The sequence below is a fragment of the Chenopodium album genome, chromosome 14, assembly GCF_948465745.1.
Source record: "Chenopodium album chromosome 14, dcCheAlbu1.1, whole genome shotgun sequence".
Taxonomy (NCBI): domain Eukaryota; kingdom Viridiplantae; phylum Streptophyta; class Magnoliopsida; order Caryophyllales; family Amaranthaceae; genus Chenopodium; species Chenopodium album.
The window spans coordinates 1,916,601-2,054,986 of record NC_137847.1 but is presented as its reverse complement, the minus strand read 5'-3'; the positions used below and the strand labels follow the sequence as shown (position 1 = coordinate 2,054,986).

Here is a 138,386-nt window from a genome sequence, read left to right as displayed (position 1 = left end):
ATTTTATACAAAACACACACTTTATCTACAAGGCAATTAGAGAACCAAAGAGTTTTATTAAATGGCAAGTTTTCATCTCCATCAAAGAAAGTACCTTGGGGGAAATTGCTAACAATACGAAGGTATACACTTATTCCCAATAGACGAAACATTCTAATGTAATCATAGAATGTGCATAGAGCAATTGAAAGTAAATCACACCAAGAGAAATCAAATAAGTAAATTTAAACCATGATTTATTTGGAATATCCAACCATGTTTTATACAAACATTAATTCAAATATTCATATGATTTTATCAACTGAAACCCTGGCGTATAGTACGCACTATTCTTGTGACACCGGCATTTTTATGTGGTTGACGTTTTTAATAAAAATCATATTGTCTGCAAGCAAAAAATGGCAGATAGGTTGGCCAGGCTTGAGGCCAAGGAGCCCGAAAGCAGCATACGAAGGGCTCCAATTATCGGTGTCATGGTGACACCCAACAAGAGCGGTATCCACCTTAAGATTGTCGTTGTCAAGGCTTTGGAGTTCAACGCGATAAGCTCTTGCCCCCTCCATACGGTGGCACATGAATGCTCCATAGGGGAATGCCGCCTTGTGGCAAGCTATTGTGGGATTTCCAATCTCAACCACTTTCTCTACATCAGTTATGAGATATCTGTAAACAAGGTAATGTAATCAATTGATCAGTGATATAAGTACGACTATGTTCTCTTCACCTAAAAAATAATAATAATATTTAGTAAAAATAAGTTAAGTTCAACAAAAATAATATTAGTTAAGAGCAATGCTTACCGTTGGCTAACTTGCATGGGAGGCGTGACCGTTACACCAAGGACTTTAAGATCCATACTAGGATTTGAAGGGTGGAACTCTGAATCAACAAAATCAACCATATCTTCTAAAGTGGGAGCACAAGTATGGTGACCAAACTTGAGTGGATCTTCGCAACGAGTTAAGGTTGATTGCATAAGTTTTGCTTGTTTGGAGCTAGGGTTTATCGAGAAAGCCGAAAGTACTTGATCTAAGTTTGTGGAACTGAATGGTAGTTTTTCAACTTCTTCCTTTGTCATGAACGATGGACCGAGGTCGGATGGACCTAAGTATTGTAGTTCATGAACTGTCCCTGGTTTTAGTAGATCATCTTCACGGATGAATATGGAGGTAAACATCTTGTTTTTGAGTTGTACCTCGGATGTTTCTTGGTCATAGTTATACCTACGTAGTACACCATGTCAATAGTAGTACTTTACACTTTTCATGTTAGAAAATTAAAGGTTATGAATAGTCATATTCACAATGAATATCAAAATTAAATGCTTAATTTATAGATAGATGAAGATAAGACCTTTAATTTAGATCAAACATGATCAAGATGGTGCAATCATACGCGTTTTATCCTCTTTTATATATATATATATATATATATATATATATGTCATAAAAAGGATATGAATTAACCACGTCACTGATGTAGTACAACTGTTATATCGATAAATTAAAAGTTGATTTTTATTAGGCTTTATGAATATGAAAACTGTATTGAAGGCCAAGTCCAAAAAATAATAATGCAAAATCATTACAGTTAATTAAAATATGTGAATGCATTGAAGTCAAAATGTATGTCAAATAACATATACCAACTGTATAGAGCCATGGTCTTGTCCCTATTGAAGCTTGCTTTGCCCTTTTGGTAATCAAATCCTGTCCATTTAATAAAACACACATTAAATATAAGTCCTAGAATCTAGCTCACTCAATTTAATACTCTACTAATGATAAACTATTAATAATTAATTTAAATTATCATATGATTATATAAATTAGTTGCACCTGATGGATTTGGCAGCATATACTTCAAAACCGGTGGCATGGGGACATTAGGAAATTTCATATTCCAGTATGCTTGTGCACATGGAGCTGTAGTAGCAGTGTCATCCGCAACAACTAGTTGAACCTAAATAACATCAACATACATACATCGATAATTAAGATCACACATACAACAACACATTAATTCCATAAGTGTTCCAATTGATGAAAACAATTTATATTGTACTCCGTATATGAATAAAGAAAACTATTATGTTCATATAATAATCAATATGTGAACTCTAAAGGATTGGAACGAAAGTTCGTTACTCCCGGCCTAGAGTCCCTACTCTCAAACATTAGCATATATATTATAGTATGAATGTAGTGTAATTTAAACTAGTAGTACGGCTTGAGTGATATGATAATTGAATTATTAGAGTAGAGGTATGTAGTAGTATGTGAGTTATAAACATAGAATAATATGGGAGGTGATGAGTTACCGAGGCAATCAACATGAAAAGAAAGATGCATTGATTCATAGGTGCCATCTCTAAGAACTTGAAATTAAATGAGAATAATGCTTATTGAAGTGAAGAGAAGAGAAGAGAAGAGAAGAGAAGAGGTGTAGGATTTATGTGCTAAGGTACCCTCTATTTATAAGGTTTAGGGTTGGTCCATGCATGCATGTTATTGTTGACTTTGGATTTTCTGTCATCGTAGGTTCATAATACATAATTAAAATGTATAATTAGATACTTGTATTTATTTTTTAGTGATAACTATTGTAATAGATAAGTACAATTTAGTACTCCGTTAGTGGCGGATCCACATGTGTCCTGGGGTACACAAGAAAATAACCCATTAAAAAATATAAAATAAAACAATGTGATGGAAACAAATCATCAAAATTAAATAAATAAAGACTTTTTTTTATTATAAAGGTTAGAACAAAGGAAAAAAATTAGGAGACTTTTTACCATGAAAATTTCTAAGGTGAGTAACAGTTATTCTCGTCAAAAATATATAAATATTAACTCCCATCATAAAAAAGTAAAATGTACAGTACATCAAAACAAATACTCAATGCATGATTGTACGATGTAATTTTTATTTATTTATTTTTTAAAAAACTTTTATGATGTAATTACGTATATATAAAATGAGAATAAAAGTATATATTTTGATTTATCAATTCAAATGATTATTAAAATCAGGATTTTTGTAATTATGAACGTTAAAGTATATTAGTAGAATAGTAGGTAAGTTCCTCCTGAAAAATTTGGTGTAATTCTTCATCTTTGTCTTTTTCCACTGACCTCAAGGAAGACTCACTTATTATTTAAAATTGTATATTCATTAAAAAATTCTAGATCTAAAATCATCTCTTCAAACCAATAATATATTTGAAAATTCATATTTATTTTTCTCATATAGGCATATTATTATTTTTATTATTACAAATTAGATTATTGATCATTTAATTGACACAATTCCTATTCCAATTATTGATATAGTGCCAAATTGATTCTCAATGTTCCAATTAATTTTTATGCAAATAAATATTTCCATTTGCAATTGTTAATGACGTGTGACTTTTGTGTCTTGCAATCAAAGAAAACGGATTAGTATGCTGAAGCAAGCAATTAACATTAAAAAGTCGGATTAGTTATTAAAATGAATAATGAATTACTGTATTACGCTAAAGATGGGCAGTGTTTGCTGTTGAGCACCCAAAGTGATAATAAATTTATTATTATATGATTTATATTAATCTTTTTGTTATTGACATAAAGGATATAAACTAATCGTGAATTTCAACCATCAGATCAGAGCTTACGTGACACAAAAGTCACATATTTAAATTTCATCTACCCCACTTTCAAGAGGAATATATCTATGCAATTCAAAGGGCTCATGCTGATGTGATGTACGAATCGTGGGCTTCAACTATCGGCTTAGTTTACTTATTTTAAAAATAAAAAATAAACCCACAATTTAGATCTAATGCTTTCTTATTAGGGTTAATAAGGGTTGTTACTTTGTTCAGTTTACAACTAAAGTAAGCTAATAAACATGAATTAAGTCAATAAGTCCATATTATTATTGTGTAGAGCTGATATAAATTGCTAGGATATTGTCCTAGAATACCTAATACAGTCAATAAGTCCATATTAATATTGTCCTAGAATACCTAATACAGTAAAAAATTTAGTCTAATTTCCAACTTATAGCATCATTAGATTCAATAGGAACGACAATCAAATAGTATAATTAGAAGAAATAGTACGAAAAATGTGGCGTCTAAGCTCAGAATGAAAGTGATTAATTATAATACTAATAATTCATTTGACATTTCATAGTTTATATGTAGATAGAGTTGCAATATATAAACATACGGTGGCTTTTGAGATGATATATAGATGAGTAATTATGAGGAAGGGACGTAGAAAATGGCATGATAAAACTATGAAATATTGTATAATTTTCAATTTGTACTATAATTAGCAATTTAAATGCATAATGATTTGAGCTATGTTTAGCAATTAATATAATCCATGTTTCACTATAGTTGTCTACTCATTTTCAAAGTCAAATAAACATGACGACTTTTAAATATGGTTCTGGACTACACCCATTAACAATTGGTGAAAAAATTCTCCAAAAAAAAGTTGTTAGAGGTAAACTTGGGACCAGTTCAATTCAGTTCAACTCCTAATTTCCTTCTCACATAAAATATTCAGTTCAGTTCAGCTCCAATCAGTTCAATTTAGCTCAATTTAATAAATGTGAACAAGCCTAAGCATTTAGGGTCGCGTGTCTGGTCGAATTAAAATAGTTTGCTCATTTTCTTTTAAATTTTTTTTTTTTTTGTAAATTTGGGATATTTGTTCGTAACTTTTGGCAATAAAAGTTTTGGATTGATTTTATTCTATTTTGCAGCAATAACTTGGCTATAATGCATTATAGTTGAAAATGGCCGCAATTTTTTTTTTTTTCTAAATTTTATTTCTGTTCTTCTAATCATCAGAAAAACAGAGTCCATTATTATGATATGAAAATAAACCTTTCTCTGTTTCAAAAAAAAAAAAAAAAAAAAAAACCTTTCTCAGATTGAAATTATTATTGCACCAGATTTGTCACGTTTTAATAACGTTTTATTGTAATATTGTAATGAACTAATAATGATCCCATCATCTGATCTAATAACAAGCATAATTTATCAAGAGTACATTAAATTGGTCAAAATTAGAGTATAGAAACCAATAATAAACTACAAATTACATCTAGATTTTGATTTTCTCATCCAATCTAGTTTCTCCAAACATGTTCCCCTCGTTAATTGCGCCAGGTAGCAAGGTAGACAGGTAGTATGCTCACAATAATTAAGTACATTAACGTACTAATGATGATTAAGGAATCTAATTTTTCCATCCAACCTAGTCTATCCAACCCGCCAAGGCGACAAGTATAAGGAGCCGATTCGAGTTGGAGGAGATCAGAATGAATGTAATTGAATGATAGATGAATTGATTAAGGACAATGGTTATTATTGAAGCTATTCATAGAAATATAAAAGGAAGAAAAATGAATTAGGGAAGTGAACGACATACTCACAAACTGTTATTAATATCTCATACACTAATTTCAAGTACATATGGTTGAATATACAGCTAGAAAAGATAACAATAATACCTTAAAAATAGGATTCATTAAACATTTAAACCCATGATCTATCATGATCAATAAATCTAGGGGCCACTAACAAACTCTAGCTACTAACTCAAAGCATGTACTTTGACCCAATTCTAATAAAATGATAATATTAAAACAACTTATCCTAAATTCCTAATACTTAGCCACTAAGTGTGCCATACATGGACTAACTTAAAGGACATTGTCTACATTGGGTAGGATAAATAATTTATTTATTTATTTTAATTTTTTAAAAAAACGTAGGATCAATAATTTAATTAGGGCCAATATATTTGCTCAATTTAATAGAAAAGAAAATAAACAATGCAAAATAAATCATTTAGATATTTTCACAATCATATACATGTAATTTTGGCTTTGCCATCTATTCTTTTTGCTTGATCGTTTATGGATCGTTCATTATCAATCCGCGATGGAGTTGCAACCTGCATTGGCCTAACCCGATCATAATCAAAGTGTGACCCTCTTTTGACTTGACTCGCACCAACCTTAACCCGACTCGCACCGCCAAATAATTAGGTTTATCACATACTTAATTCAATTTTGAATTAGTTTGATTATTAGCCCACCCTAATTTTATTATTTCTATAAGCTTAAAGCGGGTATGCCTCATAAAGAAATTGATGTAGACAGACTTTAATCATAATTTATTTTATGGCCCTTGAAATGATGTGGAGGCGAAGTTGCTACATTATAGGCTTATAGCTAGTGCTACATATCATCGACATATCGTACTCCGTAAGACCGTAATTCCATGAAAAAAAACTACTCTTTATTTCAAAACCCTAATCTAAGATAACCAATTGATTGTTGGTGCAGTAGTGTTTAGGACTGCACTTGGTAGGGAGGACCCGCATTCGATCCCTCGCAACAACAATTGATAGGAGACTGAAACCTAACCACCCAGAACTGACCTCCGAACATTAAAAACCCAAAGAGTGAACTGGGTGAAAAAAAAAAAAAAAAAAAAAAAAAAAAAAAAAAAAAAAAAAAACCTAATCTAAGATATATACAGTAGGGGAAGTATATACACGGATATATCCGCAAGAAGAAAATTATCTCCCGTAACAATTACAATGCTTCCCTTTGATTTAATTCTCTCAGAAATACTCCCAAAATTACCCGCAAGATCACTTGTTCGCTTCAAATGCGTATGCAAATCTTTCGAAACACTAATTTCAAGTCCAAAATTCATTGATCGTCACCTTCACGAATCTGCCTCGAACGACACGAATCGCCTTCTAATACTCAACACGGGTGGTGGAAGGATTCAATGCATGGATTTAGATTCATTTAGCTCACCTAAGTTTTCTTTTCAACAATATGAAGTTGAAGTTACCTATCTCACGGTCGGGTCGTGCAATGGACTCGTTCTCATTAAGGTTTGTGCGTTTCCATCCTACAATTTAATTGAATTGATAATGTTCAACCCTTGCACGGGTGAATTACTTTATATCCCGGATTTTTATCCCGAAGAACTCGAGTCTTTTAATTTTGAGTTTGGATATGGGTTTGGGTATGATTCCTCGACGCAAGATTATAAAATTGTTAGCCTATTGATTATACGTAATGAATTGACGGTCTTAGTTTTTAGTTTTAAGGCTAATTCTTGGAAAATAATAGTTGATGATAATGCATCTATTTTACCATATTTATTGTTGAAACACGGTCGCGAATTTGGTGTGCTTATACACAAACATTTACTTCATTGGAAACTCTACTCGCGTGAGATGAAACGCTTTAGAATTGGTTGTTTCGATTTGAAGACCGAAAAGTGGGTTAAAGATGTACCATTACCGGACTATCGAATAGATTATGTCAAGGAGTTAGGCATCCTTGACGGATGTTTGTGTGTATTGACTGGCGAGAATCCGAGAGTATATGGAGCAGATGTTTGGGTGATGAAGGAGTACGGAATCAGAGAGTCTTGGGTGAAAATCTTGGGAGTTTCGGACTCGATTATTACCGAGTAATTGAAGCATTGTCCTCTAGCTTATCGTGGGATCGAAAACAATGAAATTTTAGTACTCATAGAAGAAAATAATGATAAAAGAAGCTAATCAAGCATTAATTGTCGAGTTTTTATGGTACAATATTCGAGATAAAACATACGCAAAAGCTCATCAAATCTACAAAATTCCTCAAGTTGATGATTGTATTTATGCTTGTATATGTCACGGTAGCTTAGTTGGCATCCCTCATGGACAACGGATTGTGAAAGAGAAACAACATTGATTTAGTTGCTAGTTCTACAATATAATGGTGGCTTATTTAGTGGTTTTTGATTAGTTATTAGATTTGTTGCCATCGAAATTTACATTATGGCAAGTTAATAATGTAGTATAAGACTAAACTGTTTTTTTGTGTGCTAGTGATATTTTTCATTCATTGTTATTGATTGCAACTTAATTGCAAACCATGCCACTTTATTAACTTTGTTTCACATATAACCTTGACCATGGCCCGGCCTCCCCGCGTGCAGTGGTGGATCCAAGATAGGTGCTGGGTCACCGTTAACCATTGACCGCTTAGTTTCTCCAAAATCCAAATCCCTAAAGCGAAGGATAAATACTGCAAGTTGGTATAATGGCATATTTATTTATCATAACTAGTAAAATTGAACAAAGAGCTCACCCAATTACAAGACTACTATTTTTCAAAACAAAATACAACACTATTAGTTGCATAATATTGCTTTGTAACTTCCAAATTAGCAGGAATGATGGTCACAAAATTTCACCTGATTTGAGTCAAAAATTGACAAATTCCTACAAAATTTGATACTCAATATGCCCATATGAAATTTCTTGTTCTAATTGACAAATTCCTACAAAATTTGATACTCAATATGCCCATATGAAATTTCTTGTTCTAATTGACAAAATACAACATTGGGGTTAATGGGTATGTAGACCTAAGTTGCAAAAAATCACAACCAAATTTAATTAATAAAATTAGAAATACTCTGACAAGACTTGGTTAATCAAAGAAGTAAAGAATACCCTACAGGCCTACACCCCTTAGTTCCCCCCTTACAATTTTATCCGTAGCAATATTGCATAAGATAATTTAAATTAGTTAATTGTTGTATATTAATAAAATACATATAATATAAAATGTGAGGGAAAAAATAATTTTAATTAATTAATTGGTCTATATTAATAAAATACATGTACAAAAAAAAATGTGAGAAATTTTTTTTTTTTTTAAAAAAAAAAAAAAAAAAAAAAAAAAAAAAAAACATAATGTGTTTGGGATGGGATTTGATCCCGCGCTACATGAGATTGTCACATTAAGTTTTCAATCACTGAGCCATAGATTGTAAATGCATGAATAATATACTTGATTTAATTTTTAACTCTTAAATTTACCTGGTCACGTGACCCAGAGTGAACAATGCTGGGCCTGCCACTGCCCGCGTAACCCGTTTAATTGAGGCCCAGTCTTTCCCAGAACCGCTTGTTGAACAAGTCTACTCATCAGCTCAATCTATGTACACAAGATTATCAGCGAAATCTTAGCTTGTTTCATAACCTTTTACAATTTAAGTCTTATTAGGATTTGCATTGGTAAAGGCTTACATAGTAAATTTATTGAGCATTCAGCAAAAGTAAGTTAAGAACAACGTTAGATCAATACTAAAATTCAAGGGGTGGAACTCTGAATCAATAAAACCAACCAACCGTTGTATATGATGATATTAGATTAGATAGCATGTTATTTGGTGTTTGTTCTTTTAAGCATATTAAAAGATCTTGTAACACGGTTGCCCACTTGGTTGCTAGTAGTTTATCCCTAGACCCAAGACTAGGCACCTATACCTACACCCCTCCTTAACGATGCGCATAATACCCACTACTACACAGCAAGTCAGCAACTACTACAGTACTTTTTTTAAAAAAAAAAAAAAAAAAAGCCACCGTTTTCGTTTATTCATTTCAATTTCTCTGCACATTCTCTCTCCTCACCCATTCTCTCTTTACATTATTTCTCTTCCATTTTCTCTCTCATCAAAAACTTTAATGGCAAAATTATTACAATATTATCACAAATTATCACAAGAAATCTTTCTATCACTATGAAATTCAACAAAATAAGACAAAAATTTGAAAGAATAAGTTATTTGTTCAAATTTGGAACAAAAAAAGTATAGTTTTATTAATTTTTTTTGTTGCGATTGTATTTTAGAAACATAATCGAAACATCAACATTGGTAAATGTATCATTGTAAGTATCATACTATTGTTTTAGTATTTTTTTTTTTTTGGCCAAAAACTAGTAAATTAAACCAGTACATTCTTCAATTTTTTTTACAGAGCGAAGGAAACAGTAGTATTAATAATTAGTTTGTAGTGATTTTTTTTTTGGACAAATGTTCATTTTCATTTTGATAAATGTTCATTTTCATTTTGAAAGATGTGCATTTATATATAGTATATTGGCATTCACATAATAATGTTATTTCTTTTTCAAAGTTTGGAGTGGAAAACTATTTTGATGAATGTTCATTTTTATTATTGTAAGATTTTCAATTACATATTAGTATATAGTCATTCACAATTTTACATATTAACATTTTGATAAAAGTTTATATTTGTGTCATTTTCTTCCCAATATTTCATGTTCATTTCAATTTTGAATTTCAATATATGTTTTTTCTCATATGAATATATGGCCAATCCCATATTGATAGTTTCAAGGGTTTATTCACGTATATATTTCATGTTCATTGATCGTTATCTTACACAGTCATTTTCAAACTAATATATGTTCATTTATATATTAATAAATATTCGTTTCCATAAAAATAGTTGATTATTTCCAAATTAATATATGTTCATTTATATATTAATAGATGTTATATTGATCATGTCAATTGTTATACTCATCCATGTTCATATGCAGATAAAAATTGGTTCATTTCAACACTTATATATTCTTGTTCAAATCTAGTGATTTATATATTTTTGTCTATTATGAATCGTGGATAAATTAAATTAGACCATGCAATAGCATGAAAAAATGAAGATAGCAAACAGAAAAAAAAATCAAGAAGGCATGGAATCGTCAAGCAACTCAAACCAATAACACAATTATCTTGAATTGTTCGAATTTGGCCTGGATTAAATAGTTCATTTTTTGGTGATATACAATTTTATATTGATTTTTATGAAGGACATAAACCTTTCTTTTTCCTTAAGTACTACTATAAATTACGTCCTTCAAAAGAAAATATATAGATAGTGTATATATATAATGTTCATATTAGGAAAGCAACATGTTCATAAACAAAAAACTAAATATTCATAACAACTTGAATTGGTGATTGAGCATTAACAATTGTAAATTTTAAACCTTCACTAACTATATATATTAGAATATTTGAGAAACAAGTTATACTTTGTATGTCATAATTCATACAATACTATGTATTGTTTATTAATCATTATCAACATAATAAATGTTCATTTACAAAATTAGTAATAAACCAATAAAGAAATACTCGTATAACCTTAGCAATAAAATAATAAATGATACAATGTTCATGAACCAAAAAGCATAAGATCAAAATCAATTACAGAAAATCAAACACCTAATAATTACCAAAACATAGCTACATTAAAAAATGTTCATTTATCATTACATAGATGAACAAATTTCCTAAATAACAAATTTGACATGCAACAATAAACGTTCTTCAAAAAAGAAAATGTTAAATCTTTAGATACTTGTTTTTTTTTTAATAATAATCATTAGAAACTTGTTTATTTACCAATCTATTAATTTATTTGAAAAAGACATGTTAATCGCGATAAGAATTTTTTTGAAAGAAACTAATAAATCAATATTTTTTTCCATGAACATCTACCATTTTCCCACAAATTAATTAAAAAATAAGTACAAAATATATAAATTTAATACATTTTTCTATAATAGTGGTTCACAATTAAAATGTTCAAAAATAAATAATTATATGTTCATTTGAAAAACATTATATGTTCAATTATGTAATAATTACATGTTTATTTATAACCATTATTAAAAAAATGTTCATTTACAAAATATTGTATGTTCACTTATAAAGTTAAATACGTTCACTTATAAGAGTTATATATCTTTATTAAAAAAAATTAAAAAAGGAAAAATCAATAAATATTAAAAAGAGGAAAAAATTAAAGGAAAAACACATCTATAACTTTTCTCTTTTTCTTCAACACCATAGCTACCTTATGAAGCTTCATATTTCTCTCTCATGATACTTATATCACAAGAATTCATCAACGGAGGGAGTAACTACATATCCAATTATTTACCACAATCCTCAATTACACTAAATAACTTCTAGATTTTAGTCAATATTCACTCTAGAATTTCATGATTTCATCAATAATTTCTTCAATCGAAGAGGCACCTCAAAGCAAGCTACCTCCCATGAAAGTCAAACACATCTCATAATCAAAATCACAACTTCAACCAAGTGAAATTAACCATCATAAACCCTACTATTTAATTAAATAAACACAAATATAATTATAATAAGCAAATTAAATGTTTAAACGTCAACTACTGTTGCCTCATCATCGTCACTACCACAACAAATCAGCAAAAATAGTCAATTTTGGATCAAATTATTCGAACAATTATTGTGTTTGTTTGTTGAAATGGCGTCGCTGCGGCGGTGGAAAGCGGTGGTTTATCATTGGAGTAATACTCATGCGTACATAGGGGGATTGGGAATACTAATTAAAACGGTGTAGTTTGATAGGGGTGTAGGTAGTACTAGATACACCTGGGTTTAGGGAAAAATTTGTACTTGGTTGCTAGGTGGGATGCCGGTGAATGTTCGGAGTTTATTCAGTTGGGTTCTTTCCCCCAAAGTATCACGACTTTGGCGGATTTGGACCTCATTTAATAACATAACATCGTTATCTTTCCTTATAAAATAAAATAAAATAAAATAAAAAGGTCTTGTAAATTGATCAAGTAATCCTTGTAATACTGATTGAGTTAACCCCTATGATACGCAATTTCTACCCTACTCCAGAGTACCATGAGCATGATACTCCAGGGTCAAACGACATTGTTGTTTTGTTATCCCTTTCTTCTTCCTTGTTTCCCCCTTTTTCTTCTTGCTATACTTTGTTTCCTCTATTTTTTTCAATTTCTGTGAATTCAATTAATTCTTTCCTCCAATTGCAACATCTTTAAATTAAAAATAGCACTAGTTTAAAATAGAAGAACATAAGATATGGTTCATTTGAATTTCACATATTTAAAACAAAATTACAATAGAATTTAAATAAAATAACATCAATTTGTATATGAAGTAACACAAAGTTTTACCTAAAATAACACATAACTTGATAACTGAATAACTCAAACTTCTACTAAAAATAACATACGATAGTAAACAAAATAACAATAAATTAACTCAAAGGTTAAGTAGAATAATAAAAGGATACATTAAAATAACAAAACAACATAAAGTGAGGATTTCATTAAAATACACACATAATAAAAAAAAAAAATAACATTGTCCTCAAAAAAAATTAAAAAAAAATAACATTAGGCTTAAAACAAAATATCATCATTTATGAAACAATTTAAAATATGGTATTTTAGAAAAACGTGAAATAATTCTGTCAAAACAAATTTACTTCCAAAGACTAAAACAACACATGATGATCAACCCAAAATAACATTAGACTTTAAGTAGAATAACATTAGATATTAAACAAAATAATATAATTTAAAGAAAATAATAACAAAACACATTTTAGAAATATAGATCTGACTTCACAATCAAAATAACATAATATTCAATGCTGAATAACACAAGCCTAGAAACAAAATCGATCAAAATAACAAGAACTTATTTATAATTATTGTTATTAAATATGCAATACTTTCATCTAGTATTTCATTATCATCATTTATTTGGTTTACCATATACTTGCTTGTTTTAATTGCAAATTTCATGTTATAAATGTATGATTGGAAAATAATTTATAAATAAAATTAAACAAATACTTAAACCTGTTGATGTGTATTTCGGTAATTTATGTTGTTTTTGGACATGATCTTGAAGTTGACTTTGGCCTTCAAAGGACACCATTGAAGAAATTTGCAGGACTAGTTTAAATGGAGAGTGAGAAAGTGAAAGTAGTGGAGTAGAAATTAAATGATTTGATTTTTTTTTTCATCTAGCTTTCTATTATATATGAAGTTAGCATCATGTTATTTGCTTTCCCTAAATTATTATTTTATCAAATTTAGCTTTGCATGCTTTAATTTCATGAATTGAGTTTTAATCCCATTTATTAGATAGGACCTAGGCCCTGGAGTACAATACTTGGTACTCTAGGAGTACCTAATACTAATTGCTATGATAACCCTTGTAATATTAAGAATTTGTGTTTAGTTTTTGTATAAACTTTTAGAGTCCTACTTGAATTTGCCACAAAATACAATTCATATTTGCCAATTATAAAATTAAGTTCAAAAACAATAAATAAATAAATTGCTTCCTGCCATAAACAAAAAAACTTTGATTCTAAAATCCCTGGTAAACAATTCATACTTTTTTTGTTTAAGGAAAGGTAAACCATTCATACATAGTACTCCTTAATTTTGTAAACCAGTAGATATTATCTCTCACACACCAAAAAAAATAAAATCAAAACCCTAATCTAAGAAATATTTATATACATGGGCCGCTGTACAAAGATGAAAATTAATTATTTCCCACAACAATGCTTCCCTTAGATATAATTCTAAAAGGATATAATTCTCTACGAAATACTCCCAAAATTACCCGCAAGATCACTTGTTCGCTTCAAATGCGTACGCAAGTCTTTCGAAACACTAATTTCAAGTCCAAAATTCATTGATCGTCACCTTCGCGATTCTGCCTCAAACGACGCAAATCGCCTTCTAATCCTCAACACGGGTGGTGAAAGGATTCGATGCATGGATTTAAATACGTTTTGGTCTCCTAAGTTTTCTCTTCCGTTAACTAATTCTAAATATCACATGGTCGGGTTGTGTAATGGACTAGTTTTCATTAAGGTTAGTACGTTTCACTACAACAATTTAATTAAATTGATGTTGTTCAACCCTTGCACAGGAGAATTACTTTATATTCCGAATTTTAACCGCCCTGAATTTACCGAGTATTATGATTTGGGGTTTGGGTTTGATTCTTGGACACAAGACTATAAAATTGTTGGACTTATTGTTATAGGTAATGCATTTAAGGTCTTAGTATTTAGTTTAGGAAATTTTGACAATTACCACCTTCTGTTATGTCCATTTTAGCAATTACCACCTTCTTTTTTTTTTTTTTTTGAAAATTACCACCTTCTATTTTCAAAAATATCAAAAGTTACCACCTTCTTGCCCCCCCAACTACCACGTGACGTCATTTCGGGCCCATTCTTTCTCATTCCTCCCTATTTCCCTCACATTTCTCATTCCTAACTCAATTCTCATCCCTCCTTTCACTTTTTTCCCCCCAAACAATCAAAAACACTTCAATTCACTCCTCCAAATCAAAATTGATGAACAATTATTGGTGGTTTGGGGGAAAAAAAGTGAAAGGAGAGATGAGAATCCAAATAGGAATGAGAAATGTGAGGGAAATAGGGAGGAAAAGGAAAGAATGGGTCTAAAATGACGTCACGTGGTAGTTGGGGGGCAAGAAGGTGGTAACTTTTGATATTTTTGAAAATAGAAGGTGGTAATTTTCAAAAAAAAGAAATAAAAGGTGGTAATTGCTAAAATGGACATAACAGAAGGTGGTAATTGTCAAATTTTCCTTTAGAAAGGCTAATTCTTGGAAAACAATTGACAATGCACCTATTCGACCTTTATTATTGTTTAAAGAAGTCCGCAAAAATGGTGTGCTTATAAACAACCATTTACTTCATTGGAAATTGTTGAGCCCATGAACAACCCACATGTGATCGAGCATTCTTCTTGTCCCACACTAAACACTAAAAGGGGGAGTGTAGTGGTTATGAAATCCCACATTGAAAGAATTCAAGAGTTACCACCACAATATAAGACTAAGGGGCTACTCCCCTCATTGCCATATGGTTTTGAGGTGGAACCTCCTTAGTCTTGTAAAGTGGTGGACTTGCACTCTCCCATGACGGGTGTGGCCCAGACCCGTATTTAACATGGTATCAGAGCCAGGTTCACGATTGGGGCCTTGCTAAAGTATACTGGGCCAAAAACACTATGGACAGCTCACATGTGAGGGGGAGTGTAGTGGTTATGAAATCCCACATTGAAAGAATTCAAGAGTTACCACCACAATATAAGGCTAAGGGGCTACTCCCCTCATTGCCATATGGTTTTGAGGTGGAACCTCCTTGGTCTTGTAAAGTGGTGGACTTGCACTCTCCCATGACGGGTGTGGCCCAGACCCGTATTTAACAGAAATTCTACTCTCGTGAGATGAAGAGATATATAATTGCTTGTTTCGATTTGAAGACCGAGAAATGAATTAAAAATGTACCATTATCGTACTATCGAGGTGATAAAGATGTCGTAAAATTATCACCCTATGTACCAAGGAAATCAGTATCTCTATGAATTGTTTGAAGAAGACGATATAGATGTTATGAAGGACTAGGAGTTAGGCGTCCTCGACGGATGTTTGTGTGTATTGACCAAGAATCCGAAAGAATATTTTGTAGATGTTTGGGTGATGAAGGAGTACGGAATCAAAGATTCTTGGGTGAAAATCTTGGGGGTTTCGGATTCGATTAGTACCAAGTCTTTGAAGCATTGTCCTCTAGCTTACCGTGGGATCGAAAAGAATGAAATTTTAGTTTTCATTGAAGAAATTGATAAAAGAAGCAAATCAAGCATTAATGCCGAGTTTTTATGGTACAATATCCGAGATAAAACTTACGCAAAAACTCATCAAATCCACAATTTTCCTATACGGAATGATATTGATGCTTGTATATGTCATGGTAGCTTAGTTGTCCTCCCCCATGGAGAACAACTTGCGAAAAAGGAACAACGACGATCAAAGTTAGAGTGACATTGCAGCTAGTTTGTAATACAATATAATAAACTGGTTTTCAAATAGTAATTAGATTTTAGCTATTGAAATTTTCAATATACTAATGTAATAATAATGTAGTTTGAGACTAAAAGTTTATTATACTAATGGATCTTTTTCATTCATTATTGATTGCAAGCCACTTACTGAACTTTGTTTTAGGGATTACCATTATATAGTACTTCCTCCGTTCTTTTTTATTTGACTCGCTTTGACTTTTACAATATTCATCACCCTTTCTTTAACCGTCTTTTGGGAATAATATATATAAGGAAAAAGGTATTCATGTGAGATCTTTTTGAATTTATCCCAATAATTACTGGTGATCGTTAAAGTTTTGTTTTGCCAAACGTGATAAAAAAAAACAGGTAAAGTAAAAAGAACATACAGTAGTTTTTTATGAAGTTATTTAATTATATACATTTGTCAATGCATATATCATTATTTTAAAATACACCTCAAATGAACATGGTTTGATAGATTTAGTAGCACTGAGACTAATGACCAATGAAAACTCCTTTTTATAAGCCATAACTTAAAGATCTCTAGTAAGGCTCAATAATCACCAATAGAGATCGACTTATTAAATACTCTAAATTGATCAGATCGATGGGTTTAACTCGGATCCCAAGTCATATCTACTTACCAATACAAAAAAGGTACTCCGTAATCAGTCTACTCGCGTTACTAATTAACATTACTGATGAGCCTTACCACAAAACTACTTTAATTTGTGACATTGTTGGGGTAGTTCATCCCAAGTCCCACATGAAAAGAGTAAGGAGGTAAAGAGGTTCTTATAAATGAGTGCACACTCTAATAATATGAGGTTTTTTGGGAAGGTGTCCAAAAACAAAGCCGTATGGACTAGGCCCAAAGCGAACAATATCATACTAATGTGAAGCGGAGTGTGCATGCGACCCTTGGTGGGTGACCCGGGCCCAACAGACATAAAGTCATAACCCATGTCAATGACTTAACTATTCCTAAAATCTGATCATAGCATTAGTGGTGACCATATGGCCTAAGTTTGATTCCAACAAGTAATAAAAATTCCAGCCCAAAAAATGTACAATAACATGAATGCAATAATGAACATGACTACAATTGTAGCAAAAAGGTAATCAATTGTGCCTTTACATTCTATTCTGCACTCTTACATATTCATATGTTCTTGCCTAATTTAGTACGGAATAGTAGACAATTATTTAGTACGTACTTAAGTATCACATGCTCTAGCTTATTAGTTTATTTCTTATTACATTAATATATTTGGTAGTCCATATCATAATGTGACAAGTGTGATTAATCTAACAAAGAAGAAAAAAATTGAAGAAATAATTAAGCCAATAAGTGTGACTCTGGCAAGACAACTAATAAGTAATAACCTAGGCTGTAAGGCGCCAAGTGGCAGTTTTTACATTTGCACTTCTCACATAAGGTTTAATTAAAAACATTTAAATGGAAGTTTTGAGAGTAAGGGATAGCTCAAGTGGATAGAGCTAGCTTTCCTCTCGGTTTCAAGAGATGCTAAGATTGATTTGAAATGAAATTATTTTTGCTAAAATAAAATAAAATTTAATATTTTAATTTTTATTCTAAATTTAAAGTATTTCTAATGACCTTAATTTATATTTAATGATAATCAATCCAACATAATTTAGAAATTGCACATTTTCATATGGGCCAAGGATGAATTAATACTAATTTTTAAATAGAGATGACATAAGTTTAGGGTATGTTCACATTTACTGAGCTGAACTGAACTAATTGGAACTGAACTGAACTGAAATAGACTGAACTGAATATTTTATGAGAGAAGGAAATTAGGAGCTGAACTGAACTAAAATTAAGGTGAAGTGAACAGACCCTCAATTGTTCAGACCCTCAATTGTTCAAATATGATCATCAATTATTCGAGTATACAATCAAAGGACAATATAATAAAGGAATCATTTCAATTATTCTTTCATTCATTTTTAATTTTTTTTTTCAATCAATTTCAATGTAGAGAGTCTTACAATTATAGTTCTCAAAAAGAGGATTCTAATCAAAGATTATAATCAAATGATTAATATTATCTCTATAATCTTATAAATACTCCGTACTTTTTTCATATTTTATTGTAGTATGTTTATCCAAATGAGAAAAAAAAAATAAAGCAACACAAAGAATTTTGTAACGTCATAAAGAAAAGAATAAAGAAATTTTCTTTCTATGCTACCAATCGGACTTGCCTCTTGTAATACCCGAGATTTTAAAACCTGATTTATTATACTCTAATATTTATTTTATTAGCTTAATTAAGGTTTTGTCTCTATTTTAACAAGAACGAATGTTTTAATCTTGAATTTTATTTTAATATTATATTATTTCAGAAGCTAATTTTAAGGAAAGTAAATTATTATTTTACAGCTTATTTCCGGTCAGTAAAATGTTTAAAGATTTGTATCAAAATATGTATTTTTACCCGAGAAAATAAAATGACCAAAATGCCCTTACTTATCATAAGAGACAAAATCCACCTCCTAACTTCATCCCTTTTTCACCACTAAGAAAAGAATTGATAATTTCATTTCTCACTGTTTCCTTTACCATTAGTTGCCTAATTCTTGTGATAATCTTATCACTTAATAAACTTTTATAATCTTTTCTTGTAAGCTATTGATCCTTCACCGTTAAGAAACAAAAGAGCAAAGGATAAACTTTGCTTCATTCAACTAGAAAACAAAACCCACCTCTTGCTTCTCTATTCTTCTCACGGTTAAGAGCTTTATAATACAAAGTCTAATGTTGCCTTTCCATATAATTGGTCACTCAAAACCCCATGATTATCAATTTAGCAAATCTTGATCTTATCTTCTTCTTTCTTTCAAGTTCATTCTAGCAACCATACTACTCTATGTATATATAAAACGTCATCACCGTTCACTAGTGTCATTAACTCATTATATACTTTCTTTTCTCCTTTCGTAAACTTTCTTGTCAAACTAATGAAAATGGCCTTCTAAGACCCATTACCTTATTGCTTCGTATACTACTAATTAGCCCAAGGTATAAGTAGTATTGTTTCAATGTTCATATTTATTCTTTAAAGAGAAATCTTGTTATCTAGTATTGTTTTTCTTGTAATACAAAAATAATTCTTATACTTAAGTTAATGATTTAGTGGAAAAACTATGACTTCTTTGAGTCATAAAGCTACGTATGGTATTACTTGTATTTAGAAATAAGTTTGTTGATTTTATACTAAAATAATTAAAGAGTATAGTTTTAATCATTTTTCCTACTAATGCAATAATTTATATTTTCAAGAAGAATCGGACCTCGAAGCTCAGTGAGAACGATAGAATAAAGGCTAACAGGAAGGTTATCAGACTGTAAATCGAGGTAACGGCTATTGCTAGTACCCGCAATTCCCTTCGAATTGCGTTTATAAAAGGATGATGTTACGATTGAATTAAAAGTGATCTATGTTTTTGATACATTTTATGATTTGCGGGATTATACTGTGATTTGTCTGAAATCTTTCCTTGAAATATATGATTTTTCTGAGGAATCACAAGGATACTGTAATGATGAGTTTTATGATACACTGTAAATATTTTATAAAGATGTTATACTATTTTATAAAAGCATTCTGAATGATTGGAAATTTCTTGATTTCTATTAATTATAAGAAAATATAAATATAATCTGATATGATTGAGCAATAGCTCCCCTGAGGGCACTGGCCCATTCCTGTTATGGAGCACTAGCTCCCCCTGTTAGGAGCACTGGCTCCCCCTGTTAGTAGGAGACGTCCTACCCCTGTTATATGTATATTGATTATAATGATTTATTAAAAAGGTTATGAACGAAGGCTTACTGAAATGTTGTTTTATTACCTGTTTTAATATATTCTGCTCTCCCTGTTTTATTAACTAAAATGAATTAATTAAAATGATGTTACGCTGCTAGAATAGTACGTTACTGAGTCTTCGGCTCACCGTTTTGATGTTTTTCTGTTTTAGGTACTGCTGGAACAAAGGGAACACGTAGTGGCGAGGATTTTAATTATCTTAAGAAGCTCACTAGATATTTATAGTTTTAAGAGAATGATTTATTAATTTAATTAGCAAGTAAGACATTAGTAAGTTTTTATTAAAATAAGATCTTCTATTATTGAAGTAGGATTAATTCCTGTACTGAATAGATTTCTATAATTTATGAATTAAGGTTGTTATGTATGAATGTTGCCTTGTAACTCTCGTGTGGGAGTTACGGCAGTGACGTCTCGACCAAATTAGGTTAATTCCGCTGCTAATTAGATTACCTTAATACCCGAGTTAGAGGTCGGGGCGTTACACCTCTATTGCTTTTATAACAGTCAATCAAACAAATTGTTAAAAATACTTACAATCAATCAAAATCACGCAAACATTGTAAGCATAGAGGATCTACTCCATAGTTTTTTTTTTTTTTTTTTTTTTTTTTTTTTTTTTTTTTTACAAGAAGAGCTAACAAGGAGAAAAACAAACCAACTAGACAAAAAAACCTAAAAAGACCAAAACAAAAACCGACGCCGACGAGTCCGAGTTGCCAACCAATGAGCTGGAGCTACCCATTGACGAGGAACCTTCCGAAGGTCACAAACTGGGAACCTAAGAATGATATCCTTAATGTCCTGAAGTAACCAAAGACAAGAAATATCACGAGCATCTTTGTCTCGAAGAGAGGTAAACAAGGTCGAGCAGTCGGTGTAGATCAACAGGCGCTTGTAGCCGCGACGATCTGCAGCCTTAAGCGCCCAGAGACAAGCCTGTAACTCTGAATGTAGAGCAGAGGATGAGAGAAAAGCTCTACAGCCTCCGCCAAAAACCATATCTGAATCAAAATCTCGAAGAATCCAACCTGCTCCTGCAGAATGATCTCGAGCATTATAAGCACCATTAAACACAATGTAAATATCGTATGAAGACAAGGAAGGGCCTTGAAGGCAACAGGACTAAGTGGAGGATCTAAGCCTAGTACAAGGACCTGTACTAGACCTGCAAAGTGAATTCTTAAAATCTTGAACCTCAGAACTCCGAGAGACCCAGTCTTGCATATAGTGAATAACAAGTGCAGGAGATAGTACAGCATGTCGAAAACACTTTATGATTCCGAGCGATCCAAACGGCCCATAAGAAAGAGACCAAACTTACCAAAATCTCCCAAGACTTAGATTGGCGCAAAGATACAACCAAGTCGACAAACCAATCAGAGAAAGTCTTATCCCGACGCACAACAAGCGACGAGAAGGTCGGAACAATAGACCAAAGAGCAGAAACAAAGGAACAATCACGGAACAGGTGATCGATCGTTTCTTGACTACCAAGGCACAAGACACAAGTTGGATCCACTAGGATCCCTTGAATCTGCAAAACCCCATTGAGAGGTAAAGCATTATGAAGAAGCTTCCAACAAAAGCACTTCAGTTTCGATAAGAGCGGTAGACCCCAAAACAACTTCCACCATGAAGAGGGGAAGGAGATTGCTCCGCCAAAAGTAGCCGGTTGGCGAAGCAACATAGCATAGGCTGATTTGGTGGTGAAGTTACCGTCTTTTGAAAACTTCCAGTATATAAAATCATCCATCGGCCTACTAGGGCATTATAGAGCCAAAATCCGAGTGGCTGAAGAAGAGGTAAACAGCTGATGAACCAAAGTCGAGTCCCACGCGTAGGAACGCGGATTAATGATAGAGGAAACATGAGACGGGATAGGCGTCTCACTGTTATTGCGAAGAAAATGAGGATCACCAGGAACCCAGGAGTCCTCGAGGATGCGAACCTGAGACCTAGAACCGACTTTCCAAGCTATACTAGTGGATAAAACAGACAAACCTTGCAATAGACCACAACAGCCCCAAGAAGAACCAGGAATTTTCCTTGATTGAAATTGACGAAAAGCGGGATACTTTGCTATAAGCAACTTAGAGACCGGAAGCTGAGGGTGTTGATGAAGACGCCAACATTGACGAGCTAAAAGAGCAGAATTAAAGGAGCTAATACGACGAATGCCAAGACCTTCGATCCCAGACCTTTGGGTAAATGCAGAAGGATTTTTGATCGTAAAGCTAGACCCCGAGATTGAGGACCCGACTTCCACCAGAAGCGAGCTAAAAGGTTATCCACCTTTGAACAAATCGAAGAAGGAACCTTAAACACAGAGAGGATATGATTGAAAGATGCCACCAGAACTGAGTTTATTATAACCAACTTTGCCGCAGAAGAAAGTCCTAGTGAAGCAAAAGTTGACAGACGCTAAACCACTTTATCAATAAGGAAACTAAAATCAGAAACTTTACTGTGGCCCAACTCCACCGGCAAGCCTAAATAAGACCCCAAGGAGGATTTACAATGAAGCTTCAAGCTCTTGGCAAGAAAGTCACAATAATCCGTCGGAGTGTTGGGGCTAAACTTCACAAAAGATTTCTGAAGATTAATCACTTGTCCTGACAAGGAACAAAACTCTGATAATAGGACCGTAAGATTCTCACAAGTTTCAGGAGTAACATGCAGGAATAATAAGGAATCATCGGCAGAAAACAAGTGAGAAATCGCAGGAGCCCCACGAGAAATGCTAATTCCCTTAAAGAGAGAAGCATCAAGCCTTCTTGGTATAGGGATTTTGAAGTGGAGATTTTCTTACCCTTTCCCTTCCACCTCTTTTAAAGGACTTATCTCATTAACTCGAACCAGATTGACTTATAAAATGGTTCGGCTCTTTCTTTCCTTACCTAACAAATTTCTTATTTTTGTAAATATAAATATAGCTGTATAGGTAATAAATTTTTTATAATTAAAAAGTATGAATCGGTTGTGATTTTATTGCACAAAATATAACATATTTGTCCAATTATTATCCCATTTATATTCATTCGGTAATTGCAAAATCTTTTCAGCTCGTACGTAGTACAAATTAAAGCTAATTTGTATAAGTAATATCGTTGTATAATGTGTTAGATTGATATTAACGTCAATGACTCAACTTCTCTGAAATTTTGTACCAAAAAAAAAAAAAAAAAAAAACCTTCCAAAAGTTCCAATTTCTCTAACATTCTTTCGAAACTACACGAAACGAATCTCCCAACTTAGCCATCTTCTTTAGGCAAACGGCGCAACAAAGAATTCACCAATTTCGTCACATTCATTTACATTTTACGTTTCTCTCTTTCTCTCTCCTACTCTAAATTTAACAGTTGTCTGAGTGCTGTCAGTTGGCTTCCGTTAATGACTGATTTCGAAGACTCAGAGGAAACCACCAATTGGGTTTTCTTACTATTCAAATCTAAACCTGGGTTTCTGAAATTTTCCCCAATTTAAGCTATTTTCATTTGGTGGGTCATCAATTTAGGGTTCATTCAATTGTTATTTTTCTGGGGTTTTGTCAATTATTGATTGTTTCTTCACATGGGTTTTGGTTGGAATTCAGTTTACAACATGGGATTTCAATTTTGGAGGTAATGAAGCTAAGTTGGGGTTTGATGATTTTGTTATTTGCTGAAATTTTTATACTGTTATTTCGTTAAAAAGAAAGGGGGCAATTAACTTATTTTATGTGATTTCCCCGTGGTTCCGGAGGATCCGGCTACAGTTTTTTTTTTTATTTTTTATTTTTTATTTGATTCAATTCATTGTTTTTGTTAGTCTTACCTAAAAACTTATAATTAGGTGGAGAATTGTTCTTGAAAGTAGTAGTTGAGCAGTAAGTAGGATTTATACTGAAAGTTGGTTCTATTGGAGAAAGATTGATTCTTGTATAATTCATCAGAGGATTGAATTTTTGTTGGGTGGAGTTGAATTTGAGCTGTTAATTTAGCTGTGTGAATTATGTCTGGTGGGAGTGGTACCCCTGTTGGGGCTAATTTCATGAGGCAGAGGCATAGTTGGGGTTATAACTCCGGTGGGGAAGATCTAGAAGATGATGCATGTTCGAAACCAATGCCTTCGACACCTTCGATTCCGAGAGCTAAGACATGGATTGAGATCATGGAGAATGTTCTTTGGATTGGTTCAGCAGTATTTATCATATATTTTGGCGATTGGCATTCAAATCTTGTATATCTCCTGTGGCACGATGATCGAATTAGGAGGTAATTCATCTGCCTCAGATCTCAGGCTACAATTATTTGATTCTTGCTAGTGATTCTCGATTTTCGATGTTCTGTACTTTGCTTTTGGCTTTTGATGTGCTTATACTCTTGATTGACTTTACTTTAGTTGCTTATATTTTGATTCACTTTACTTTTGAGCTTTTGGGCTCACAAACATGATTGTAGATTTGGCATTTATGTGTGGAACTGTGGATAGAAAAGCTCTAAATTTGATTTGTCTCTAGCTGTCATGTGATCAAGGTTCTTGGAGTTGCTTTAATCGCTTCTAATACAAAAGATGCCTTGAGTGACTTTATGAACATTGACTAGGATCTTTTGGTGTGCCAAATAAAAAAAAATCCATGGACAAATAGTATTTTTCCTGTGTAGATGTAAAAAAAAGGAGAATTAGAAAATATTACCAGGTTTACAGTTTCAGAGCTTCTTGCCCTGTTATTTCATTTAGTGTATGCATTGCTTTGGTATTTTCTCTACACTTTGAACGTAGATCGAACTTGGTATTTTTGTTAGATTTCAGTATATCTGTATTTTCTACCCTGTATGCGTGGATGGCATGCAAACAGTCTTTCAGCGGTTTTACCTACCAGCCAGTTTTTGGGGTGAGCTTAATAAAAGTCATTCTAGCAGACTTAATCAGGCCTGATTTCACCCTTAAGTGTTGATAAAGTGTATATTATCACATTGCCTTGAAAAATATGACCATAATTGCAATATAGGGAGCTGAGCCTACCATCTTGCTAAAAGAGAAAGACCAATGGGGTACATGTGTGTTGTTGATGTAAGTTAGATGTATGTGAAGGTGAATTACATGAAGGTCAGAGATGTGTTCCTCTGCATGGATATTGACTTTCTTTTTCTCTTTGCCCTTTTAAAGGCTGTTATTGTGCCTGAGTTACTTCATACAGAAATAGAATTACTGTCTATGCTTGGTCTTTTGCTCTGAAACATATAACCTCTGTCTAGACCAACAATTTTTTAGCTTGTATTACTAATTTGAGGTGATATGCTGCGTATATCCAACTGAAAAATGGTGGAAAACTAATTTATGTAGAGAGAATTCAGGGATCAAGGCTGTTCTCACTCTTGAATATATACTGTTGACAGTCTCTTTGTTTAGGAAAAACAGCTGAGGATGGATTTTTTAGCAGTTTCAGTTACAGTTGTATTGCTGGAGTTTTGTCTTTTGTTACCTGTCAAAGAGTTGTGAACTTCAGGTGCTTCTTCCAACAAAACTAATCTTCTTTCAGTTTGAGATTTGGCATGGGCACATGGACTATCCAGCCCCTTTGTGGACGAACAATTAGTACATTTAGATATGTGCAGGCAGTAGCCTTTATGTGGGAACTCAAGTTTGCAGATTGCCATGTTGAAGTAACTTTATGCACTTCTATGTATTGTCTATTTATTAATCACAGTGATCCAAAAGCATTCTTGTTGCCACTCTCAATTTGCATTTCTGTTTTACATTGAGGACACCTATCCAAAAGCCAACTTGCACTCAGTTTCTCCAGGGCATACAAACCTGATGCTGGAAACAACTGTGCTTAATAGTGCCAAGTCCTGGATCTATTTCTTTACTGCTTCTTGACTTTTTCCTTTTCTTCCTTGATCCTTATGTAAGTAATTTGCCTACTGGTTGCATCCCTGCTCTTGTAATGATCCTCTAAGATTTCTTTTGAAAATTCTTTCATTCCACAAGTATATTATCATAAGCGATGATTTCCTTGTAGCGGTTCATACTGCTGATGAAGGATACCATTGTAATACAATTACTTGTTATCCTGAAGTGATCCATCCTTGGCTAGAGTTCCATGCATGCTGAATTTTAGACCCAAGTTTTCAGTTAAGGCTTCATTTGATTGAGTTGCAACTATGAATTCCCTTTTCGAATTGCCATTTTTTCTCTGCTACACTTGCTATGTTGGCAAAGATGATAGAATAAAAGTGAACCTTCAATTATTGATCTTGACTTTGTTTGAAAAGAGGGGGGAGGGTTTCCATGCTCGTCTGGTGGATGGAGTTTGGATGAATGTGAATATTCTAAGGAAGCTCATTTGACCGATTCCAAACATGTTTGGGCATATAGAATTTCTTTTCAAAATTCATTGATCTTTTTTTTTTTTTTTTTCCATAGCTCCCAAATTAGGAAGGCAATTTTGATACCTGGACAGATAAAATTAATTTGTTTCTTATGCAGTGATTTGATTTAAACCAAAGATGGGGAGATGATAAAAAAAAAAAAGAAATTGTCTGATAGAGGCATGAGTACTCATACTTCCTTAACTCTGGGGTGCTCCCTCACTGAAGGCTTTTTAAAATTTTTTTTTAAAAAAAATATCATTGGGCAATCCTTAGATGACTCAGTAGTGGGTAATCTTCCTTGACTATCAAAACTAGGATGTGAAGATTTTGATTATGGGAAGGCAGTTCATCTCTTAGATACTATCGTCAGTATCGTGACTATCAAAGAACAAGACATGTAGGCTTTCCCAGGATGGTTATTGGAATTACAGATACAAGAGATTAGGGGAAAGGAAATGGATCGATTATCAAAGAGCCATTTTCCTTGTTGAATGCTATGTTTCAATTTGAGACTCATTTGTGTCTTTTTCTGTTTACCTTTTCTTGACAGCTTAGTAGAGTTTCATTCTTCTTATTTTAGTTACTCTTGGAGTTTCCCATATCCATGACCTCCGCATCTAAGATAATCTTATCCCTCATATATTTTGAATTAAGTATTTTTTTTTTCCATCAGTAATCATTTTCTTGCGTATAAGTGTGAGTCGTTATTAGACACACCCCCCCTTCCTCTGCATTTTTCCCTGACCCAAGTGGAAATTATGTCGAGGAAGAATGTAGTTTTATCCAACTTTGTGCCTGCAGCCTACCACCCTAGCCTTGTTAATTAGTTTTCTAATCAGATACTTATGTTCCCTTCTCTAACATTCTCCAGTGTTGTCAAAAAGAAAAATCCACCTAAACACTTTAGACATGGAATTATTGACATATTTGATTTTTTATATTTTGTATGGATGTCATTATTGAACAAGTAGGAACCTGGAGTAGAAATTTCACTTCCTTTCAAAGCATTAGTCTTTTTTATTCCTTTTTTTCTATGTTAATATTCACTTCGTCCTATTATTAACTCTTGAATATAACACAGATATTAGAAGTGGATGAAGAGTTAGTGAGAGAAAGTGTTGGACTCACTTGTGAGGGAGAGAGAAAAGGGGTTGGTGGATGTTGAGAAAAGGGGATATTGTTATTTCAATTAAGACTTTAACTTGAAGAAAAAGTGAATTTCATTTTGGGATTACCTAATCTAATAAGTGTGAATTTTGTTTGAATTGTGAGTTGTGACAAGTACATGACTAATTGACTAGTGATCATTGATGTAACTCTTCAACTGTCCCGTTATGGGGCACCATGGGGTACTTCATTCGATTGTGGTTTCTGGATTATATTAACCTTTTAGAGAGATGCAAATTACTAGAAAGTACTTAGCTGAAGCAAATCTAATGACAATGTCATGACTAGAAAAATCGCATTTATCTTCTCCTTGCATCATGACTGGGAGATACTTGGTGCATCTGCCTTGCCATTGGTTATTTTCTATGCTATTCGTTTATTTAATATCACCATGTTTATGCTCTAACATGAGCACCTTCATGTGTTCTAATACCAGCTTCACATGCACTTAGGGTTAAGTTGAGTCCCGCAAAGAGCTTTTCCTTTGTGTTTAGTTGCCTTCTTTGCTCTAGGTTAATCCAGAGTTTCCATTCTGTTGTTATGAGTACTTCATCCATTGTCATGTCTTGTATTGACAACAATTTATAGCCAGTATTGATGTTCTGTAGAAGGTAGATATGTTTCAGCGATTCCTGTATTGCATTAGTTTCTCTAAGCAGTTAAATACTTTGTATAATATTATGACAGTTTCTGAGACCTCTTTTATAATGTATTAAGTTGGTTATATGAAATATTCTTTTTCAACTGTTTTGGTATTAATTTTTGTTATGCATATGTTTTTTCGTTTGATTGAGTCATCTTTTTCTGTATTCCAATGGCCTTAAATTATTCTGGATCTTAATACCAGTTTATTAATCTTATGTTGACTTGTATGGTACCGTGGTAGTGCAATACCTGTTGCACACAACGCCTATATCTTGTCCAACTTGACAACCTTTTTGCTTCTTAACCTGCAGGATACCATTATACCTAGGATTTGGAGGTGTTCTTTTGAGTGCTGCTTATTTCGTTTATACAAGCATGTCAATATCAGGTGTTAGAAAATCGAATGAGAACTGGGAGATACTTGGTGCATCTGCCTTGCCATTGGTTACCCTTCTGGGCCTAACTTCCTTTTGCCTGTGAGTGCCAACCATAATTCTGACATATTTGTGAAATCACTCTTGAATATGTGTGTGCTTAAACTTGAAATTTTGCAGATTCACCTGGGCTTTGTGGCCGATTTGGAGCTTCTTGACCCTGCCTCTTGTGGTATGTCTCCATTCCTTTCCTCATCTTAATGAATACCCCTTATTTGAACACCCCTCAGCCCCATGCCGAAAAAATGAAAAACTCACTTCTCATGGTCATTTTGCAGTTCACGCTCTTCATGGCCTGTATGGTTATATCGCCTTATTTGATTAGCGGGACAGTAAAATCACAACCCGAAGTGCTCCGTCTTGATTGATATGCACATGGTGAAATCGACTTAAAAAAACCATTCTATCTCGGGGAAAAAGGATAATAGCAAAATTGTGATTCATGTAAGTTTCTTTTTCTATGATGCAATCCTTCCCATGTTGGTGCTAACCGCTACATGGAATCAGCTCTGATCTTCACATGTTTGCGTTGTATTCTTTTTACTTGCCCAACCAATTGAATGAAGTAATTAGCTTAAAATAGGCCTACATTGTGTCTTTGCCAGATCTCACAGTGAAGTATGTTTTTTTGTGTATGGTCTAGCACCATCTGTAAAGAATTATCAAATATAGTGTGGTTTTTGAGTTTCTCCACATTTTGGGGAGGTTATAGTTTGCGCTATTGGATTTAATTTGCAACATATTAAACTTGGGTCAAGCGTTGATGCGCCAATTACAGCAATTTGCGCTATGGATCCAACTGCAGCAGCATATTTTAATTCTCAATTTTTGTCCAAATGTACCTTGTCCAAGTTTACATACACTGCATTTCTTTCACAGATTTCCTTATGCTTTTACATGAAACATTGTTCTTTTTTATACCAGCAATTCGGTTTTCTTTGTAACCCTGTTACTGCTACCCCGTAATGTCTTAGAATTTTCGTATATGCTTGCTTGTTTAGTAGATCAAAATGTCACAATGGTAATATGGTATTGAGTCTGTATGTAAGTTTGCAAAAATTGCCGAAATACTTATGATCTTGAGACTATCACGGAGTACAACATGAGGATCTAGGAGATCTCTCTCTTTCCGCCCCCCCCCCCCCCCCCCCCCCCGGCCCAAGTGATGGGGGTTCGATTCCTCATCCCCCATTCTTGTGATAGATGGGGGGCCTCTCTCGTATCTTACAGTCTTCTGTTTATTTTTTTAAAAAAAACATGGAGTACAACATTCATGAGATCATAAATGCAACTTCATTATGTTTACGTGAATTGTATTAAGAATACTTTTCAAAAAATAATCATTATGTTTACGTGGAATGAAAATGCACACTTTTCTTTAAAATTGAAAGTGGTGCCATAAACGAACTGCCAACTATATTTGAGTTTTCACTATTTTCATTCACCAAAGAAAATAGGTGTGGGGTGGTTTGCCCATCTCGTGTCACATCTACCCTAAAGTTGACCTCATATCTTGGAGACTTCTACTCTTCTAGTTTCTTCTCTCTCTCTCTCATTTTTTTTTTTTTTTTTTTTTTTTTTTTTTTTTTTTTTTTTTTTTTTTTTTTAATCATGTTTTGTAATTTAGAAATATCTAAAATGATAGCTACACCTTACATTAAAAAAAAAAAAATCCTTTTCAAAAATAAATAAATAAAATATAAATTTTTTTAGTGTGTTTTTTACCATCAATATATGTCTAGTTGATACGGATTACTTAAATTGATATATATGGAGTACTTAAGAATTTAAGATGCGTAAATGAATTTTAAATATCACATGATGACTTCAGGGAAAGTTATCTCAATAAATTAATACTCGGTTAATAGAGAGTAAATTATACTCCGAAAGATAAACTTATTTTACCCTAATTTTCTCATTAGATTTGCCTCAAAAAAAAAAAAAAAAAAAAAATCCTCATTAGATTAATCAACAAATAATTTTAATAATTTATTACTCCGTATACAATTATCATTTGTTTCCTTCTAAGGGATTTACTTGGGAATTGGGACCTGTTCACATTTACTAAACTAAGTTGGAGCTGAACTGAACTGAATAGAGTTGAAATGAATAATTTATGAGAGAAGGAAATTAGGAGCTGAATTGAACTGAACTGAACTGAATAGAGTTGAATGAATATTTTATGAGAGAAGGAAATTAGGAGCTGAATTGAACTGAACTGAACTGGTTGGAACTGAAATTAACTGAGTTGAACTGAACTGCATGAAGTGAAATTAAGCTGAAGTGAACAGGATCTTGGTTAGGGCCTATTCAAAGGCACACGCACACCATAACATGCACACTCTTTCTTCTTTATTTATTTATTCATGGTAAATATTACTCCATATTATAGTAGTCCATATACTAAGCTTGTTTTTTCAATACAACAATACATATGTTTAATCAACAAAATTACAAAATTAAATTGCTCAACAGAAAATTACATTTAGTTAAACTAGCTCCTATAAAAACACAAATACAAACATGGGCCCTAAAAATTTCAGCCTCGGCCCTCGGGAGAACTCGACTACTTGAAACACGCTCCTTTTGCCTTGAACCCTAATACCCTATCGTGTTATATACTCTTTCACGTAATGAAATTGAATAAGAAATGGAGTAGCAAATGCCTTGAACCCTAATACCCTATCGTGTTATATACACTTTTATGTAACGAAATTTAATAAGAAATAGAGTAACAAATAAATCATACATACTCGTAGCTAGTATTCTAATCAGATAATGAAGGAGAATCTTGCACGTAAGGAGCGTTACGTAAGTACACTAGGATTACATTTAAATTTTTGATATTCATATTATTAATCCAGCAGACCACGCAACCTACTAGTTATAAACTTATAATAAATAATATATTTTTAAAAAAAAATTATCAATTAATTTAATGTTGCTCAAGACAAAACGTCATAGTAGTATTAAACTACTAATTTCTACTCTTTTACAAATAATATCAATTTTATTAATATTTGTTTGTAGATCGGAATCCAATTGAACTCACATGTTTTGGATTATTCTACACTATTTGTCTCGTTTGATTGGAAAAGAATTTAGCAAAATAATGGACATGTAGAAAAATCAAAATTTTACTATTGGAAAAATAAGGGGCGAAAAATTAAAATATATAAATAAATAAATAAAAATACAAAAAAAAAATGTGGTATGGAAAATGAAAATTAATTTTTGGGATTAGAGATGACTAACTTATGTAAATTGACTACATCAAGTTTGGCATCAACATGAGAATATAGAGTAACTTGTAATATCAAGCTTTTTACGTAGTTTTTTGGCATTGAATGACGTGTTGTTTAAAAAGGTGTGATTTATTAACTTAATTAAGCAAAGTAGTGTTATCAAGAAATTGCTAAGCTTTTTATAAAGTATTTTGCTACGTGTGCATAAGAATGTTTGCTGCTTTGTACTATTATTGATTAAATCAATTAAATTAGATGTTCAATCGTCTTAGTTACTTTATGATTAGGTTTGGGTATTAGATAGGACATATGATTGAATTATATTTACATTACATAATCAGAGTGCCCAACTAAATATGATACGTTCAAAATTTTATGATTAATTTTTGGAGTGATAGATAGGACATATGATTAAATTACGTTTATATTACATATTTAAAGTGCCAAACTTAATATGATGCTTTCAATTTTTTGTTCAAGAACTAACATCTATATTATGATCTATGAGCCTAATTATTATGAACAACACGACAATATTTCTAGCTATTTTTTTTCATCATTGGCCAAGGATTGCTCCCTTGGATTATTTTCCTTTAATTTGTTTATAACCCTAGAGTAGAAAGTCTCTATTGAGCTTCTATCAAAGACTATTTAACCTCAAAAAAAATTAATAAAGTTATAACGTAAACAATAAGAATTGACAATACATATATTAGGTTTACTTGGGTGATTTTGAATTCAATAAAATGGCTTATTAAGTTTATATCTTAAGTCGAGTTTTGACCAAATCGAGCTCCAGTAATATCCGAGTTGTATCTTATCTATCTAAGCTAATCTTTGCCTCCTTGTTCCTCCCTTTGCCCTAACATTGTATCAACAGGTTTTTTCCCCCTTATCAACAAGTTTATCAAAAGTAAATTACCACAACAACAACAAAAAATCAAACTCCCTGAAATGTTGGCTTTTATTTTTAATTTGATTGTCAATTTTGTGTACTTCATATATACTTTCTATCTTAAAAATAAAAAGTGAAAAATGTTGATGTGAAGCTTGTGAACCCCACTAAAGATGAGCAGTCTATATCAAACTATAATCTCAACCATCTTTGGTTCCCCCAACTTGCAAGTTGCTAGGAAACAATTAACCTCATCCGAATAAAGCAACATACTTTTTGTTGAAAATGTTAGCAATCACAAAATCAAGTGCTTTTAAATACGGAGTAATTTTCTAAGTTTAATTTTTAATAGAGAGTAACTCTAGTAGAGAAGTCTACGTTATATGAGTTGGGTGTATATTTATCCGTTTAAAGCTAAGTATTACTCTAATAATAGGAAGATTTTTTGTGAACATTGTAAAAACATATAAGAAGTACATGATCGAAGATTATATGTGATTGGATGGAATTTGTAAAGAAGCTAGTCATTGAAGCTAAATTTAGCTAGTAAATGTTGTAGCTTGAGCGTATGATGTGGCAATACAAGCTACTATAAAGTTTCATCAATTACAAATACCCTAAAAAAAATATCATATGTATGAAACTAGGGGTAGTTTTATCCTAAGGTCGTAGCTTCAATCGTGAAACATCAAGTATGTAGGAAACAAGAATGAAAAAAAAAGGAGAATATTAAAGTAGTTTTTATATGTAATAAGAAATTAAAAATAATTAAGGACCAATTATAACAACATACATGAAAGTAAAATTAAACTTTAAAATTATTGGCCCCACTTAATCACATTTGATCATCATTAATTAGGGGACCCATTTGATCATTACAAGTTACAACCCATGATTATAGATTTATAGTGAAATTGGAGTTATTGGACTAGCTTTTTCAATGTAAATAGAAATTACTTCATTCGTTTCAAATTAATTTCAAATTTTATCTATTTTAATCTGTCTCAAATAAATTATTAGTTACAGCACTGTTATTTTTAATGATTTTTCTCCCTATCTTTTGTCATTGTTTTAAATGATTTTTCTTCCTATCTTTTGTCATAAGATAAATAATTCTCACTTGTTTTTACACTCTACTTTTTTTTGCTTGAATTTTTTGATAAATAATTTGTATCAATTAAAATAAAATAGAGCATATTTTTAGGACTAATGCATTAAGAATGATGAATGGTGGGTTCTTTCTTTCTCATGTGTTACTTTGTACTAAAGTCTAAAACCTTAAATAGGAAAGATTCTTACCTCTTTAATTTTAAAACAGGGGAAAAAAGGAAGAATAAAAGGCAAACAAATCCCACTTTCTAATTTACTATAGTTCTATAGTGGATAAGTGTTAAAAATCTGTAAAGAATTGAATTAGATTGCAATGAAAACTTGTTTGCATTTTTTATTACTTCGTATTTTTTACTACGTATATTGTATGGATTTCTTCACAAATTATAATGGAGTTGTATATAAAGTAATTGATGCAATTTTCATTGTACACCCAAATGTAATATTACACTCAAACTTGTATAAGACTGTAGGAGAGTGTAAGATTACACTAGAGAGAATTATAAATAATAGAATAATGGGACGATTACAATTTCGATCATCTACATTTCACGATTAAAAACTTGACTCTAACAATTCAACGTATGTTTACTCATATGGTATTAATTCAGGGTCGTCTCTGAATTACTGAACGGATTTGGAGCTGAACTGAACTGAATATTTTATGAGAGAAGGAAATTAAGAACTGAACTGATTGGAGTTGAACTGAAAATAAGCTGAAGAGAACAGGCCCCTAGTGAGAGTGTGGGATGACTAAGTGGTTAGAGCTTCCTCCTGATTTCAGGTGATCTTGGGATCGATTCTTATCACCCGCCCTTATGGGTCTTTAAACACAAAAAAATATGGTATTAATTCAAATATACATGACAAAACTGCGTACTTTTTACGTTTTTTTTATAATTGCAACATACACCTTATCATGGTATTTAAGAAAAGTGGACCTCACGCTATATAATACACTTAAAATAGAATAAGGTGTTGTTAGAAGTATAATAAAGTGGGCCATTAACTTTAAATAAAAGCAATAGTATAATTTTTCCATAGAAACCTTCTATAGTGTGTTGGCGTGTTGCAACTATTATGATATTTTGATTTAGTTGCAACTAAAAAACAAAGTATTAACTAGTGTCATGTAATCACGTATCATTTTCCTTTTGGATGCACAATTAAGATTTTTTTAATTGAAATTGTGTTATTAAGATTGTGCAAAAAGTAATTTTGACAACCAATTTAGGATTATACTTGTAGATTATTACTCATACATTGATACATACTCCTCAAATTTAAAATTTGGAACCACAAGTTGCCAAAGATCTAAATTGCTCATATGCCAACATACCATTTGTAAAATAGGCAAGTCAAACATAATGGGATGGCCCACACTAACAATCAAAAGCATCTTGTTGGATTTGAAGTTATGTGAAATCTCAACTTTTTCACCTTTTTCTTGAAATCTTCATCCATTCTTGGTGCATGTAATTTGTAAGCAAGTAATTACATAAATTAAATATTTTTATCAAAAAAATACATTTAAATATAAATATACTTCATTATAAATTTATACTCTCTCCCATTTGACCTTCTTTTTTTTTTTTTTTTTTTTTTTTTAACTCTCCCAATTTTTTTTTCTTTGTTTTTTTGGGAGTAGAGTTCATTTTCTCTCTCCTCAATTTCAAACAAACAGCAAACTTCCAAAGCTTACATAAATTATTCCACCGAGTAGTTCTTGGGGTTTTGCTCTGATAAACTTACCCACCCAAAAAATTTGGCATCATACCCATTAAAAACAACCTTTAATACTTCATAGTGGTTTAGGTTTAGCCGATTTGGGGCCTCATTTCATCATCTTTTTTATCAGTTTCTAATTCCCAGACATTGTTTTTCTTGTTTAATTGCATCTTTTTTCTGGGTTTCTTCTCACTCCCTGGTTAAATTTCACAAAAAAAAGCCCTTTTTTTTCACCTTGGTTGCTTGCATTTTAAAGAATTTTTTTAAAAAATCAAACTTTTTTTGGGGGGAAATTTATAATTTCTATATAATTGAAGCTATTAAAGTGGAAATTTGATGCTTTTTGTGATGTGGGTTTTTTATTTTGGAAATGGGTTTTATAGATTATGAGCTGATTATACTTAGTTTGTTGCCAATTTTGGTAAAAACTTAGGGGGGATTTTGTTTATATGGGTTTTTTGCCTTGCCATTGAATTTCAAGAAGTGAAGTATTATCAGCTTCAATGACCTAATTGGTGGGTAATTTAAACCTTTTACTTTTGATTTTAATGCTGTTTTTAGTAGATAGATTGCATATTAAATTTTATCTGTTGAACGTTTGATTTTAAAAAGCTATGAACATTGTTATATGCTAATATCATTTTAATATGTAATTTGGTGTAATTGTTTTCTGCAGGGGTTGGAAAAATTTGAACAATTGAGGAGGTTTGGTGATGAATGAGAAATGGATAATAAATTTATTCAACCTCCTTTGGTAAGTTGTTTTGTCCTGCATATTTCAGTCAATTTTATGATTGGTAATGTTTTGGTAAATTTTTTGTTTGTATGAATTTTGTTGTTTAGTTATAAGTTGCAGTGCTTGTTCAAATGCTAAAAAGTTTCAATCTTTCATATTGTAGATCTGCATTATAAATTTGATCCTAATTATTTATTTTAATTAATTTGTTTATTTATTTATTTACTTAATTGGTGAAGGGGTAACTGGGTGGGAAAATGAGAGTTAGCAGTTTAATTGTTCATGTGTGTGAAACTATTCTTTATCGGAAATTAATGTATACTTTACGCGAGGTGGTGAGGAAAGGAGTGTTAGCAATTTACGCGGGGTGTGGTAGGGAAAGGAGAGTTGCAGTTTTGTTGTACATGTGTGTGAGACTAATCAATATCAAACGTTACCGTGTACTTTACGCGGGGTAAGAGGAGAGGGGGGGGGGGGGGGGGGGGGGCTGAACATTCTTAGTTAACTCTTGGCAAGTCAACAAGTCAAAAACTGATCATTATGGAAAGATATTCAAGCTGGGGATTCATACCAAGTCGAGTAGTCAATACTGGATGCCGGTTGAGTGAGGGAAAGGAAATTTTGGAATTAATTGTTGAGTAAGATTGTCAATCATATTGTCAGTCAATAGCAGTACTGATTCGGACATAGCATTTCAGTTTGAATCTCGGTTTAGAAGATTCAACCATAGAGTAATTGAAATGGTCATGCTGTGTTTATCATTCAATGATTAGATAAAGGGAAGTGTTTTTTGGTTGATTTTTTTTTTTTTTTTTTTTTTTTTTTTTTTTTTGAGGGGGTAAACACATCATGGGGGTCTGAATAAGTGATATACAAGCGAGCACTTTATTTTACGCAGTATGCTCAGTTCTTTTGCTAAACTCTCAAGATGCCACAAGAACCAAAATCAGGAAAACTTCTTGCTCAGGTTGGCATGATGGATTACTTAATTACTTTCATCTTGAGTCTCTGATCTTTGACTCGTATATTATATTTGCATTCAGTAAGATGATTAGCATTAAGCAGAACAAGTATTGCTGAAATTTCTCCTTTATATAAATCTGTAGTTGATTATTGTGATGATAAGTAAAGTCTTGAAGTTTATCATGATAGGTAGATCATTTTCTCTTTCTTGCCGGATATTGTGAAGAATTGCTTAAGAAATGCTAGGGAATTTATGTATGTTGAATGGTAAGAATGAACAAGGAAAAATGATCTTAATTTATAACTATCAGAATAATTCTCTTCTTGCAGGTTGATACAACAGCATGCTTGTGTAGAGTTGATGCTGGTTTAAAATCTGTAGCTGGAGCAAAGAAATATGTCCCTGGGACAAGGTTGTGTCTTCAACCTGACATCAAGCCTTCCATTCATCCTACACGGCAGAAGCCTTCACGTGGTGACAGAAGTCGCAGTCAGTCTCCTCTCCTTCCAGGTCTCCCTGATGATCTGGCCATTGCTTGCTTAATTAGGGTTCCAAGAGTAGAGCACCGAAACCTCCGATTAGTCAGCAAAAGATGGTACCGTCTTCTTGCTGGCAACTTCTTTTATTCATTAAGGAAGAGTCTAGGAATTGCAGAAGAATGGGTATATGTCATTAAGAGAGATCGAGATGGTAAAATATCATGGCATGCATTTGACCCTGCCTACCAACTCTGGCAACCCCTTCCACCTGTTCCCAAAGAGTTCTCTGAAGCTTTAGGATTTGGATGCGCAGTTCTTAGTGGCTGTCATTTATACCTCTTTGGAGGCAGGCACCCCCTTAAGGGCTCAATGAGACGTGTTGTATTTTATAGTGCCCGAACAAATAAATGGCATCGGGCTCCAGATATGTTACGCCGTAGACATTTCTTTGGTGCATGTGTCATTAACAACTGTCTGTATGTAGCAGGTGGGGAGAATGAGGGTATACACCGTTCCTTGAGATCAGCTGAAGTTTATGACCCTAACAAGAATAGGTGGTCCATAATCTCTGATATGAGTACAGCAATGGTGCCTTTCATCGGAGTTGTTTATGAAGGAAAGTGGTTCTTAAAAGGGCTTGGGTCACATCGTCAGGTTTTAAGTGAAGTATATCACCCAGAATCTAACAGCTGGTATCCAATTTATGATGGAATGGTTGCAGGTTGGAGGAATCCCAGTGCCTCTTTGAACGGGAAGCTCTATGCCTTGGACTGCAAAGATGGATGTAAACTTAGGGTATATGATGAGGCGAGTGATTCCTGGAGTAAACATATCGATAGTAGAGTTCATCTGGGAAACTCCAAGGGTTTGGAGGCAGCAGCCCTTGTTCCTCTTAATGGAAAGTTAAGTATAGTACGTAATAACATGAGCATTTCTTTGGTAGATGTCTCAAGATCTGAGCATGCAGGAAGTGCAGCAACTACTGATGATCTGTGGGAAACAATCACAGGGAAAGGTCAGTTCAAGACCATGATGTCGAATATTTGGTCAAGTATTGCAGGTAGGAAACGCCTAAAAAGCCATATTGTCCATTGTCAGGTTCTTCAAGCTTGAAACTAGGGTATACAACAAAGAATCAGAAATAGGAATTTTGTGTTGTGTTTATGGCGTCTCTTGATGTAGCAATCTTTAGGCACATGATGTGCCTAAATTTTGCTATATTAGAGCGAGTAATGTACAAGCCTATTAGCGTTGTGTTTTTATATTATGTTGTAGCTCATGCACCAAATATATCTTCTATCTATTGCACATAGCTTATATAGTGAATCATGCTCTTCATGGTTTATGCCTTGTAGAAGATGTTATAATGAAAGTAATTGATAACAACCTTAACATTTTGATGCAAATGAATTGGTGCGTTTACAATTGAATGATCTTGATTAGCATTGAAATTTTGAAATAAGGTGAAATAAACATAGCTTAAATAATCCAATATGAAAATAGTTTAATCAAATGCTGGAGAGATGACTTTCAACTATTATACTTGACTGATTTGTAAGATCACGTCATATCCCGTACAAGGTAACTTTCTAATATTCAATACTGGATGGACCATTATCTTCGAAACAAACTTCCAATTAGTAAATGCAACGATTGAATTGACGTATACAGATGAATAATTACGATAATCACCGTACTGCATCAGGCTAGAAAGGAACAACAGCATCCCAGGATTACAACTATATGAAAGATTTTGTAAACAAAATAGCAGCTGTAGTTTAATTTGTTACTGAAACACCCTCAAATTTCTGCTTGCAGGTAGTCTGTCAGAAGATTCAACCTTGAATGCTTAAAAATATAAGGATGTTTAAACCACATCTTCAACTCGTTAATGCAGACATTTTATGTAAATAGTTAAATACTAGCAGTGGTTAGCCACAAAAATCAATCTAGTAAACTGATTTGCTGCAACATAGTCTAAAGTATAGATTTTCGGGAATCAATTCCAGAAAGATCTCAGTTTCTGGGCACCTTATCGAAAGTGGTGCAAAGATTATAGAAACCAGACTCCAGGCACCAGGAGCATTTCAAGGGGGAGAAATGAATCAGCCTTATTTATTTATTATGATGATAAACCAATGTTACAACAAAACCAAAGACACATACATTTATTCATCTTTGTATATATTGTTCTACAACATAGTACAAGACCAAAGCATACAACCCCATATACCCCCTAGGTGCTTGAAAAGTACCTTCAGCACTTCGTTACCTGTCTAGAAAGAACATCTTCAAACAGGGTGAGAGATGCAGGAGGGGGGAAATTGTGAAAAGACGACTTTGGAGAAGAATAGCCAAAAAACACATTAACAGCTGAGAATTCAAGGCTTCTGTTGCTGCACTACATTAATATTGAGTGACCTGCAAACGGAACTCTCAGGAACTTCTCCCTGAAGCACACATTGAGCTGACCATATCAACTCAGAACATAAAAAAAAATACAGCACCTGCATTCTAGGACTGAGACTTGCTGAGGTAAGATTTTGCTGAAGAGAAGACATCTTCTTTCTGCTTTTTGTATTCGTTGTACCGCAGGAAGAAGTAACTGAGATAATCAAAGTCGATGGGAGACATCTTTGCCTGTTCATTAATTAACAAGAAGAATTAATAAAAGATACAAAAGTTCCAATGATTTCTTCTATTAGGTGCCTATACATTAAAATACCTGAATCAGAGCCCATAATGCCCAACACAAATGCGAAGCTAACATGAAAGCATTTGCCTCAACATAAAGTGCTTCTAGATCACAGTCAGGTACCTATTGCAATAAAAGAACCAGATAAAAATGTTTATCATGTTCGAATTGTAGTTCTTTCTGTAGAAAGATCAAGATTGAATTACATTTAACTAGGAAATTCTCCTTTAAATAAACAAAGAAACGGAAATGGTTTCAAAAAAGAAAAAAAAAAACGAACACACAAAGAAACGGGAATGGTGGGTGATACTGGATCAATGAAATGCTCTTTCTGTTTCCTTTAGTTCTTCCCTGTTACTATAGCAACTAAAACCAACGAAATGAGGAAGTACACGGAAAATGAGTCACTTTTTCTTTTTTTTTTTGGTAGGACAATGAAAGTTGTTTAGAGATGTAGGTATTATTCAAAAATATAATAAGTGGAACCATGTAATGGAGTAAAGGACGGTAAAAGAAATATTTTCTCATGCCACAAAAAGACAAAGTGAAATATGAAAGAATTCAAAGGGGGGATTTAAAAATGGGTACAGGCAATAACTCAAAGGAACGGAAAGAGTAGACAAATTTATGTCCGAAACAAAGGACGTTATTTATTTGTGGGTTTGTTCTGAAAATTGTGGCACAGCATGTTCAGCATATTTTTTAATAAATAGGTTTCACAAAAGCCATCTGATAATTTCAATATCACAAAAGCCATCTGATAATTTCAATACCATTTCAGTAGTTTAATCAGAGAACCTATACTCCTAACAAAGAGAACATGGGAGCACTACTGTTCAAGATCCTCAAGAATTTTCCTTTCCTGACATTAAAGCCCTAAGCACTTCCCACAACCACCATGAAAAAGCCTGTTTTTAAAACAAATGTCTGTTTCCTGTGCTGCAACGAGACAGGACAGATTAAATTTCAGACCTACTAAGCGGACTGCATAGAACATTGGACCGAAAAAATGACTCCTATTGGAGCAACATGGAACGCCTAAAATAATGATTATCTCCACTATTAGTTTCTAGTCTGGTCCTTCATACTACACGCAGCAGAGAATCTTCTTTTGAAGTCTCTTGGAAGATAGAGGCTGAATTTCACTAACATCACTAAAGTTGAAAAAAAAGCATCACTATTTACCTTGTCTACATTATGTATGATAGATATCTTCATCTTCTAAATTTCAAGTCAAGTGGTACAGCACACATACAAAATATTTCACACAACTCTCAAAAAGTCAAAATCCTTGAAATCATGAAGGCTACCCCTATGCGTGCTCAAAAAGAGCAATATTTGCTAAAAGCCAAGATTAAGGAAATTTAGAATTGGGGGAGGAGGGGGGGGGGGGGGGGTGGGAAGGAAAGATGTAAAAATGAGGGTAATACTGTTATTGCATTAGGACATGGACAAAGATGAGGAGAAGTGCACACAGGACACCATACAGCACATTTGATTTTATGACAACCTGCCAAAAATTCCACCAAAAAAAGGACAAACACCAAAAATACCAATTATCATGGAGGAGATGATCAAGATGTATGGAAGCACAAAACATCTTAGGATAATGGCATCTTGCCATCTGTACTTACCTCTTCTGGTGCATTAGGACACAAGTAATGCCTGAAGAAATGGTACTGCTCATCCTTGCTAGGGTATCTACAGGAACACAAAATTCCAATATTAGCTGTCCACACAGAAAGGCATCAAAATGATAGTCACTACATAACTTAATGCTAGTTTACAAAAATAGATATGTTACGTACAGGGTATAATCGCAGTCATAGCCTGCATATTCATTGAAATGATTTCCAATATCAAAACCTCTGTAGTTATATGAGCCATACTCAAAGTCTATTATGTACAGCTTCCCTGCCAATCAGTAATAAAATATTACAACAAAAACAAGTAAATAGGGAGCAAATAATATAATATAATTTGGGCGATTTTATTCAATACAGAGCATATTACTAAAAGTACCTTCCTCTTCGTTCAACATTAAGTTTCCAGAAAGCAGGTCATTATGAGAAAATACCACCGGAGCATCAAGACAGTCTGTTAGTGCCTGACATAAAGCTAGAAAGTATTACTAGCAAAATTTTGCACATTCAAAGAAGACGAATAAATAATGAAATAGGTTACATCCTAAGATTGGTAAAGAATCCTCAAAAAAGGAAGAATACATTGTAAACTAGCCCATAATTTTAAATCCCAAATAGAAAATGTATGTGAAAACAAATTTAATCACATCTTTAAAGGAAGCTAGCCAGCAACACACAATCCCAAAGTCAGTCAATTGAAAGAGGGACCCCCTTGGAATGTTTAGCTTTCTATAACTACACCTTTTCAAGCAGCCAAGAATGGAATTAAGCCGAATAATATATAGGAGGTAGAAGAAGAAGTGAATAGGGTTTAAATTTTGTTCTAATTTGGCTTCATCTGTATCTACTAAATCAGATACTTAAGGCTTTTGACAGCACAGAAATTTAAGTTTCATAGAACTGCACAAATGCTTTTGTTTAAAACAGGAAGGCCTATAAACCTCAGTGAGAACAAGATTTAACACCTAGAGCCAGTAAAGATTGTCAGAGAAAGTGGGGAGCCACTCTGACCAATTCCATGAATAATATAGAGAAACAAGCATATCTACTACTGGGCTGCCAAAATTTTTATGAAGGTACTTATTTTACGGGCTTCACCCATTCAACCAGGAGAGAAAATTAGAGGATGTTGGAAAAAAAAAGGTTTTGGTAAATTTGGCAATATCTGTAAGATCATATGTGCACAAAGTCGTTCCAAAAAAAGTAGTGTACCATTAGTGATTAATCCAAATTACCGGATGCAAAAAATAAAAGCAAAAACTCCATAAGGGCCTTGAGCTGAGGGAAGGAGCATATCCCATTTCCTAATTATGATACAGTGTTGAGACTGTCAACCTTCACAATGAAGAACAGCATTTTGATAGGCATGTTGCATTTCAAGAACATCTTATTACATCTAAATCTTTTTCACTTCAGCAACTCAAAAGTAGGTTAATAGACATCTATATCCTAAGAATGAAGAAGATAATCTGCAAAATAATATATGTGGATGACCATATACTGTACAAAGTTTTAGGAGCATATATTGTTCTGTATGAAATTCAGCAGGTTGTAATAAAGTATCAAGTTAATGAATGGAACACGGAGAGATTAGGTTACCTTAAGCTCATTAACCTCATTCTGAACTTCTTCAAATGAGATGGTTTGATATTTCTCCTGCTTCTCATTGTCATCAAATTTGAGTTTAGATGCTGCAACAAACAGCTGAAGATTAGATATGGGGCTTAAAAGCTAACTTCACAAACATTAAAAAGAAAAAAAAAAAAAAAAAAAAAAAGAGAGAGAGAGAGAGAGAGAGAGAAGCCAAGTGCACCAGAATTGGCAAGCAGTCCATTATGAAATCTATACACTAGTAATTCAGCTTCAAACAAGGGACTTTAAGATCTCTCTGTCACTTTCTAATGTGTGTTGAGAGAGAGAGAGAGAGAAGTGGGGGGGGGGGGTGGTTCAGGGAATAAACAGAGCAGTTCAAACTTCAGGTGCAGAGAAGGTTACTTATACAAAATGAAAGGAAAAGAGGGGCAAGAAAAGCATATGTCCAAATGATTCTCTGCAAATCATCCAAGAACTTTTGGGGAATATGACATGAACCCTTCAAACCCCACACATAGTCAGTTTAACATAGTCATATTCGAAAGTGGAGTAAATGAAAGCAATTTAGATGTGGATTAGCACAAAGATTAAGTGCCAACGAATTATATAGAGAACCAAGACGTCTAATGAAATAAGTGGCTGGGTTCTCTAAATGAGTAATTGGGAAATTAAAACAACATAGGAAAAAACTGCTCCGCTCGCTATCTTTTTGCAAATTGGAGCACCAGCAGACAAGCCGGGATAACAGCTAATCAAGTATAAAACAAGTTTTAGTAGTGAACCAGTCAAGAACAAACCTTTCTCAAAGAACTTCGACAAGTCAATCCACAGCTGGGACTCTTTAGAACCAGGGATTTCCACTTCATGAAACTTCCTAAGCTCTCTAGCTATCATAGCTGCCAGCTTTGGATCCCTCATGTCTGCCCAATATTTGAACAGGAAAAAAAAAAAAGGAAGAGAGAAAAAGTTAGAAACTACACAAGCATAAACATTATGCATTTCCAGTCTCCCCATACCCAAGGGAAGGAGCAATAGCCAGTACAGATACACCACTGCCTGTTTTCAAAAAGACCCACCAAAACCCAGAATCTCTACAATAAACTTGGTATGGTACCCAGATAGTGACAAGACCTAACATTCAGAACCACAATCTACCATTTGTTTCCTACAAAAGTACAAAGAATTCTTTAAGGAAAAATACACCCAGCAACATGTTAGGATTTGAAGCAGAAGAGCATATATTCAACAAAGTACAAAACCTATGTCACCATCACAGTTCTTTCCCTGTTCTTCAACAAACTAGTAAAATCTTTGTAGAAAGGATGATGGAAAAATCAGTAAGCTATGGTTGAGGGCCTTTCTAAGCTTTCAAGCCACTTATGTTCTTAGATGTTGGGGTGCAAGAAACTATAATTGTAGAGAACCCCAAAAATTGGATCATACAGATGAAGCAATAGAATTAGAGAGAATTAGGGAGTCTATACATACCTGGTGGAGTAAGTGTTCTTGCATTGATAAAAGATTGAACCATGCCATTCTCAAAAAGCGCAAGCAATTTGGCCCCAAATCCTGCAGCTGAGAGGTATCTAATAGACTATAACCAATATGCATTAATGAATCAATTATCGAACATGCAATGCGACACAGCAAAAAGAACTTAAGATAAAGTAACCATATCAGCGCAAAATAGCTATTCTAGAGAAGAAGAGATGTAAGATAATGCACAAAAGAAAATTGTATCAGCTCAAAAATAACTCAAAATTCCCACCGAAAAAATGAATAAATAAATAACTCAAAATAGATGTTGCACTCAAATCAAACTGTCCCTAAAATTCTTTTCAAAATTGGACAAAAACTATGCATTTTACAACCCATAAAATTCGATGTTTTTTGCCATGAAAACCAAGTAAGATAATACTTCCCAAAAATAATACATGACCTGCAGAAAATGTTGATCCTTCAGTGCACAGAAAAGACACTAAGGACACAGTTATAAAGAGAGGGTTATAATACACCTATGATACCCATAATCCAAGTAGTGAAACCTGCCTCTAAAAGCACCTTATAACACTGAAAAGTGTGAAATTCTTCCCAAAAATCACTTAGAAAATATTTATTTGTCAACTGTTAACCCATGTTTATTTACAGCTACCTTCACCCAACTGTTAACCCATGTTTATTTACAGCTACCATCACCCAAGTAATAGATTCATCTAACATCATGCTTCACAATACACAAATAATCCATCAGGAAAGACATTTATGTAAAAAAAATGTGAATTCAGATAAGGCAGCTTATTCTCTCTGCACTCTGCAGTTCATATTTTCATGTTTTGCATCACTATAAGTGATCTGCTCAACAATCAAAGCTTTACTAAAATTAAATTTCACTAGAAGCAGTAAGGGAAAATAGTACAAGACCTACCAGTAGTTCCCTCTCCCGATTGACAACATAGTCGGTGTTTGGCCCATACAACCTAACCGTAATTGACACCTCATTGCCGTCCTCCTCCTTGACAGTAACCTTCAGCACTAAAACAAATGTCAGACAAAAGAATATCTTTCACTGCATCAACCCAAAATCTACTCCAACAAATGAGCCAATCTAGTGTGATACTCCCCTCTTATAACCTTGTTCCAAACTCCTTATAATTAAAGATATGCCACGATATAACTAAAATAAACCCTCGATAATTGTTGTGTCATTGTCAAATTGTCATATTCTCCCATCCATAATATAATTATCGATATCTTGAGAGATTCGATCAAAAGTCATTACTATTTCACAACTTTTTCTTGTTTTCCAGAATAATAAGCTTCTTTTTACAGAACATGAAGCCTATGTCATTAGCAAAGGTGAAACTCCAAGTGTTGCAATAATAACACATACATAAATAGGATCAAAGTTACTATTTCATTGGCAAGGGTGAAACTCCAAGTGTTGCAATAATAAAGTCCAATATTAGCAGTATATTCTAATTCAGCAGCTAAAAAGTAAACTAAAATAAGATAAGTTCTGTCACTTACAAAGATTGGTGATGCCTCCAGCAACAGTATCTACTGCAAAGCATGAATCATCCAAATTCGACCATTTCTCAAATATATCCTTACACAATTCTCTGTATCAAATCAATTTTTTTCAAATCAAACCACAATTCATCAGTAAAATCAAATCAAACCAAACTCAATCAGTCATACAACAAACTAAATTTCATCTTCCAGATTCCAGAAATCACATCACATTATTCAAAAACAGCAGCAACATTCAATTATTAAGCACTCGAAAAAGAAAATCAAAGATTTCTCAATAAAAAAAACCCTAATTTAACAGGTAAAAAAATGAAATTAAAAGAAGAGGAAGAAGAGTTACACGATGCGAGGTTTCATGGCGGGAAGAGGAAGAGAAGTATCAACGGAGAGAGAAGAAGAGAGAACATCAGAGGTTCCATTAACTGGAGCTTGAGAAGCTACTTCCATGGCGTCGGAGATAGTCGCAGCTCCCATGTGATGGTATTCCAAAGGTTTAGGAGAGAGAAAATAGAGAAGATTTAACAATGGCGGAAAATTTGTTAAGGGCGTGTTTGGATACCGGGAAATAATTGTATATAAAGATTTTTAGTGTGGGGGTTTTTGTGGACGAATAGACGGTTGTGGGCCTTGTTTTTATTTGGAATGCCAAACGTGTCCTTTGAATGGAAATTGATATTGACTTATTTTGTTTTGTTGTATTATAAAGTACATGAAAATTAAGATTTACAACATTTTTTGTGTAATTGAGAGGAAAAATATGTGATTTTGGTTGGTTGGTTAAGGATTTATGGCTTGTAATGAAAAAGGGCCCTTATAAAAAGAAATATAAAAGGTGACAATTTGTTATTTGTTGCTATTTTAGCACTACTGTGATTTATTATTGGTTGGGTTGTTGATTTGTTACTTGAATTTTGAGATTGTTCATAATTAATTAGAGTGAAAATGTTATTAGAAGAATAATATATTTATTTTTATTTATGTTAAAGATATTATTTAATGAATATATCTTTAAGATTTATAGTTATGATGTTTAGAAAGATTGGTGGTTTTTTTTTTTTTTTTTTGGTTACGAAAAAAGCTTGAAATATTATTAAGCAAGAGCAATATCAGCTGCTCTAGTTTACTTCTTCAAGCCACACATGCAAATCAACATAATTTTTACTTAGTTTAGCTAAAGTATGAGCAGCAAAATTCCCTTTCCTGCCAACATGTGAAGATTGTTTTTTTTTTTTTTTTTTTTTTTTTTTTTTTTTTTAATGTTAGAAGCGTAGGTTCTGTAAATACTCGATCTATTATTTTATTATCTCTTTTATCCTAATTTGTCAATAACTAATAAGTAACATATCACATAGTAGTAGACTACTCCCATTGTCTATAAAAGATTATTGAATATATTCATAAAAAGTTGCACCATGCCTTAACTTATAAATTCCCATTTACATTTTCACTTGCTCTTCTCTCTCTTCTCGAGTTCTTAAATGCTCACTCATAGGCACAAAATTGTACCGTACTTGCTTCTTACATAAGTGAAGCGAAAATTTTAGATAATTTTTTAAAAATGGATGGAGTAGTACTTTAATTTATTCACGTCAAGACGAAATACTCCGGTAGTATTTGGCCAATGTAGAGGCTGAAAGTGATATATACGTCAATATTTGTTCATCTTTCATATTTTCTTCTTATTAATTTATTATCCATTGAATAATAAACCTGCTTATTTATCTTGCCCAATTATAATCAACTTACTCCGTATTAATTAGTTGCTTGTACAAGTATAAAATAATAGACCACCTTGTCTCTGACGTAATTAAGCTTCTTGGTCACCCTATATCTTGTGTAATACTACAAACTAGGGGTGAGCAAACCGGGTACCCGGTCAAAATTTTAGGACCCGGACTTGGAATTGGTTGGAACCGGGTCCTAAAATTAAGAACCGGAATTGGAATTGGTTTAAGCGGGTCCTAAATTTTAGGAATTGGAATTGGAACCACCGGGTACCGGTTCCGATTCCGGGTACCCACTTATGTATGTAATTGTTAAAAGATAATACAAATTATAATTCTTATTTTAGTTAGTATCATTATTAGTGTTTAATACTTATATTTATATATGCATTAAGCTATTTGTATTCATATTAGGTATTAATAATACTTTTTTTATTGTACAAATTAGATACATTTAACATATTTTTATTATTTAAAATTTATTTAGTTTAGGATATATTGGATAACCGGGTACCCAACCGGTTCCGGGTCCAAAAAGTTGAGAATTGGAATTGGAATTGGTTATAACCGGGTCCTTAATTTATTACCCGGAATTGGAACCACCGGGTCCAATCTCGGTTCCGGACCCGCCGGTTCCGGTTCCAATTCCGGGTACCCGGAATTTTTGCTCACCCCTACTACAAACTTCATCATATTCAAAGGTTTTTTAATAAAATTAATGTGAACATCAATTTTTCTATGGATTATTTAAAATACCTTGAGAACACATGACTTTGGACTACCTGCAAAGCTTTCTAAAACGACCTACATTATTCCTCATGCACAAAGATACATGAGAAATTCAAAAAGAACATTGAGAATTGAGATTAGTAATTAAGGCATGCATCGTCCTGGACAAACCACTTTTACAAAGGCAAAAGTACCCGTAAAAAAAAAATAAAAAAATAAATGCAAATGTATAAGATTACAATTCATTATAATTACCCCGTACACTACCGTTATTCATTTTATTTTAAAAGAACGAATAAAATAAGACATACTTTCTTTGTTTTAAGATAAATGTCTACAGAATTTTGACCAATAATATCATTAATTATCAATAAGTATAAATTATAAAAATTAGATGTTTGAAAACTTTATATTGAGAAAGTTCTAATAAATATTTACAATGACTTTGTTTAATCTTATATATATATATATATATATATATATATATATATATATATATATATATATATATAATAAATATGTGTAGTGCTCCACAGTCCAAGTTTATTTAAGTTTTAATCAAACAAAGCCTAAAATTAAAGAATGTACAAATAAGTGTGGACGATACAACAAATTCAAGTGACAAAACTAATCGAGATTAAAAGCAAGGGCATACATCTTCCCTTTTAAGACAACTCTAAAGAAAATGTAAATTTATAATATATGGAGTAAGTCAATAAGACATAACTAAATAAGCCAACATCCACTCAATCTAGGTACCATTACCAACTTACCATCCATGCCTCTATAAAATGTTCAACAAATCATTAGATCAATAGATAGATAAAGGAAAAAAAAGTGCAATTGTGAGATTTGTGACTTGTAGTAGTCCAAGTTAAGTCCCAAATAACCAAGCCCAAAATTCAGGGGTGTGTACAAATACAACCAATTCACAAAACTAATTCTCAGACACAACAGTTTTTGTCATTTTCCTATTTTTGTGCTCTGCTTCTCACTAAACCCACAACAATGGCGTCTCTTCCAATGGAGTTAATCACCTCCATTCTTACCCGATTACCTGCAAAATCACTAGCTCGCTTCAAATGCGTTTCCAAAGATTGGAATTCCCTTCTCAGAACCTCCCATTTCCTCAAACTTCACCTCGCTCAATCTCTCTCCTCCAACAATCGTCTCCTTATTCTCAACTATGGCAGTCACTTGGAAACGACGCCATTAAAGCTGAACTCCGAGTTCGACCCTTCACCTAATGCTACTACTCACTCCAGGTCTGATCTACCCACTTCATTTTCTGGTTACGAGTTTTCGATTTCTGGGTCTTGTAATGGATTAGTAGCTTTGAGTTGTAGAAATGTTGATGATCCTCAATTGTTTGAGATTATGTTATGGAACCCATCTACTAATACCCATATCATACTTCCTCATCCCCCTCATAGACATGAATTGGCTCCTGATTTTATAAATATTAATTTTGGTTTTGGGTATGTTTTTGATAGAGATGATTATAGGATTGTGAATATTGCTGACTATTTTCATCCTGATAATTCTGATTGTGAGGATGGTTGTGGTTGTGGTGGTGGTATCGATAGCGGTGATGACGACGGTGGTGGTGATAATGGTGATGTCGATGGTGATGGTAGTGGTGGTGATGATAATAGTGGTGGCGGCGACGATGATGATAATGGTGGTAGTGATAGTGATGGTACTAATGGTGATGGGAGTGGTCATAGGTGCAAGTTTGGTTATATATTCAGGGAAGTTAGGATTTACAGCTTGAGAGCGAATGAATGGTATATACGTCATGTTTTAGGTGGTATTGATGATAAGATGATGTGGTATAGCCCTGGTACAGTGATTAACAACAATGTAGTTCATTGGATGTTTTGGCAATGTGCTGAGAGAAAGCCTCGGGTAAGAGGGTTTAATCTCTCGTCCACTGAATGGACTGATTTTTTGGCATTGCCTGATTTCACAGGATCAGGGGAAAAGGGTTATAACTCTGATGATGATTCGCGGTCTAGTTATGGCTTTACACCTGATGATTTTGTTGTTTTAGGGGTTGTAGACGAATGCTTATGCCTAGTGACTCGAATTTGCCCTGAGTTCGATAATGTCTATGTTTGGGTCATGAAAGAGTATGGTGTTGAAGAGTCTTGGACTAAGTTGTTTAATATTACCGAGGCCAGCATTGTCGGACCTTTGTTGAGTGCTCCACTTGCTTGTTCTGAAGGAGGAGAACAAGTTCTGTTGAGAAGAGAAAATGAGGGTGGCCTTTGCTGCTATAATCTTAGGGAAAAAACTATCAAAGCTGCTCCTACTATTCCTAACAGCCTTAAGCTTCATGATGTCAGCCTCTGTGTCGAAAGCCTTGTTCCTATTGCAAATTGCGATGAGGATAACGATGAAACCTCTTCAGCGGATGAGACAAAAGATGAAAAGAGCGAGTGGTATCTTCTTATTTCATCGGGTGCTAATCTAGTAGTTTGGTATTTTTGGAGGATAATCAAGTTTCTGTCATAGCTAGCCGAGTTGGTTCTAAGATTAGATGGATCCTAATGCATGAGATCTTGTTTGATTGCCTGTTTTTAATTATCTTTTATGCTTTCTTTTGCTCTGAATTGAATCTTCACTATATAGTCTTCTGTAGTTTGGTTGAGAACTCGTGGTTGTGTTGTGTAGTAGCACTCCTAACCCTTCTCTTAAGTTTGAGGAGCTTCTCTCTTGGAATGATATAGTATAAAATTTTAATTGTTTTACCTCAGATCAGTGTGAATTTTTATTCTTAGATATGTTTGTTGTCAAGTGTCAACTTATGTATATTACCTTTGTTCCTTATGGTACGAGTCAATATACTCTCGTGTGCACAATGATGCAGGGGAAGTTTTTCTTGGTATGAGTCTATATACACTCAATATGATAGATACGACACTGTCACATTCATAGTTAGTACTCTGTGTTAGTATGGTTCCATGTCGCGTATATTGTTTTCTGTGAAAATTTTGAAGCAGCAGGACATATTAGGAGCTATTAGATACTTCTTCATATTTCATCCTTACTCCTATATCTTACTTGTATACGTTGAGGCTGCCTTCCGAAGTTTTCATAGTTTCATACTGTCCTAACTGAGACTGTAACATAGCTTCATATCATCTAGTCTGACTTATAGCAGAATCCGCAATTTCTAGAGTCAAATTTATAACTATTTTATGGCTATCATGCCTTTTATAGACCGGTGGGTAGATTCAGAAGAGTTTCCATATGCATAAGGAAGCCTTATACGAAGTATATGTTTTTGATGTGAGCTGAAACTCTTGGACGCACTATAGATCTTTCTTTTCAGTATAAATGTGGTTCTGTATATGCTTAGAGCCTTATATTAAATCATGCATTAGGTGCATGACGGTAATAAAGTAGGTTCCCTGGTGCCTGCTGGTGGTTACCATGGCCATCTTGCTGGGTTGAAAAACACTTCATGTGTTCCCTTATTCCTAAATCTTGTGAACATAATACAAATAAGCTGAAAGAAGAGGGGGGAGGAAAATGTATGTGTTACTCCGGACTAGATAATACAGTATTTATTAATGTTTTTCGCAGTACACAGTCACGTTTTAAATTTTGTTTTTCAGCTTTGTTGCTTGAGCATGCTCTTCGTATAATTCCGGTGTATCTCCAAGAATTGGCATTCAAGCTGTAAACGTATATTTGCCAGTACCAGTAACCAGTATCGAAAACTGGTTTGAACGTGACAAGCTTGTAATCATCTTTTACATCGTCGTAACCAAATCCAGATATTATTATCGATTCCCAGCCTCGGCCAGTAATATCAGGAATGGATATTTCATTGTAACTTCCAGTAAATGGATTGAACACTACATAAACTGATGTCTTGATCTTTGCAAAACAATGTAAGCCGTTACAGCATCCTACCTCGCCGATGATTATACCGTTAGATATTTCGACATAACAAGGGAGTTTGACGGTAGAATAGTCAGAAGATGTAAAGTCCAATGCGTAGAGACCTTGTTTGCCATAGAGTTGAATGAAGATATAGTTTGATTTGAGTGAATGACGGAGATGAAGGGTTATGAATTTGTGACTTGAAATTCGGGTTTTGAAAGATTTTGAAACACTCTTAAATCGACAAAGGGATTTAATTGGTAATCTAATGAGTATTTCTGATTCTAATATGTCTATGGGAATGTTTGCCATTGATCAATTGTTTTTCAGAGTATTTCTGCTAAGGAAATAGGTTTTTTTTTTTTTTTTTTTTTTTTTTTTTTTTTTTGAAGAACAGCTACTAAGGAATTGATGATGTGATTAGGGTTTATATTTTTTTTTTTTTTTTTTTTTTTTGCCGTATACAGTAATAATTAAAAAAAAAAAAAATCAATAAGGTGCAATTTATAGAAGTCACACACTCACACCTACACGTAGAAAGACGGCTAAAGTTCCTATGTGACTTTTGGACGCTCTATAGAATTCTTTCTTTTCAATTTCAATATTGTGGTTTTGTTTGTGTTGAGACCCTTATATTATATCCTGCACTAGGTGCATTGGGTATACCGGTATAGCATTGCTAGCATAAAAAATCAATTTGATACGAGTATGAAATTAGAATTGAGACTATTATGTTCCATTATTTGAGTAGTCAAGTTCAAATTATGTTCGAGCTACATCTGTTCTTGATTTTGTCTTTGTGATTAGGGTAAGCCAATGGCAAACCTGGAGTGGCTTACTCAAAGCTTGACAATAGTCAATAGACATACATGGTAACATGAACCAGCAAGAAAAAATGAATTCAGTTTACAGCTTAAGCAAATAAATAATCAAATATGTAACCAGTAATCTCTATTAGAAAGCAAATAATTCTTTCTTACTCGTATACCCCTAGATCTGCCCTTATAGCTTGCTTAAGACCGGGAACGCTAACAAGGGTTTTGTTACATAAGTATGCTAATGATTGACCAGTAATTCCATCAATATTAGTTATTTTTGTTGTTTTATATCTAACATCGTATGAGATAAGGTTAGATTTATCCATGTTCCAAAGTAACATCTCCTCTCTCGATCCTCTAGAATAGCCAAGTGGTGTATAGTCTTCGAGTTGAAAAGAACTACAATTGTCGGGAATCTTTGTCCATGACTCTTTCACTCCGTACTCTCTCAATATCCTCAATTCACACCCACTTGGATAAACCCAGGTGAGTAAATACAAGCAACCATCGAAAACTCCAAACTTTCGATTAACATCAAGTTTGATGGAGTCAGGTACCTCAAGTACACTCCATCGTTCAGTCCGAATATCAAAACAACCAATCTCGATCTTGTCTTGATGATAGAGATCCAGGTGTAATAGATGGCTGTCAATAACAACAGCCGGATCAGGATACATAATTATTTTTCTTAGTTTAATGCCGGTGTTTCTCCAGGAATTGGCTTTCAAACTATAAACATATATTTTCCAGTAGCAGGAAGTATGATTATTTTTGTAACTAAATTTGAACATGACAATCTTGTAATCGTTACTTACATCATCGAACCCAAATTTAGATATAATTGTTAATTTGCCGGTCAAGGTCATTGGTATTTCTTGAAAGCAAAAGGATGTTTCATTGTAACTTCCAGTAGATGGATTGAACACTACATAATCTACTGATACATTGTCGCTTTTTGTAACACAATGTAGGCCGTTACAGCATCCTACCCAACTGTATTCGTCGCCCATGGTCCAACTACTAGCAGTTATTTTTATATGAAAAGGGAGTTTGACGGTAGAAGATGTCAAGTCCAATGCGTAGAGACCTTTTTTGCCATAGACTTGATTGAATAGATTGTTGAATTGTAGTGAACAATGGTGGAGGTATAGGATTATGAATTCATGACTTGAAATTCGGGTTTTAAACGATTTTGAAACACACTTAAATCGACAAAGTGATTTGATTGGTAACCTAATGAGTATTTCTGATTCTAATATATCTATGGGAATGGTGGCCGTCGATCAAACGATGATGGATGATTAGAGTTTATATCTTTAGGTTAATATATGAAATTTTTTTAAGGGAAAGTATGAAAGAAAATTTCTTCGGAAAAAAAAGTATGAGGGAAAATTAATTAACATGTTTAATAAAAAAAATCAAAGTGCAATTTATAGGAGTCACATACTCACACATATAATTGTTTTTTTTTGGTGATTTACCCGGTTCACCCTTTAAACTAATCCGGATTCAAGGATCAGTTATGGGTGGTTAGATTCTACTTCCCTCCCAATTGTTGTTGCGGGGGATCGAATACGAGTCCTCCCTATCAAGTGTAGTCACAATCACCACTACACCAACAGTCAATTGGTACTCACACGTACAATTGTAGAAAGGCGGCTAATTAAGGTTCCTATGTGATATAAAATTGTTACTTTTTTGACATGCAAATTGTTACTTATATTATTCTTTGTTTTCATTAAAAAATATATCTTTTTTAAAAAAATTATTAAAACTTAATTTATTCAAAATAAAATTAAAAAATTCATCAAAGTGAATAAATTGAAAACAAAGTTTATTAAAATTAATTAAAATAAAATTTTATTGATACCAATATAATGATCAATCATGCTTCCTAAACAAAGTAGTACTTACATAATACATCCACATAATATTTTATTTATGATTAAAATAAAATAGTAATAATTAATTGGTTATTGGTGCAGTGGTGATTGAGACTGTATTTGATAAGGATAACCCGTATTCGATCCCCCGCAACAACAATTGGGAGGGGATTAAAACCTAGCCATCTTTAATTGATTCCTAAATCCGATTTAATTTAAAGAGTGAACCAGGTGAAAAATAAAAATTAAAAATAATAAATAATAAATAATAGTACTCTGTAATATATTACGTGTTGGTACGAGTACGATGGTCAACCAATCAACCATACTGCCTAAGCGAGGTAGCATTACGGGACTACAGACTACATCCATCCGACCATCTCTCACCATTTTTTTTTATTTTTTTTTACAAAAAAAAGGCCCAAATTACCCAATTTCCCTACATTTTAGGGGTTTTGCAATTTTGAGGGGTAGTTAAGCCGTGATACCCAAGGCAAACTAAACTTAACCCATTTCAATCTTTCTCCATAAAAATACCTCCTTTTTCTGTCCATTTTCCACCATTTTTATTTATTTTTGCTCTGTTTTCTCGAAATCAACAACAATGGCGTCTCTTCCAATGGAGTTAATCACCTCCATTCTTACCCGATTACCCACTAAATCACTACTTCGCTTCAAATGCGTTTCCAAAGCTTGGAATTCCTTAATCAGCAGCACCCATTTAATCGGACTTCACCTCGCACATTCTCTCTCCTCTGACCGTCGTCTTCTTATCCTCAACTATGGAAGTCACCTGGAATCGACGCCATTGAAGTGGGGTTCTGAGCTTGATGCTAAAAACGATTTGACAAGGTTTGATTTACCCAGTTCTTTTTCTGGTTTCGAGGTTTCGATTTGTGGGTGTTGTAATGGATTAATTGCTTTGGTTTGTAGAAATGTTGATGATCCTCGATTGTTTAAGTTTATTTTATGGAACCCTTCTATGAATTCGTATTTTGTACTGCCTTGTATTCCTGTTGTTGGTGATTTGTCTTCTGAGTTTTTGGGTGTTAGTTTTGGTTTTGGGTATGATTGTGGAAAGGATGATTATAAGATTGTTAGAATTGTTGATTATTTTCATCACAGGGATGATAGTAGTAGTGGTGGTGGCAGTGGCAGCAATGTCGATGTCGATGTCGATGTCGATTTCGATGTAGAAGATGAGGATGGTAGTGATGGTGATAATGAGGATGGCGGTTTCGATGTCGATGTCGATGGTGATAATGATGGTGATGGAAGTGATGGTGATAGCAGTGATGAATGTAGTGTTGGTTTCATATATAGGGAAGTTATGGTTTATAGTTTGAAAGAGAATTGTTGGAAAATGATTCATGTTGCATATTTTGGTGATGAGATGAAATGGTTTTGCTCTGGTGCAGTGATTAATAACTGCATTGTTCATTGGATTTTCTGGAAGTATAGGAAAAGAGAGCCTCGGCTTCGCGGGTTTGATCTGTCTTCCTTTAAGTGGACTAAATTGGCCTTGCCGGATTTCAGAGGAACTGAGAAAATAGACCCTCTTGATGATGATGATGATACTTTGTCTAAGGCTGAGTTCGAAAGTAGTGATATCGTTGCCTTAGGTGTTTTGGACGAATGTTTGTGTATAGTGAATCGAATTTGCCCTGAGTTTGACAATGCTTATGTTTGGGTTATGAAAGAGTATGGTGTCGAAGATTCTTGGACTAAACTGTTTAATGTCACTGAGGCTAGCTTAGTTGGTCCGTTGTTGAGTTCTCCACTAGCTTCTTCCAAAGGAGGAGATGAAGTTCTGTTGAGAAAAGCTGATGAAGATGGCCTTTGCTGTTATGATTTGAGGAGGAAAAGTGTAAAGGCTGAAAGAAAGATTCCGAGCAGCCTCAAGCTTCGCAATGTTAAGCTTTGTGTCGAAAGCCTTGTTCCTGTTCCGGGGGTGATTGATGGAATCATGGAAGTGATGAAGGATCTTAGGTGGGATAGTGGATGAGCAAATGGTTCAGTGTTAATCTTACAGTCTGGTGAATTTTGCAGGATAATCATGTTTTTGGTGTAATTACTAGAGTAGCTTCTTAGATTAAATGGTTCCTAATGCGTTGTCCCTTGTTTGGTTACCACTGATTTTAATCAATTATTGCTATCTCATGCTAATGAATCTTATACATTCATTCTCTAGTTTTGTTAGGCACTGCTGGTTGTAAATCTTGTGAATTGTGATGCTATCATGCACAATTGCATATATGAAGCTTTACTTGGGAATATTTTATCTTTGATTATGTTATCAGGCATAATTGCATATATGAAGCTTTACTTTGGAATATGGTATCTTTGTATGTGTTATCATGCATAATTGCATATTTGAAACTTTACTTTGGAATAAAATCTTCGTATATGATAAAAATTACGAGTATAAGTTCGCTGTCAACACAATATGAGTGTAGAGTTTATCAGTACATGTTATTCAGGGATTTTTGCAGAAAAATAAAAGAAAGATATATAACTTTGAAGTTTGAATGTAGTGTGCACAATGAAGGCATGAAACAGGGTAATAGTTCATTGCGTGCATATGTATTCCTCGTCGTGCCAATATCATGTTCACCTCCCTCATTATATCTTCCTAAACCAAATTAATGACCCACATTGAAATTTGCTATCAATGATCCACATGTGTTACGAAGCTCTAAACCTTTCCCGGCCTACCATACAATACATAAGGTTGAACCACTAGGTAGTCCACAAACCTAAACAACTTTGTAAATTACATCAAATGACACTTAGGCACGCACTTAGCTAACACATTATCTCGATCTAAAATAACGACATTCAAGCCAACCACATATGAGCAAAATAGTGTAAATGATGCAGATTGTCACAATCTCAAGAAATAAGAAACTTTCTGATGGTGAAGCTACAAATTAAATAACAAATCAAAATCAAATGAAAAACCTTTCTTGCTTGTTTTGGTAAAGAATTAGCACACATTTGTTCATCAATATCATTTGTACTGTGAACGTAGATTAGCTTCCCTTCTTCCTTGTTTCGCAACAGCATCAGGGCTTCCATTTGTTCATCAATCTTTTCTTTTGTCGTCCAAGAAGATTAAAATCCCTTTGTTGTTGTTGTTTGGCCAAAGCATTATTAGGGCGACCCTTAGTACCCCTTCGGCGACTACCGAATCCAAATACATCTTTTAATTGGAATCCCTGGATGAAAAATATATAATCCGTGTTAGTTAGCTAGACTTATATATTATAAGTGTATTACTGAGATCATCAATCAAGTAATTTCCTTTTCATCTTCTCTATTTGTTATTAGAATCAATAGGTATTTTACCAATAAACAGATCAATCTAGCTTAGCTCTTTTTCTATGATATTACGAAAGAAATGAGGCATACATACCTTGTTGATGGGTAGTGGTCGACCACCACGAATGTTAACAAGGGTTCCGTTGCATACATAACCCATGATCGAACTTCTAGGAAACCCGTCTATCATTAGATTCATCACCCTTTTCACATTGTTAGTTTTTTAAGTCAAGCCAAACAAGACGAAATTCGTCGTCATCATCCCAAATCAAAATCTCTTCTTTTGATTTATTGGTGTAACCAAGAACCCTCAAATGATAACTGTTAATTACCAAAACACGAAAGTCAATTTCAAACAACTTCACCCATGATTCTTTCACTCCGTACTCTTTCATCACCCATATATTGAATTTGTTTGTACATAAAATCTCAAAAAACAAGTACAAATTCCCGTCTAAAACTCCTAATTGTGGACCTGAACGAGATCCAGTTACTAAAGAGTTAGGCCACACGACGTCTTCCCTCCAATGTCTCATTACATATATCGAAACAAGCAATCTCCACTTGACCTAGGGGTGAACTTATAAGCCAATGAAGTAAATGGTTGTCTATTACGGCTGCCCCATCAGTACTAGGGTACACGTACCGTTTCAATGATCTAGGACAATTCTGAGCTCGTCTCCAAGAATTTGTCTTTAAACTATAAACCATAACTTTCGAACCTACTAGATCATTTAAATAATTGCGTGTAACTTTTACAACTTTGTAATCATCATTAACATCATCAAATCCAAACCCAAAATTTGTAAAATGTCTATCTTCTGTTATTGGTATGCTTGCTCCATGGAAGGCCAAATCCGTGACTTCAACACGCTTATAAATTCCTGTCGATGGATTAAATATAATGATATCTAAATAAATCGACGACATTCTTACCGTGCAATGCAAGCCATTGCACGAGCCAGCAAAAAAGAATCGATGATCAAATTTCGGATATTTTAATCCTAAGGGAATAGGTAGTTTTTTGCTCGAAATTTTACAAGAGTCATCGTCTAAATTGAAAGTGTAGAGACTTCTTTTATAAATACATTCCTCCTCATCAAAGTCATAGCCAAAGACGAAGACGTGATTGACGTCTAAGGCGAGGTTGAGGTGAAAATTGAAGAATTCGGGACTTGAAATTAGAGTGTTCAAATGTTTACAAACTCACTTAAATCGGCAAAGTGATTTTGCAGGTAATCTGTGAAGTATTTCGTTGATTAGTATATGGTATTGATCGTTTGAACGTATAGTAGTCATTGAAGCCACTTTCGAGTTTTCTCTAATGCTTGCCATGGAGGAAAAAATTGAGGGAATATTTCCTCCGTTTAATTAATTAATTAATATTGCACCACTTGCCAAGGTTTTTTTTCACAATTCCTCAAAAAAAAGGTTGTTATTCTTAAGTACAAAGGAAAGTGTTGTTGTATAAGAGTGCATTCCTTAATTTAATTTGAAATCGATGATATACAGAATATTGCGAGTAATATGAGACAAAAAGATGGAAATTTTCAATCAATGATCCACATGTGTTAATTACGAAGCTCTAAACCTTGTCTTACCGGCCTACTATACAAATACTCGAGTCGAACACTTGAACCACTTGGGTAGTCACAAGACCACAATCCTAATTACCTTTGTAAACTACACTTAAATGACACTTGAGTAACATTATATCTCGATATAATTTTAAATCAGATATGATATCATCAATATTGGAAAATATATGTGTAATATTGGAAAATATATGTGTGATATATTTTCCGTATTATCTTATTAGGAGAATGTATATCTTTTAGGAATATTATTTCCTATCTTATGATCCTAAGTATTGTATAAATACTCAACCTATAATGAATAATAATAGGAAACAATATTCCTAAAAGATATACTACTATAACCATATATCCTAAATATATTACTCTCCTAATAAGATAATATGGAAAATATATCACACATATATTTTTCGATATTGAGGATATCATATCTCTAACACAACCAAATATGAGCAAAATAGTGAGGGAGGGATTAACTCAAGTGGTTAGAGTTTCCCTTTTGGGATTGATTCATAAGAAACTTTATGATGGTTTTTAATTAATTAAGCTACAAATAACAAAACAAAATCAAAACTAAAATTTCTTGCTTGTTTTGATAAAGAAGCAGCACACATTTGTTCATCAATATCATTTGTGCATGTAGATTAGCTTCCTTTCTCCCTAATTTGCAATAGCATCAGCACGTCCATTTGTTCATCAATCTTTTCCCATGTCGTCCATGAAGATTAGTTTCCCTTTGTTGTTACGTCAAAGCATTATGAAGTCAAACCTTAGTACACTTTCGACTAGCTAATCTAAATACCTCTTTCAAAGTAAAAAGGAGTCCCTGAATAAAAAAAATTATAATTTGTGTTAGCTAGAATTTTTACAGCTGAACCTCAATAGATCAATCCAACTTCATCAAATATGAAAAAATTTCTTATAAATTACTATAGCAACGAGCCAACAAACATCTATTACATGGATATATTACTTTCGACCGAGTGCTTACAATCTGTTATAATGAACATCTATCGTTACACTTGGTCGAATTTCGAGTTTCTACGTACTGTTGATGAGAACAATTGTTTCAACACACTCCACAAACTCAACCAAGTGTTAGTTTACAATCAGCTTCAACCCATTTATTCGCTTAATGCTAAAAGTACACATTGATTATCATGCTTCAGTGCTTCTACAGTTAATACTTATAGAATATGTACATAAACTACCAAGTATTTTGGTATATATATGTTCCTAATTGCATTCAATTTATTCCTAGCTAAATGTACCAAATTACTGGATCTGTTAATCTGTTCTGTTTATGGAGATTTAATTATTGGATATGTACTACTTCCTAAAACATATCCTATGATTTTTCAATAATTATGCGGAACTAAATAACAATCTCTTCAAAATAAAAATAAAAATAAATTGTAGCAAATCTCTCTCTTCCATGTATATATGAAGGCTTTGAAGCATACGTACTGTTGAGCAATTAGGTTTTGATGATTATAAACTAATGATGATTATCTATCTAACGTGTATGTTAAGTTGTGCATAGAAAGAGCAAGTTATGTTTGGAACAGGATACAAGGAACCTGAGCAATGACAAGTATATATACAAGGAACTTGAGCAATATAGGATAAGCAATAGAGGAACAAGAACAATGATAAGTGTTACGGTTGTTAAGCATGATGATGGCTAAGGAACCATGAAGGTAACTATGTAAATAGGTGTTTACATATGTTAGCTTCACGAGGTAAGTATCCTATACATATATATGTCATGTATGTGTAGAAGTCTTTTAATTTAGTTTAGTTTTCTTTACTGTTTTTATAAATGAAAAAACTAACCTTCTGAGTTGCTTTGTTATCCTCAGAAGTTTGCTCAGTTTGTCATCATTAAAAAGGGGCAACTTGTTGACCCTTATGAGGTTTTGATGATGATGTTAAGAATTGAGCAAACTTCCATTTAATAAGGATTTTCTAGTGTTGTGATGTTTGCAGGTTCAGTAAGCGTTGAGGGCTGAAGTAGGAACTGAAACAGAGGAACTTTAGAAGATCCATGAGGATACAAGTAAAGTTAGAAGAAGAGTTCCAGAAATGGAACTTCCCGAAGTTTCTCAACAGGAACTTCAAACGGGTGTAACGACCTGGTTCTGGTGTAATGCTGGGGCAAACCCTAAGATCCAGAATATATCAAGACTACAGGATTCTAGAACAAGAGTTTCAGAGAAGCAACATGAAGACAGAGAAATAGAAGTATATTGCTCTAGGATTCATGTAAGTATGTTGGACATAAAAGTCGGTCTGGAACAAGTCTATATAGAACCTAGGTGAACTCCAAACAGTCAATGAAATTAGAGTAACTGACTTGTCAGGAACTCGGAGACTGTCAGAGTTCAGGAACCTAATAGGAACTTAAGTGTGCACGTTGTTAAAAGTCGGTTTTAATGATATATATATTTACCTTATATGTGCATATCTTTTAGGGATTTGGTTTTACTGAATAAAGATATTTATCTTCTAATAAATCCCTTTTGGAAAAAGATAAATTTTGTTTAAAAAGTATTTTTAAACTAAAAGATAAGATTGGAATTAAATCTGATTTTATGTTAAGTTTATCTTATTATTATTGACAGATTTTATTCTTAACAAAAAGATATATTTTCGGAAAACTTGTTTTTAGAAAATATCTTTTAAACTTATCTTTTCAGAAAATCTATCTTTTTCAAGATGAAATGAATAATTCGAGTGTACTATAAATATGCTCATATGTATTCATTCAAAGTTGAGGCTGACGAAGTGTAGTGGTCGTGCTTAATGGTTTTAGCCTTCACCACGAAGCTAAGTCAGTTCTCCTGGTCAAAGTTCCTATCAGGTTTTGGTTACAGTATGTCCAGTGAGTTCCAGACAGGTCTCGAGTGTTCAACATATTAGTTTTATCTCTTTATTCATAGATATGTATTTAGGGATATTCAATGAGATCTTGTAATGGGAAAAAGGGTTTTGAGTGTTTTGTATTTTGGGGTGAGATTGTGAATTCTCTTAAATTCACACAAGTGATGAGTTTGAATTCTCTAAAATTCGAGTGGTAGTCAGTCACCCCGAGTCTGTCTTGGGTTGCAAGTGGGAAAAAGGAACCTGAGTGTGTCTTAGGTCGAGAAAGGAACCTGAGTGTGTCTTGGGTCGAAAAAGGTGCCTGAGTTTGTCTTAGGTCTGATAGGATAGGTTCTTATCAATTAGCAAGTGTCTTAAGAGGAACTTGCGAAGCAAAGGTCTGTGTAATAGGTTGTACTAGGAGAGTTGCCTATTATAGTGGAATTTGTTTATAAGTCCCAATGGGCCGAGGTTTTACTTCCAGTTAGGCACTGGATGGTTTCCTCGTAAAACTTGCTGTGTGCTTTAAGTTCCTTTACGTTTTAATTGTTTATTTCCGCATAAGTTCCGCGATTGGAACCTACTACCATTCACCCCCCCTCTTGTAGTAGTTCATCTAAACTAACAATTGGTATCAGAGCCGATGCTCTTGATAAACCGGGCAACCCCGAGGAGCAAGTTCCAGGCTAGGATGGATATCTACAAGGAATGCAGCGAATGGAACTCAACCCTAGAACATTCCCAATACCACGTGAAGACCAAAGTCTGCTTGTGAAGCAGAAGTGATTCAAAGATGAACATCTTTGAGGTAAGTGTCTCGTCTTTGAAATCTTGATTATATGCATGATATTATGTGCAAAAGTTTCTTGCAGTATTTCTAGTTAAATTTTGGATTTTGTTTTGGAAGTTTGTAAATCAATTTTGTGTAACCTCAAATCTGATTTATAGTGTGAAAAGTATTTGTCAGATTTACAAATTGATTTATTTTTAAAGAATCGGTTTACTAGAAATAGTTCAAGGAACATATTGTGTAGAATTATGCATATTTGGTCTCTTGGAACCTGGATTACTGCTGTATGGAAACTTAATTCTTTGGGCAAGGTAATGAACGTATATTTTGAATATTTGCCAAAGAATGACCTTATCATGTGTATGTGTTATTCTGAATATTTATTATGTAGACACATGATGCTTATTGTTAGTAAAGATAGTTGGTTTAACCGTAGTTGTTTTAATTATGGATTATTGACGTCAATTACTAACATGAAGGTACCCAATATATATTGGGTAACCAAAGCCAAAAGATGACTGATTTTGCAGGCTATATGAGTGGAGACAACTTATTAATAACGATGATCTTTGGTTGTTTGTATATAAGGAATTATGTGCAAGTTCCTCTCACTAGAAAGCCTTTATAAGAGGGTTATAGTAGGTGAAGCGACAATATGGATAAGTGTGTAAGTCACCTATACATCTCTCTGTAAATATTGGTCATGTGCTTTTGGTATGTATTAATCCTTCACAAATTCCTATTGAAATTCAATTCCCTATTCTTATGAAGGTTATTTGTGAATGGATGAAAAGAGAAGTTGTTTTGATGTTTATAATGTATATCATGACAAACTAACTTCTCTTCTAGTTTTGTGCAAGTTATTAATGATTGTTTTGTAGGTTTGTCCATTGAGACAAATTGGTGCATAAAAGTTTGTTCCATTAGGAGCTCAGTGCTTAAATTGGTTGGAACTTGGTGAACTTGAAATGATAGAACGAATTAGGGATACAGGAACAACAAAGCTTCTATATCAAGGTGCTATAGGAGATAGTGTATACGTTCCTGTAAAGATTCTGGTTCAAGTTCCAGTTAAGTTCTTATTATTCAAAGTTCCTTGGAACAAAGCATGAATTCCTGTAGCAGACTCTTATGAAGGATGATGAGTAAAGATGATTATCTTTGACTGCGTGTTGGAGATTCATCATTTCGTTGATGGAACGACATCTAAAAGGGAGTATTCTTACAGGAACTTTATGTTTCAACACTTTTATGCTTTAGGTTTTATCTATCTCTTTTGACTAACCTACTGACATTTTAAAGGCACAAAGGAATCTCTTGGGTTGTGAACTTTCAGGTTATATCTTTTGAATGATAATATGAGGGACTTTGACAAGGTGTTGAAGAATTTGAGATTAAATCAACACGTTCCTCTACCCAAGATACAATGGTCTAAAGGACCAGAAGGACATGTTCCAACTTTATGTCAAAAGGAACATGGAAGAGTTGAAGGTTTATAATAGGAGGGAACTCGCAATATCTCGACAGCGAGGTTCCAAAAGAGATGATGATAGCCAAATCAAGGTATCTCTTACTATAAACCTACAATGGAAGAACTTTGACTTATAATACTAACACAAAAGGTAAAATTTCTACATAACAAGAAGTTAGTAAGTCAAGTTCCTATCCCATTGTGAATATTTTTCTCGTCGAGTTTTTAATGCACATTCTGGTTTTAAATTGCTTGTAACTCTAGTTGTTTCATGGCTTCAAGATGACATCATCAATAAAGAGTGGAAATGTCACATGTGAAGGGAATCAAAAAGGGAACACATCATTTGTGGATCTCAAGGTGATTCCTAACAACAACCTGACATTTCTAGGTTTTATTGAAGATTAGATACTTCTATGCTTCAAACTGTGAACATGTAAATCTTTTCATGCTTGATAAACCTAGTAGGAACTCGATAATAGGTATATGTATATGTAAGTTCCAAACAGGTTAAGATCGAGAAGCATGAGAATCAAACACATGTTACATTCTCTTTCAACATCAGGTAGTTGGTAAGCAACACTAATCCATTTGATCTTAGTGATATGGATATGTTTACCATGTGATATGTAGAGACTAATTGAAAGAGATGTCTTGTTTATAAGTAATGAAAGCAAATGTGCACTTGGTTACTTTTCTTAATAGAAGAGACGATGAATTGTTTGTTGAAAGTCTTTTCTATCACAGGGTAAGTGGCTAAGTGTTCATCATCTATGAGGTTATAGATCTAACAACGGAACCTAGTTCCAGTCATGTTTAGTGTTTGTTGCAGGAACACAGATTGATAACAAGTTTCCAATTTTGAATCATGAAAGACAAGAAGAGAACAAAGTTATATACTAATGGTCTTTGCAGGTTCTTTGGAATAGTTTTCAATGCCTCTTGCTACATCATCAACACTAAAGCAACAGATCTTTGATTAACAAGACACCCTATGTTCCACTTAGGGATGTTTGATGATAGAAGTGCCAAGGCGATTTATCCATAAACGCCGAGAACAGCAAAACATAAAGAGTTTACCCTATCTTGTTTAATGTGCAATAAGTGAACATATTTTGAGACTAACATGTTTGTTCCCATCAGACAGGTGATAAAAGGTGAACTCGCAAGTTCTTGAAGAACTATATGAGTTCCTAGTAAAGAAATATGTCACTAAGAATAACAGCAAGGGATAGCTACATATGTTGAGGAACTTCGAGATGTTAAGTTCCAACTGATGCAGCAAAGTTCAAAGAACTCAATACAAGAAAGCAAGTTCCAACGAAGTTCCAGAGCTGAGATAATATTTGTTCCGACCAGCAATATCTCAACAAACTATGGAACTAAAGTGTCTTTCATGCATATGTAACCAAAGGGAAAACCTCAACAACCAAGGATCAGAGAAGAGCTCAAGATATCAACCGAAAAAGATGGACTTCATAACTCATAGTTGTATAAAAGATAAGTTTGTTTTTAAGGTTGATGTAAACATATAATTGGTTGTTATCAGGTTAGATGTGCAGCAGGAACTTAATAAGCTTAAAAGGAAGAGGATGCATGTCACATCCTGAACCTATTCTAGAACACCTAAAAAGGGTCGGAGATTAAAAAGGGTGTTCTGGAAAATGCTTATTGAGTAAGGCACGTGGATGGAACAAGGCCAGGTTGGATCTTAAAAGAAACAACCAATACAAAGGTATGTAGTGTCTTTAAGGAACTTGTTGCGTGTGTAGCTAGACTTGAAGCAAATTGAATAATATTTGTTCTTGCTGTTTATATGGGATTAGAGTTGTACCACATGGATGTCCTGATATGAATTTTTGTAGACGTCTATGTGGAACATACTCTAGGATAGAATGCTATCCAAGTTCCTTCTTGAAAATTGAGTTTTAAAAGTATCAATTTTTGTTTTCAAGATGAGCTGAGTTATTAGTAGTACTTGTTTAAATTGATATATCTCTAGTACTACTAACAAGCCATTGTGCAGTGGTTTTTGCTAATTTATGATAAGAAAATATATTTGTGAGCATTAACCACTGACAATGGAACTTGAGTTAGAAGTGGAAGTTCATATTAGATTCGAAGATCATCAAGGAACATAACAGCCACTTCAAGAACTCCAAGGTAAGCCATCATATTCAACCAATGCTTTAAAGTTATATTTTTATTGGTAAGAGACTACATAAGATATAAGTTCCTTTTCACATGTCGGCATTAGATGAATTGAATTGATATATTTTTGGTATGAATGCAATATGTGAATTTTTGAATTGATTCTCTTATGGTTTTGTCTTGACTTGTCATATTCTTGTTTATTGCTTAATGGAACAAGACTTGATGAAACATAACATGAGTATAAAGTATTTTTTCCATAAGTTATGTCAAGCTGGGGGTTCCTATGCATGTTATACTTAAAGTAAAGAATATGCGCTTATTGTTTATGTGTCACACTTAGTTCTTGTGTTGTAAAAGACATACTCACTTGCCTAAGAGTATTAGAGGTCTCATAATAGAACTATGGGTGCTGTCAAACACGAAGTTCCTAAGTTGCCAAAGGAACAATGGAAGAAACTTTGATGGAACAAGACAGGTAAGTTCCCAGACCGTTTGTAACTCACTTGTTTAAATTTCAGAGGGAACTAACCTATCTTTTAGCCAACTTTCAAGCATCCACGCCATATATCTTCGATCGCAACATTATTCTACAACTCTAAGTTGTGTGTCCGTGTTGCATATACTTTAATTGTCCCATATTCAGAAAATCGAAGATTCTTATTCACCCAATTCAATTTCCTCTTTCCGTTCACACACTTTTACTTCTTATTCTTGATTCCCATGTGCTCTAAGTTTGTTGATCATCTTTTTATGATTCGATGAAACATGAAAAATGGTGATTATATGTTGAGGGGGAAGTTGAAGAAAAACAAATAAGTAAGTACTTGAAAAGGAAGAAGAATGGTGAGGGACTTAGGGGGAATAAGGTAGGAACCAAGAAATCAAAATGGTTCATGTCTGGTTGTGGAAATCAAGTGTATGATTACGTAATATCTTCATTGATTTAACATGTGTTGTTCCGGGAAAGCATGCAAAATTTGTATAATGACACCCTTTGAAAAAAAAAAAACAAAAAAAAAGGAAAAAGAAAAAGAAAAGGGTGATCAAATATTTAATTTCCTGGATATCTAAAGATGAAGAATATTGACTATGACGATGTAGTGTACTCGTATACTTGGTGAGCTAGTGAAGGAACAATAAAAAACGATGAAGGAACTTGACTATGATGAAACTGAAATCTATTTAAGTTCCAGTGTGCAGAATGTTCCTCAAAGTAGTTGGTGGTTGAAGTAAGGGAACTTGGTTATTAATTAGCAAGATGAATATGTGTTGTGTTTAGCAGGAGGTTCAAGAGTATGAAATGAAGAACAAATGTGATGAACCTCGTCATTTCAAAAGGTCTAAACGAAGAGCACAAATTCCACTTCATGTTCCCTCTACTTATTTTGTTCCATATGCTTCTTTATTTATCCTTTGAGCTTGCGCTTTCATTTGTTTATTCATGCAATCCATTTCTAACTTTTTAGCTCTGATCTTTACTTGATTCTTAACTTCTTATTTGTCAAGTTCAATTAAGGGTTTTGAAGTTGGGCCTTTGGATTGTGAGTTGGAAATTAGTGTGGAAATGGTATCCTTGTTTGAAAAGTGAGTACCTTGAGACTTTTAGGAACATCAAGTGTTTAACCATTATATATTTACTTATTATATGGTGGTAGGTGTGACATATAACTTTACGTGTGTATAATTTACGAAAAAAAAACAAACGTGTGGAACTTTACCCTTTTTGATAATGACAAAAGGGGGAAGAATATGTATGATGCTTATGGTATGCAGTAATTAAGTCTAAAGTTCTTACATCATGATTGTTGAAAGTATTTATATATTGATAAATGATGTGTATTGCTAAGTTCCTAACTATTAAGTTCTTGTGTATGTTCTTAACTTGTTCAAATGTTATTTCCTTGAAAAACTAAGGGGGAATAAATGTACAATGGTTATCCTTTAATATGTGATAAGCATCATTAGTTTGTCATCATCAAAAAGGGGGAAATTGTTGAGCAATTAGGTTTTGATGATTATAAACTAATGATGATTATCTATCTAACGTGTATGTTAAGTTGTGCATAGAAAGAGCAAGTTATGTTTGGAACAGGATACAAGGAACCTGAGCAATGACAAGTATATATACAAGGAACTTGAGCAATATAGGATAAGCAATAGAGGAACAAGAACAATGATAAGTGTTACGGTTGTTAAGCATGATGATGGCTAAGGAACCATGAAGGTAACTATGTAAATAGGTGTTTACATATGTTAGCTTCACGAGGTAAGTATCCTATACATATATATGTCATGTATGTGTAGAAGTCTTTTAATTTAGTTTAGTTTTCTTTACTGTTTTTGTAAATGAAAAAACTAACCTTCTGAGTTGCTTTGTTATCCTCAGAAGTTTGCTCAGTTTGTCATCATTAAAAAGGGGCAACTTGTTGACCCTTATGAGGTTTTGATGATGATGTTAAGAATTGAGCAAACTTCCATTTAATAAGGATTTTCTAGTGTTGTGATGTTTGCAGGTTCAGTAAGCGTTGAGGGCTGAAGTAGGAACTGAAACAGAGGAACTTTAGAAGATCCATGAGGATACAAGTAAAGTTAGAAGAAGAGTTCCAGAAATGGAACTTCCCGAAGTTTCTCAACAGGAACTTCAAACGGGTGTAACGACTTGGTTCTGGTGTAATGCTGGGGCAAACCCTAAGATCCAGAATATATCAAGACTACAGGATTCTAGAACAAGAGTTTCAGAGAAGCAACATGAAGACAGAGAAATAGAAGTATATTGCTCTAGGATTCATGTAAGTATGTTGGACATAAAAGTCGGTCTGGAACAAGTCTATATAGAACCTAGGTGAACTCCAAACAGTCAATGAAATTAGAGTAACTGACTTGTCAGGAACTCGGAGACTGTCAGAGTTCAGGAACCTAATAGGAACTTAAGTGTGCACGTTGTTAAAAGTCGGTTTTAATGATATATATATTTACCTTATATGTGCATATCTTTTAGGGATTTGGTTTTACTGAATAAAGATATTTATCTTCTAATAAATCCCTTTTGGAAAAAGATAAATTTTGTTTAAAAAGTATTTTTAAACTAAAAGATAAGATTGGAATTAAATCTGATTTTATGTTAAGTTTATCTTATTATTATTGACAGATTTTATTCTTAACAAAAAGATATATTTTCGGAAAACTTGTTTTTAGAAAATATCTTTTAAACTTATCTTTTCAGAAAATCTATCTTTTTCAAGATGAAATGAATAATTCGAGTGTACTATAAATATGCTCATATGTATTCATTCAAAGTTGAGGCTGACGAAGTGTAGTGGTCGTGCTTAATGGTTTTAGCCTTCACCACGAAGCTAAGTCAGTTCTCCTGGTCAAAGTTCCTACCAGGTTTTGGTTACAGTATGTCCAGTGAGTTCCAGACAGGTCTCGAGTGTTCAACATATTAGTTTTATCTCTTTATTCATAGATATGTATTTAGGGATATTCAATGAGATCTTGTAATGGGAAAAAGGGTTTTGAGTGTTTTGTATTTTGGGGTGAGATTGTGAATTCTCTTAAATTCACACAAGTGATGAGTTTGAATTCTCTAAAATTCGAGTGGTAGTCAGTCACCCCGAGTCTATCTTGGGTTGCAAGTGGGAAAAAGGAACCTGAGTGTGTCTTAGGTCAAGAAAGGAACCTGAGTGTGTCTTAGGTCGAAAAAGGTGCCTGAGTTTGTCTTAGGTCTGATAGGATAGGTTCTTATCAATTAGCAAGTGTCTTAAGAGGAACTTGCGAAGCAAAGGTCTGTGTAATAGGTTGTACTAGGAGAGTTGCCTATTATAGTGGAATTTGTTTATAAGTCCCAATGGGCCGAGGTTTTACTTCCAGTTAGGCACTGGATGGTTTCCTCATAAAACTTACTGTGTGCTTTAAGTTCCTTTACGTTTTAATTGTTTATTTCCGCATAAGTTCCGCGATTGGAACCTACTACCATTCACCCCCCCTCTTGTAGTAGTTCATCTAAACTAACACGTACCTTGTTGATTTGTAGTGGTCGACCACCAGGAATGTTAACAAGGCTTCCATTAAATAAATTAACCGCGGTGATATCTCTAGGAACCCCATTTATCACCCTTTCACTTTTCACTTTTCACTTTTCACTTTTTTATTTTTTAAATCAAACCAGATAAGATTAGATAATTCATCATCCCAAATCAATATCTCGTCCTTTGATTTATTGATGTAACCAAGAAGCCTCAAACGCCAAGGATTATTGTAGATGGTATCCCTAATCAAACATTGATTTGATATTTCCAACAACTTCACCCATGATTTATTCACTCTGTACTCTTTCATCACCCATATATCGAATTTATTTTCACTTGGAATCTTAAAAATCACGTACAAACACCCGTCTAAAACTCCTAATTGTGGATTTAAACGCGATCCAATTACTAAAGAGTAAGGCCACACGATATCTTCCCTCCATACCTCATTACAAATATCGAAACAAGCAATCTCCAATTGACCCGGGGGTGTCCTTATAATCCAGTGAAGTAAATGGTTGCCTATTACGCTAGCCTCATTAGGACGGTACCCCTTCAATGATGCACTCGTACAACTACTTTGAGCTAGTCTCCAAGAATTTGTCTTTAAACTATAAATCATAACATTCATTGTTATATGATTTAAATACACATCGCGTCTAACCATTACAACCTTGTAATCATCATTAACAGCATCAAACCCGAACCCAAAATTTGTTGAACTCGGTCCATGGAAGGCCAAATATGTGGATTCAACATGCTTGTAAATCCTTGTAGATGGATTAAATACTACGATACCTAAACAATTTGACGGCATCCTTACAATACAATGCAAGCCATTGCACAAGCCAACAAAAATGAATATATTTTCCCGATTTTTTCTTATAGGAAGATGTACTTTCTTCAGTTTTTATTGAATGTACGTGTAAAACAGTCGTATAAGCTCAAGGTGTAGAGACGACACAATTAGGTGAAAGTTGATGAATTCGGGACTTGAAATTAAGGTGTTCAAATGTTTACAAACACACTTAAATCGGCAAAGTGATTTTATGGGTAATCTGTGGAGTATTTCGGAGATTAGTATATGATATCTATTGGTTCGATGTGTAGTATTCATCGAAAAAAATTTAGTTTTCTCTTCTGCTTACCTAGAAGAAAAGATAAATTAGGGTTTTGATGGAGAATATTATCTGCTTGTATAGTCAAAAACTCAAGATTTAATTACTTCATTAATCTTATTTGGGTTTGGATTTGGATTATTTTACAACTTATTAAGATAAAATCTGGTATAACTATCAAGAGTTTTAGGGTTTTTTTTTTTTAAGGAAATTAAGTAACTATAAGATATGTACAGATATCAAAGATAATCTTATACAAAATATATCCTAAACCTAGCATGAGAATATTCTATAGTAACAAAACTCGAGACACATAGCAATAATCGTAACAAAGTTGCATTACTATACATTAATGAAGCAAAAATAAAGATGACCAATTAAATACTCCATAATTTGCAAAACTAAAGGCCAGAATCTTCAGGTTACAATGAGGATACTAATGTATGCATGTTTTTCATAATAATAAGATGCTTATCTTTCTAATGGTTTTTGTTTAAGCTACATATAATTAAAAAAATAATTATCATAATCATAATCAAAAATAAAAAAATTTATTGCTTGTTTTGATAAAGAATTAGCACACATTTGCTCATCAATATCAATCTTTCCCTTGTCGTCCATTAAGATTAGTTTCCCTTTGTTATTGTTTGGCTAAAGCATTGGGGCAACCAACCCTTAGTGAACCTTCGACTAGCTATTCTAAATGCCTCTTTCAAAGAAAAACTGAATCCCTGAATGAAAAAAATATATAATCCGTGTTAGCTAAATATTTGCATATGAAGTTCAACAGATCAATCCAACTTCATAAAATATGAAGAAAAAAATCTTATTAATTATTATAGCAAGAAGCTAACAAACATCTGTTACATGAAAATAAATGTATAATTGCAAATCATAAATTCCAATTTAATAATAATAAAAAAAAAAAAAAAAAAACCCTATAAATATCAAATAGGGATAATGTACTAAATTATTGGATCTACTCTGTTTATGTAGATTTAATGAATCACTTACTAAAAATTATTGCATTGTACTAAAACATATCCTATGATGATTTAAAAAAAAAAAAAAAAATCGCACAAGATTACTTCTTAAATATTAGAAACCAGCCACTAAATAACAACCAGGATATAATGATATATACAAGAGTAAAAATAAATTGTACGTAGCAAACCGATCTCACTCTCTTGCGTGAGAGATCATTATATACATCCAAATGCTGTACACCTATGGTTATTCTATTCTCATTTTAAAGATGGTTTTTCATTTAATCATCAATGAATTAGGGTTTGAAGCATACCTTGTTGATTTGTAGTGGTCGACCACCAGGAACGTTAACAAGGCTTCCATTGCATAAATAAACCGCAGTTATAAGTTTAGGAAATTCAAATCCATGATTCATCTTTATTGTTTTTACCTTGTTATTTTTTAGATCAAACCAGATCAGACTAGATTTGCCATCATCCCAAATCAAAATCTCGTCCTTTGATTTATTGGTGTAACAAAGAAGCTTTAAATGCCAAGGACTATCATAGATGATATCTACCGGAAGTTCCAAACATTGATTTGATATTTCAAACAACTTCACCCATGATTCATTCACTCTGTACTCTTTCATCACCCATATATCCAATTTATTTTCACTTGGAATCTTAAAAATCACATACAAACACCCATCTAAAACTCCTAATTGTGGTTTTATACGCGATCCAATTACTAAAGAGTAAGGCCACACGATATCTTCCCTCCATACCTCATTGCATATATCGAAACAAGCAATCTCCAAATGACCCGGGGGTGTCTCTATAGTCCAATGAAGTAAATGGTTGTCTATTACGCTAGCCTCCTTACGTTGGTGATAAGGAAATGATACAATCGTACGACTATTCTTAGCTTGTCTCCAAGAATTCGTCTTTAAACTATAAATCAAAACATCCATTTTGTTTATATGATTCAAACTATCATGTATAACTCTTACTACCTTGTAATCATCATTAACAGCATCAAACCCGAACCCAAAAGTATTTGAAGTCATCGATGAGGCCAAATCCGCGACTTCAACATGCTTGTAAATCCCTGTCGATGGATTACATACTATGATATCTAAACAATTCGACGGCATCCTTACAAAACAATGCAAGCCATTGCACGAGCCAACAAAAGAGACGAAAGAATAATCCTTATATGATCTTATGGGAAGAGGTACTTTATTCATTTTAGTGTATGGACGTGCCAAACAGTCGTGTAAATTCGAGGTGTAGAGACATAATTTGCGTGTTATGTCGAGGTCAATGGAAAAAATAAAGAGGTGATCAACGTGTCTAAGGCATGAAGGGGGTGATTCAAGTGAAAATAGATGAATTCGGGACTCGAAATTAAGGAGTTCAAATGTTTAGAAACACACTTAAATCGGCAAAGTGATTTTACGGGTAATCTGTGGAGTATTTCGTTAATTAGTATATGATATCGATTGGTTCGATGTGTAGTAATCATCGAAGAGTTTTCTCTTCTGCTTACCTAGAAGAAAATAAAAATTTAGGGCTTTGATGGAGAATATAAAAATATGGAAGAATTTAGGGTTTTGATGCGTTTTGAAGTTTTAAGTTTTTGCTATCCACAATATCCTCTGCTTGTATAGTCACAAACTCAAGATTTAATTACTTCATTAGTCTTATTTGGGTTTGGATTATTTTACAACTTAAGATAAAAACTGGTATAAATACCAAGAGTTTTAGTTTTTTTTTTTTTAGGAAATCAAGAGTTTTATTTAGATTGGGATCGATTATTTAGAGCTTTAGATTATCTAAATTTATTTGTTAGATATAACTTACGAATTACTCCAAGCGTGTTAAGATATTTTATATCTTATTATTGTGAATTTGTGATCTATATATGTCATGAATAAGAATAGGAACAGTTAGTTTGTTATCCTTATTTTTTTTAACATATATTGTTTTAGGAATATTCTAAGCTTAATAAATTCGTCATATAAATACATTATGTTGTACTTTTTTTGTTATCAAGTGTTTTGTTATAAGGTTTGGGTAACAATTACCATTATCTAATGGTACTGGTTTCTACCTATTTGTTAGATCTCTAAAAGTTGAGGTAATAATTACTCTTACCCTTCTCAAACAAAATTAAAGAGGGTCAGGTTTAAATGAATCATTTCCATGTTTAAACCAAACAAATGAACATGTAATGGTTAAATAATTCATTTTCTAGCTTCTCCTAATCTATTTCCTTTCCACTCCATTTTTAATACTCATACAAAACACCCTTTAACTCTTTAAGGGGGCGTTTGGTTCACGAAATATAGGTATAAACTATAAGTTTAGAATGACTAAAATCATACCATATGTTAGGTTGTCAAAAATTTAAATTTTAAACCCATACCTCAAACCTTTGAGGTATGGGGTTTAGAAACCTTGGGGGGAGGTGAGTTTGGTTGTTGTTTAGCCAAAGCGTTATTAGTACGACCTTTAGTACACTTTCGACTAGCTAATCTAAATACCTCTTTAAAAGTAGTTAAACGGAATCCCTGAATGAAAAATAGAATCCATGTTAGCTAGAATTATCACACAAAAGCTCAATAGATCAATCCAACTTCATAAAATATATACAAAATTCTCTCAAATAAAGTAAATGGTTGTCTATTACGGCTGCCTCAATAAGAGAGTCCGTGTCCCAATTCAATGATCTAGGAAAATTCTGAGCTCGTCTCCAAGAATTTGTCTTTAAACTATAAACCATAACTTTCGAATCTACTACTCGTAGATCATGAAAATGATTGCTTGTAACTTTCACAACTTTGTAATCATCATTAACATCATCAAACCCAAACCCGAACCCAAAATTTGTAAAATGTCTATCTTCTGATATTAGTATGCTACTAGTCCCATGGAAGGCCAAATCCGTGACCTCAACACGCTTATAAATTCCTGTCGATGGATTAAATATAATGATATCTAAATAAATCGACGACATTCTTACCGTGCAATGCAAGCCATTACACGAGCCAGCAAAAAAGAATTGATGATCAAAATTCGTATATCTTTCTAAGGGAATAGGTATTTTCTTGCACGAAATTTTAGAAGAGTCGTCTAAGTTGAAGGTGTAGAGACTTCTTTTGGTATGTCCCTCGTTAAAGTCGTATGCAAAGATGAAGACGTGATTGACGTCTAAGGCAAGGTTGAGGTGAAAATTGATGAATTCGGGACTTGAAATTAGAGTGTTCAAATGTTTACAAACACACTTAAATCGGCAAAGTGATTTTGCGGGTAATCTATGGAGTATTTCGTTGATTAGTATATGGTATCGATCGTTTGGACGCATAGTAGTCAACGAATCCACTTTTGAGTTTTCTCTAATGCTTGCCATGGAGGGGAAAAAAAGAAACAAAACTAGGGTTTTGATGGAAATTAAAGAACCATGGAATAGTTATCAGAGGCAATGTATGAAATATGACACTATGTTTTTGCTACCTATGAATTCTCTTCTTTTATCACAAATTCTATCTTCTTCTTATTCTTTTTTAGGCAATAACAAATTCTATCTTTTATACAGTCACAACTCAAATTTAGGGGTTTTTTTTTTTCTTTTTCTTATAGAAATAACTTTATTAAGAAAATTGATTAAAAATTTATTTCCTTTCTATACTATATACTAGAGTATTCACCAGAGTTATCCTTAATGTACACGTTGTCGCATTCACATTAAAAAATTTCCCGCTAATTATTTTTTCTTATTTTTTTTCCCTTAAAAAATAACATAATGATAGAAAGTTATAATAATCTAATATATATATATATATATATAAAGTAGGCATTTTTGGAGAGCATTCAGAACGCCACATAAGAAATATAATTATTTCGACCAATTAAAAATTAGATTTGTATTTTATTTTAGAATTAAAAAATTCACTCGTCACGTAAGGAAAAGTGACGAATAAGATTTGAGAAATTTGCCACGTAGGCAAAAACGACGAAGAATGATTTAATAAGATTTAAATTATTTTAAAACTAAAAAATTATCTTTTTTATTTTTAAAGATGATCTTTTGATATTAGAATTTAAATTAAAAAAAAAAACCTATTAATTATACAAGTATTATATACAAACACTTTAAAAAAATATTTGAAAATAGATAAAACATGTGGCAGATAAAAAAACGATTTGTATAAACTTGTTTGGCTGATAAGTTAATTTTTTTTTAATTATTTGGGGGTTCATAAATTGATTTCACTTGAATTGGGATTGAATGAATGAGTGAATTTATATGATTGAATGTCACAGGACATGGAATTTGATTGGAGAATTGTAGTGGGGTCATTGATTGGATTCTTTGGAGCTTCATTTGGGAGTGTTGGAGTAAAATGAGCAATATGAACAAAAAAAAAACATTTTAAAAGAAAAATAAAATTATTAATAATTAACCAATATTCTTACAAAAATAAAAATAAAAAATTAAAACAGTAATGTTCAATTTTTATCTTGATTGATTCCTCAAAAAAAAAAAAAAAAAAAAAAAATATCTTGATTAGATAAAAATAAAAAATAAAAAAATTATAAGAGATTTATTTGCTACTCCACACATATATAAGACAGGATGATATTAAAGATTTGTATACATCATTTCAAAAAATATACTTCCTCCGTTTTTTTTAGTTTACACCGTTTGACTTTTACACTATTCACACAACACGCTTTGACTCGCTTTTGTGGTTTATAGATACGATAATACATATTCATGTGGGATCTTGTTTGAATCACTTCAATGTATATTTAATTCGTTGATTAACAACAAAATATTGGAAAAATAAATGTAAGTATATCAAGACTTATTGATGGTAAACAAAATAAATTGATTGTTATTCATTATTTTCTAAGATGTGCGTTTTGTTTTATTTTACCTAATCTAATTGTGTTACTACTTATGGCATTAAATTTTGTTAAACAACTTAATTATAATTTAATATTATTTAATTTAAGAGATGTCTATGTATTATCATGGTAAATATATTGTAGTAGTGTATACATATACGATATACCTCTATTATTTAGGACATATATATGAAATTTTCATTGTAAAGATTTAATTTTATTCAATTAGATTAATTTCAGTAATGCAACACTCTTTGTATATATTTTTCATTTAACTATTTATAAGTAAGAAGAGGATTTATGATTTAAATTATTTTAAAAAAACAAATTAATATCTTTTCATATTTAAAATTTTATTATCCTAATATCTGATGAATGAAGATACTTTTAAATGTAATTTCAAGTGTCAAACAAAAATCTACGAATAGTTATTTAGAATTAAATTTATAATAAAAACATCTTTTAACATTATATTAAATATTTTATTCTAATATCTATCATACTAATAATTTTTTTATAATTATATAAAGTATTAAATTTTCATAAATATCAGTGAACTAAGGTTGCATTATAAGTTGCATAAAATTATAGGGGGTTATATTAAAAAAATAATCTTTTCTGATTTATGTATAAGAGACCGTGCATCGCACGGGCTTCCATCTAGTAAAAAAATATATTAAGTTATATATCTGACAAAAAGAGTTTTAATCCCGTCAAAAAAAAAAAAAAAAAAAAAAAAAAAAAACCCAAAAGAGTTTTTAGGGTAGACATTAAATGAATTCAAATTTCAACTAACTTTATTTTAATTGACTTTACTTTTATGATTTACAAGTCTTATTATTATATAACCATGCATGGCACGAGGCAAAAACTAGTACGTATATTAAAAGGCATTCCAACGTATCTCATTATATAATTAAATTTAATCAATTTTAACAAGATTCAAACGTCTTACCACTAGGGACGTCAATGGGGCGGGGCGGATGTTGGCCTTCCCAGCCCCATCCCCACCTAATATTTTCATCCCCATCCCCATCCCCATCCCCGCGGCGTGTCCAATTTTCATCCCCATCCCCGCCCCACCGGGTACAACTCCAAAACCATCCCCGCCCCACCCCCCACTTGGATATCCATCCCTACCTTATCCCCACCAAAGACCCGCCTAATCCCCATCCAAGATCCACCTAATCTCTGTATCTCAAATAAACAATCTTACATAATTAATACGAATTATAAAATAAAACATTCTACACACATTTTTGTGTTATAATATAAGTGTCATACAAAGTATTATAATTAATATTGTATTTCACGTAATTATTTTATAAATAGTATAAAAGTATGTAATTTTGCTTTAAAAGATATATAGATGTGGGTATGAGGTGGGGATGGGGCGGGTATGAAGTGGGGCGGGTGGGGCGGGGATGGGGCGGGTACAACTTAAAATCCACCCCCGCCCCATCACCCATGGCGGGTATGGTTTTTATCCCCATCCCCGCCCCACCACCCGCCAAACCGAGACCCATCCCCGCCCCACTGGGGCGGGGATGGGGCGGGTCTCCTACTTGACCCGCCCCACTGACATCCCTACTTACCACTAAGCTATGCCACATTCAATGTTCTTTATTAATATAAAATATTAATATGTAGTGGATGAAATATGAAAAAACAATTTTAATTACAAAAAAATTTGAATCATTCATTAATTTAAACATATATTAATTATCACCCAAGCCGAAACATTACCCGGACCACAACCCAGGACATTACCGGACCAAAATACTAGTTAAAAATCAAAAGTTGGCCCAATGGAATGAGACTATAAGCACATGAGGCCTTTCATCTACCCATCTGAGAGACTATAAGCACATGATTTATTCCCTTAACCAATATAACTTTGATCCTTTCACCTTTTTCATGATCTTATTACTTGTTTAAAACCAAGTCAAAAAAGTAAGCCTAAACATATCAAATCATAAAAAAAAAATATATTTTATGAGCGCAGTTTTGATTTATGTCCGATTTTTATCATCACTATAAATCTTTAATTTTGTAATTAAACATTATGAAAATTACATAATAAAATATATTCCCTCCGTTCCCTTTTGTTTGTCACTTATGAAGAAAAATCACGGGAATTAAGGTGGAGAATGTGAAGTAATGAAAGTATATGAGAAAGTAAAATTTTCAATTACTCCCTCCGTCCCTTTTTTACATTCTTGCTTTCCTTTTTGGATATTTCAAAATTACATTCCTAATTTTCTTTTTTAGTAAGTAAATTTTTACCAAATATCCCAAATTATTCCTATTTTTCTGTTTTGTAATTAATGCTTTCTCTATTTTCTCACTCTTATTTTCTAATTCTCACTTTTTCAGAATCTATGTGCATCATTTAGATGAATATGATTGGTCCTTTTTTTTCCACCAAAAATTGTTATTGGTCCTTTTTCTTTTCAAAGGATTGATGACATGTGCAGTATTAAATATTATTCTGTCTTTGTTTTACTCAAAGACATTAATTAATGTCTTTGTAATTTCCATGGTACTTTGTTTTATTCCAAATTCCTTAATTCCCGTGTAATTTTACAAATAGGAATGTAAAAAAGGGACGGAGAGAGTAATAAAGTAATAAAAGTGTATGGAAAAGAGATATTTCCAATTAAAAAAATAATTAAAGTACATGGGAATGATAAATTGATAAATTCAAGAGTGTAAAACATTAAATAATCAAAAGTTGACACAATTTTTATGACAAATGTTAGGGTAAAATAATAAGAGCACTTTATAAGGACAAAAAAAAAATAAAGGTATAAAAGTCCTTTTTATGTATCTTAATAATTATGAAAATGTGACAAATATTTAAGGGCACCCAAAATGCCAAAAGTGACAATCAAATGGGGACGGAGGGACTACGGGCTTGTTCACATTTAGTCATTGAACTGAACTAATTGGAGCTGAACTGAATTGAACTGAACTGAACTGATTGGAGCTGAACTGAATAGAACTGAATATTTTATGAGAGAGGGAAATTAAGAGCTGAAGTGAACTGAACTAAATTGAACTGAACTGAAGTGATTGAAACTGAACTGAACTGAAATTAAGTAAATGTAAACAGGCCCTACATTAATACAAATCTAATAAGATTTCCGCTGTATTTTTTGTCTTAATAAATAAGCGTACATATGGACACTAAGGTGAACTAAACATAGCCTTAATAGCCCTTACATAACAAATTAAAAGGCACTAATGAAGAATGCCTACAAAATAAAGCCACTTGATGTTAACTTAGTTTAAATTAATTTAAGCTTATGTTCTTTTCTTATTATTTTAGGTTTATATTTGATAGATAGCTTATATATATATATATATTTTAATTCGAATTGATCTACTTTTATTTAAGCTTTGTTTTGTTCATCTTACTTTTACTTATTTCAAGATTCATAAATTTAGAAAATATAAGTTTATGAAAATAAGCCTTGATAATGGTTACCCAAGCTTAAATTACATCCTGGAAAAAAAAAAAAAAAAGTTTTTAATAAGGTTTAATAAGTTCAAACTTCAAATAAGAGAAAGCTCAAAAGTCATGTGATTATAAATTTAGAACACGCCTTTAATATGATTTCTTGATTTATCTACTTTTTGACCTTGTACTAACTTATGCCAGGTTAATTATTTTATTTTAATTAATTATATACTATTTGCTAAAGTGTAATTTAAAAAAAGTTCAACAAAGATGTTTAAAACTGACTTGACCCAAAAGTAACCAATTCAGATTATTACTATGTATAATGATTTAGCATAACTCAAACCTTAAGTATACTCAATAGGCCAAACCTAACCAATCATGACCCAATTACTCGAATTAAGACCTTAGACCATATCTTATTATTATTATTATTATTATTATTATTATTATTATTATTATTATTATTATTATATCTCAAAAACAAAAGTCATACAACCTACAATAAATTAGTGGGAAGCCGAGATGCAATCTGGGCCCCCACTCCTCTAGCTATAGTAAAGTCTACCCTAGTAAAGATATGAGCTGCAGCACGAGCTCCAATGTCTTGCGTCGTCGAGAACCTCTGAATCCGCTTCAGCAACGCAACATCTTCCTTCTCAAATTCCCCAAGCAAAGAAAAAGGAGAAGGGAATGAAACCATAGCCAATCGCCTGACAACGAGCTTCATACTTAACCCGCTTCCGATGAGCCGCATCAGCCACAACTCGTCCAGGAAAAAAGTCAGATAGCCCTGTCCGTGACAAAGGAGAAGACCCAGTGAAGTCGATACATACATCACGACCACGATCCCATGAATAAAGTAACACATCAGCAGGTCTGAGGGCCCCGTCATTCCCTCCAGACAACCCTATGTCAACCTCCTTTCTTGCTGAAATCCCAGATCTGTAGCAAATATCAACAAGTTATTATTATTATTATTTACAAATTTACGTTTACTTATCACTAAATTGTAAATACCCTTAATTTTGCAATAAAATAATTTATGAAAATATCATAGTAGAAAAATCATATTAGTATAGACTATCGAATATTATTGGATGGACCGACACATAGCTTAAAATGTTTTTTGGCAGAAAAAGGAATATCATTATTAATATTCAGTTATACAACATCTACAGAGATTATCAAGATCCATAATCACACATATTTAAAGTACTACGTACAAATGAGTAAGGCCTTGTTTAGTTCACCTTATTTTTACTTATTTCAGAAAAAATAAGTTCAGATCAGATCAGAAAAAATAAGTTCAGATCAGATCATCGCTTTATGTGCGGTTTTTTATCGCTAAATATCTTTAATTTCGTAATGAAAGAAATTCTGAAAATCATATATTAATAAAGTACACATTATTATAATCTAACAAGACCTCACTTGATATATTTTTTCCGTATAGATTATTCGTATATTTAAGGTCAAAGTTTGGTCAAATTTGACATTCAGATCAGATCAGACCACATCAGATAAGATAAGATCAGACCTGATCAGACAAGTTAAGATAAGCAAATATAAGGCGAACTAAACAGGGCCTAAGTCTTGTATGTGGCCACATTGATTTATAAGGATTATCTTTATTTATGTACACGAGTAACCCCTTTTTTCATAAGAGTAACTCCATTTTGTCCAATAAAGTAACTCCAATTCATTATATGAGTAATATCAACTATTTTAGAAACAAGTAATCCTATTTGTTCATTCGAGTAACTTGTAAAAAGAAAAAAAAAATCAAGTAATCCTTTTTGTTCATTCAAGTAACTCCAATTTTTTTTTTCTTTTAAAAAATCAAAGAATGATTCCATTTATGTAAGAGACTAAGAGAGTAACCCCTTTTTTCTCATTTAATAAGTACCTACATACGTCAAGGTAGCCCCATTTATACGTCATCGTGAGGTTCGTGACTTCCTAATTTTCAATTAATTGTCTTACATGTGAAGTGGTCACACCATGTGGCTAGCTACATATAAGAATTTGTGATTACAGTAACATTTTTTTTTTGACATAGATTACAGTAACATAATTTTCATAATAAAAACAATTTAATTTAAAGCATACTTATGAGCAACTCTATCTCCACCCTTTCAAGCTTGGCGCGAACAACGTTCTTTGTTGTATATATTTACATCTTTCCGATCCAAGTGTAGGCTTCACATTCTAATCTCGTGTTATAATGGTTCAAATTTTAAAAATGATGAAAGATTTAAAATCCTTTTGAGTCCAATTCACCTTCTCCATAAATAACAAGAAGAAAAAAATATACAAATGTATATTTATTATTTTTTTTTTTTGACAGGAAGCAGAAGCTTTTATTTATTAAATATGGCTAGAATCAGCCAACACATACTCCATTACAACACTTGGGAAATCTTCCATCCAAACTCTAAGACTAGGATAAAACAAACATGCTTTTGCTAAACCATGGGCAACAAAATTACCAGTTCTTTTCACAAAGGAGAAGGAGCATTCTTGGCACGAACGAGAAAGTGTAAGGATATCATTAACAATTTTTCCAAAGGTTGTAGGAGTAACGCACCCCTTTGTGAGATGGCTGTGAAGCTTCAGACAGTCAGTTTCAAGGCAGATTCTCGTGAAGCCCGACTCCAGTGTAATACACAGAGCATGTCTCATTGCTAACGCTTCACCAATGTCAGCTTCATAGCAGCCATCTATCTTTAAGCATGTAGACACAACAACATCACCCACGAAATCCCGCATCACTCCTCCTAATCCCACTCCATGAGGCTCAAAAATAGCAGCATCTGAGTTTACTTTTATCACACCCTCAGCAGGGGGTTTCCATTGGGACTCAAGTACCATATGAGTAGAGTTATTGCTACCAATATCCTTCGCCAATTCGAATTCACCCACGATATTCACAGCTCTGCAAATAACTTCATTTACCTCCTTCCTCTTCTTCTCAAAAACCCATCCATTCCGCCTCAACCACACGCCCCAAGCTATACTCCAAAATAAGCTCCACCATTTTAAATCTTTGAAAGATTCACGAATTGAGCAGCACCACTCACGAAAATTAGTCCCTGGGAACTTATCTACTTCAATTCTCAACGGAGAGAAATACCATATCTGCTTAGCTTCCCTGCACATAACTAGCATATGAAGAGAACTTTCAATTAGATCCCCACACATTGGGCAAATTGTTTCAGCATCCATACCCCTTCTAGCAAGGTTATCTCTAGATGTCAGGGCCTCTCTTAACCCACGCCACGCAAACATTTTGATTTTTTGAGGAACCTCGGCATTCCAGACTAAATTCCAGTCAAAGGAAACAACCCCATCAGATGGAGATGCTACATTGTTCATTTGCTCCACAGTAATCAGATTATATGCACTTTTAACCGAGAAATTTCCATCTTTTGTGAAGTGCCACATCCAACAATCCTTGCTGTCAAACATAGGAATAGGGATACTTCGAATCATACTAACCCCTGCCTCAGAGAAAAGGGCGTTGAGGACACTCACATCCCAGGACCTATGACTCCAGAGCTGACGTACATACATAGGGCTGGTGGCATCATCACTTTGGCTCGAGACAACAGAAAACTCAGGGAGTTTAGGAACCCAGGGGTCCCTCCATATGTGTATAGAACTGCCATCTCCAATGTTTTTTCTCACACCCTTCTTCAAAACATCACGTGCTCCAAGGATCGACCTCCATGTGTAACTTGAGTTCGGATTAAGTTTAGCCTCCATAAAAGTCGAGTGAGGGAAGTATTTTCCTTTTAGCACCTTAGCCACAAGTGAATCTTCTTGTGACAGAATTCTCCAGGCTTGCTTGGCTAATAGTGCCTTGTTAAAATTCTTCATATTCCTAAAACCAAGCCCACCTTGGCTCTTAGGAACATATAGTTTCTCCCACGCAACCCAGCAAATTTTCTTCTCCTCCTTTTTTTGCCCCCAAAAAAATTGTCTACAAAGTCTTTCCACCACATCCAAAATGCTAGCCGGGATTAAAAAGCATTGCATTGCATATGTCGGGATAGCTTGAGCGATAGACTTGATTAGGATTTCTTTTCCGGCTTGAGATAAGAATTTTTCTTTCCACCCCTTGAGTTTTTTCCAAATCCTGTCTTGAATATTTTGAAAAATCTGTTTCTTTGATCCCCCAATGTACGTTGGAAGACCAAGATACTTGTCGTGTCCTTCGACAGCCTTAAAGGATAACTTCATCTGAAGCGTATTTTTCCGTTCTTGCTCAATGTTTCGGCTAAAGGACATCTCCGATTTATCCATATTCAATTTCTGACCCGAAGCGATCTCATAGGTAGAAAGAATCCCAAGAACACTATCAATTTCTTCTTCCGTCGCTCTCACAAAAAGAAGACTATCATCCGCAAAGAAAAGATGCGAAATCGGATTAACATGTCTACCAATCTTCACCCCGTGAATGAGATTATGATTTTCCGCATCCCTCAGAAGCGTCGATAAGCCCTCCACACACATGATAAAAAGAAAAGGGGAAATAGGGTCCCCTTGTCTAATCCCTCGAGTCGGCTTAAAAATTCTCGATGGTTGTCCATTGACTAGGACATCAAAAGAAGCCGAACTCACACATTTCATCACCAAACTCACAAACGAACCCGGGATACCCAACTTCAACATCATCTCTTGCAAGAATTTCCATTCAACTCTGTCATAAGCCTTGCTCATATCTAGCTTGAGGCCTAGATATCCTTTCTTTCCTTTCTTCTTCTTTCTAAGATAATGAAAGCACTCATAGGCCACCAATACATTATCAGTGATCAACCGGCCCGGAACAAAGCCACTCTGCGACTCATGAATAATGTGAGGAAGAACAACTTTCAATCTGTTTGCTAGCACTTTTGTAACAATTTTATACAACACATTACACAAACTAATAGGCCTAAAATCAACAGGAGACTCACACTCTTTCTTTTTCGGGATTAATACAATGTGAGTCTGATTTATAGAACCTATGTCCCCATTGTTATTCAAAATATCTAACACTTTATCAACTACATCTACCCCTACAGTATCCCAAAATTTTTGAAAAAATATTGCAGACATACCATCGGGCCCGGGGGCCTTTGTGGGGTGCATTTGGAAAAGTGCTTTGTGGACCTCCTCGGCAATGAAAGGGGCTGCTAACATCGTGTGTTGTCTCTCATCAACAAGCGGCTTCACCTTATCAATCACAGGGGCAGTCTCAATATTACTGTTCATAGCAAACAACTCCTCAAAGTATTTGACAAAGGTTTCTGAAATTTGCTCTTCTTCAACATACACGTTCCCTGCCGCATCTCTAATTTGAGAGATGTTGTTTCTTGCCTCACGTTGCTTTGCCTTATGGTGAAAAAACTTGGTGTTTTTGTCTCCATTTTTTAACCAATCTTGCCTACTCCGCTGCTTCCAATACATCTCTTCTCTCTTCTCCAATTCATCCATGCGATCATCCAGGGCCCTCATATGAGCTATCACCTCATCAGTTTGAGTTTCAGCCATAAGAACCTTCATTTGAGCTTTACAGTCATTAAGCTCCTTAATAAAGTCACCAAACTTCTCTCTACTCCACGCACTAAGACTTGTAGAAGTGAAAGCAATCTTAGAGCATAAGTCTCCTCCTCTTTCCCAAGCATCTGAAATAATATCGGCACAACTTTCATCCCGTAGCCACATTTCCTCAAACCGATATAATTTTTTCTTCTTTTTTTTTCTTTTGTTTTGGAATAGCATCTTTGATACAAAGAAGAATAGGGAGATGATCTGATTTTCTTTTCGTGAGGTGAGTTACAAAAGACCCCTTGAATGACTCCCTCCAAGCACGATTGGCTAGAAATCTATCCAACCTCTCTTGAATATTTTCCACTCCACCCCTATTATTGGACCATGTAAAATCATGTCCAATAAATCCTAGGTCCTCCAGCTGACAATGACTCACAGCAGCTCTAAGAATCTCTGCTTCCTCTACATTAAAGCCCCTGCCCCCTTGCTTCTCTCCCGAGTGTAGCATCAAATTGAAGTCGCCTCCGCAAAGCCATGGCTTCTCATCATTCTCCATTAAAGTCACCAAAAGAGCACCTGTCTTATATTTATTTTCTTCATCAGGGTGACCATACACACCCGTGAATCGCCATTCCCCTTGCAACCTTGACTTCATCCAAGCATCAACATGATTTTGAGAGAACGAACGCACTGTCACTTCCACACTATTATTCCATAAGAGAGCTAAACCTCCACGTCGCCTCCTCCCCTCACCCTCGCAATCAACAATGAAGCATGAGGCAAACTTAATTTTTTGTTTGATTTTCTCCATTTCAAAAGCCTTGAGCTTCGTCTCCGACAAGAAAACAATTTGGGGATTTTCAAGAAATACTATGCGTTTCAACGCATTCATTGTAGCGGTACTCCCCAAACCCCTGCAATTCCATGAGAGGATGTAACTCATTTATTACCGAGAGCCCTATTGGTGGGGCTCGCCACTCTTTCCGCATCGACATTCATCATTCGCATTTTTTTCTCCTTCTCTGTCTCCAAACCAGTACTCTCCCCTGCCTTCATCTTATCATCATGCTCCTTTCGTTTCCCTCCAAGGAGAAAATCCCTGTCTATCCAAGGAGAAAATCCTTGGTAAAGGACAAAATGCATACAGCTTAGAACTTGTACCACCAAAGTAAAATCAAAACAAATAAGATCAGATCATATATCAGGTTTCAAATTCTCAATGAAACCATATTCGATTTCCAAAAAATATCAGAAGGGTAATACGGTCATTTCAACGAGATTTAGCCAATACATCGCACTAGAGTCTAGACGGGGGTATAGGGGGGAATAGTAGTGGAGTAGTAGCAGTACTGTCCTTTCCAGTTCCAACTTCACACTCTTTCTCTCTCCTTTTTTTCTCAACAACAACCAAAGCTCTTCCTTTCATGGCGGATTTTTCTCTTCCCCATTTTTCCATTTTTACCCCTCCATTTATTTCCCTCAAATCATCTTACTAGGTGGGTTCTTCATATTCCATTTTCCCTATTTTTCTTTAAAAAAAAAAAAAAAAAAAAAAATCCGAAAAGTTTGCTTTTAGTACAATCTCTCTTCTCATTTTCACTGAAATTAACTGATCTTTTCACTACATTTTCCCAGAAAATTAATCGCTCTCTTTTTCCCAAAAATCCTTCGTTAAATGAACCGCCAAAATCCTTCCAATTCTTCACTTTTCTGTTGATTCATCGCTCGAAAAGTGTTGGATTTTCTACAGTATAAAAATTTCTAGTTTTTTTTAGGGTTCTTCATTGTAGTTGGGGGTTTTTGGGGTTTTTTTTGTTTGATGTTCTGGGTTTTTGATTTTATTGCCACTTTTAGTAGGTAAGAAAGGTGTTTGCGTTGTATACAAGTTTCCTAAAAAGGTAAAAAAACAAACCCAGGAACTATGGCACCTTGGACCAGCTCTGATTTCCCTTCACTCAATTCCCAAACTCGCTCTTCATCCGGGTCAACTCGCCCTCTATTCGGGTCGACCCGACCTCCTATGGGGTCGTCGGGTCGGACCCCACATGGATTTGGTGGGTCCCACCACCGTGGCAGAGGTGGGTCTGGTGGACCCTACCGTGGTGGTGGTGGTCGAATTAACGACGACCTGAATTCATCATCCGGGTTCGGTGGGTCCCACCGCCGTGGAAGAGGTGGTGGTGCACCCTTTCGCCGCGGCACTGGGTACCGTGGCGGCCGAGGTGATGAGAAGATTCATGAGAATGCTGATTATCCAAACCCATTTGATGATGATGATGTTAATGAGAAATTTGATGAGCTTGAGGTTATTGAAGAAAGCAATGATTTAGTTAAGAATCTTGGTAATCTTAACATTAATAATCCCAATATGATTAACTTTGATGCATACGAGGATATCCCAGTTGAAGTTAGTGGTGAAAATGTGCCAAATCCAGTGACTACATTTGCTGAGATTGATTTAGGGAAAGCCTTAAATGAGAATATTAGGAGGTGTAAGTATGTTAAGCCAACCCCAATTCAACGCCATGCTATTCCTATTGCTGTGAATGGCAGGGATTTGATGGCTTGTGCTCAAACCGGGTCCGGTAAAACCGCCGCCTTTTGTTTTCCTATCATTGCCGGTATTCTGAAGCGGGTTCCGCCTTATCGGCCCCCGTTGTCTCGTGGTGGTGGTGGTAATGGTAGGATGGCTTGTCCTGTTGCTCTTATTATGTCTCCTACTAGGGAGCTTTCTTCTCAGGTGATAATTTTGGTTGATTATGTGTTTTTGTATTGGGTTTTGAATTTGTGTTTTTGTTTAAGATTGTGTAATTTGTGTGCTTATTTTTATAGATACACGATGAGGCTACAAAGTTTGCTTATCAGACAGGAGTTAAGGTGGCTGTAGCATATGGAGGCACACCCATGGCTGAGCAGGTATATTAATCCCAACATCTTGATTTGTTTAATATTCTTGAATAAAGTATTTATTGGAAATTGCATCTTCTGTTTTCATGTTCTTCCAAGAAGATCATAGTTTATTGCTTGTTAATGTGGGGTCTACATAATTGTTTTATATGTGTTTGCTGCTTTAGATTTGGGACATTTTCAGTTGTCGTTTGTCATCCATTTAAAAATTTGTTAAAAGTACATGCTCTACTTTTCCCCCTGTTTCTATTGTGCTTTGTTGAGTGAGTAATGTTATTGTGCTTTGTTGAGTGAGTAATGTTATTGTGCTTTGTTGAGTGAGTAATGTTATGTTACTAGTATATGTTTCCCTGGCCATGGAAAGAGGGATCTTTTTTGTGCTTCTATACTTGTAAAGGATTGCATTTCCCTAGTTCACTTTCCTTTTTCTTCTTGTTTTTACGAGTTCCTTCCTCGCAGTTTGTTTTAATAATAAGCATTTGCTTTTGATCTACGAAGCAATTAATTAATCTCTTTGCCTTACTAGACATCATGGCCTCATGGGTCATGGGGTAGTAGAAAGTGTCAATAATGTCACAACCATGTCTACATAAGCATGTATCTTGAGCATTCCTATTTTTAATATGGAAGATTATGCTCTTTTTCCCCCTAGTTTCCCTTTTGCTTTATTGAGTGAACTATGGGATGGATTTGTTTCCTTGGGTGTGAAAATGACGATCTTATTGTTAAAAGCGATTTATTTCGTTGCCTCCTTTGTTGTAACACTTGTTTTTCCAAGTTCCTTTTTCACATGTTTACATATTTGCATTTGAGCTATAAGAATTTTGTGACGTAACTTGCATTTAAAGAAACATTATAATAGTAGATATCATTGACTAGTAGAATAGTGCAAACTGTTCACGAAACCATGTCTAAATTATACAGTATCATAAGCGTGCCAAAAAAGAGCTCCATTAATTTATATGTTGCCTATTATCATTATGTAACTACTGCTGGAGCCTGTTATTTCCATTTTAAAGTGCCATTGAATGTCATACTATGCTCATTTATTTGTGATTCAGATTTAAACTTGCTGTAAGATAATGCTAGTCATTAGTTCTTGTTGTTTGTTTCCCCTTGTGGGCAGTTAAGATTGCATGCTCTTTGCTGTTTGGTAAATTCTTTTTTGAAGCTTGATCTGGTTTAAGATATTTTTGAAGTCAATTTGTACAAATTTGTCACTAATAAAGTTAATATGTTATATTCCATAAACAGCTTCGCAGGTTGGCAAAGGGCGTTGATATTCTTGTGGCCACACCTGGTCGCCTGGTTGATATGGTTGAGAGAGGCAAAGTGTCTCTTCATATGATCAGGTATTTGGCTTTAGATGAGGCGGATAGAATGCTGGATATGGGTTTTGAGCCTCAGATACGTAAGATTGTCCAGCAGATGGATATGCCTCCGCCAGGTTCAAGACAGACTATGCTTTTCAGTGCCACATTTCCTACTGAAATACAGGTTAACTCTTATAAAATTCCCTTTACCTCCCCACACACCCCCCCCCCCCAAAAAAAAAAAAAAAAAACCTCCCTTTTTAATTTTAATGTTCTGGTAAGCCACATTACCCTGCTGACAGTTGCAGTAGATTGTTTTTGTTTATTTATTTAAATGTTTGAGTAACTAATTACATGCTAATATTAAAACAAAGTACTATGTATCAAGTACCAAGAAGTATCACATAACACATTGTTTGACCAAAAAGTTCACGTGTTTGTATGAAGTAAAAGTAGATTTCCAACAGAATGCTGCTTAGTTAATTAGATCTTGCCTATGTGACTGAATAGCTGAGAGCCCAAGAGTGTTCAAAGTGAATTTTTTTCTCATATACATCTTATTCTTTTTATTGTTTAATGTGTAAGGTTAATATTTGGCATGTATCATGCATACAACCTGTATAGACTTGACCATATTATTTTCTTCCCACATATATGGTCTAGAATGTACTAATATTGATTGGAATGTTGTGCAGAAGCTTGCGGCTGATTTCCTTACAAATTACATATTTCTTACTGTTGGAAAAGTTGGTTCAAGCACTGATCTCATCAAACAAAACATAGAGTTTGTTAGGGATTTCGACAAGAGACAGCATCTGAAGAATCTTCTCATGTCTCAGAAACTGAATGGAACTAATGGAAAGGTTAGCGTTTATGCTTACAGAGATAGTCAATTCAAAAATTTCTTTTTGTTTGTAGTTATTGAGAAATATGATTTACATTATCTGTTGCAGCATGCTTTGACAATTGTTTTTGCTGAAACAAAGAGGGGAGTTGATGATCTTGAGTACTGGTTGTCTGGCAATGGCTTCCCAGCAACAGCAATACACGGTGACAAAGCACAATGGGTCAGTATTTAATCTTATCTGTGTTATACTGATTCTTCTTTTTAATTGTTCTGTTGTTGCCCACTTGTACTAGTATTAACAGAACACTACTGAAATTTGGTTTTTTTGTTCCTTAACATGTCAATGACCATGAATCCTGATAGCTTACTAGCTTGTCTGTTGTAGTTTCACTTGATAAATTTGATAAATTGTGTTCAACTGCTATTATATCTTTGAAGTGTGTAAAAAATTTCACTAATATTTATTTTGCAGCTTTATAATAGTTCTTTTGTGTCTTATATTTTATTGAAATTTGCTGCTAAATGGTCTTTAGTTTTTTATGATTGTGTAATGTCCATGGCTTTTTTCGCCATTGTTGGTTCTATTTAGCTGTCTTTTCAGTCATTATCTAATTATTCTAATATCTATTAAGACCATACTGTCTGCATGCCTTTGCTGTTCTTAAAGCGTAGCTTTAATTTTGGAAGTTTCTTATATATCTTGATTTGTTTCTTCAATGTGGCGCTGTTCATTTCCTTTAATCTATTGTCTCATAAAGGAAAGAGAAAAGGCCTTGCGATCTTTCAGGAGCGGAACCACACCAATTATTGTCGCAACTGATGTTGCAGCACGAGGGTTGGACATTCCATGCGTGGCTCACGTCATCAACTTCGACCTGCCTCGTGATATTGATGACTATGTTCATCGCATAGGTCGAACAGGACGTGCTGGTAATTCGGGTCTTGCAACTGCCTTCTTCAATGACAAGAACATGTCAATCTCCAAGGCACTCATTGAGGTTATGGAGGACAGTAACCAAGAAGTACCTTCTTGGCTTGCTGAGTATGCTGAGACACCCTCGTCTTATGGATATGGAGGTGGCAGCAGTAGTCGCCGTTCCAGAAGTGGCAAGTTCGGTGGTCATGATTACCGAAGCTTTAATCAAGCTTCTAATGGCTACTCTGGTTATTCTGATTACTCCAACAATTACTCTGACCATGTTCCAAGTGCTGAACCTTTTGTTGATGCTACATCTGCTGCTGCTGATCCTTACAACTCTCCAGAATATGGATTTACTCATGGTTACAACAATATTGTACCCAGTGGCTGGGATTGATCCAGTAATCTGCTTAGCTAATCTATCTTTTGGCAGACCTCTTAAGACTGTTACTGCGTAGCATCGTTACATGCTCTCTGATATGCATAGCTAATGATAAATAGATGTAAATGCAACTTTGGCATGGAGCTTTGTTCGAACCAACCACGGTTGTGAGGCAAAGTTATGGTTAACTTTCTTGAGGATTTGGGTGGGGTGGACTACTAATTGGAGCTTTTTGTACAGGTGGTTGGTATATCTATGTTTTTGACTATTGCTCAGTGACCTTGAACAATATATTTGAGATATATGAAAGCTTTGTTGGATCATCTAATTTGTCTGCTGACTGCTTATTTTCTAGGAATACTATCAAATTCGAGTGCATGCTTATAAAACATCCAGGGTAGTGTGCATCCCCTTTAACTGAGCCAATGTTTGGTAGTTATCCGTGTCCTTGAATGATATGCAGAATTTTTTGACTGTCTCAGTTTTAAGGAATTAGCTATATGATTTATATATCCAAGAATGTGAATAAAAATGGTAAAGCTTACTCCCTTTTTTATCAACTATATAATATCTGTTAGCTGGTAAATTTTGTGATAGAAAGAAAACGCCAGAATCCCAACAAATGATTAGGAGAAATTAATACTACGTATTATGCAAACGAAATTACAAGGTTTTTCTTTGAAGCGTCTTCTGCTGGCTAATATAAAACAAGTAAATTCAAACTTGGATAAATTTCGTCAATTTTCGTATCTTTCTAATGTGTTGTATTTATAACATTCCTTGTAACTAATTCACCTACAATGCTCCTTCCCATAAGCATGATTCATTACATACAAGTATAATGTATATTGCGCATAAAGTAATTTATTTTCTTCTATGAACTCAACTTTGAAAGGTGAAATGCTCTACATATTCTTAGAGATACTCCATAGTTCCGTCTGCCATGAACTGCAGGGAAAAGCATCAATACAGCACAGCCTGTCCACGCTGCCTCCATAATAGATGATGAAAAAGAAAGGTGAAATGACCAACATTTCCTATATATATCACAAAAGCCCGATCTCTCAGAGTCTACTGTTCACTCAACAAGTTCTTTTCTTCCTCCTCAATTCTACTTAGCCACCTGAAGCCAAGATCACATCCTGCGTTAGCAGCAATCTGGAACTGTTCTTTTGCAAGTTCTATTGGGTTAGCCTTTGAGTTCACAGAACTTGTTTTTCCAGCCTTTCGTTTCTTCAAGTTGAATTTAGTTATGGACTCTGGAACTGTGTGACCTGCAGTATCATAATAAGAGGTTCTATCAAACTTTATGCTGCATTTACAGGCCGGCAATGGCAGAAAAACTCTAAAAATAATAAACAACCCAGCCCATCATCTAGCATTTACAGGAGTAGAACATAGGAAGACAGGCTGACGAAGACACAAAATGCTGTTCATTTGGCAAAGGTATTGGCAGGAGAAGCCAAGGAGTTTAATCATCCTAATACTCGTATTAAAAGATCACAATCAAGATTGGTTCACAAAGAGCCAAGTAATTTTGGCAGAGGTAATAGGAAACCCAAGAAGTTACATTCCTCCCAACACTGAAGGGGTCACACACTCACACATAAATAATAAACATATGCTACCCCTGGTTTCTACACAAAAGTTGATTTTTTTAGGTTGACCTTTGACTGTTTCTAATTTTATCATTATATTTATAGGCACAGTTCAACTTTTTTTATAAAAAAAAGAAAAAGAAAAAAAAGCACACAATTAATATCGAGAAAGTATATGCCATGAGAAGAAGAAACTTAATCATCAAGAGGAGACCTCTAAGGAGAAGAGATCCGTATGCTACAGCAGCACCAGCATGTCCCTGCAAATACAGAAGCAAGGTGATTTGAACTCTGTTAAAAATACTAAAGAGAATATCCCTTTCTCATTTAGTGTCCCCTTATTTCTATCCGCTGTTGCTTTTATTGGACTTAAGAAAAACTACCAGGCAGACAATAAAGCATAAGCATGGGTATATTTGACCTAAAGTGGAGCATCAGCAAAGGATCATGATCATGGAGAATCTTTGGTGCTAGTAAAAGTTGTCAAAGAAACTTAACGAGCCAAAGTTGATGGAGCTATTATACCATATATGAAGCAAACAAAGTACAGTCAGACTCCTTGCATTTAATCATAACATTACAGTTCATTGTATGAACCAACTCTTGTTTCAGAAAGTTAGTACAGACAAGTCGTAACCCACTATAGGCCTTTTCAACACATCTAACATTCAACATTCACTAATCACTACGCCACTAGGGAGCTAGCATGCAGAAACATTAAGGAAGCTCCTATGAGATCAACTTTGAGGTCTTTGACTGTTGGCAGGAATGAAGCAAGACCATCTTTTTAATTCACAAACTGAAACAACAGACATCTATGCACAAATATTTACATAAGAAACTGCTACCAAGTACCAACACATATTCTTACCACCAACTTCTCAAATTAGACTCAATAAATTGTATAACATATACTTCTCTGCTATGCCTAGCAGATTTACTAATATACTTACTGCAGCAACTCTTACTCTCTAAGCACCATATATCCACTTCCAAATAGAAATGAGCAACAAAGTCAGCTTCACTTACCTTCTCTGCTGCTCTGTGAAAACACCACATTGCAGATCCCATGTCATGCCTCACACAGTCCCCTGATAGGTACACAGCACCTAAAAGATAAAGAGCGCCTGGATGCAACTGAGACACAGCATACTGCCATAAGACCTTTGAATAAATTTAGCCCATTGACCCAAATAAATGAATAAAAATACCTGTTCGGCAGCCTTTTCCAGATAATAAAATGCTTGCTGAGATGATTGAACATAGTCATTCTGCCAAAAATGAAAGATGCTTCAACATCAGGATATATATGTATTATCATTTTAAATCTTTTTTTTATCAACTCATTTTTGAACTAAGATGTTAAAATGAACGGGAAAACTTGACAATAGCACAGCAATTGTAACATCAAAAGCCACAATAGGATACGAAAACTTGATGAGCCAACCTCAATTCTTAAGCGGCCACCTAGTTCATACAGTGCATCAGGATTTCCCATATCAGCAGCTTCCACCAGCAAAGCAGCTCCTCTGATAATGAAAAAATTTCAAAACTGATCACTCATTGTAAAACCATCATTTCTATCTTATACAATTCAATAATTCATATCGTATCTAACAAGGACTGGAGTTTAGGACAATTGTAAAGGTTGACTATAAGGTCTTCAAACTATATTAAGGAATGATGAGCTAACTCATCAAGAAATGAGAAAGCAACAACATCAAGCAAAATGCGAGTCTTTTGCTTACTTACTATAGTCTATACTCACACACTAGTCAGACTCTCTTGTTATCAGAGATAAAGCTAAGTACTCCAAAAGAATTTTATTTTTTATTTTCTATATATATATATATATATATATATATATATATACATCTTTCTTTTTTGCAATAACACTTCAAAGCAATCAGATTCAGAAATCTGCTGGCTCAACATCATGATAAAACTCACACTGCTTTACATGCCCCTGGAACGTGATATTTAAGGTGTAGCTTGGATAACCAATAGCGCGCATTGGTATTGGAATTATCAACTTCTAAAGCCAACTCAAAATTCTCCTTAGCACCCTGGTAAACATTAATGAGCAGCAACAATTAGATCAAATTGAGCATTAGCATAACAAATCACTACAATTCATTACAATGCAAGCCTAATAAAAAATGAGTATTATCAATGCAAACTAATACGAGTATATTAGCAAGAGCTCATAGAGCAATTGAGACACGAAAAAGGTATAGGGATTAAATTTAAGTTTCGGAACTCATTTAAGTGAGTTGCCAATAAACACAATCATATACAAGCATCAATATATGCAATAGTAAACAGAAGATCGAATGGGGTATGCGAAACTGAAAAAACAAGCACTCACCCTAAGAAGAGGAATGAGACGCTTGTCATTAAGTTCACAATAATCAATAACTCTATCAACTTCCTTCAAAGCACTCCACCCTTTGGCTATAAATTCCATGGCTTTCTTGTTTCTGCTGTGCAATCCTCTCTGTTCATTCAATCATACCATATGTTAGGACAAAGATAAACTGAAAGCACATTGCAACTTAGCAAAGAACTCACCAATTGATTAAACCCAGAAAGCCTGGAATTTAATCTAACAGTCTCCTTCAGCAAAATTGATCTCAGCATCTTCTCTAAAAGGGGACAAAAACCAGGAAAGCAAATCAAAACAGCACAACCCAGAAACCAAAAACATAAAATTGAGAATTCAATAACACTGCCAACAATTTCTCGTTTATAAAGAAAAAGGGTATTCGTGCAATCACGAAATGAAAGACGAGCAAGTATAAAAGACTAAGACTTTGGTTCAGGACTTTTATCAAACACCTAGTAGGCAATTGTTTAATGATTAGAAGCACACTTTCAATGTCAATTCAGCAACTCAAATCTTCCAAGTTAAATTATTTCTAGATTATAAGAAAGGCAATTCCAATTTGAAGATTATAATAGCAGAACAGTTAACTTTTTCACAGGAAAAAAAAAAAAAAAAAAAAAAAAAAAAAAAAAAAAAAAAAAAAAAAAAACTAGGAACAAACAGCGTAGAGCTAGAAGAAAGGTACCTTGAGAAATGCTGATGGCTGATAATAATATGCGGAAGTTTTAGGAGGATAAATCAATTATGTCAAACACATTAGCTGAGAAGAGCAAAGGATAGAGGGGGATCAAGTCAATCAACTATAGATTAACTGAGAAATTATTTTTTAGAAAAATTGTCCAAGTCTTTAAGTTAGGGGAAAAATACATTAAGAAAAATTTGGGTCTGTTCACGTTTACTGAATTGAACTGATTGGAGCTGAAGTAAACTGAGCTGAAATGAATATTTTATGAGAGAGGGAAATTAGGAGTTGAACTGAATTGAACTGAACTGAATTGAATTGAAATTAAGTAAATGTGAACAGGCCTTTAAGCTAAAAAAAAAATTTGATACATGTTTTGGCTTAATTTTTGCCATTTGAGGAAATTCTTTCATCCTCAAAAAAATAAATAAATAAAACCATCTTATGCAATACAAAATTGTAAGCCAATTAATCATTTTAATATAGGTTATAGAGTTATTAATTATAGACTTATAGTTAAGGAAAGTTGAGAGTGAGAGATAGCTTAAGTGGTTAGAGCTTCCCTCCAGATTTCAGGAGATCCTGGGATCGATTCTCACCCCTACCTTGTGGCTCTTTAAACACCAAAAAAAAAAAAGTTAAGGAAAGTTTATTGCATAAAAATAGATTTATAAACTTTAACTACATATTATATTTTTAAAGAAAATTTGTTAAGAACTACCCGCCTAATAAGTCATTTTGTCAACAACTATTTGCTTAACATTTTTATAAAAAAAAACTACCCACTAAATTTAAAAAGTTTAACTAGCACTACCCATTTTGGTTTTTCGGCAACAAAATCCGGCGAGTGAGGCTCACTTTTGTTTATTCTTCCAAAATGTAGACACGAAAAGATGAATCACACAATTAAGAAGCCAAAACAAGTAAATTTAACATCAATTTAGAAGCATTACATATCTCTTAATTAAAATCACAATTAACTTCTTCCTCTTTAATTGGCGAAATATTGAAAAAAAAAATTTTAGGATGAGTCGTTGTAATGGGATTAGGTTGGTTGTTATATACGAGGTTTATGCTTAAGTTTTGGAGAAAAAAATAAAATTCGGCCACACTTGCCGGATTTTGTTGCCGAAAAACTAAAATAGGTAGTGCTATTCGAACGTTTTAAATTTTGAAGTAGTTTTTTTGATAAAAATTTTAAGTGAAAAGTTGTTGACAAAATGACTTATTAGGTGGGTAGTTCTAGACAATTTTTTCCATATTTTTAAGTAATCTTTTGGATGAAGAAAAGTGAACAAGCCCTAACATGAGATAAGAAACTAGAAAGATTAGGAAAAACATGCAATTATTGGAAATAAATGAAAAAACAAAAATTAGCATATTAAATTCCAAAAACCATATGAAAATTAGCTACACCAATGATTTCCTCCGACAAAATAACTTGAATTTGTTTGGTGACTACCTCAAATTAGACATCATTATTTTTCGATTTCATGTAGAAAATCAACTAATTTAGTTGTTTAAAGTATTAAAAGGTGGTACTCAAGATTTGAGATCAAATTCTGTCTACATCATTTGTCATTGTGGTTTTCTCTTAAAAACAACAAAAGAACACAATAACAAAATCGATATCAATGAACATAGTAACAATGACTAAAAATGATTATCAAAAGACACCCGATTTCTAGTGTAAATCTAATAAATGTTCCATTAGACATATCTACCACAAACCTAAGAGTTTCACATTAAAACCCCAATATATATAGGCCACCTATAATAAGTCGTGACATTTGCTATAAAAATTATACTCCATACATAGTCAAATAATTAAGTTACTATAATGTGGTTCAATTGAATACCTTTTTATCGACGAGAATCATGAGATCACTAATTTTTTTAAGGAAAGATAGTGATCAATAATTAAGTAGCTAAATGTCCAAGAGTAAAAAAAGATACATTTTCTCAAAATTTTTTAATTTTCGAAAGGCACTAGTCTAGATAAGTGGTGAGCAACAAAATTACTTTTCCTTTTAACATGGGAACTCAACACAAAATTAAAACACCATATAAGGTCGAAGAAGAAAGTTCAAGCTTTGTCGAAACGATAATCACTTTACTATCCAATTAACTCTACTCTCACTTATTTGTAGACATTGTCGTAGCCATACATATCTTCTTCCAAGCTTGGCATCAAATAATATCACATCCATACACTCAAAATATTAGGACTTAGGAGTTACGGGTAGGAGTTTACTAATTTTATTGATGACTAATCCAATAAAAATCTTAATTTTGTTTGTACTAAAAATATTCCATATTTGTTTGAATAATTTTTTTAAAATAAATATTTGTTTGAATAATTGATTAATTTTTTGATAATTACTTAATTAGTGTTAAAAAATGATTGTCAAAGTTTTTCAAAAAAAAAAAAAAAAAAAAAAAAAAAAAAAAAAAAAAACCCGATTTGTACTCAATGAAAATTGAAAAATCCAGTAACCCGTACCCGACTAAAAGAAAAGGTCTTAAGAATGAACGAAGCCTCCCTATATAAGCTCCCAATATAGAGGTTTCGAAACTTCCTCCATTAAATTAAAGCTTCAATTTTTCAATCTTTAATCTCCTCTTCTCTCTCCTCCAATTTCAGTTAAGCTATACTTCGAGAAAATTTGATTGGTATTTTCGGGTTTCCCCAAATTCATTGATTTAACTAGGGTTAGGGTTTGGGAGAAATTAAACAATGGCTGCCGTCGAACAAATTACTGAGGGCGTAAACAACTTGAGCGTTGTCGATTCTGGAAAGAAGAATCGAATTCAAGTTTCCAACACCAAAAAACCCCTTTTTTTCTACGTTAATCTCGCCAAGGTAATTTATTTCGCCTTCACAATTTGTTCTATATTTAAATAATTATATTTTGGGTATTTTTGTTGATTTTTGATGATGTTTTGCAGAGGTATATGCAGCAACACAATGAGGTTGAGCTTTCTGCTCTGGGAATGGGTAATTTTCCCTCTTTCTATAAATTTTGATTTTTTTCCTGGCAAATGTAATGTAGCTCAGATGTTTATGTTGTGTTTGTTTTAATTTGTAATACATTGCATTTTGTGATTGATTGTGATTTGTACTTAATGATTTATTTGGTGGGTTGGTTTAAAATTGTGTTAAAATGATATAATTAGGGCTTAATTCATCTGTAAATTGCGTTCTGTTGTGTGAAAATGAAAGAAATTAGCTCAAGATACCTACTTTAGATTTGGTGCCAATTTTTTTTTGGCAATCCTTTAAAATTTATAATTAAGTGTTTAAAATTCAAGTGATGGGAGCTTGAGTTATGGAATTTCCTCTCCTCGTCCCCCTATCTACAAGGTGCACTGAATGATGTTTGCTTGTGGATATAACTTCAATGTGAAATGTAATTTCATTAATTGTAATATATTTCAGATATAATTTTTGGTATGAATTCTTCTTAATTAGATTGGGTTCTTTGCAAATATGTATGATGTTCTTCTTCACGTCTCTTCATTCATGCAGAAGTGTTATACTATGTTGTTATTAATCTATGTCCTGTACGAGTCAAGTGCTATTTTTGTGTTTATTGTACCAAATCTCTTTCAGAAATTGCAAATTCTATTGGTATGGAGATTTGAATGAATTAAATTTTCAGTCTTTTGTTGGAATTGTTGTCAATAAAAATTTACTAGTATGTTTTTGAAGGCACTTGGCTGATTTGATACGTTAAGTTTTTTACTCCTGGATGTCCTCATTTATAAAGTGAGTGGCCTTCATGGTCCATTGTTTGTCTTGAGAGTTGGGATATTGTTTTGATTGGTAGCGAATGGAGCGAATATGATGGTTATATAGTTCAGGCTAGTGAGCTTGCCTTATAATTGGCTATCAAGTTCTCTATTCTAGGGTGCTAGTCTTACAAAACTGTTTTGATTGAATTTTTATAACTGCTTTTCGTGTTTCCTTGTTGGTGTTTGTTGCTTTGACTTATATTTCCTTTTTTTTTGAATAAATTGCAGCTATTGCTACAGTTGTAAGTGTTGCAGAAATTCTCAAAAATGGTGGGCTGGCTGTTGAGAAGAGTAAGAACTTTCTTTTATTGAGAGCTGATGTATAATACACATATTTGAGCTCATGATAATCTAGATTGGTTTAATTTTGCAGAGATCATGACATCTACTGTTGATATAAAGGATGATTCAAGAGGTCGGCCAGTCCAGAAGGCAAAGGTATATGCCTGTTTTTTGCTAGCTCTCTTTTCTATGAACTATTTTACTTTAATATGCATTGTTGTGCATGAACTCAATTTTTTTGTGAACTAAGGGCCTGTTTCACCTAACTCCTTTCGTCTGCTTAGTGCCCCCTTCTAAATTTTAATTTATCTAAACATAATTGGCTCCTATTATTATTTATTTTTCGCTTAAAACTGAATATGATAGCCATTATTTGAACTTATAATTCTTGAAACTCATTTTGTTGAAACGTAAAGAAAAAGGCCTAATCGTAGCTTGTACTCTGATTTTCTGATGATTGTGGGTCTCTATTTTTCAGATAGAGATTTTACTGGAGAAGTCAGCGGACTTCGACGAAATCATGGCAGCTGCTGCTGAGGAAGCTGAGGTTGCTGCTGTTGAAGAGCAGAGCTGAGGTTTTTCTTGTTTTGATAGGGATTTGTTTTGGTAGTAACCAAGATTTTAAGTAGTTGTGTTCTTTCATTATATATGTTTAGGAATTTATTTTTCAAATGAGCATGTTGTCAAGTATTTTCCCCCCATTAGGGTAGGTTCTTAGAAAGTTGTGATCCTGAAATCAGTTGGTCATGTCAGAATACTCTAAATTCAGTTGCCTGGATGTAATCTTTTTTCTTGGGTCAATGAGATTGTGGGACATAATTTGTGCTTCTATATTTCAAATGTTGTTGCCTGGCATCTTATTATAGTGATATGGATGGAGCTTGTTGATCTGTTTTTCTGATTACTAAAATCTTTTTGCTATCATCAAACAGAAAGACAGACAAGACAACTGAACTGGTGCAGCTTCGAATCATACATTCAGGTCATTAGATACCGAATATTGATATGCTTTACCGTCAAACATTAGCTGAATGGCTCACCCCAGCTGCCATTGTTGCATGTATTAATGTATAGACCGTTGTAGTTTCTGCACACTTCAGTAACATATCATTATATCAAACACTTCATCAAAATGTTTCAACATATTGTTCAAATTCCTGTCCTACTTCAAAATTTTCAATAGAATGTTGTAGATTCATACAAATTGGCACACATGTTGTGCAATTAGTTGTCTTGGTTCACAATAAAACAGTGAAGAGTGCCATAAAACCCTTATCCTTGAGTGTGTATAATAACGAGACTAGTTTTGAATCAAAACCAACACTCTTTTATTATCTCAAAAGCCAGAGGATTTTCGAAAGTCAAAATTGCTGGCCCTTGCAGATTGAAGATTAGCAGAAATATACAGCAAATCCGGTGTTGATCAAGCTCTAATACTCCCATGAGTCCCATCATATACTCAAACAACCTCAATATTAGAGTTTCTTTAACAAGCTGAATTAACGCTTGATTATCCGTTGGCAATCTTCATTCCTGAAACTGCGACCCGTGACAAACAGCCTGCCTTTTTCGTAGCTTCTCATCATCTCATGGCATTAGCTACATCCTTTACAAATACTTTTTTTTTTTATTTCCAATTTTAGTTCGATTTGTCCCCTTTACATGGCATTAAAAACCACAGGAATCCATTTTCACTTTGCAGGACAACGTATTATTTGCTATCTGTTTTTTCTCCCACTCACCACCCCCCCCCCCCCCCCTCTCGCTCCCTCTAATTTATGCTTGGTATGAGAGCACAATCCATTCTGCAATTCAAAAACGTCGAAGACAAAGATGATTGTAAATTGGATCGAATTGCTTGATTTAATCCCTCTACGTTAGAATGAGAGGTTGAGTTCCATCTTCCAAAGCATATGATTTCAAGGTTCAAAGACCACTCTATAATCTATATCTGTAAGACTTTTGGATGGATGTCAATGCCTAGATAATTTTCATAGGGGGTTTAAGTATTGGAGATGTCTGGATATTTAAAAGGCAACCAGAAATTGTACGGCTCAATTTACTCAATAATACACGCCTCTCTTCATTTTTAATTGGAGTTCTAATGTGTTTGACTAGTTGTTATACATGGTTTTAATCACCCAAATGGCCTCATGGGGTCTTTGGAGGTTCATGGAAACATCTTGTACTCTTTCCTTTTCGAGTTTGGAATAATTGAAAATTATCCAACATTAAAGGCTATAACCACACTGTTGAGCCAATTTCAGGAATTTTTTCCAAAATCGTGGATATGAGGGGCGTTTTCCGAGTTATAAAAGTTGGTTTGAAAAATCGTGGATATGAGGGGCGTTTTCCGAGTTATAAAAGTTGGTTTGAAACCATAACAAGCCTACTTGTAAGTTTATAAAGTAACAAGCCTACTTGTAAGTTTATAAAGTAACAAGCCTACTTATAAGTTTATAAAGTCCCGAAAATGAATTTGGATGATATAAATTTTAAGTTTGGTCCAGGAGTTTCAAGCGATGCTACCAACGTCCAACAGTGATACTTTAATAGCATTAGTGCATTACCTATCTTGTCCGCGAGATGATTTCCAAAATTTGGAGTATTGGCTCCTTACAATTAGAAGATTCCACATTTTGCTGTATAATGTTGCAGTTTCCCAATTTGCCAGTATCTCAAGCTTGATAGGAGAAACTAGAGAAGAGAGCAAGAACAAACTTAAGTTGTAATTGCCCAAGTTGCCAAAATTTTGATGTCTCATACTACAAAATATGTATGAAATTACACTCATACGAACCTAATGAGATAACTTTGTGGCTAGAAAAGATCAATCAGCTCTAAGATGATTTTGACTTTGATTTTGATTTGGACGAGAACGATGATCCCTTCTTTGACGCTCCTTTGTACGGTGATTTCTTGAAAGATTTTTTCTTTGCGTCCAACTTGCTCGAGGATGATCCCTTGTCTCGTTTATTCTTCTGTTGCTTCTTCTCATTCTGCAAATTAATGTTTCTAACAGCCTGTACATGTATCAACAAACCATGTCAACAAAAATTCTTAGTTAAATGACGTATCCTACCAATTTAGCATTGATTGTGAATTCATAACATACCTTGTTGACATTAAGTGAGTCATGAGAATGCTTTGACATAAGCTTGTTCAAAATCTTATCAGTTTGTTCTCTTTCCTGTGAGCCCATACCCTTTCCTTGCGCGACAGGTAGAAACTAAAAGAACAGGAAATTAAAGGGCAATGAGCCAATGACATAATGAAGATATGAGTTTAAAGAATTTGAAGAGTACTAACAAAGAGTACGGAGAGACAAACCTTCCTATGTTTCCCTTTGCTTTTTAAAGGCTTTTCTCCAGGTAACTTCTTGTCAAATTTCCCGATACTAGCTGTGGAAGTTGCTGCAGCACCAGCAATCTCCTCGAGCTCATTCTTGGTCAGTTTCTTTGGAGCAGCTTGACTTCCACTAATGGGCAATGATGTAGCAGCTAGTTGAACATGGCTGGGAAAATATTCACTATTAAATCTTCTTTCTAAAGGTAAAGATAAGACGCACCTTGCAAATTGTGTCAAGCAAAAACCAAAATTCGAAAGGTGATGTAGGAGGTAAAGATTTCACTTAAAGATAAAAATTGCCAAGGGCTCTTCTACTATAGAAAGTCCCTACACTTAACAAATAAACCCATTGTATTCTCTACAAAGCAACAATGTAATAAAATGTAAATACTGAGTTAAGCTCAGCAATGAGAATTCCAAGTCTGCATATGTTGCAATCTGTTCAAGACTCAAGAAAAAAAGACATGATTTTTTTTTTTTTTTTTTTTAAACACACGGAGTTTTGAATTATGGCTAGAGGACGTTTAACATGAACTAAGATGTCTGATCAATCACAAAGTTCAAGCAGAAACTTTTTATATACTCTCAGACCATAAACCCTGCTCTGCAAAAGTGAGTAGGAACTGAGTTGGCCAATGTTGAGGGTTTGAACAATTAAAACTTTCAAAGTCCTACCAGGTAACATTAATTGACGGAAAACACACAAACCAACTTAAAAAATGGAGGAAAAGAAAAAAAAAAAAAGATCAACTGTAATACTTGGACTCATTCCAGCAAACTTGTCCTTTTTAAAAAAACTTTAAGAAACAAAACATGACAAGTGAGCTGTATATCATATAACAAGGTAAACATATGTAATTAATGAATGGAATTAAACAAGCAGAAAACCTCAAAGCAATGACTGGAATTAAACAAGCAGAAAAGCAATAATTGACTGGAATTAAACAAGCAGAAAAGCAATAACTGAAATCAACACAATGTAATGAAAAATATGTTTTAAATCAAGAAGATACATTAAAAGCAACCCAAAAGGTAGTTGAGAGGGCACTTTTAATTGAACACCTCAAAGAGGCATATCAAGATGTAAGAATCACACTGCATATCAAAACAAATGAGTAAAAATCGATTGCGACTGAAACCAAATGGGATAAAAATCAAACGAGTCATCTTAATAATTAGATACTTAAAGCTGGTGAAAGATGGAAATATGAAAACGTACACCATTCCAAGACCCACCCTACAGTCCTACACAGGAGTGACAGGACTGAACTGAGAAAAATAGACTAACTCATTCTCCAAATAAGAAAAGGAAAAAGTAGTCCACTATCCACATTAACAGCAAAGCATAGTTCTTTTATAAGCTCATAAATTTTTTTTGGTGGATTATTAAGGAGTATCAACATAAATAACTTGCAGCACTGAGATGAATTAGACTCTGTGTCTTTTATTCAGTGAATTAAATAGGTTGGCATTACTCATCATTGGCAAAGAATCAAGGATTATAGAAGTCTCCTAAGAAGTCATTAAGTTCGCAGGCTTTTGCATGTGTTGTAACTAAATGTCTAAATTAAAGGGTTAATGCTCTTATTAATACAGGTGCTTGACAGAATGACAGGAATAGCATATGATTATGGCCAAAAATCATATCTTCATACGTGGAAGTAGACCTCAGAAGGATACTTTTGAATAACTGTCTATCAAATGAGTAACTTCCACAACCCCCAACACTCACATCCAAACTGATCTTGTTTCTTAAGAATTTAGGATGGAAACAGACACAGGAAGTATAACATCAAAGGAATGTACCTCGGCAGGGCACCACTCTTTGCTGCTTCTTTTAGATTCTTCACGCGATTCTTCTGGTTATTATCTACTCGCTGCTTCTTCTCAGCTTTTCGCTTTGCAAAAGGATCTACTCCAGGCTCTGCAATTAGACAAGACACATCAATGGTCACAAAACACGCATATTTTCAAGAAATCCAAAAAAAATTGCATATTTCACAACAGTTATCACAGACTATAATGAATAAAGTAAAAGTATATTCAGAAAAAATACAACATCAGTAGGCTTGCAATATACCATCATTTGGCTTGGCATCAATGATGGGCACATCATCTGCATCATTTGCACGATCATACCCATAAGTGCGCTTCCAATCACCAGTCCTTTCATCGTATGCAATTTTGTCTTTCTTGCGCTTCTTTATGCCTAAAAACATTGTTGCAGATCAAGGTAAATTAAGTGATGCTAAGTCATGAAAGAATCCAAATGACTTAATTGTAAAGAAACTCTTTTAGTTTACCCTTCTTCTGTGCAAACGCCTCCCACTTTGTTGGAGGCTTTGGTCTCGGGAGCTGTATAAGAAAATGATATATCCTTCAGTCAAGAGTATAATAAAGGAGTTATGTTATTGTGAGCACTACCCACTGAAACAGTTGACCATCATCAATTAAAAACAAAAATACGCAACAACCAAGTTCATCAACATGTAATTCGTAATGCTAAAAGCTGCATCCTCATGGCCTAATGAACAAACCGTCTCTGCCAGTGGCCACACACAACTAAGTCTTTCAAAAAGGGATACTCATTTCAGAGAGGTTTAAATAAACTAAATCAATACTTTTGGTAGCTTAACTTTTTTTTTTAAAAAAAAGAGAAGCCAGTTTTTAGGAATCAAGGACAGACATACCACATCTCTTGATAAATCCAGGTATCACTATACACATGATTTCAGATTTCCAAGGGCTAGGTGTTTGATACTTATGGTTGCAGCCATGTTATATTCCTCAGGTTTTTTTTTATTAAAATATAGCTCTTGAAGGATGATAACATTAATTTGATATCTTGTAGTTCATAGATAAACAGAAAAGTTAATTACAAGATATAGCACTCAGTACTAATTATATAAGCTCATACACAAGCAATGAGTCCATAATCAATATTCAAAAAACTCGATATAGAATAGACACCAAATAAGACCTATGCCCAAATAAGCTATGGCCTATAATCGACACCAAATAAGACCAGGAACATTAAAAATCCCTCAAAATATCCCAAATCACAAGACTAAGATAGAGCATTTACATGTTTCTGCCTGGGAAGTCTAGTAGTTGGTGGTGGCAAAGTGACAATGGGACCATCCACATCTTCATTAGCAGGCAAGGTGAAAAGGGCATCTGCAATTGCTTGTGCTAACTCTGTTCCCTTCTCCAGGCATTGTTTGACCAATTCCTCCCTTCATTTTACAGCAAACTATTAGTTTTTCTGTCCAACATTTTCAACAAATACCTTATAAACTTAAAAAGGGGCGAGTTTTGATTTTTCACACTTTCAAAATCAACAAATTCACAACTTTATTTCAAACAAATTGAACCCAAAAACAGAATCACAATTAATCTCAATATAAGACAAACTAAAAATTTTATACATGGGCGTACTAAATGATACAGATTTCTCAGGATTGCAGTATGAATATCAGCAAAACCCGACAAGTTTAATTCAAAAAAATTGATCAAAAACTGAATAATAAACAACTCCAATAGATAGAAGTTAATAAATTTGAACATGGGTTCATACAAAAATGCAAATTTCTAACAATAATTAAAAACAATTTCTGAAAATAATAGATAAAAATCTTACCTTGAAGAAGGGATAGAAGGGAAATGGTGATTAGGGTTAAATGCCAAAAGATTTCCCAAATCAATTTGAAATCCGTTCTGGGTTTCAATCTCCGACATACTTTCTCTCTCTTCTAAAACTTGGAAGCTCAAAAAATGGCGGAAGAGAGCTTCTACTTTACTCTTTCTTGACTTCAAAAAAACCAAGCCCTAAAAACGAAAACAGAGGAAGGGTATAAGGGCCAAATAAACGGCGTCGTATGAAAGAAATAAGACCTAAAACGTTGTCGTATTAACCCACCAAACAAATGACCTCCTATAAATTCCAACTCATGTTTTCTTTTTCTTAAACCCTTACCCCATTTGCGCATTTGGAGAAAAACCCTAGCCCCCAATTTTCTCTCTCCTCTTCCTTCGGTCATTCTTCAGCCACCATGGTAATTTTCTCTCTCTTCCAATTTCTGGGTTTTTTTAGGGTTTTGGGTTTTGATTATTAGTGGTTAATTATATGATTATGTTCATGATTAAAGAATTAATCTTTTGTTTTTTTTCTGGGTTTTTGTGATTTTTTGCAGACAGGGGAAATTGTTAACCCAAAAGCATACCCTTTGGCTGATTCCCAATTGACAATTACAATCATGGACCTTGTTCAGCAAGCTGCTAATTACAAGCAGCTTAAGAAGGGTGCTAATGAAGGTTTAATTTTTTTTTTCTTAAGCTTTAATTGATTGGGTTTTAGGGTTTTTGATTAATCATGATTTTTATAGGGTTTTCTGTTTGTGGGTTTTTCTGATTTAGTTGAATATTTGGAATTGCAGCGACAAAAACTTTGAACAGAGGTATTGCTGAATTTGTAGTCATGGCTGCTGATACTGAGCCCTTGGAGATTCTTCTCCATCTCCCTTTGTTGGCTGAGGATAAGGTATGATTAACATTATCATTTTGTATAAGCTTGAATGTTTTTATTTGTTTATTTTGTGAAAATGTGAAATGGGTTTTTGAGAAATGAACATGATATGGTTTTCTTAATTATGTTATGTGGGGAAGGTTCAAAAATGGTGTTGCGGCGGCTGTTTGTTTAGTGGCACTTAAGATGTTGAATTTGTTGGCTACAATGGGGTGGGGATTGGTTGTTTGATTGGATTTGTTTCGATTAATGCTAGCTAAAATTGTGTTGTGGGTTGAGTGGTCTTGTAATTATATCAGAACTTGACATATATGTAATGCATAAAGGTTTACCATTGTTGATGCGGCATTGTGAGACCATCAACAGGAATATAGTTTCTTTTTGCTATAGTGTTTGTAGTGACCTGTATTTCTTAACGTTGGAGTGAAGGAGATTACTCCATTTGCATATTCAATACTGGATTGATGCGATTATGCAATTGGGTAGATTGTTGTGGGCGATTGAAGGAGTTTAAAAAGCAGAACACCTAAACCAGAACATACTAATTATGTAGTATGTAAACACTTCAGGAGCATGAGCATGTTAGAAGTAAGCAAAGTTGTTAAATTTTGTTACTTTGAAAATTTACCTGTGGAGTTACCCTGTGAATGATGTCTTGCTCTTGGTAGCTTCCGTGTTTTTGTGTACTTTTTCTGTAATTAATGACTTTATCTAGGTATCATCTCTTCAATGTAGTGTACACTTTCAACTGTATAGCTTACTGTAGCAAGTTTTTCGGGATCATATATAAAGATCTACGTTGTAACAGAATTTCTTCGTGAATCTGCAATTCTCCTGGCCTTTTGTTACTTGCTGCAGTTTGCTATTTACTATGTTGAATATCTGGAATCTGCTATGTTGAATTTAGCTTTGCAAAATGATTTATATTCTTTTTGATTAATTCTTTAACTTGCTTCTTATTCGCAGAATGTTCCCTACGTGTTTGTGCCCTCAAAATCAGCCCTTGGCCGTGCATGTGGTGTTACAAGACCAGTTATTGCTTGCTCAGTAACCTCCAACGAAGGAAGCCAATTGAAATCACAAATCCAACAACTCAAGGTTAGCTCTTCATTCGATAACCATCTGCTACTAATGCTGATAGCTTACAGTCAATTTGAATGTGTTTCTGATTTCTGCTGTTGTATACTAATGCAGGATGCAATTGAGAAGCTTTTGATTTGAGAAGTAGTAGCTAAATGCCTGTTCGGAGTGATAGGCCTCTTGGATTGTAAACGAGTGCTCCTTGGAGGCTTTGACTGATGAAGTTGTGCCACTAGGGGAAGAGTATTTTTTTTTTCTTTCTTTTTTGGTAATTTTCGTAATGGATCACTGTTTTTGAGAGTTGAATTAGAACTTTGAATTCTGATGTGAGCTAAATCAAATTAATAGTTGGTAATCTATAAAAACTTGGTGACTTTACTTACTGGTTTATTCATTTTGTTGGATCACTTTTTTGTTAGTGTGTTTTCTAGATCAAGGTTTTATTGAATCAAGGCATTCTTGTCTAATTTACTTCCTAAGCTCAATGTAGTCCCTATAACCAGTGATCTTATTTCTTCTGCAACTTTGCAATTTAAATCTAATCGAGTTGGAAAAAGACATTGGAAGGAGATTCAACCTCAAATTTGTTTTTCATGTAGCAGATATCTCACTCTTTTGTAGGCATATAACATCATCAATGCGTTTAAATAAGACTTGCACACATGGTTGCATAAATATGTTTTCCTTTGTTCTGGATTCAACTAAAGCTTTTAATGAATGAACCGTTACGCGACATGTCTTTGTGGTGTCAAATTTCTTGTGCATCATATATGTACCACTGAATAATCACTGATTGGTAATGGAGTCAAATTTCTTGTCCACTGAATAAACACTGATTGGTAACGGAATATGCTTGTCATGTCATTGGTGACTACGTATAAGAGTATTTTTAGAAGGCTAATTAGGATAAAATGCTATACAATGTCCTATGAATTAGGAACAAGATTACAAGACATCAATTGTCTATTTGTCTATGATGTATCATTTATCTTAACTTGAAGCCACAGAGACATCGATTGCAAGCACAAGCTAGTAAGAAAATTCCAACAGCCTAGAAGCAAACCTTGCCTCGTTTTCATCCTCGTGGTCATCATGTTGGCTCACACAACATCATCTCTAGTAATACCAGTATATACTCTGCTATTCATCAACACATCAAATAAAAGGGGAAAAAAGTTCAGAATATGAACAATTGGGCCATCAAGCTATATGCCTATTGCCTATATACAATGAACACAAGTTGTAACTAGTATTATGGTCAGTAGGCGTTAAAAATGTGGCTCAAGTTACTTGTTTTTGCCTGTTGGTGTTGAGAGTTATGTATGATTGATTTTACATGAATATGACAATATGAGTACAACTTAACAAGTAGTGTTGTTGATCAATACATAGTCGGGTAAAATGAAGCATTTTTCCATTTAATCAATCTTAATTATTGATTTGTGTGGGATTAGTTATACAAAAGAAGATAAATATAATTATTATGGTAGCTAATCTAATGTAATTCATCAACAAAGTGAGCGTGCCGGAGTGGTTATCGGGCATGACTAGAAATCATGTGGGCTTTGCCCGCGCAGGTTCGAATCCTGCCGCTCACGCTTTTTTCGATACATTTTGCCCCCTTTTGTTCCTGATAATCTGATATCAATATACTATGCAGTAGTAACTGATATAAGTTCTTTCCTGTATTTCTGACAGAGGAATGTTAATATCTGGATACTAAAATTCTCTTAGACTTCAAGGCATTCGTGCCATTCTTTCAGCTTTGCCGATAAATACCTGTATATCAAAGGATTAACTCGATGTTACAGCAGCTTGGTAGCAAACTGTTGAAACTACATGTGATGAGTTTCAGGCACTTATGTACGAAACTTCTCATGTGTAGAGAATTCAGAGACAGAAGTGTGTAATAGACTAATAGCTATCTTAACATCCTGCAAAATTTTATGTTTTAAGCTTCAGTTGAAATCAAAGAAGCTCTTCATCTTTCTCAAACACTTTCATTTCGAGTCCTAACCATCCTGCCATATAGCAGATCTCCTCGGACCTTGGATGAGATGTATCATCCGAGGAGAAACCATGCATACTCAATGAACCATCAGTATTACCTACATCAACCCAGCTAAATCCAACTTCTTTTTTAACTCTGCTATCTCTCATCTTCCTCCTCAGTATAGCCACCTTCTCCCAGTCTCCGTTTACAGCATACAGATTTGACATTAGAACATAAGAACCCGATTCTGTAGGCTCCATTTCTATCAAAGCATTGGCCATTCTCTGACCCATCTCCATATCCCCATGAGTTCTGCATGACCCTAACAAGCTCTGCAAGGCCGAAAATGATGGCCCTTCAGGAATTTGATGAAGCAATTCCTCTGCCTCTTTTAATCTTCCTGAACGGCCCAACATATCCACCATACAAGAATAATGCTCGGCTGATGGTTCAACCAGATTGTCTTTGATCATTGAGTCCCAAATCTGGCGACCCATATCAACCATGCCCTTCCTCCCACATGCTGTCAACATCGAAAGGAAAGTTATAGAGTCAGGTTTTAGACCTTGATTTCCCATCTCATTGAATATTTGCATAACAGAATCATAGTCCCCATGTCTTGCATGGGCTGATATTATTGCTGTCCAAGCGAATTGTGTTCTTTGAAAGGTGTCTCTAAAAATCCTCTTGGATTCATATAGGCTGCCTCGCTTTCCATACATATCAAGGAGAGCAGCTGACACAACTGCATCGGAATTCAGTCCTAGTTTCAACAAGTGAGAGTGGCATGCTTGTCCATGACTGAGCGAAATTGCTTCAGCAGATCCAATTGCACTCAAAACACTGCCAAATGTATACTCATTTGGCACGGTCTCAGATAATGCTGAGCAGAACACCTCAAGTGCTTCTTGGTACATCTTGTTTTGGTCATATCCAGATATCAAAGTATTCCAGGACACAGTATCCCGGTTCTGAAGTTCCTCAAAAACCTTCTGTGAATCCCCCATTGCCTCAAACTTTGCATACATGGTGATCAGACTGTTAGACACATTCAATTTTGACACAAAACCAGTCTTTAGACAAAACCCATGGATCATTCGACCTTCATTGAACAAATCTTTATGTGTAATGGCATGCAGTAATCCAATAAAGGTCACTTCATTCGGGTAGACTTCATCTATCCTCATATCATGAAAAAGGGAAAGTGCATGCTCTTGAAAAACAGAAATCATTGTAGTCCAAGAAACCACATTTCTTTCAGACATGGTTTGAAATACTAGCTTGGCATCTTCATTTTCCTCGCACTTTGCGTAAGTTGACATTAAAAGGTTACAAACAGCACAATGTGCTCCATATCCAGCCTTTATACTCAAACCATGTAGCAGCCTACCCATCTCCAAAAGCCTATCATATCCACAAACAGAAATTGCAGCAGTTATTGAGACATTATCTGGTTTTACATTATGTCTCAACATTGCACAAAATGTACTGATCGTTTCCAAACCATATCTTCCATCTTGGCTATACCCACATAGTATCGCATTCCAAGATACTGAATCCTTGGTGGGCATCTCATGAAACACTCTTTCTGCTTCGATTATTCGACCCCATCTTGAGTACAATGTGATAAGTGCATTGCCAATGAAAACCTCACATTTTAACCCCGATTTCACTATGTTTGAGTGTAATTGGTATCCAAATAAAAACCCTTTATCATCCAAACAGAATGACAGCACGGTAGTGTAAGTAACAGGGTCAAAAACTACGCCTTTTGCATTCATATCAGCCGCAAAACACAAAGCATCATCTGTATTCTGAAACCCCAACAGAACTGTGTTATAAGAGACAGTATCAGGGTCATTCATGCTGCTAAATATACAAAGAGCGCGATCAAATTTCCCTGATTTGCAATAAAAACTCATTAAAGAATTTGACACTGATCGATATTGAATAAACCCAGATGACACAGCAAAGCTGTGAAGCATTGCACCCGCTTTTGGATCCCCACGACAAGCTTTAAAGGCGATAGCAACCGCGTCTTCATCAATCCCATTAAGATAATTATTCTGCAGTTCTGCCTTGAACACATTTAGAGCTCTGTAACCAAGGTTTTGACGTATGTAAGTAAGCATGTTGTAGCTGATAGAAGGAAAAATTCGTTGAGGACTTTTGTCAAACACATGGTGTGCATGATGGTTGATTGAATAATATTTGCCAACGCACAATAGCCATTGAGGGGTTGATGTAAGGTGGGTTTTGAAAAATATTTGGCGGGCTAGCATTAGATTCTACGGTCAGGGTTACCTGACTCGGTACGAGGTTTTTATATAGGTAAAGGGTACGGTAACACATTCGCTACCTAATTTTGTTATATTAGTTGATGTATGTATCACGATATCTACTCGACTATTCGCACGTATACAATCAATTTGCTAATTTCATTCTGTTTTTGAAGACTAAGTTTATGATTTTGAGATGAATTTCGCTAGGATCAAATTTCATGTGAAAAACAAGAAAGTGATTTACAAGGACCACAGTCTTTATCTAATTATCTATTTAGGTTGGTACGATCAATCGACAACAATTGTAAGTTTGTAACATGTTTAGTGAATGAGCTACTAGGCCAACAACCACAATGCTAATGCTAAACTTATTCATGTGGACACGGCTAAATTTGGGGCATATGGTCCATATGATCGCACAATTTCCGGGAAATTTAGGGCCTTATATTTGAAAATACGAGCAATGAATTAAAAATGATTAGATACACCGAATAAAGTAATGTAAGTTATGTAGCCAATTTAGATAAGATGTCAATGTAAAAACCAAGATATTCGACAATACTATCTGATTCATGATACGCATGATAAATAGTAAAAAATGAGAAGATTTCTATCTTGACTTTCTGGATTAAGAACAAAATTACATGAAGGTTAAATTTATTTCATTAGATTGTCACACTCAACTTCTATCCTTAAACAGCATGAATTATCTTGATGTAGAATAAGTAAATCAGATCATATACTTTAAAGGACAAACTTAGACTACACTTTGGACTGAACTAAAAAATGTTTAAAAAATATGAAAAAATATAGCATGAGATGATTTAAAGGTCAAATACACAGATACACCCATATGTATTGTAAATGTACATAGACCTCAACCCTAATTGGAATTGAGTCAATCGTCTCAAAATGCCATCTAGGACTAATCAAGATACATGTTTAGTGATGATTGATTCATTTAGAGGTCAAAGTGTTACAATGATACATATTAATCTATAATATACCACATCATATATATATATATATATATATATATATTTCGGATTATATGTGAACAATTGTATAATATGTGAACGATTGTATAATTGTATGTATATTAGTCATATCGTAGTTAAGTTAGTCACAAAGACTACGAGTTATATACAAGTATACAATTTATTCAATTATATTCACATTATAACAGCATGGCTACTGTCTCGTGAATAAAATTAATTAGAGACCTTTATATCACAAAAAATGATAACAGTATAACATTAAAATCATGCATCCTCGAATTCATGTATCAAATCGAATTAAGTTAGTTGTACATCAACATCATTTTTTCTAAGAGTTTAAGAAATATTTGTAATTAACAATGGTTAAGGGGATAACTATAGGGCATATGACTCATATATATCGTTTATCCAATTAACCAGCTGGGCACCACAATCTTAGAACACCAAATCTTAATTAATCAAATTGTTAATGTAAGAGGTTTAGCCACTATTTATTTACACGAACTTTGGTAACTTATGTCATGCAATTATGCAAATATGCAATGTTATTATTATATCTTATCTAAAGCCTAAGGATCAATATCAATAGATTAGAACCTAGCTTTAGGATGATTTGACACGATTGATTAATTATTTTATAATTTGAGCTAAACATGCATTACAAATAGCTAATAATATGAGATCCACTTTGCAGAATCTAACTATATATCCAATGGAATTGTCGTCTAAGTAAACAAACAAAAATAGTATCTCATTTATAAGTTTCCCCAAATTATGAGGAGATCAATAATTAATAGGAAAAACTTTTGATCATGAGCTCCATTATGTATAATTAAAGCTTTTGGAATCCCTTTTTATGGTTAGGATAAGAAATTAGGAACTTAAGTGCGGTACTTTTAAGATGTTGCTATTGTACATGGGTGACTCCCTTGTGAAATCACTCTAGCCGACTAACCTCTACCTGTCATACTCCCTCCGTTTCACATGAAGATTGCAAGGGATTTTTAATCAAAATGATTTCAATAACAACATACTTAAATATGTAATCACTACATACTTGTATATTATAGAGTATAGATCAGACAATTTGAATCTTTAACATCCTTAATTTCAATCACAGTCACACATTATACACAAATAAAATAAACATGCTCTAATTGCCTCTAAGACTTCTTCAGCACATTGCCTTTGTGAGAGCGAGGGAGCCGAGAAAAGGACATCTTAGGATTTAGACATGGACAAATGAATTATTGCACCAAAATTGACATATTTACATAATAAAATTGTCGTTATCTTGAATTCAGTGATAAATAAAGTAGAGAATTTAAAGAAATAGTGATATAATATAATCAACAATGAAAGGAAGAAGTATGTGTTGCACGGATTATTGATCTTAAATTATAAAATATTAGACGTATAGTATTTGAATTCTCCCCAATATCCATTAGGAAGACATTATTGTGTCTCATCTAGTATTGTACTGTTAATCTCATCTACTCTTTTAGCTTGGATTAATTTTGTATTAGTAGAAAGTTTTATTATTGAATCTAAAACTTGTTGTTTGTCGTTTTCTTGTAATAACTTTGTAAGGATTCACTTTTTTTGAGGAATCACTTTTATAATCGCTACTGTAGAATTCTTAGATTTAGTGAAAGTGCGTGGTAATACAAATACAGCCTATAAGGTCAGAATCATCCTAGGAATAATAATTAGGTAACTTTATAATTTGTGGATTGGATTGAAAGTACTTCAATTCCGATGCTAGAGTATTTTTGCTGAGTAACGAATATTCATATTCTCTATAAATAACCAACTCGCATTATATCTTTTTTCAAAAAAAACCCCAACTCGCATTATATAAATCTCTTGTAAATAATATTTTCATTAGATTAACTCTATTTGAAACAACTATTTTCAAAAGCAAAAACATAAACTTTAACAAAATTTTGAACTTTGATGTTGGTTTGTCCATACCTGTCAAATTATGTAAGGATTATATGCATATGACAAATAAATTGTTATATGCATATGACAAATTGTTATGTGATTAATATTTTCGACACAAATAATTCTATTCTCCTTTATAATTTCTTTACTTCAATATCTAGATATCCAACCCAACTACAATAGTTGGGTAGTTTCAAAGCCATGAAAAAACATCTAGATATCCAAGGAACTTTAGAGCAAAATTCAAGAGATCATACACAAATTGCTACTAGTGAATTCGTTTAAATGCAATTGTGGAATATTGAATTATTGCCAATTTAATTTCAAGAAACATCATATCAATTGTACATTAGTACTATTGCAATTTGCCACTCAGCCACAACAACTACATTCAAAAAAATTGGGTTAGTTCATGAAGTAGTACCATTTGACATTTGTCCACGCACCATAATAATAAGGACTACATGCTACAGTAAATAAAATAGGAGTCCATGCAAAGTGGTCGTGGTTTAATATCCAAATTAATTAAATGATTATTGCATACTTCGTAGTACTTTTTAATTTAATATTTCATAGTTATTACTTATTAGCTGGCACTAATATGAGAAAGTAAGTTCATCAATAATCCGATAACTCAAATAATTTGCTTGCACTTTTCTACTAATAATGCAATTTTCCAGATTATTACATACGTGGAGCTTTGAGGACTGATCATGTATCAAATCGTTTTAAATTATTACTAAAAAAAGGATATTCCGATCCATTCATAACATCTTCAAAAGTCTAGCTTAGCTATTGATAGACAATTGAAATATATTAATTCTTAATTAAAAAATATACTTCTTCCATTCTACTTTAGTTAACACTTTTTTTATCACGTTTGTCAATTCACAAATTCAGCAATATGTTATACATCTAATATCAGTAAGTAAAAATTATAAAAAGTTAAAATTTTATATAAAAAAAATACATTGAGATGATTGTAACAAACTCTCAAATGACAGTGTATATCTGATTATCATAACTATAATAAACTACAAAAGTTAGTCAAAATAGAACTTGTAAATAGTGAAATAACATAGGAACTTAGGTAGTATGTTGAGAGTGAGGGATAGCTTAAGTGGTTAGAGCTTCTCTTCCGGTTTCAAAAGATCCTGAAATCGATTCTCACCCTACTCTTGTGGCTCTTTAAACACCAAAAAAACATAGGAAGTACGTTGAAAATCATGCTCGTCAATGTGAGATAAATATTGCAATTGTAATATGACTATATGAGGTGTCTTAATTTACTTGCCTATTACCTTTACAAGAATACTTTTCTCTTCCTTTTCTTTTGGGTTGGGTCGTCTAGAGTATATATTTTCGAACAGTTAATTAGAATGTTACTTGGTATGTAATTGTTATAAAACGTTTAGAATTTGGGTGTGTAAGAATGATGAGAACCTAGTAAATGGGTTGCCTAGTTATGGGCATAGACAAAAAAAAAAAAAAAAAAAAAAAAAAAAAAAAAAAAAAAAAAAAATTGAATAGGAGAACATCTTTTTGATATACGATCTACTCCATAAATTTGAGTGGAGCACTTTCATTTGATCAATTCAAGTTATTTGTTATGCTGTCTGTTTCTCTTATTATAGTATGGTCGGTGCACATAATAATAATCTTGGTACTTCGTATCATTCTCAATCTTCATCAGATTTTTCCTGCGCCGATTGATAGATCGATCAAACTTTATTCCTTTTTGAAATTTACAATCATGTCATTATAAATCTATCGTGGCACATCCCGGATGCAAGAAGGTGATGTTCATATATGATTGTTATCCACATTACGATAAATACAACAAATGTCAACTAGCTCAGTTGATCAAACGTACCAATGAAAATTCACTTGAGAACTATCCTGAATCCAATTACATATAACAACGACTCGTCATATTGTATTTTTGTAACTCGGATTTTGTAATTATGTAAAAACTTTATCAATTAAGCTAGCTCTAATTCCTACGTCTATTCAAACGGTTGCCTAAACAAGTACAAATTTATGATGAAGAACAAATATAATACAAGCAGAACCTTATCCTAATAAAAATATGGACAAATAAAGTTGCCAACAATGTGTAATGCATTAAATTGCTCTCCATACTGCTATCCACAACCAAAAAAAATTTGCATATCCTTAAAAAGGTTAATGGATATAATTATATCAGTCGATATACTATATAGGTTGTTACATTCTTCGTATATAAGTAATAATTTATTATTACTATACCAAGTAGACTTTATTGCATTTTGTAGTGATTTCAATCAATTATGAAATTTATAATATAAACAAAAACACATAGTATCAATTATAGTACTATACATGCATCTCAATCTATCTTATCTTAAACAGTAGGAAATTATTTTCCCAACAATTTGTAATGCGTTGAACTGTTGTTGCTCCTGTTTTTATTATTAAGTAGGCACTTTCCAATTCGATTGGGGATAAAAGTAGTCACTTTCTTCTCTCCTTCAATGAATTAATTTAATTAATCATAGTCACTTTGACCTTGCTTCTAGCACGTGCAGGACACATGGATAGAGTTCCTTTACACAAACACAAAATTTATTTTGGTAAGTCATGTTGATGCTATATTAAAGAATATAATCTAAAAAAGTTGCTTGGTTCTTTCAAAAAAAAAAAAAAAAAAAAAAAAAAAAAAAAAAAAAAAATTGGCTTGGTCAGGGAGTCTATTGACCTGTTATAAACATGAAGAAAATTCTCATCTAATTCATAAATATGATCGTAATCGAAGGATTAAACTCTTTTTGACCCCGCATAAAACTTTACCCATAAAAAAAAAATTATACTCCCTTCGTTTCATAATCAGAAACCTATTTTTAACATTTATTACTCACATAATAAAGAGAAATAGGCTTTTAATTATAAAACGGAGGGAGTAGTATTCTATACTTAGAAGAATTAACATGAACAAAACCCGCCATAAAGACGCATGCATACTACACTCAAAGAATATACTTCTAGATTAATTTAAACTAATACTATGTAACAAAATAGGAAAATAAATAAATAAATAAATAAAGAGAAAGGGTAAAATAACCAAATTTCCAAAAAAAAATTAAGCTATTTCTAGCCTAGAAGGTTACTCTCTATAGTTAAGCTAAAAGTATCATTTACCTAATTTGTACAAATAGGAATTTTTTTTTTTTTTTTCAAAAACATAAAAATCGGTTAATATAAATCAACAAAAAGCCATCTATAGTTTAACATGCCTCAATTTGTCCTGATTGATTACAAAAAATATTCTCTATATATAAAATAATCATACAAAAATTGAAATTTATTTGAGAAAAGTCAAGACTCAAGAGTAGATGAAGATTTATGTGGGCAAGAAATCTTCAAATACATGTCAACTACTCCAACTTTCAAGTTCTTGCAATAATTCCATGCAATTGACCCCACCCCACTATATTTGACCTATCATCGTTCATGATTTTTGTTGAAATCTTTTTCAATTCTCCTCATCCCATCAATTGCTAAACAAATAGAAAAAAATAAAAGTATAAGTTCATAAATCTCTTTCAATTCTCTCTCTCTAAGATCTCGATCATAATATTCTTTATTTGCTTTAATTTGGGCTCCACTAATAGTGCCTGAGTAGTGAGTGTTTGTAGATATGAATGTTGCTAAGCTCTAAATCTTTTCTACGAAATAAGACACCAAAATCATGCTTGTGGCTCCAAGGGTTTCCTAGCCACTTTCGGTATTGATTTTGATTTGATTGGGTTCAATTCAATCTCTTGCAATGCTTACCTGTTTGCGTCGAGTAAGCTAATGGATGAGATTGTCTCGCAGTAATTCATTATAGGATAGTGGAAATAAATAAAGCTATCTGACCTCTCTCTCAAGGATATAAAACCATCTTTGATATAGAAATAGTTATTACAATTTCATTACAAATTGATGTGAAATCATATCATACACATATAATATACACATACAATAGTTATACATATTGTAATATTGAAATATTATTTGATTACTTCACTTATATATACTCTTTGTCGCGTATCACATCACTCTTGTATTTTTTGTTATCGTTGTAATATTATTACCCAATTTATCATATAAGTACATATGATATATACGTCTTGTATGAGTTGTACCTAGTAAGGCCCTGTTTTCATCAGATTATTTTCAGTTCAATTCAGCTCTAATAAGTTTAGTTTAGTTCAGTTCAGCTCCTAATTTCCTTCTCTCATAAAATATTCATTTCAGTTCAGTTCAATTTAGTTCAACTCAGTTCAGTCAATGAGAACAGGCCCTAAGGGCCTTATCTCTTTAGCTTATTTTCAGTTCATTTCAGTTCGGCTCCAATCAGTTCATTTCAGTTCAGTTCAGTTTCTAATTTCCTTCTCTCATAAAATATTCAGTTTAGTTCAGTTCAGTTCAGCTCCAATCAGTCCAGTTCAATTAAGCTCATTTCAGTAAATCAGAACAGGCCCTAAGATTGAGTACTAGTTTTAAATTACATACCAACTACTAATGATTGACTAGCTAGCTGCATAATCTATATAAGTATAGAGAGATTATAAACAAATTTAGTACTCAGTACTAAAGAAAGAAGATAAGAAATAACCGAGAAAAAAAGGAGGCACCGATTATATAAGACAATGTGAACACACGACGTATGATTGGAGAAAGAAGATAATGAATCTAGATCAAGAAATTAATAAATTAACCCTTTGCTTTAATAAAATCACTTAGCTTTACGATCTAATAAGAATGAACCTCTAATCTCATGGTTATTAGGAGGTTAAGATGTATGACTTTAGTACTAAATTAATAATCAATTCCAGATGTTATGTTCTAACATTGCAAATTGTAATGTAATTCTGTATGTAGGTACATGAGTGGAATAAAATAAACTCATAGGAGTATATCTGAGTTATAACTATGATTAAAGATTGCTCTAAGCTTTGATAAATTTCTTAATAATTTTGCATGCATGTACTTACGCGTTCCATGCATCCCATCAAAGTGTACGGTGCTACTATTATATGTTATTGATATCCAAGATTAATTTTTGTCTTTAATATTATTCTTTAATTTCGGTTTTTAAAAAAAAAAAAAAAAAAAGAAAGAATGAAACTCTATTCATTTGGCATCATTGTAGTTTTCTGTTTTTTTTTTATTTTTTTGTTTTTTAAAATCATATATATATATATATATATATATATATATATATATATATATATATATATATATATATATATATATATATATATATATATATATATATATATATATATATATATCATATAATGAATAAAAAATTAGTCAAATTTTATTAAAATCATGATAAATTTGAAAACTGACAACCAAAAAGTGAAAACACCTTTTTCTTGTTTTCTGTTTTTGTTTTTTAATTTTCAAAAAAATAGAAAACTGTAAATAAAAAACAATGTCAAAACAATATACTTGTTGAAAATCCTTAGTGTGATTTGTCCTGCGTTCAAACAGATCAGAGATGGGATTGAAAAGTTATTCCTTTTTACTCCGTATTACGAATTGATTCTAATATACTACGTACAACATTATTTACGATTGTTAGTGAAATTACTCTTTCTTAGACTCCGATCCCTGAGTTAAACATGAAGATACTGAAATATAAATATTTAAACGGATGAAAACGGAAAATAAGAAGAGTACATATTATAGGACGGATGAAACTTTAAAATGTTGCTAGTTGCATATATGGAAGAGAAGACCGGTGTACAGATGATTCGATGCCTAGCTTAGCAAGTTAAAACTAGGATCAACCATAGCCTTTTGTATTAAAGTCCAAAAGGTAATGATTAGCGTACCTACTAGATAGTCAATTGTTCTACGTAAATACACGACAATAATTCACTAATACTTAATTAATGTACGATATTAATTTGGTAGTTCATTCTAATGGTCAATGGTGCTTGTCCATTTCGTAAATCTTATCAAACTAATAAGGGTTCTTACGTTTTGACCTAAGATACTGATTAATTTTGCCAATACTTTAATTTGGTACACATTTGATATCTACAAATGAATCATAGAAGCGTATTAATTGTCTCTTTGTTTAGGAATCTCTTAATTAGGATAAATTAATTGCAAAACAAAGGAATTTATCAGGGAATTTTCTTGTATAGCTATCCTATCTTCCAATAGAATGAGAAGATTCAATTCTCCTCTCCCTTTCACAAAATTCATTTACAAAAGAAATTAGATGTTTAGAAATAACAACAAACAGAACTTTAAAATGACTAGTTAGCATTGATGAAATTAAAGATGATTGGATGATCAGGGGATAAGAGAAAATCAAGGTGGCACGAATAGATGTATAAGTGAGATAGTATTGAGTGATGAGTGGTAACCGGTAATAGAGGAGATAAGAAATTGTAGGTAGCTCTACTCTATTTTTTTTTTAAAAAAAAAAAAAAAAACAAAAAATTAAATTATGCACACTCGTAATGACTCTACACTTGTTAAATGTCAACTTTACCTGTTTAAAATAAGTGTGACACTTTACCCTTGTAAGACTATGAGGAGTTGAGGACCCCAATTCATTAGAGGAGCAAACAGTAGTAACAAGAGTACAAGACTAACAACAATAATAGGCTCAACAATCCAATCAAAAAAACGTGTGGCTGCCTTGTCCAAATACAATGCCTACCCTATATATGCCATTCAAGAATCATCAATAATATTCATTGAAGATTCTTTGGGACGATTTAGTTAATAATGGACACTAAAATTTTAGCTTTCTTAGCTATATATATATATATATATATATATATATATATATATATATATATATATATATATATATATATATATATATATATATTTGGTAAATAGTAGACGAAATATGACTAGTATATATTTCCAATTTAATTTTCTGTAGTTTATATTTCAGTATTGGAATCTAATTGTATGGTTTGTATGTAACGAATCTAACCCTAACTAGAATAGACGAATAGTTAGATCGTAGTCAGTCGATAGAGTTCAAACACATGATTAAAATTATGATCCTCCTTTTTCTTGTTAGGTCATTTTTCAACCTAGAGAGTAAGGGGTTGTAAGTTGTATCACTCTTTGTGCATTGACTTTTGTAGCATTATTATAAACCCTAAATTGAGTGAACTTTTGAATAGTTGTAAACCTAAAATATAACAAAGTTAATAGGGTAGTTGTTTGTCAAGTTATAGGTCCTTTTATGGAATATATCCTCTAGCTCATTTTGGATCACCACTTCCAATGTTTTTTTTTTTTTGTTTACTTTATTTATAGTATTGATGTAATGAGATAGTATAAAAATTAAACGTTTTTTCTAAAATTGTAGATACAGAATATTTCAGGTTAAAAATAAGTACTCCATAGTAGTTATTATAAAATAACACACGAACCCTCGATACCTTTCTTCTTGTGTTATGCTTTCTTCTTAAAGATCAAGGTGGCTTGGTATATATGTACTTGCATACGAGAAAAGATAGAATGGCATGCTTAAGTAATTGACTAATTGATATACTAAATATTTGATTGTATAGTATTCACACAATTTTATGCATGTATTATGAATTTTGTTAATCTTATAAATAAGTTATGAATAGTATAATGTGTAAAATAGGATAAGGGTTCCAAACTTAAAGTATTTCAAGTGTCATATTAGATTCATATATATAGTAAACTAGGTTAGATCCCGTGCCATACACGGTAATTTCAATATTTATCATTAGTTTAATATAATTATTTTACTATAAAAAATAATATCAAATTGCAAAATAGGATGAAAATTCTATAATTACAATTTTTTTGAATCTTTAAAGAAAACAGAGGAAGAAATACATGATGCACGACTAATAAAAATAACTATGGATTACATTACAAAGTTATAGATAATATTACATTATTGTATTATATGACTTTGTCCCCGTCATAAAATAAATAAATATATATATATATACATATAAAAATCTTTGTTGAATGTGTAAAAATGAATATATTTGCCAAATAGAAAAGAAATATTATTGTAAAGTAAGTATTAAATTAAATACTTCTCTAAGAAGCTTTGAAAAAAAAAAAAAAAAAAAAAACCTTTTGGAGGGAAAATTTTTAACCAGGTTATGACAAGTGTCATTTCTAGTTTCGCCTTTAGTATAGGTATATTGATAATTAAACCAATTAAAAGAGACATGATGACCTTATTTTTAAAATCAATAACTTAATACTAAAATAGATATCGGGAGTGACACGTGTCACATGCTGGTGCTGTTTTTTCCCTTCAAAATTCCCCTTTCCTTTTTATCCTTTTTTTTTTTAACATTTGATTCTATAATAATATCATTTCAAATATTTTATGTTATTTTTATGACAATTTTTATTTTTATTTTTTTTTTGTTAATATTTGACTTTGATTCTATAATAATACCATTCCAAACCTTTTATATTGTCTTAATGACAAATATATTCCTTTATTTTACTTGGTGTTCATAATTTTTCTATACACAATCCTTTTTAATTGTCTTTCAAATGGTGTATTATTAAATTTTGCAAAAAATTAATAATAAATTGATTCATATAAGATGTTAAAGAAATTACTTTAAAAAATACTTAATTTTTTTTCCAATTCCTCTAGCTAATATTTTATTTCAATTTCAATATGACTATAAATTCAAATTAATTATAATTTTGTTTTTGAGATTTTACTACTACGTATATATTATTACAAATTAAGGAATTATAGAGTATAGTATAACTATAAAATAAATGTTGTGTTTGACAATTATATCATATGTCTAATTCTAGGAAAAAGGTAAAATATCAATTAATTTTTGTCTAATTCTAGGAAAAGGTAAAATATGATATGTTGTTTGATTAATTTTTGATGTTTATTAAAAATTTATTTACAAATAAGTATTTATTAATATGGCCACTAGCTAGACTAGATCAAACCAAGCCCCTCCTGAAAAAATTCTCGGGTTTAGGCAGTAAAAAAATCCATTTTTGTTTAATTTTTTGCTTGCCTATTAATATAGATTATGACATTTTCTCAAAAAAAAATAATTATATATATATATGGATAGATATGACATTATAATTTCTATATTTGATGTGTATGTTTTATCAAATTTTATTTGTTGGATATTCTTACAAAAATTAGACTTATTGTGCATGGCACAGGCCTTAAGCTAGTAATAATAATAATCTTCACTAAATAATAATAATAATAATAATAATAATAATAATATGGATATGGCTTCCTTCCTTTCTCTTTCTCTTCTCTTGGGGAGTTAGAAAAGGAGGCGGTTGCATTGCCGAAGTGGATCCAGAAGTTCTCGAAAACTCAGGACATTGGGGCACGTGCTGCAGCTCATATCTTTAGTAGGATCGGCTTTTCTATAGCTAAAGGAGTGGGGGCTCAGATTATATTTCGGCTTCCCACTAATTTTCTATAGGTCGTATAACTTTATCTGTTTTTAAGATATAATAATAATAATAATAATAATAATAATAATAATAATAATAATAATAATAATAATAATTCTTATTAGTTAGAGGGAGATCGAGAGGGGAAATGCAAAAGTATCCCCATTCGATTCAATCCTCTAATGAGTTTATTTATATACTTTTAGTTTTCATGCTAATATCAAATGTGAGGAACATTTAATTGCATGTGGAAAAACTAGGTAGTAGGCTAGGACGCATGCGTGCATGTCCGATTATTTTTAATGAAATATTTAGAAAATACATCATCAATTTTAATTTTTTTTTATTCTTTTTTTTTATTATTGTTTTTCAAGAGCACATCATCAAAATTAATGAAAAAATAAAATTTACAAACGAAAGACAAGTATAATGGACAACTAACCAACAACAAATTAAAGAGAATTGAACATTTAAATGCACTTCATGTGAAGAGCTCAATCAACCTCCTATTCCTACTTTACACCTATGTATAATCCAACACTATACACTTTTAACAAATGGCAATCTAACCTTACTGATAGAAACTAATTTCTTCCTAACTTATTAACATGTGAATGACATTTTTTCCACCCATTTTTTCTTCTAAATTTCTAAAATTAGAGTCTAACTTTTTTTTATCATGATTTCTAAAAACCAATTTATTTATTTTTATTGTATTTTTACAAAAAATTACAACTTCTAAAAAACCAATTAAAGCTCTTTGAAGTTTGAATGGTGGGGTATCAAAAGCACTTAGTTAATGAGAAGAGGAGATGCGATGTGTGTATATACTGGGGTTCACAATCTTCTTGTCCAGTAACTATCCTTCACCTTTAAATCAACATCAATAATTGACCATTAATTTGGTATTGGAATTTGTATGCTAAAGATTCTCTCTCTTTTTTTTTTTTCCATTTATTTCCTTTTTTCATAATTTTTACCAATTTAATTTTCAACCTAATTTACCTTCCTTGACAAACAACATCAAGATCTACTTTATAAAAACCTTGTCATTTATATATATATATATATATATATACATTTTTTTATTTTTTTTTTTTTTACTTTTGAGATTTTTTTTCTATAATAATTAACATTGCTAATGTAGTGTTACCTACACTGAATCAATAGTCACAACATAAATTATTACACTTTCACTCCTACAGCTGAAGATGCGAGAGGGTACCTGATAGATTATTCTTGTTAGGTGGTGTTACTACAACACCCAAAAAAGATGTCAAAATAATTCATAAAATACATTTTTGTAACCCTAGAACATTCCCATGAGAAGGTGCAAAAATGGGATTGGCCTAATCTCTCCCTGCCAAATACTAGCTGTTATTTGTGTCAACCACTAGTGTAGGGCCACTTCATTAATATTATTTAATTTTCCTTTTCTTTTATTTCCTTATTACAACATAAATTACCTAGAAAACTTTGCCTATATAAGAGAAACTTCACAAGCTATCTTTATTGTGAGTCCAAACATATTCAAGCAATCATCTAATATTGTCTCATACAAACAATATTAGCTTCCATCTTCAACTTCAACTCCTTTTTGGCTGCTTCTTCTAAGGCTTCTAAAAATGGTTAGCATTTTTGTCATGCTAAAGTATTATTTTGCAATTGTTCCAATTTCATCAATTTTGTGAAAATCCCCTAGGGTATGTACACTAATTTCCTTATTAATTGCGGTATCATATTTGTTTGTTCATGGCTCAGGATGGAAAGATGAGTTGGACTGTTGCTGATGCCCTTGACTATAAGGGTGCCCCTGCAGACCGCTCGAAAACCGGTGGCTGGGTGCCTGCTGCTCTTATTCTAGGTATGTCTTACCATTGTTTTGGCCTAGAGTTTATGCATATTTTGAGCAATGAGCTTCATTAGGCATCATGTAGTAGCTTAGGTTATTCATGCAAAATAAAAGTTCATTAGAATATTCAGAATAACAAAAAAGAATGGCTTACAATGTTATTGCAAAGTGTTAAACCTTGAAAATATTGTTCCAAAATATTCTCATATCCACAGACTTTTTATTTACTCCCTCAAAGATTGGAACATTGGTTTCCACCCAACCCACCCCATTCGAGCATTTTGATCACTTTTAAACATCATATCGATAAATTATATACTAGGACCGGGATTCTCTCCAGTAATTAGACGGTCTAAGGGGTTTTGAGAAAGTTGCACGGTAACTTATTATGAGGATCACCTTAATTACACTTATACTAATAATAGTGTCGTCTCTAATTATGTTGCAATCATTAAAAACAGGCATCGAAATGTGTGAAAGGCTATCAACAATGGGGATAGCAGTGAACCTTGTGACTTACCTTGTTGGAACTATGCACTTACCAAGTTCAACCTCGGCGAATGTTGTCACTGATTTCATGGGCACTTCCTTCCTCCTCTGCTTGCTCGGCGGCTTTTTGGCTGATTCCTTCCTAGGAAGATTCAAGACTGTTGCAATTTTTGCAGTGGTACAAGTATTGGTATGTACTAATAAACTAACACGCCTTACAATAATTTTACGAGTGCATGACAAAATCATAATTTTAACGACTTCTAAAGTCTAACCCGTGTCTTATACATGATTCAGGGGACAGCAATGCTAGCAATCTCAACAAAACTACCCGAGCTAAGGCCACCACCATGTGACTCTAACGAACCTTGCCAAAAAGCAACAGAATTCCAAATGGGAATTCTATACTTAGCCTTATACTTGATCGCCCTAGGCACGGGTGGTCTAAAATCGAGTGTATCCGGTTTTGGAAGTGATCAATTCGATGAGAAAGACGAAAAGGAGAAGGCTCAAATGACCGCGTTTTTTAGTAGATTTTTCTTCTTCATAAGCCTAGGGACTCTAATGGCCGTGACCGTGCTCGTGTGGATACAAGATGAGGTAGGGAGAAGCTGGGCATATGGAATTTGCTCTGTTTCAATGGGTGTTGCAATAGTTATATTTTTGGCTGGTATTAAAAGATATAGGTACAAAAAGAGTATGGGAAGCCCTATTGTTCATATTTTCCAAGTTATTTCAGCTGCTGTTAAAAAGGCTAAGTTGCAATTGCCTTATGATGTCAATTACTTGTATGAGGATGCTCCTGAAGGTCAAAGGGTTCCACACACTCAACAATTTGGGTAAGTCCCTTAATTAAAAACAAAATTTACTCATTGTTTTTCTACTTTATGTAGGTAATACGAAGTATTAGGTCCAAAAAAGATGTAACGATTTTTGCTTTAAGATGTTCTTATGTGGTCAACTTCTAAAATCCGAGCTTTATTTCCTTGCGACTTTATAAATATATACGGATAAGGGCCGAACAATGATAAAACACTCTTACTGGTCGGACTTTATCATAACTAAGTAGAAAGAAGGTTTAATTTACAATAAAAGTCTTAATGATGAGACTTTTCACTTAAATCTTTATTAAAGGATTAACTATGATGATCTTTATATATAGTGGAGTATATCCATCAAAAAAAAAGTTGACAACATTTTGCCTTAGAATTTTTTTAATAATAAAAGTGGTTTTATGCTAATTAACAATTTCCTTTTTCTTAAATAGCTGAAGTTCAATTTAGGATTATCCTATCTACTTGTACATGCACACAACATTTCATTTAAATAGAATATATATCTATTCAACATAAATATTATTATATGCAAGTTACCAAGTAAAATGAAAAAAAAAAAAAAAAAAAAGTTTTTAACTTTTGTGTCTTCCTTAAGGTAAAAATTTAATGTATGTATAACGTTTTCATCATGCATATTTACAGGTGCTTGGACAAGGCAGCCATAGTAGCCGAGGGGGACTTTGAGAACATTCCCGGTGGTTCGGCCCCCATGCCCCCGAACCCATGGAAGCTATGCTCGGTGACCAAAGTTGAAGAAGTAAAGATGATGGCACGGTTGCTACCCGTGTGGGCAACAACCATCATATTTTGGACAACATACGCACAAATGATCACATTCTCGGTCGAGCAAGCCTTCACCATGGAAAGATCCCTAGGGAGCTTCCAAATCCCAGCAGGCTCACTCACTGTCTTCTTTGTAGCAGCCATTCTACTCAGTTTAGCAGTGTATGACCGTGTCATCGTGCCATTTTGGAAAAAATGGAAAGGCAAAGCAGGTACATACATTGCACCATATACTTTTTCCTTCTTTATTTAATAATTACAACTTATGAAGTTTCACACTTGCTAAATCACAACTCATATCAAAGTTGACCAGTATTCATTGAAACGAATTATTCAACAAAATCTCACTTGATTGATCATGTTTTTTTTACCTATCACTCACAAAATATGTTTAAAATTTGATTAGTATCATGTGTTTGGATTGAATTTTGATATTAATTACTTGCATGTTTTTACCATGATCTTATTATACATTATGTTGGTACGTGGTCCAAAAAGAGGGTACCACTCCTAATGTTTTTATGTGGCCTTGCTAGGGTGTAAAGGAAGATAGTGTATAGTACTTTGGGACAACCCCCTTTAAAATTATACCAGTACTTTTTTTATTTTGGAGGGTTGGTACCATCTTGTTTCGGTATCTTGTGACAACACACTAAGGTCTCTAACCATGATCTCGAGTCTGAAATCATATTCCGTGTTTTGTATTTACCCTAGATTAACCTATATGCATGGCAAGCTAACCAAAACAGTTTTGATCAATAAAAATAAGTTCATTATCTAGTTGTTGCATATAATAACGAATTTGATTAGCAGATATGAGTTTAAATCATAGAAATTGATTTTGATCGGCAAGCAATTTAATAACCTAGTAAAGAGAAAAATTTTATAAAGTTTTTTTAGTATGAGGTTGTATGTTCCACTCCTTTAAAAAGAGTTTTAGATCAGAGTACACTTGATTTATTTTAGTATTTAGTGAGTATAATATTAGATTGAAAATGACAACAGAAAATTATTAAATTATATGATACTAATATTCTAAAGACAAGATACTAGCTTATTGAAATACTTAATATAATGAAAAAGGCAGCATTGCATTATCATAAAAACACTATGTATCTACAGTAGATCCCAATATAATGTTTATGTCTCTATATCTCACAATAGATCACATGCATCTCACTATCTTAGGTTATCTATAAATATCATGAGATGCAAGGTACCGAAAATTAGTTGGCTAATATATGCAATAATAATTATCACAAAAATAATTCATACATAATTGATACAAGCAATAAATTTTCTTTCACACCGAATCTTTAAAGAAAATAAAAGATACGATTAAAGAATCAGTCCAAAATACTTATGGATTATAGAAAAGTTGTTTAGGTGACAAATACAATTTCCCAATAAAAAATATTGCATGTAAGCAACGTTATTGCAACATGAACACTAACTATATATATTCATATGATTTTGTATGTACAGGTTTCAGCAGTTTGCAAAGAATATCAATAGGGCTAGTCCTCTCAACACTAGGAATGGCAGCCGCGGCATTGGCAGAAAGAAAGAGATTATCAGTAGCAATAGCAGTAGGAAGAGATGCACAATCACTTCCTATAAGTGTTTACTTCTTAATCCCACAATTCTTCCTAGTTGGTGCAGGGGAAGCCTTCATCTACACCGGACAACTCGATTTCTTCATCACTCAAGCACCTAAAAGCATGAAAACTATGAGCACTGGCCTGTTCCTTACCACTCTCTCCCTCGGGTTCTTCCTTAGCAGCTTCCTAGTGTCGGTCATTAAGGGTGTAACCACTACGCGCACTAGTGAAGGATGGCTAGCCGATGACATTAACTTTGGAAGGCTTGATTACTTCTATTGGTTGTTGACTCTACTAAGTTTGGTCAACTTTGGTGCATTTATGATTTGTGCTATATGGTTTAAGCCTCCATCTAAAAAGAATAACTCGATTAGGGTATCGAATGCTAATGGATCATATGGTTCTGAGGAAAGATGCTAGGAGAACAAGGGGGAAAAAATATATATATGCAAGTTTTAATTTAAGGGGAATTTGGTGAAAATTTGCATTGGGTGTATTTTTATGTGATACTTTGGAGTTAAATTTTTTGAAAGCTTATGCTTTACCTCCAAATTTAATTATCCTTGATGTATAGTTTAATGTAAAATTAATGAATTAAATGGTGTGTTTTAAGCTTGGTTCTTACCTTTCTAAATCATACTTGTGGCTTTCTTCTCCCACTAATACAAAGTAACAAAGGTATCTATCCATTTCAATCATTCTTTCTTTTTTACCAAAAAGACTTGTGTGATTAGTAAAGGTGAGTCAATATGGACCTTACACTAGCACTATGTAATTATAGGCCCATGAATGGTGAACCATATGTTACGTGAAGTAGATGATAAAGGCAGTCTTGAAGGTAAAAAAAATTGACTCGATCATATATAAATGACTTTTATCTGATGGATTACCAAGTAAAAAGTAATCCAACTATTCCCACATAGTTTCAAATAGCCACGTATACATGTTAAATAAATGAATCTAACTTTTTTATAAACTAAAAGTACTTGAAGAAGTTCTTTTCGCCAAACCAAAGGAAATAATTACAAATAAAACAAAAATCCGAAAGATGTGGAACTAACCCTAAAACGTCCTCTCCTAGAACACGTAATTATTTAGCTTATAATTGAATTGGTCCACCTTTAATTTATTCATAATAGTAAGGTGAATGATCCAATTAACCTAACATTTCAACCTCTCATGTATCCATGTCCCAGGTCAATTCAACTTTTTTCAGGTCGGATTTTAAAAGTAAGAGGAAAGAATAAGGAAATCTCTACTCACCCGATAAGCTTCCAAGTGGGCTTGATCCCAAACCATATAATTCGCAATTAATTGCAAATCATTTTATTTTCTTCAGACAGATACATATGGCTTTTGGCCTGACCCATCTTTCTCAAGCATTAAACTCAGCTGCAGCAAATAATCAAGAAATATGCTGAGTAACTACTATAATGTACACACTAGGCCACATCAGGAATTCGAAATCAGGATTACAATAATGTAGCTCAAGTGTTTCCTTAATTAGTAGAGGTAATTGGCTTTGCCTCATCAGAATCAAAAAAAAAATTAGTAGAGCGATGCTTCTAATTTAATTAGCAGTTCAAATACAATTCATATGTCATTTTAATTAATTTCTATCATATAAGCTAGTGCATGTTTCCTTGATTTGAAACAACTTTTGAAAGAGGGCATGAACACTTATAAAATATTTCCTTAAACCATATAGTTCCTTATGAACAATTTTCACGGGAATTAATAAACATAAATAAGATGTAATAAAAGTATATTAGAAAGATAAATTTACATTGGGTATACAAAAAAGTAGAGAAAGAAAATAATAAAAGTATATGGATAAACAAAATTTACATGGAAAAGTTAAATTTGCACAAATATTGTTGCAAATTGGAGGGAATTTTAGTAAAAAAAATTAATATTATGGTTGTTGAAAAATGCAAATGGGGTGAATATTTGGGAAATGATACACATACAATTGTTGTATGTGGGTCCCACATACAACAACAATTATGTTACCAAATAAATCTACAAGGTTACTAAAAAAATATATTAGGTCATCAATAAATATAAGTTTAAGTCTAGAAATAATAAGGCCCTAGTCAACGTCATTATTTAGTGAGGACATCTGTTTTTTTATACAAATTGAATAATATATAATTTCACGATATCTCATAGTATAATAATGTATATTTGTATAATAAAAGCTTTTCATTAGCAAATTATACATTATTCAATTTGTATACAAAATAACATTTCTCTTCATTAATTAGTATCGTTGAATAGGGCGTTATTATCTCTAGTAATAAACTTATATTTATTGATGACCTAATATACTTTTTTTAGTAACGTTGTAGATTTTTTTATTAACATAATTGTTGTTGTATGTGAAGGAGTATATAGGTACTACGCAGCGGAAATAACATATATGAATCATATTCAATAAAGTACCTAATCCCAAGAATCGCATGCATAACACACAAGACACATAATCATACCTTTGAAGCGTGAATTCCACGAAGCTATTCGACAGGCAAATCAGGGAGAGAATAGAGCCCCAAGTGTTGCTCCTCTACTTAGTCCACGAGATTCGAACGAGCCGTCCACCAATACTAGATTGGTCGAGTGATTGAGGAAAACCGCGATCACCACCTTTATGGACAACCGACCACCGCACGAACCACCACCACCACGAGACACCACCGTGCGCCGGGAGGAGGAGAGAGCCGTGAGAGAGGGAGTATGAGAGGGGTTGGTTTCGTGTTTGCTAATTAGGGTTTGATCTAATGATCAGTTAATTCCTTGTCATGCAAACCTAGGCACCTAGTCTATTTATAATCTCATTATAATTAGACTAGGGCACGAAGCCCAATAGCCTCTCAAAGCCCCATATGGCCGGCCACCTAGAGTGATGAGGCCCATGATGGGCCTCGTCCTCTAATGCTCGATCTAGCCCCTTTGTGTGACCTTATAGGATCCGTCCAATTGGGCTTTGGCCTATTTTACTAGTCCAAAGATCGTAAGTACCTCTAGCTATGGCAAAACGACGACCCAAATGTCCGGACTTAATTATCTCCATAATTTGATCCAATTATATATCTAGTAATTGCACACGACGAAGACATAACTCCTTCAATCTCCCACTTGTCTGAGACAAGGGTGCAATGTTCAAATTCCTTAAGTCAATGTATATGTCGATTTGATAATATGATTGCATCACATGTCGAGATCATATTAATCTACAAATCGTTTCTTGAAATCTGAGTTAGAATTACAAAACCAAATGATTACTGAGTAATGCATTTGAACGCGGCCACGTATTTTCTGAATTCTCCCTCTTCAAGCGGCCATGACACATTTCCTAATTTAATAGGTAGACTCTATCCAATCTTGTGGCAACAAGCCTCCCACTCAACTTCTGAAATAACCGGGAAACATCCTTTATAATCTCCAGTTACGGGTAGACGTTTGAATGTACCACAGTTATAACATCCATTGAATGAAATCAATGTTCCACTCATGTCAAAGGAATCCACTAATATATACGGAAGCTCTATACTTGAACTTCAAAGTAGGTCAATAGTTCAATCATGCATCATTCATGCATATCCAAGTGATT

At 33.4% G+C, this 138,386-nt stretch overlaps 18 protein-coding genes, 1 non-coding gene and 1 pseudogene across 26 annotated transcripts; 10 read left to right on the top strand and 10 right to left on the bottom strand.

Moving 5' to 3' along the window:
• Positions 1 to 326: 326 nt before the first annotated feature.
• Positions 327 to 2,368, bottom strand: LOC145578509 (BURP domain-containing protein 5-like). Its single transcript, XM_081635820.1, has 5 exons — positions 2,321 to 2,368; positions 1,839 to 1,962; positions 1,646 to 1,709; positions 801 to 1,223; positions 327 to 663 (listed from the first exon to the last, which is right to left on the bottom strand). The coding sequence occupies exons 1-5, from the start codon at positions 2,366 to 2,368 to the stop codon at positions 327 to 329; spliced, it is 996 nt and encodes a 331-aa protein (XP_081491946.1).
• Positions 2,369 to 6,610: 4,242 nt separating this feature from the next.
• LOC145579701 (F-box protein CPR1-like) lies at positions 6,611 to 7,507 on the top strand. Its single transcript, XM_081636936.1, has one exon. The coding sequence runs from the start codon at positions 6,611 to 6,613 to the stop codon at positions 7,505 to 7,507; it is 897 nt and encodes a 298-aa protein (XP_081493062.1).
• Positions 7,508 to 21,148: 13,641 nt separating this feature from the next.
• On the bottom strand, positions 21,149 to 22,229 carry LOC145579700 (uncharacterized). Its single transcript, XM_081636935.1, has 3 exons — positions 21,798 to 22,229; positions 21,642 to 21,693; positions 21,149 to 21,510 (listed from the first exon to the last, which is right to left on the bottom strand). Exons 1-3 carry the CDS (start codon positions 22,227 to 22,229, stop codon positions 21,149 to 21,151), a joined length of 846 nt encoding a protein of 281 aa, XP_081493061.1.
• Positions 22,230 to 23,620: 1,391 nt separating this feature from the next.
• Positions 23,621 to 29,789, top strand: LOC145578508 (uncharacterized). The gene is made up of 4 exons (XM_081635819.1): positions 23,621 to 24,729; positions 28,956 to 29,120; positions 29,199 to 29,250; positions 29,357 to 29,789. The coding sequence occupies exons 1-4, from the start codon at positions 24,467 to 24,469 to the stop codon at positions 29,444 to 29,446; spliced, it is 570 nt and encodes a 189-aa protein (XP_081491945.1). The 5' UTR covers positions 23,621 to 24,466; the 3' UTR covers positions 29,447 to 29,789.
• Positions 29,790 to 35,995: 6,206 nt separating this feature from the next.
• Positions 35,996 to 39,578, top strand: LOC145579818 (F-box/kelch-repeat protein At1g55270-like). 2 transcript variants are annotated; one of them, XM_081637079.1, is made up of 3 exons: positions 35,996 to 36,571; positions 36,733 to 36,810; positions 38,086 to 39,578. In XM_081637079.1, the coding sequence occupies exons 2-3, from the start codon at positions 36,781 to 36,783 to the stop codon at positions 39,346 to 39,348; spliced, it is 1,293 nt and encodes a 430-aa protein (XP_081493205.1). In that variant the 5' UTR covers positions 35,996 to 36,571; positions 36,733 to 36,780; the 3' UTR covers positions 39,349 to 39,578. The 2 variants fall into 2 exon arrangements, with proteins under 2 accessions (XP_081493205.1, XP_081493204.1); XM_081637078.1 differs by lacking the exons at positions 35,996 to 36,571; positions 36,733 to 36,810 and adding an exon at positions 37,615 to 37,759.
• Positions 39,579 to 40,376: 798 nt separating this feature from the next.
• Positions 40,377 to 47,755, bottom strand: LOC145579816 (putative ethanolamine kinase). Of its 3 annotated transcripts, none has more exons than XM_081637077.1 (12): positions 47,537 to 47,755; positions 47,194 to 47,285; positions 46,592 to 46,698; positions 45,655 to 45,760; positions 44,964 to 45,086; positions 44,173 to 44,264; positions 42,953 to 43,037; positions 42,739 to 42,844; positions 42,565 to 42,631; positions 40,961 to 41,053; positions 40,743 to 40,875; positions 40,377 to 40,656 (listed from the first exon to the last, which is right to left on the bottom strand). In XM_081637077.1, exons 1-11 carry the CDS (start codon positions 47,668 to 47,670, stop codon positions 40,750 to 40,752), a joined length of 1,131 nt encoding a protein of 376 aa, XP_081493203.1. In that variant the 5' UTR covers positions 47,671 to 47,755; the 3' UTR covers positions 40,377 to 40,656; positions 40,743 to 40,749. The 3 variants fall into 3 exon arrangements, 2 of the variants coding, with proteins under 2 accessions (XP_081493203.1, XP_081493202.1); XR_014099221.1 differs by lacking the exon at positions 40,377 to 40,656 and adding an exon at positions 42,361 to 42,440 and having other exon boundaries at positions 40,837 to 40,875; XM_081637076.1 differs by having other exon boundaries at positions 40,377 to 40,875.
• A 2,902-nt stretch (positions 47,756 to 50,657) lies between these two features.
• Positions 50,658 to 52,166, top strand: LOC145579699 (F-box protein CPR1-like). Its single transcript, XM_081636934.1, has one exon. The coding sequence runs from the start codon at positions 50,658 to 50,660 to the stop codon at positions 52,164 to 52,166; it is 1,509 nt and encodes a 502-aa protein (XP_081493060.1).
• A 1,029-nt stretch (positions 52,167 to 53,195) lies between these two features.
• On the bottom strand, positions 53,196 to 53,855 carry LOC145579698 (F-box protein CPR1-like). Its single transcript, XM_081636933.1, has one exon. The coding sequence runs from the start codon at positions 53,853 to 53,855 to the stop codon at positions 53,196 to 53,198; it is 660 nt and encodes a 219-aa protein (XP_081493059.1).
• A 664-nt stretch (positions 53,856 to 54,519) lies between these two features.
• LOC145579697 (F-box protein CPR1-like) lies at positions 54,520 to 55,371 on the bottom strand. Its single transcript, XM_081636932.1, has one exon. The coding sequence runs from the start codon at positions 55,369 to 55,371 to the stop codon at positions 54,520 to 54,522; it is 852 nt and encodes a 283-aa protein (XP_081493058.1).
• A 1,419-nt stretch (positions 55,372 to 56,790) lies between these two features.
• On the top strand, positions 56,791 to 58,446 carry LOC145578507 (F-box protein CPR1-like). Its single transcript, XM_081635818.1, has one exon. It carries the CDS (start codon positions 56,849 to 56,851, stop codon positions 58,247 to 58,249), a length of 1,401 nt encoding a protein of 466 aa, XP_081491944.1. The 5' UTR covers positions 56,791 to 56,848; the 3' UTR covers positions 58,250 to 58,446.
• A 26,852-nt stretch (positions 58,447 to 85,298) lies between these two features.
• LOC145579696 (uncharacterized) lies at positions 85,299 to 88,640 on the bottom strand. The gene is made up of 3 exons (XM_081636931.1): positions 88,034 to 88,640; positions 87,938 to 87,991; positions 85,299 to 87,823 (listed from the first exon to the last, which is right to left on the bottom strand). Exons 1-3 carry the CDS (start codon positions 88,638 to 88,640, stop codon positions 85,299 to 85,301), a joined length of 3,186 nt encoding a protein of 1,061 aa, XP_081493057.1.
• A 4-nt stretch (positions 88,641 to 88,644) lies between these two features.
• LOC145579695 (uncharacterized) lies at positions 88,645 to 89,358 on the bottom strand. Its single transcript, XM_081636929.1, has one exon. It carries the CDS (start codon positions 89,356 to 89,358, stop codon positions 88,645 to 88,647), a length of 714 nt encoding a protein of 237 aa, XP_081493055.1.
• A 678-nt stretch (positions 89,359 to 90,036) lies between these two features.
• On the top strand, positions 90,037 to 94,949 carry LOC145578506 (DEAD-box ATP-dependent RNA helicase 52C-like). Its single transcript, XM_081635817.1, has 7 exons — positions 90,037 to 90,577; positions 90,641 to 91,206; positions 91,299 to 91,382; positions 92,628 to 92,870; positions 93,382 to 93,549; positions 93,640 to 93,753; positions 94,292 to 94,949. The coding sequence occupies exons 1-7, from the start codon at positions 90,388 to 90,390 to the stop codon at positions 94,847 to 94,849; spliced, it is 1,923 nt and encodes a 640-aa protein (XP_081491943.1). The 5' UTR covers positions 90,037 to 90,387; the 3' UTR covers positions 94,850 to 94,949.
• Positions 94,950 to 95,505: 556 nt separating this feature from the next.
• Positions 95,506 to 99,550, bottom strand: LOC145578504 (uncharacterized). Of its 3 annotated transcripts, none has more exons than XM_081635814.1 (9): positions 99,504 to 99,550; positions 99,004 to 99,077; positions 98,801 to 98,929; positions 98,383 to 98,498; positions 97,880 to 97,961; positions 97,644 to 97,703; positions 97,462 to 97,569; positions 96,647 to 96,692; positions 95,507 to 96,108 (listed from the first exon to the last, which is right to left on the bottom strand). In XM_081635814.1, exons 2-9 carry the CDS (start codon positions 99,070 to 99,072, stop codon positions 95,906 to 95,908), a joined length of 813 nt encoding a protein of 270 aa, XP_081491940.1. In that variant the 5' UTR covers positions 99,073 to 99,077; positions 99,504 to 99,550; the 3' UTR covers positions 95,507 to 95,905. The 3 variants fall into 3 exon arrangements, with proteins under 3 accessions (XP_081491942.1, XP_081491940.1, XP_081491941.1); XM_081635815.1 differs by lacking the exon at positions 99,504 to 99,550 and adding an exon at positions 99,271 to 99,307; XM_081635816.1 differs by lacking the exon at positions 99,504 to 99,550 and having other exon boundaries at positions 95,506 to 96,108; positions 99,004 to 99,230.
• A 2,536-nt stretch (positions 99,551 to 102,086) lies between these two features.
• LOC145578503 (uncharacterized protein At2g34160-like) lies at positions 102,087 to 104,432 on the top strand. The gene is made up of 5 exons (XM_081635813.1): positions 102,087 to 102,363; positions 102,450 to 102,498; positions 103,524 to 103,586; positions 103,669 to 103,733; positions 104,056 to 104,432. Exons 1-5 carry the CDS (start codon positions 102,238 to 102,240, stop codon positions 104,149 to 104,151), a joined length of 399 nt encoding a protein of 132 aa, XP_081491939.1. The 5' UTR covers positions 102,087 to 102,237; the 3' UTR covers positions 104,152 to 104,432.
• Positions 104,433 to 106,143: 1,711 nt separating this feature from the next.
• On the bottom strand, positions 106,144 to 110,732 carry LOC145578502 (ribosome biogenesis regulatory protein homolog). Of its 2 annotated transcripts, XM_081635812.1 has the most exons (9): positions 110,566 to 110,732; positions 110,011 to 110,161; positions 109,229 to 109,280; positions 109,006 to 109,134; positions 108,732 to 108,849; positions 106,908 to 107,091; positions 106,693 to 106,806; positions 106,378 to 106,600; positions 106,144 to 106,274 (listed from the first exon to the last, which is right to left on the bottom strand). In XM_081635812.1, exons 1-8 carry the CDS (start codon positions 110,661 to 110,663, stop codon positions 106,418 to 106,420), a joined length of 1,029 nt encoding a protein of 342 aa, XP_081491938.1. In that variant the 5' UTR covers positions 110,664 to 110,732; the 3' UTR covers positions 106,144 to 106,274; positions 106,378 to 106,417. The 2 variants fall into 2 exon arrangements, with proteins under 2 accessions (XP_081491938.1, XP_081491937.1); XM_081635811.1 differs by having other exon boundaries at positions 106,256 to 106,600.
• A 165-nt stretch (positions 110,733 to 110,897) lies between these two features.
• Positions 110,898 to 112,912, top strand: LOC145578501 (uncharacterized). The gene is made up of 5 exons (XM_081635810.1): positions 110,898 to 110,980; positions 111,119 to 111,239; positions 111,362 to 111,465; positions 112,417 to 112,548; positions 112,645 to 112,912. Exons 1-5 carry the CDS (start codon positions 110,978 to 110,980, stop codon positions 112,669 to 112,671), a joined length of 387 nt encoding a protein of 128 aa, XP_081491936.1. The 5' UTR covers positions 110,898 to 110,977; the 3' UTR covers positions 112,672 to 112,912.
• Positions 112,913 to 114,046: 1,134 nt separating this feature from the next.
• TRNAS-AGA (transfer RNA serine (anticodon AGA)) lies at positions 114,047 to 114,128 on the top strand. Its single transcript has one exon. It is a non-coding gene; the product is annotated as a tRNA-Ser (tRNA).
• A 370-nt stretch (positions 114,129 to 114,498) lies between these two features.
• LOC145579694 (pentatricopeptide repeat-containing protein At4g32430, mitochondrial pseudogene) lies at positions 114,499 to 116,805 on the bottom strand (annotated as a pseudogene).
• A 13,898-nt stretch (positions 116,806 to 130,703) lies between these two features.
• On the top strand, positions 130,704 to 135,407 carry LOC145579815 (protein NRT1/ PTR FAMILY 6.2-like). Of its 2 annotated transcripts, XM_081637075.1 has the most exons (6): positions 130,704 to 130,840; positions 130,974 to 131,076; positions 131,526 to 131,743; positions 131,851 to 132,392; positions 133,032 to 133,384; positions 134,658 to 135,407. In XM_081637075.1, exons 1-6 carry the CDS (start codon positions 130,838 to 130,840, stop codon positions 135,191 to 135,193), a joined length of 1,755 nt encoding a protein of 584 aa, XP_081493201.1. In that variant the 5' UTR covers positions 130,704 to 130,837; the 3' UTR covers positions 135,194 to 135,407. The 2 variants fall into 2 exon arrangements, with proteins under 2 accessions (XP_081493201.1, XP_081493200.1); XM_081637074.1 differs by lacking the exon at positions 130,704 to 130,840 and having other exon boundaries at positions 130,965 to 131,076.
• The last annotated feature ends 2,979 nt before the right edge of the window (positions 135,408 to 138,386 follow it).

Bases quoted from the DNA above. Each gene is read 5' to 3' on its own strand.
- LOC145578509 (XM_081635820.1), bottom strand. From the start codon at position 2,368: ATGGCACCTATGAATCAATGCATCTTTCTTTTCATGTTGATTGCCTCG. The intron at 1,963-2,320 runs GTAACTCATCAC...GATGTTATTTAG, and splicing joins TTTTCATGTTGATTGCCTCG to GTTCAACTAGTTGTTGCGGA. The intron at 1,224-1,645 runs GTATATGTTATT...TGTACTACGTAG, and splicing joins ACCATGGCTCTATACAGTTG to GTATAACTATGACCAAGAAA.
- LOC145579701 (XM_081636936.1), top strand. From the start codon at position 6,611: ATGCTTCCCTTTGATTTAATTCTCTCAGAAATACTCCCAAAATTACCC.
- LOC145579700 (XM_081636935.1), bottom strand. From the start codon at position 22,229: ATGGATGATTTTATATACTGGAAGTTTTCAAAAGACGGTAACTTCACC. The intron at 21,694-21,797 runs GTAAGTTTGGTC...ACTATATGCAAG, and splicing joins CTAAGTCTTGGGAGATTTTG to ACTGGGTCTCTCGGAGTTCT. The intron at 21,511-21,641 runs GTCTAGTACAGG...ATCATTCTGCAG, and splicing joins TTTAAGAATTCACTTTGCAG to GAGCAGGTTGGATTCTTCGA.
- LOC145578508 (XM_081635819.1), top strand. From the start codon at position 24,467: ATGTCTGGTGGGAGTGGTACCCCTGTTGGGGCTAATTTCATGAGGCAG. The intron at 29,121-29,198 runs GTGAGTGCCAAC...GAAATTTTGCAG, and splicing joins GGCCTAACTTCCTTTTGCCT to ATTCACCTGGGCTTTGTGGC. The intron at 29,251-29,356 runs GTATGTCTCCAT...GTCATTTTGCAG, and splicing joins TCTTGACCCTGCCTCTTGTG to TTCACGCTCTTCATGGCCTG.
- LOC145579818 (XM_081637078.1), top strand. From the start codon at position 37,721: ATGCCACAAGAACCAAAATCAGGAAAACTTCTTGCTCAG. The intron at 37,760-38,085 runs GTTGGCATGATG...CTCTTCTTGCAG, and splicing joins CAGGAAAACTTCTTGCTCAG to GTTGATACAACAGCATGCTT.
- LOC145579816 (XM_081637076.1), bottom strand. From the start codon at position 47,670: ATGGGAGCTGCGACTATCTCCGACGCCATGGAAGTAGCTTCTCAAGCT. The intron at 45,761-46,591 runs GTAGGTCTTGTA...TATTGGTTATAG, and splicing joins ATCGGGAGAGGGAACTACTG to TCTATTAGATACCTCTCAGC. The intron at 41,054-42,564 runs GTAAGTACAGAT...TTATTGCAATAG, and splicing joins GTCCTAATGCACCAGAAGAG to GTACCTGACTGTGATCTAGA.
- LOC145579699 (XM_081636934.1), top strand. From the start codon at position 50,658: ATGGCGTCTCTTCCAATGGAGTTAATCACCTCCATTCTTACCCGATTA.
- LOC145579698 (XM_081636933.1), bottom strand. From the start codon at position 53,855: ATGGCAAACATTCCCATAGACATATTAGAATCAGAAATACTCATTAGA.
- LOC145579697 (XM_081636932.1), bottom strand. From the start codon at position 55,371: ATGGGCGACGAATACAGTTGGGTAGGATGCTGTAACGGCCTACATTGT.
- LOC145578507 (XM_081635818.1), top strand. From the start codon at position 56,849: ATGGCGTCTCTTCCAATGGAGTTAATCACCTCCATTCTTACCCGATTA.
- LOC145579696 (XM_081636931.1), bottom strand. From the start codon at position 88,640: ATGTGGCTACGGGATGAAAGTTGTGCCGATATTATTTCAGATGCTTGG. The intron at 87,992-88,033 runs GTATGTCTGCAA...GGGATACTGTAG, and splicing joins AAAGGCCCCCGGGCCCGATG to GGGTAGATGTAGTTGATAAA. The intron at 87,824-87,937 runs GTTCTATAAATC...TTGTTACAAAAG, and splicing joins GAATAACAATGGGGACATAG to TGCTAGCAAACAGATTGAAA.
- LOC145579695 (XM_081636929.1), bottom strand. From the start codon at position 89,358: ATGAATGCGTTGAAACGCATAGTATTTCTTGAAAATCCCCAAATTGTT.
- LOC145578506 (XM_081635817.1), top strand. From the start codon at position 90,388: ATGGCACCTTGGACCAGCTCTGATTTCCCTTCACTCAATTCCCAAACT. The intron at 91,207-91,298 runs GTGATAATTTTG...TTATTTTTATAG, and splicing joins CTAGGGAGCTTTCTTCTCAG to ATACACGATGAGGCTACAAA. The intron at 92,871-93,381 runs GTTAACTCTTAT...AATGTTGTGCAG, and splicing joins CATTTCCTACTGAAATACAG to AAGCTTGCGGCTGATTTCCT.
- LOC145578504 (XM_081635814.1), bottom strand. From the start codon at position 99,072: ATGCTGAGATCAATTTTGCTGAAGGAGACTGTTAGATTAAATTCCAGG. The intron at 97,704-97,879 runs GTTGGCTCATCA...CATTTTTGGCAG, and splicing joins GTGGCCGCTTAAGAATTGAG to AATGACTATGTTCAATCATC. The intron at 97,570-97,643 runs GTATTTTTATTC...GCTGTGTCTCAG, and splicing joins TGGAAAAGGCTGCCGAACAG to TTGCATCCAGGCGCTCTTTA.
- LOC145578503 (XM_081635813.1), top strand. From the start codon at position 102,238: ATGGCTGCCGTCGAACAAATTACTGAGGGCGTAAACAACTTGAGCGTT. The intron at 102,364-102,449 runs GTAATTTATTTC...GATGTTTTGCAG, and splicing joins TCTACGTTAATCTCGCCAAG to AGGTATATGCAGCAACACAA. The intron at 103,587-103,668 runs GTAAGAACTTTC...TTAATTTTGCAG, and splicing joins TGGGCTGGCTGTTGAGAAGA to AGATCATGACATCTACTGTT.
- LOC145578502 (XM_081635812.1), bottom strand. From the start codon at position 110,663: ATGTCGGAGATTGAAACCCAGAACGGATTTCAAATTGATTTGGGAAAT. The intron at 109,281-110,010 runs GTAAATGCTCTA...TTTCTTATACAG, and splicing joins GACTTCCCAGGCAGAAACAT to CTCCCGAGACCAAAGCCTCC. The intron at 109,135-109,228 runs GTAAACTAAAAG...CAATGTTTTTAG, and splicing joins GGCGTTTGCACAGAAGAAGG to GCATAAAGAAGCGCAAGAAA.
- LOC145578501 (XM_081635810.1), top strand. The intron at 111,466-112,416 runs GTATGATTAACA...TCTTATTCGCAG, and splicing joins CTTTGTTGGCTGAGGATAAG to AATGTTCCCTACGTGTTTGT. The intron at 112,549-112,644 runs GTTAGCTCTTCA...ATACTAATGCAG, and splicing joins CACAAATCCAACAACTCAAG to GATGCAATTGAGAAGCTTTT.
- LOC145579815 (XM_081637074.1), top strand. From the start codon at position 130,965: ATGGCTCAGGATGGAAAGATGAGTTGGACTGTTGCTGATGCCCTTGAC. The intron at 131,077-131,525 runs GTATGTCTTACC...CATTAAAAACAG, and splicing joins GCCTGCTGCTCTTATTCTAG to GCATCGAAATGTGTGAAAGG. The intron at 131,744-131,850 runs GTATGTACTAAT...TACATGATTCAG, and splicing joins TTGCAGTGGTACAAGTATTG to GGGACAGCAATGCTAGCAAT.